The 144179-nt window shown below is 42.7% G+C and overlaps 1 protein-coding gene across 1 annotated transcript; it reads left to right on the forward strand.

Moving 5' to 3' along the window:
• The first annotated feature begins 22533 nt into the window (after positions 1–22533).
• SFMBT2 (Scm like with four mbt domains 2) lies at positions 22534–89136 on the forward strand. Its single transcript, XM_074828049.1, has 16 exons — positions 22534–22773; positions 29064–29161; positions 40748–40849; positions 41503–41650; positions 46802–46884; positions 50421–50547; positions 56217–56330; positions 57604–57646; positions 58223–58293; positions 59496–59635; positions 67318–67427; positions 74916–75091; positions 76648–76820; positions 79033–79281; positions 79437–79565; positions 81638–89136. Exons 1-16 carry the CDS (start codon positions 22758–22760, stop codon positions 81776–81778), a joined length of 1920 nt encoding a protein of 639 aa, XP_074684150.1. The 5' UTR covers positions 22534–22757; the 3' UTR covers positions 81779–89136.
• Positions 89137–144179: the final 55043 nt, after the last annotated feature.

Genomic DNA, 144179 nt, shown 5'->3' on the forward strand with positions numbered 1-144179 from the left:
GGTTTGGTAACAAATGACTTGGACATCCTGATACTGAAATGAATGCACTTTCTGACTGCTTTTCCTTTGCTTGGGTGGACTGTCTGTTCTAACTTTTATTTCCATTTATTGCTACCAGTGCATGGCACCTTCTTCCATAAGTGAATGATGTTGCCATTCCCATAACAGGAACACTGTAAAGCATCACCTTGTGTTTGAAGCACTGTAAGAGTCCATTTTGGGTGGTACAGGGAAGGCTGAACTATTTTAACTACAACTATCCTGTTACGATTAAAGAAGCAGCACCTTGTGTACAAGCAACAGTGGAGCTGAGGATCAGGCTTATTGCAATGAAAACTGAAAGCCTAATCCTTTCATAAACAGTCTGGAAGGGGGATGGAGGTGGGGGGAAAAAAAAAAGCAGTGATTTTCGTGGACTTTGACAAGTTATAAATATATCCTGAGTGAAACCAATAGTGTAGAGCTTTATGAAAGATTTAATGAATAAATATTTCATGCCCACATGGTGCTTCTTCAGTAACGTGTGCTGTCGGTAAAAAGCAATAAACAAAGAACCTCCTCCAGGGTTTGTTTGGGCTTTTAAATTAAACAAATTTAATCAACTTTTTCAGTCAAGCTTGATATTAGTTCATTTCTGTACACAGCACTGTACTCGTATCTGTTTGTTTTCTCCTGATACCTGTTCTGTTTGGAAGATGCTTGAATATCAACGAATGTTTCCTTTCATCCTGCCCCTATGGTGTGCATCTGGGTTTTCAAGGCAGAGAGCCCAGTCTGACTTTTTCCTTATCTACAGCTTGAGGAGTCAGCCATCCTCTACCATCACAGCTGTGTGTCATGGGACCCCAGCTGAGGCTTTCATTATCCAGCAGGGACGTCACCTGAGTATGTTGGTCATTTCTGAATGTAAGCAAGCAGGCATCTTTTGAGTTTTGGAAGCCTTCAGCACCCAGCTTGCTGCTGCTTGAAGGATCAGAACTAGCCAAAAGTGGAGTCTGTGGAGCCTGAAGTGTTCTGGAGTCTGGCCCCACGTGGGCAGTGAGGCTTGCACACTTCTGCACTGGTCTGCTTCACAAATTTATGAAGGGAGATCGAAATGCTCCTCCAGCTCAGGCTGTTGGCAGAGCTGGGGCTCGGGTGTGCTAGTGTCATTGCTTTACGGTTTGCTGTCACAACAAACGGCGAGGAAGAGATCAAGATATGTATTATCTCTGTACTCCGTGTCTTTGCAATACTTCAAAAAAAAGTCCTGAGAGACCTGATTTTCCCTTGGGAACAGCAGGGCTGTAGCCAATTGATTTTTTTGCAGCTGGACCATGCAAGTGAAAAGCAAATAAGACAGGGTAGGGAGGTAACAGCAAGGGTGATCAGAGGGGTCGAGCTGTCTTTGGGAAGGCGTCTGTGGGCAGGGCTGCTCAGTGAGCTGAGGATCTGCTCAAACTTGAACACTGATGCACCTTTGCATGGGGTGGTGGGGTTGGACACAGGTGCATGGAGTGGGGCATTTCTCAGCTTCTTTTGTGATGAAAAGTAACAAAAGTGCATTTCTTTTCCTCTTTTTCCTCCACAACCACTGATCTGGAACCAGTTGTTTTTGTAGTGGACAGCTTTGGGAAATGAAATTTATGCCTCTTGGCTGGATGCAGTACGTACATCTCCATGAGGTTTGTGCCTTGCTATGGGTAGTGGCAAAAAAAGAGGGGTTTGCATCAGAAACTGAGGAACGTTTACTTGTCCAGACCCATGTAGAGCTATATTTCATTTATTTTTTTAGTGTTATTAGGCAATGTATGAGATTGTGTCTGTATAGATCAAAACCCAAGCCCTTTGCCCAGCAAAAGGGTTCAACTTTGGCAAAGATTGATGGAGCAAATTTCCTTGCAGTAGTGCTAAGCTGCAGTAGTTGACTGATCCAGGCTGAAGTGTCGGCAGAACCAATTTCTGCTGCGGCTCCCAACCTCCTGCAAGGAAAACCAGTTTTGATGGAACTCAAGTTCCACTCAGGATGCTTGGAGGGCTTAAGATGAGCAGTTGAGACCACATGGCTTCACCTTCTGCTGCTCACCGTCCTGGTCACAGTCTGCAGGATAACACTGCACCGCTGCTGTGACTAAACCATTGGTTTTGGACCTGACATTTAGTAAAAGTTGTGCTGGAGGAACAAAGATACGGGAGGAAAAGAATAATTGCAGCATGAGGCAGAGACTGTGAGTGAGAAGCTGCATTTCCAAGGAAATACTGCAGGAAAAACCTGTGAGCAGATGTCAGGCTTTTCTGTGAGTAGAGATTTCCTTGTTCTTAAGCAGCAGTTGAAATGGTGGATTTTTCGGAAGGTACCTTTCAGACCATTTCAAGTAAAATCTCCCTTTGACGATTGTTGCAAAAAAACCCTTCCATCCATTGCACAAAACAGCAAAATACTCCTCCCAAGACATCTAAGTGCTAAGGGATGGAAAAATGTAAGTTATTTTACAATTAAAGTACCAGTGAGGCTCCTAATAAAAAATGTGGTTGAGGACACAGTAAGTTTTAGAATTACTGGCCCTGTTACTCTGTGCTGAGCCACCATTTGACATCATCCAGCTGTTTGGTGCAAACCATGTGAATACAGAACAAAATGCAGAACAGTTGAGAATCTGTTCACTGTTGAGCAGAAGACTTACAGCCCCATTTGTAGACTTGCTGAGTTGCCATTGAGGAGGCTACAATGTCATTATTCAAGCAACTATCCCTGAAGTGTATGCCTCACTCATGACCCTGGAAATCACAATACCTTGAATATTCATCAGTGAAAATCCCGAGTTGCTCTTCCACACTCACACCACCTTCTGGGACGTGCGCTCTGAAGCTGTGGAGCTAGAAAACCCAGAAACCATAGAAAAATGGGAGGATTGATCCTGAAAACATAACAGTGGATGCAAAACACTCTTTTTTGACATGGTCAACTTAACTAATGTCTGGCTGAACGTGTTTTTTATAAAATGTTCTTCAAAAATTATTATTTTGAGAGATTTTAAGTAGCCATTCTTGGTAATTGCTTATGATTTCCCTTCCCCAGTCTCCCGTAATTTCCCCCAGAGCAGTTTTGGAATGGAAATGCCATCTCAACTGTAAGACTAGGCCTGGGTAGTTAATGTGGTGATATAATATGTAAAACATGGACAGACTTAAATAATTGCTATTGGAGACATCTGTGGAGACTTAAAAAAACCCCACTGTTCATATCCTAAGTGAGGCACAGTTTTGGGTCTTTATATCAGAGAAGGAGGTAACTTTCTGTGCATTGCTGTAGGAGCTGGGAAGGGTAAATAGCATAAGGGACTTGATCCAGAGCATGACAGAGTTGATGTACATGTCTCTTCAGTGGACCTTTCTTTGATCAGGTTGAAGATTAAATTACATCTATTAGAGCTAAGCAGACGTGAGAGGATTTTCTGTGCTCTTTTAGGCCAAGGACAAGCCAATGTGTCTAGTGTCATGCCTTCAGCAGAGCATTCCTTCAGATGCACCTGGGGGCACCTCAGATTTTGCTCGTGAGGAACATGCATATAGCGAACTCGGGAAGATGCTAGTGGCAGATGCAAGTGCCAGCATGATCCCGAGCCAGCTGTGACTTACACTTGATTTTTCCCTCATTACGCACAATAATGTGGGCTCCCAGTCATTATGGAAGGGGCCTGCTTCCTGAAGCAGACCATATGCTCCTGGAGCCTGTGGAGGTAGCTGTTACGCAGTGCAGAGATTTAAGTGATGCTCTTACAAAGCATTTTCCTGATAGCAATTAAAAAATCAATTCCTCTAACCCAGATTCCAAATTCTGGGTCAGTTCTGGCCCTTTTACATGACACTGGAAAGCTTTTGCTCTGAATTCCCAAATGATTTGTTGCTGTGTCTATGTGTGTGCTCTCATTTCTATCTGATTTTGGTCACAAAAGGAAAAAAAAGCAACAAGCAAATAAATTTAAGGATGTGCTGAAACCATTCTTGATTGATGGTTTATTTTGGGTTGTGAGGCAGAGCATTTGTAGCGAAAAAAGCTTTTTCCCACACTGTCACTGTTGAGAATGGATAAAGAAATAACGGGAAAGTCAACATTTTCAGGTTGTGGTGTAAAAATGCAGCTACTTCCTAAAGTGCTGGTTCCAGTGAAAACTTCGCCAAACTCAGGAAACCATCTTTCTGTGTATTGTACAAGTTTTACTGAAGAGGCTTTGCCATGATGAGTATAGAGCCTAAAGAAGGGGAAATCCTGTAATTCTCCCATGCTAAGCAACCGTGGGAAGGTCACTGAGTCATCCCTGTCTATCTACACCCTGAGCATTTTGACTACGGAAGCTACCTCTTCCATAGGCTCTTGCTTTGCTTTGAGCTATTCTGCTGTTGTCTTTGAACTTGTCAGCCTGGACATCAGCAGGTGGCTCCATTTGGAAGGCCTCTTTCCTGTAGAAGATCTACAAACTTTATTTAGAAGCCAAGAAGCCAAAAAACCTTGGAGGAAACATTGTGTGATGAAGATGAGATTAAGAGCTCACAAAGCAGCTGAATGAATCATGGCTGCATGAAGATTTAGGAGCCTTCAACTTAGTGAAGGCATTTGGGTTCATCAGAGCATCATCATCTCCAGTCAACCTGTTCCAGAGTGATGGAGAAGCTAAAGTTTTAGAATTCAAAGGAGGTTTGGAGCACTGTGGAAAAGCTGCTGGCATTTCAAGTCTTGTAACACATTGTTATTTGCACTTCAGATGATGCCATGCATAATGTTCCACGCTGATCTCCGATTCAGATCTGAACTCTTCAAAGTTTGGGGGATATTTTTGATCCTGGGATTTATAGTTCAAGCCCTTTTCTATTTTCAAGTGAAGAAAACACATGTTTAGCAAGCGCAAAATGAACCTTGATGGAATATTTCTTTGATGGTGTTGCAATGATGATTATGAATTTACATCTTGTGCATAGGATGTTAAGCACCTCATGGGGCCTGGCTGTACCATTAATTTTGGGAAGGATGCATGATGAATGTTCATAAGGCCCTCCGGGTTCTGATTTGTGGTGCTTATGTCACACAGCCAAGAGGCTCCAAAGTGATTCAGTGGGATTTGATCATTAGAAGCTGGCAATACAATTCTGATTAATTACAGAATGCATGGCAAAGTGCAAAAGGAGGTTTGTTGTGTTTTTTTTTTTAAACATAACGTGTCTGCTTCGTGGGGTGTTAGAAGGTGAAGTCATGGTGAATGAGTCTTGTTGGCTATTTCCATGATAATTTGGGAATGTGCTGGCTCACTCTTGGGTCATGGGGATGGTTAGATTTCCAGTATTGTCCCATGCTCTGGGCGTGAGCAGTGAGATTTGGGGAGAACTGTGGGCAAATCCTTAAATTAGACCTAGTGTGTCCTGCTTTGCTGTTTGCACCTCGCAGCACTGTTCCTCACCAACTTGAGCACTGTGGCACCAGCCTCCTGCCTGAGTCCTGCCAGGGTTTTCCCACAAGGTACCCCTCTGCCTCTCATCTCTGAGATGCGTCTTTTGCCTTTGTGTTGGCGGTCCAGGCTGAAACTAGTAGTGGCTTACTTTTTCTTTCAGATCACTGCTCATGTCTTCAAAAGAAGACACGATTTGAGACTGCCAGCCTGTGGTCATCCAGCCAGGGACGTGTTTCACCTGCCTGTAGCTATAACATCTAATAATCTCTGATAATGTGAGACTAGACACTTAAATTTTAGATAAGTTGAGTAGCCTAAGGTGAATCTAGTCTTGTACTGTCCATCTAAAGGCAGAAAAACTCAAAGTCAAAAATGTGCTTTTGGATATTCTCTGGGTCTCACGCATATCTGGTGAATTTGTTAATAGAGAATTAGTAGTTTCTCTTCATAGTCTAGTGCTTTAACTGTTAACCAAAACTTGTGCCCTTCTATCTTTTATTAGTGTTTCCCACCAGAGCTAAGAGTTGTCTGAATTGTTCTTCTGTAGTGTATTAAACAACACAATGCATATAAGAAACTGCGAGCATTACCCCGACTAATTCTCATCTTTCTGTAGAAGATGGGAAATGAAAAAACCAAACCCAGAATAGGTTTCTTGGACATCAGGTCCCTCTATATGTCTTCTATGTTTTGGTACTTTTGTTCATAGTGGGTATTTGCTGTAGACTGTTGGCATTGCCAGGGAAGAAAGGTAATTGTGCAGTGAACTGGTTTATGTTTTATGTAAGAACATTTTGCTGCTGTAAATTTGTTGCATTTTACAGAGCTGTCTCCAAAGAATAGCCTTCAGAAAGTGACTGTGGGATTTAGAAGTGAGAAAAGGCACTTAGTATGTGAGATAATTGGATAGAGTTTGGGGGCATGAGGTCAGAGCCTTGGGCACAATATTTATACTGCAATGACATCCCCTTACAGAATGGCCCATAACTTTTAGATGTTGTTATGCCGCAGAATCCATTCGGGGCTGGCCTCTGAGGTCCCAAAGAGATAGGACATAAAAGTGCCTCTCGTGTCCGTTTGCGAAGGCGAGCCAAGGGGAGAGCATCTGGCATTTGGATCAGGATCAGGTGACCTCCAGCCCTCCTTTCCTCTACTAGCTCCACTTCGTAGCATCAGAGAGATTGGGTGCAATGCAGTATTATATGAAAGACCCTCATACAAATTCATAACAACTATTGGCGTGGTCCAGCGTGTGCCCAACGGTGGTCAGAGATTCAGGGTATGAACCAAGCTGATGGCTATATTGCAATAGTTCTGGCTATGGTTATAAATGCTAACTTGGATGGGGATTTATCCAGGAATCACTGTATTTTGCTTTGTAAACATACCTTTTTCCTTTTTCTACATTTCTCTTCTGGAACTAGTACACAGGGAGCATATGAAGTGCTATAGGTAGGCTTCACTAGGGTGATGATGGGCAAGCAGCACGAATACATTCTCCTCGATGACTTTCGAAACTTTTAAATCAGGATTTTACAAAGCATCTGTCCATCTCTGTCTACCTGCAACAGTAAATCTCTCTGCCTGCAAAGGTGACTAAATGCCTTCTTGGTTTTCAAGGGGCTGCAGCTTGGAAGAAAACAGCTGAGCAACTGCCTGCTAAGTGCAGTTTTGTGCAGGGAATATGGTGTATTTACCTGTGTCTCATCTAGGCTCACACGTAACCCATCTCCTGCACTCATACTCTGAGGTCTGTGACCTGGGCTGCTTCCGAGCACTTTGGTTAAGGTGATGATTTTGCCTTGAAAACAGAGCTCTTACAATTTATTTATTTTTTTTTAATCTCTATGGGATAAAAATGGATTCAGAAATTACAATCAAAATACCAGGTGTCCCCCCCCCTCTGAATAATCCCAAACCGCTGATTTGACAAGGTGTTTATTAAGACTCCTGGGTCTGAAGATTGGAAGCCTGAGCTCTCATTGCACATGATACATCTCTTCTGCGCGCTGAGCGTGGCGCTTAATGCAACTGGAGGAAAAAATAATCAAGGAATGTACGTGGAGGCTTGGGGTTAAGTGGCGAGAACCGTGGAGTTTGGATGCTCATTTTCACAGTGAGCCATCACCCTAATGGACATTGATACTAATGATGGAGGAACCCCTATGGTTATATGGTTTGTTCAGAGCTTTCTAACGCTGGGCATTGCCTGGCTTTCAGAAATACCTTCCAGGAACTCAACTCTGTGTGTGTGTACATGTCTGAGACCATTTAAGTCAGCCATTCCTGCTTAATTTCTAATACTGTTGTTGATAACAATGAAATTTAGTTACCTTGTACCTAGAACTGCATCAGGCAGAGAGCAATGTTATTGCTATGCATATAGAGCCTATAACCTCTGTTTGGATGAGAGTGAAGGTAAGGAATTTTGGAGAAACAGAAACCACTTACTCTGAGTGAAACACCTTTGTAGTTATGCTTCAGGTTTCCTGCTAATTTATCGCATAGGTAACCAAGAATAAAATCAGCCCTTTTTCACCGCATTGGTTGCTAGAGCAAAATCAGAATAATTGGGTTTCATTCATGCCTGCAGATACAAGAGAACAGATAACCGAGCCAATTAAAAATATTTGTGTCTGGAGGATCTTTTGTGTTCCTGAGTAAGTTGCCAGGCGGCCACTCTTCCCAAGTCATGGTGGTGTTTCTGTTGTTTGGTACTTAGTCTGGATGACAAGGTTTCAGAATTGTGTTCCAGGTGAAATTAATGCAAAAACACCTTAAAAAATAAATAGAGTTATGCATGGTAAATTCTGTAAAAAGTTGAATGCTTCATCCTTGAATACGACCCTGTTGAAGCTGGAGGGCTGCAGGTGACCTTTTGTCATGCTGAGGGACCAGGTGAGGGAAGTGGTTGCGTCCCTGCAAGGCCAAGGGTGGGAAGAGAGGAGTTCCCCTCGCCTCTTGCCATCTCCCACCTGCGTCTCACTCTCCCTCCTGCTCTGTTCCCATACTCCCAAAGGAGAGCAGTACTGTGTCTCGACGGTCCCTGGCTGTGTGGTGCTGCTTCTGCTTGCATGAAGCCTTCTTACAGCGAAGGGACATGACAAGTGCAAATAGAGCTGATAAATTTGTTGCTGTTCTTTATCTACATAATCTGATTGCAGTTGATAGATAATGCCACCAAGATAGAGCAGAGCTGCTTCCCATTATCAACACACCTCTCCTTCTTATCCTTTTTTTTTTTTTTTAATTTATTTTAAATAATCCAGTTGAAGTAAAGTATTGACTTTAACTGAAGGGAAGTAATTAATCACAGTACTTATGAGTAGATCATTTACTGCAGCTTGCATGCAGGATGGGTACCTGAGGCCGTTGTACTCAGTCAATCAAGGCAGGTTGATACGGGTTAATGGCACATGGGTCACCATACTGTTGGGATTTATTAGGCAAATTTCTGATCTTGAGCAGTTTAACTTGTAAGCAGAAAGCCATAGCAGTGTGCCTCTTTCTATAATGTTGTGTTTGAGGTGAAGACAGCTGAACCTACTGCATCCAAGTGCCTCAGCTGTTGCTGGTAGTGACCCTCCTGGCAGTTATTTCTTGCTGGGCAGAGTGTTTTGCTAGGCTTCTTGAGCTGCAGAGAGTTAATGGAGAAGATTGCTGCAAGATCTTGCATCACTCAAAAAAATAACTTCAGTGTAACAGCATCCACTCGCTCTGTCTGCACACACTGACGCCTTTCTCCCACAGCATCCCCCATCCACATCCTTTCCTTCTTCCACCTGTAGTTCCCACAGCTGGGTGGGAGACAGCACAGGCCAGAGCAAGCTTCAAGAAATGAAAAGCAACTCCCAAGCCACCTGCTGCTTTTTTACTGTTAAAAAGATAACAGTTAATTAAGGACTGGAGAAACCTGAGGGGAATAGTGTGCATGTCTGTGAAAGACTCAAAGGATGTTAGGAAGTAAAAGTCTCCTGTGGACAGTGAGACAATTTTTTGCACATGAACTTGCTTGTTTTGACTGAGACAATATAAGTGGATCATTTCTGGAAACGTCGAATGGCAGCAGGAAGGATAACGGTCTCATTATACTGAAATTCAGTGTAATTGCAAGAAAAAACTATAAGGGAATTCTTCAGGTGAGAACCTAAAATATGTGTTCATGCCTTTCTTTGTTTTTACATCTCTTTTTGCTTTTTCTAATCAAGGGCTGCTCTTGCACGCAGAATTGGGTATGCAAGGATTAAAGTCTGTGCACCGTCCCTTTCTTGTGTCAAGACCATAAGAAGTGCAGCAGGGATAGTCCTCTCTTGGAAATGGCATCAGGGTGTTTTGGGTAGCCTGAAAAACCAGAGCACACTAACTATTCTGAAGACAATTTAAAATCATTCAGCATAATTTTATTGTATGAAGTAGCTCACATGGGCTAAAAGAATAACATTAATTTGAAGTTTACACATTTTCAGTTTTATTAAAAATTTTAGATATTTAACAGTAATAAGAGCTAGTAGACTCATCGATAGCTCAAAGCAGCATCTTCTAACAGTGTACAAGAGCTACTGATTCTCTTACAGATAGCACACTTCCTTCTAACATCTCTTTATTAGCCTGTTGTAAATTCACATGAATGGGACCACATTGTACTGCTGACTCCAGGAGTGTATTCTGAGTGCACGTATTCTTTGATGGACAGTTGCTTATAACTTCAGGTTTCCCTGTATATAGTATTTTCTTTGAAGGCTTTCCGTATTTAAGATAGGTGTATAGAAGGTGATGCCTGAGCTCTGAAGTTGATATCTCTTGATATTTATGGCTGCGTCGTTAGGAAAGCAGATCAACAACTTTTGATGCACATTTTTTTTTCTTTTTGAACTGCATTTTCATTATTTTGTGATCTGATTCAAACTGCAGAGCTCTACTGGTGTGAGAACAGAAGGTTGTTTGAAGTTTTAAGAAAGAAACTGATTTGAAGATGTCTCCAGCCCCATTTAGCTTTTTCCAGGGAGCCCACGAAAGAATCCAAAGTGAACAGTCATTTTTATAGAAAATGCCATTAAATCACTAAGTAGCTTTTTTTTTTTTTTTTAAATTTATTTTGGAAATGCCTGAGGGGAGATCTGGCTATGTAGGGTATGCAGCAGAGGATGTTCCCTGCCCTGAAGAATGTGGGAAGGGTTCAAAAGCAGCATAGACACAGCCTGAGCCCTTTGCTTGGGGGCACAGGGGGATCCTAGAGCAGGGACAGCACTCACACCCCCATCCTATTTTCACATCTAGTCTGGTTCAGAAGGACGTATATAGTTCAGCAAGCTGAATGAAAATGTTTGGATTCAACTGTTTTCTGTCAAAATGCTGTTTTATCAAAATGGAAATATTTTGTGAGAACATGTCAGTTTTGACAAATTGTTTTGATGGGTGAAGTCTAAACAAATTGTTTTAGCATTCTATGTTCTTTTGATATAAAGACATCTCATTTTGACTCCATGATTTAGACCTTTATAACATAGTTATAACATTTATATGTTAAGGCTTTTATAACATATAAATGTTGCATCAAATGTGTGACAACTTTAAGATATTGATAAGGCTTATATTTTTGCAATATGCCTTTTCAAAAAGTGAATATCTTAGTTTATATCTAGATATTATATATATTTTTTGAACATCGTGAATTACTTCTTCAGAAAATGTGTTTCTTTTATGAGATCCTAATATTTTAGTTTATTTCATAATGAAGCAACCAGAATTGCCTAGGTCCTGTCCAGCTATAATTCCTCTTGTTAACTTTTATTCGTTCCAGTCCTAGGAAGGAGTTAAATTTTTAATAAGAAGAATAGTTGCCACAGTGAGAGTGTTGTCACTTAGCAGATTTATCCCAAAGATTTTAAACCATTTTATAAAGCTGTTTAAGATGCTGTTCTTCACATATGAGAAAATTAAAACTCTGTTGTTTAGAGGTTGATGGAGTCCAGTGGGGGTTCTCTGGTAGAGGTGTCGACAGGTTGCTGGTGATTCTGGGTTATTAAAAAAAAAACCCCAACATGAAAAGCATTTTTTTCCTTGTTTTTCTTTTTTTTCTTTTTTTTTTTTTTTTTTAAAGTATGGACAAAAATGAGCATAATTTGATATTATTACTTGTCTTTGGCCCTGTTACAGGCTCAGGTCCTCTCAGATAGGCTAGTATTAGGTTGTCCTCATGCTTGCAAGCTTGATGTGTTCAAACAGTAGGTAGATAGATGGGCATAGATATTCAATCATGCATTATGTATTATTTTGTATTATCATGCATTATTTTGAAGGAATGGCACACTACTTGCTCAATGGTCCCTGGTGGCTGGAAGCATGGTCGTCTTATGCCTTTCCTTGTGGCTGGGAAGGGCAAGAGTATCCACGGGGTATGTAAAGTTGTTTCTGAGGAGTAGCTAATTTAGGTGCTGTAAGCCAGTATTTTTGTGCTACTATTAATTTATTTCACTGAATGCGGCAGTTCAGATTCCCGAGTCTTGCTCTTGTCAATCAAGTGAGTGGTTTGGGGAAAAAAAACAGTCATGAAAAAGGAAAAAATAATAGTGCATGTTCTTTTTCATTGTCTTCTCAGTCTTTCAGATTTCAAGGCTTTTCCTGTGCTTTGCAGTGTACTGTTCTTGCAACAAAAAAAAAAAAAAAAAAGGAGGATTTTCATATAAACTCATGACCTGGAGAGAAGTTGCTGTAAGAAAACCAGCAACTACTAGGAGACTAGATAAAATCCCAAGAGTTGGTAATGTGATAATAGTATCTCACATTCATTGAATGGAGCGCCTATGACTCAGTGCTTTCATGGGACTGTAAATGTTCTTTTAATCTCTTATTTCTCTGGAGAGGCAGATAAATCTGAACCCATTATATGCTGTGGCTGAGGCAGGGCACAGAGATTTACAGAATCGCAGGGGCAGGCAGTGGTGCACTGGGAATGAAGCCACTGTCCTGGCTCTCCAGCATGTGCTTAGCGGGATTATAGGGCATGCAGTGATGCAGAGTTGCAGCGCTCTGGCCTTTTTTGACTGCTATTTGCTTGGCTTTTCATGGTCAGCACGCACAGGGCGAGGGGAAAGAGCTGGTTTTGAGCAGCTGATGTTGAAAACCTGGTGCAAGGTGAGCGGTGGTAATGGTACTTTACATATCAACCAGGGTTTGCAGCAGCCCCTGGTCCTCAGCTGCTGCTGTGGTGCCCAGCTTTGGACCAGTCAGGTCCAGCCACAGCCCTGAATTGTTTGCTTCAAAAAATGAGACTAATGCGTAAAAGTGAGAAAATGGCAGGGAGTCAAAAGGGGAGAGAAGAATTAGGAGTCAGAGAGGTTGGGGGCAGGGTGAATCGAGTAGAGAAAGAAGTGGGAAGAGTTATTATTTGAGGGATATTGGGTGCAGTCTATTTTGTGACGGAGCTCAACCCTGTGGAAGGAGAGTTCAGTTTTATAACCTGTACCATCACTTCTGCAGAAATAAATAGAGTATTAATGTGGAAGGGTCCTTTTTCTTCCTAATTTAAGAATCTGCTGTAATATCTGCTAACTAGAAGCTGCTCTCTGAGATATTTTTCATTGAAGGAGGCAGGATTTTTGCATTTTCCTGCAGGAGACACAAAGGTAGTGTGCTGCAAGGACTGCAGCGGAGCAGGGATACTTGGTTTTCACTTTTGCAGGTGTGGATAATTTCACCAAGGTCTGTTAGGAGGAGGCAAAGCCTGGGCTCAGCCTCAACCAGCCCAGCCTGGTGCTGAGTCTGGGAATTGGTACATCACTATAACTGCTCCTCAGGAACTGGGGAGAGAAAAGTGGGGTCTTTCTCAGGTCTTTCTGTAGTGATCTTGATCCAGATGGATTTTCCCCTCTGTGCAGTTAGTCCTGCATGAGTGCAATCTGGAGCAGAGCTATTGGCTCTGCTATGGATACACCTTGGCCCAGCAACATGCAGATCTGGCCTTTGTTTTGGCCTGCTTTGCTCTAAGGCAGGTGGTTCTGTGGCATTTTTATGGCAAGAAGATGCTTTAAAGCCTTTGGCCTTGGAGCTGCAGAGGTGTGAAAACAACCACCCACACCGTCTCCAAGATGAACTGAACCCAATCCAAAGGAAACAGGCACATCTGCGTACACAAGCTGCAGCTCCAAACAGCGTTGTGGTGTTGCCTGCTAAACCTGGAAAGAAAAGCAGTTATGAGAGCATTGGCGTTTCGGGAACATTGCGTTGTGTGATGCATGCCGTGTCTTTGGGCTGTACTGTGTCTAATCTGGTGCGAGCTCTGACTGATGCTTTTTCCATGGTGAGAGTGTTGCTAATACCTGTCTCCTCTCTGGATTATCTAGTGTTTAATCATTCAGTTCAGATCACACTGTAGCCTTTGTATCAGTGGGATCAGTAAACTAAGTCTTTTTTTCTCTTGAATCATTTCCACTCACTATGACAAATTTGATGGCATTTGGCCCCCAGGGTCTCGGACAATTGCACAATCTCGTATCGGTCACTTCTCTGCACAGCAGACCCTGTGCAGGACCATGGGAGTGACACTAAGATGGGTCTGTTACTCATAGCAATAGTGGGACTCTTGGCGAAGCTGTGTCCTCATAGAACATCAAAGCCTCATGCTCTAGAGGACCAATCACTGTGATTATGTTACTGTTGTCCTGGTCAAGCAAGCCATCACTGGTAAGGATATAATTTCAAATGTAGCCTCAAGGTAACTAGAATATCTCAAATGCTTTCTTGTCATTGGGCCTATTTGGAGCCCCATTGTGGTGTGGGTGACGGTTCCTTTCCATGGTGCCATCTTCACAGATGAGCTGTGTGTCACGGATGAGTGATATAGATCACTTAAAGAAGCACCATCAAAGGTATTAGCAAAAGTAATTTTAATGTGGATTTGTGAAAGTGCGACTTAACAAAGTTCGATGGCAAGGTTCACTCTACTACTTACTACGTGGAAGAAACGTACAAAGGAAAATCAAGTTAGAATCAATTTAGAATGATTTACATAGAGACCAGAGATGCAAAAAGGTAAGGGAGACCCTCCTGTTGAGTCATAAGGTTCAGAGTAGACTCCCTTGTTTTCTAAACTCGTGCTGGAGCCTAGGTGTGGCTAGATCCAATCTTAGTCTCAGACTTGGTCAACACTTTACATCTAATGGAAGAGATACAAAGGGTAAGGAAAATCTCTTTTGCGTCATGAGATTCAGAATGGACCCCCTTGCTTTCTAAACTCCCTCTCAGAGAGGAGTCTAGGTGCGGCTGGATCTAGACTTAGTCCCAGACTTGGTCAGCGGTTTATGTCTAATGGGATAAGACATGCGGATTTCATTCAGCATGCAACCAGTCACAGAGGATCTATTGTGAATAAAGGGTCTCTCTGCCATGGATAAGGAAGGATCTCTTAGTTTCAGGTAAGGAATCTCAAGCCTTAAGAGGCGTCCCTGCTCAAGGGGAGAGTCGCCTGACATGCAGTCCAGTTGCTCTCCAGGGAAAACTCGAATTGGGCTCTTCCAGTGGTCTGTCATTGGTAAAAGGTCTCTTTGCCTTGAGGAGCAACCTTGAGAGGCGTCCCAGCTCAAGGGGAGGTCACGACTGTGCAGCCACACTGCCTAGAAGGGAGAGCTCAAAGCAGGCTCACTTAGGCTGTTGTATTTATGAGATAAAGTGATTGGCTCGTAGTCAAATTGCATACAATGGGAAAGGCATGCACGAGACTCCTTGTACCCACAACTTCCTTTGTTCCTTGATAAATGAGCCTTGGGAAAACCACCAGCTTTTCATGTGTTAGTCGCATGATTGGTGATCCAAGCTCATATGCATCGGTGCTCACTGGGTCACTGTGCTCCTTTGTGTGTTTTCTTGAGGAGTTCTTGTCCCAGCTCCAGCTCAGGCCTTTACCTCCTTTGGAGCCTGTATCAAACTGCTGCGAGTTTGGTGAAGGGGGTGTCAAGTGCATCTGTCACACTGTGCCTGGTGAGGGAAGGGTGGGTGTGCAAAGGGACTGGTAGCTTTCAGTACTTACCCTTGCTTGGAGAGGATTTTATGCATAGGTAAAAGTCTTCCTCCCAGCTTTGTCAGCTGCCAGGATTGCAAAGAACAAGGGATATTTTCTTCTTTGCCATCAAGGTAGAAGTACCAGGGAACTTTCTCACTATGAAGATTTCTTGCCACATTTTGAGACTGTGCAGCTCAGTAAGAGCTTGGGTGGCATGAATTAGGGTGAGATTAATCGTGCACTTGTACATCACTGCTTGTGCCCATCACATTTTGTGGTTGGAGGTGGCTCATCAAAGTATTTCCATTTGAAGGTTTGAAGGACACATTTTGTGGCTTTGTCTTTTGTAGAAGGACCTCCCTCCCTGGTAGAAATGGTTCTATTTGAAAGGATCGATGGAATTTCTTTCACTTTATTTCTTGTGTGTGTGTTTTCCCCTGCCTCCCACAGCACCACAGATTTTAGCTGGGATCCTGGAGGTGCATTCAGCTTGATAGGTTCTGTGTGGGGGAAGTTCACAGAGGTCTTCTGGGAAGATGGATGCATTGAAAAGTAGAGAAGATATGGATGTCTGAGCCTCATGGACCATTCCTGACTCACTGAACTTATTTAAGGAAGGAAAAATTGTTTTGAAAGTAGCAATACTAGTGGAGCTTAGACCCATGTGGAGCAGGATCCTTTGTCCTGTCCAATTTCCCATCCTGCCAGTTGGCCAGCCAGCTGTAGATGGGCTCTAAAAGTAGAGTTCTTCCAGCTCATGCTGCAGGAGAAGTTCAGTTGGGTCATTTCCTGTAGCTAACAAGTGAAAATGTGAATTACTGATTGAAAATCAATGCTTCATTCACAGGTGCTGGGTCTGATACACCAGAGAAGCACCAGCATTTCCTGAGATGGATTCTTAGGTTGGGCACCCATGCGTTACACTGCCAGCTATTCTCATTTACCCAGCAGATTTTCCTTTGTTTGAATATTCTTGTTTAACATTTTGCTTGGTCCTTGAAGGCTTTTGCAGGTATTGTGATGATTCAGATTCACTTCGTTACTGCTGAAAATTAATATTTGCATTGTAATGACTTCAACTGTAGTACTGAGAAGCCTGATTGTGCTCTACAGGCACAGACAAAGTGCAAATCCGTGTTCCTAAAAGTTCCAGTGCAATCTGTTCTCTCCCAGAGGTTTCCAGAGTCACTTTATCTACATTGCAAAAGAAGCACAAAACAAAGCAAACCACCAGATATTAGATTTGTTTGGGGAGATGGCTCTGAAACCACTCGGAAACTGGGAGTGTAGCGTGTTTTTTCAGCTGAGTCTGTTTAGTCTGAAAACAGAGGTCACCTTGGCGCTTTTGGGCTTTGCAAGCCTGTAACTCAGATTTGAATGTGGAGAGGGACACCATCTTATTTAGGTGTCAAAAAGCAGTGAGGTGCAAGTCTTTAAAAGAGGACAAGGGATTTTTTCTGAGAGGCTTTAGAAGGGGTACTGACTGACAGACAGCAAGATCTGTGAATCGGGCACCGTTAAGACATCTCAAATCAGGCATCTGGAAATGTAGGCCCCTGAAATCTGTTGTCAACTTTGAAAATCCTATTCCCCCCCCCTCCTCCTGCCAGCTTTGAAAGTTCGAACTGTGTTCTTTTTATCACATTTGTCATTCCTTAGTAATGAAGCTCTGGCATTCAAAATTTGGCTGACAACTTTGTGGGTATGAGCCAAAATGAAGTTCAACTTGCACCTTTCTCTGATGCACCCAGTGCTATTCGCAGTGAGACACAGAAGTCTGAACTAGAGGGACGCCAGTCTAATTCATTACAGCAATTACTATCTTCTCACTGATGCCAAAATTAAACTTGTTTTCTTTATGCTAATGTAGGTGGACAGGAACTGATGAGGTGTATGCAACAGGAATGTTGAGAGCGAAAGTGCCACGTATAAACCATTTCTTCTCAGGCTATTCCTTCATCTTAAATAATGTAAAGGTCATAAATCTCTTGGAAAGCATGCAAAATCCGTGCTACAAAGGACTTAGAATAGTTCCAGACAAGTTCAAGTATTATTTTATAGAGGTTCAAGTCCAGCACTTTAAGGTTTGCTAATTTTAAATACATTTAAATGCACTTTTAAAGTCGTTTAGATCTATAAACTGGATGTATAGTTCAAGTGACATTGGGAGAACTGGCTTTTGGGGAAGGACCACAACTCAGAAATGAGATCTGATGTAAATTCTGCTGGGCCTGGCTTGTCTTTGTCCATGGCCAACTGTATGGATTGCATAAGGTACATATAACTGAGTGTGGGACAGAGTCCAAGTGTGCCAAGCACCCATGCTGGATGGAAGCTCAACCATGAGCATGTTGTGCCAGCTTTTATGGCAATGTCATATAACCGTCCTTGGGCAAACCAATGTTCCCTCTTTCCATTCCTAATTCAATGTTTGGCAGCAGATGTCTTGAGGATGCACTTTGAGAAGGCTCACGTTTGATTTTTCTTGGCTGGAGGTAATGGTGGCAATATTTGTGCCCACAATGCTGACTGTATTTGCAGTCTGATGTCCTCCTGCTCTAACCACTGAGATTGCACCTTCTCAGAGGTCCAAAACCTCAGGTTCTGCATTGTTAGGGCAGTGTGGTAGCTGATACCAATCTTTGGGAAGGACTGAGAAGTCACAGTCACCGAGCATTTAAAACATTTAGAAATCCCACTCTGATGTATGTGAAAGTGCAGAGTGCTTCAGACTGGATTTCTCTTGGTTGCCTAATGTGCTATTTCCCTAATGTGTGGAGCAAAGGACTTCCTTTGAGCAAACCATGAGAGCTTCTATCATTTAATTATTCTGGACCTACGCTGGTTAATTACAGCCCTTCCTGGGCTCCCCTGTGGGATAGTGGTCTTTAAACCATGTATCCAGTTGTTTGTTCAGAGGAAATGTTTTAATTTTCAAATGTGGGTGACTTTTTTTTTTTTTTTCCTTCTATAGGTGTTGCTATGTTAGCAACATAACTATATCACTGTTGGTTCTCTCACACGTGAGATTTTTTGGGAGAGAAGAATGTCTCTGATGTAATTTAATTCCCATGTATAGGCAGGTGGAATTAAAGTCTGGTTTCTGGGTTTCTGATTGCAGATGCACAATGGATTTGAAGAGGCATCTGTATCTCTGAAGCTGAGATTTGCTGAATTGCCTTTTGGTGCCCAACTTTTACTGATGTCAACAAGAATTGAATCAGAACTTGAATACCAGAAGCAACATTTATATATTTCAGTTCAAATCCTATGAAACTGTGTGATACAGATCCTGAAGTAACACAGGCTTACAATGTTTAGCTCAGAAATTATTCAGATTTTTTTGGAAATGAAATAGAAGTTTCTGATAAATTCTTTAAGTCTTCTTGCAAGTGTATTGTATCAGCAGCTGACATACGATGTTCTCAGGGTTGATTTTTCTGCTTTGTGGGGGGAAGGCACCTGGAGTTTCTGTTGTCCTGTCAAGGAACTGAAAGTTTGCACAGCTTTTTTTTTCTCAGAGGTCATCAGTAAACATACAAAGAGACTTTATAAATCATATCTGAATCTGTGTGATAAGCAGGATACGAGTGGTTACACAAGCAGTGGCCAGTTTTGAATGGGAGAGATGGAGATGATAAGCCACGCTACTGTAAATCACTGTCAGTGACTACAGTGGAGCAACACCTTCCCTTATTTTGGGATGTAGGTGTGTGCACGGGTTGCCCATGGAACTGGCCAACAAACCAGTTTTTCTCCTGGTTTGGATTGCGTTGTATCTGAAACTTCAGAGTTGGTAAACCCCCAAGGAGATGTTTCTAAAACACATGTGGCAAGTCCATTGCAGTCTGCTGTGCTAAGCGTTTCTTTCCTTTCCTCCCCAGCAATCAAAGAGAAATACATGGACTGGACGGAGTTTCTCATACACGATTTGACCGGTGCCCGGACTGCACCTGCGAATTTACTGGAAGGCGTATGTATTAGATTGCAGTTTCTATCCGATACGGCGTCGCGGTGTGCATGCTGCAGCAGTGTTTGCGCTCCTGACATGTAGGGCTGTGTGCTTGCGGCGTCTGTGTGCCAGCATCAGGGGCTGATCCAGCGCTGGCCAAAAGTCGGTGGCAACGTTGCCTTGACTCTGCTGGCTCTGCTTCTGACCCAGTGCTGGGTAGTTTGTTTTGCCTTTAAGCTGGAGGGTGGTGCTTAGGAAGTCAGGTACCCAAAAAAGGCTGGATGGTGAAGGAGAGCATGGAGGGAGTCTGTAGGGAGAAGGACACAGCCCTTCAGTGCCCCGTTAGACCCACGAAACTGGTGAGCTGAGCTTTCGAGTCAGGACACAGGTTGGAGAGGGGGTTTAGTAGGTTGATGGGAAGCACTATCAGGTTTATGTGTATATGAAAATAGCTCCCCCAAGGACATTCCCTCCACCTAAACACAGCAGTCAGATTTAGCAGGGAAGCTGGGTGAGGTGGCCTCAGTTGTGGGTAGTCAGGAGAGAAGAAGGGTCTGTTTTTTCAGATGCACCCATATGGCCAAGAGCCCAGTCTGTGCAGTGTATTCACAGGGCGACTTGCGCCTGGGGCAGCCTCAGCTTGCCTTGAGATCTTGGACAAAAATCCCACAGATTCACCTTGAAACTGTGGGAGCAGGGCACCTTCTTCATCGGGACCTGCCCTGCTCTCTTGTGAATGCTGTGCGGGGCATTTGGAGAGGAGACAGCCCATCCTGCAGGAGATAATTCTCTCTGCCCCTCTGTTTAGGATGAGAGTGAAGGTGCGCAGGCAGTTTACCTTTGTGTAAGGTCTCATGTTGGGTTTTTGGAAGCAAGTGTGCATCCAGGCATCCTTTTTGATCATTTTGTCGCTGGTCACTCCCACCAGCCACAGCTGCATCCTTCTTCCATGTGTCTGAGCAGTACGAGCTGCCTGGCAGGGAGAATTAATAGCATACCATCAGGGATTTTTTTTTACCCCCCCAATCTGTTAGCCGAACAGCTCTTGCATGCCCAAAATAATGCCTGTCCTCAGGTCTGCTGCATCCCCGTTCCTGGACCGCTCCCAGGTGGCATATGCAGAAAGCTGGTGGTGTCTAACACCCATCTCTGGTGTATGCCAGTGCCATCACAAACCTCTCCATTCCCTTTCCGCAGGCAGAGAAAAGAGGCAGCCCCAGGCAGAAATGCAGAGAGAGAAACGGTGCATTGGCTTGAAACAGTTTCTGACCCTTTTCTGGTGTTTTAAGCAATATATGTGCTGTCTGTGTCGTGTAATGTATGTAACCCCCTGTCGACAGATTTGCTGTTCGTGAGTGCTGCAGATTGTTGTTACACTGTTAAATCAATATGTAGTGATACTTTTTTTTTTTTACATGCTAGCTATGCATATAAAGGGTTCTTGTGTTATGGTAAATGTTAATATTTCATGCAAGCCAATTATTAATCTCAGCCATTCAGTTCTCAGGGGTAAGTGACAGCCCATTGGCTTAAAATTTAGCACACAAATCAGAGAAGCAATATTCACTTTTATACAGCCAGGGATTTATTATAATAAGTTAAATCATTACACCATCATTTCATATTAAAGAATGCTTTGTTGCAATGAAGCAGTTGTATGAGAGGAAAAAACCCATTGAAGTAGATTTCTATTATATTATTAAATTTTGACACTGCATTTTGCCATGAAATAATATTTGAGGAGATTATACAGGTGTCTGTAACTTGCACTATGGAGGAATGGCTTATAATGGCAAATGTATTGTTCTGAGAAATATCAATTAATCATAGAGCTGGTTAAAACTGTACATGTGATGAGGTTTTAGTTAATTTTAATTACATTTTTTACCAGATTCTCATTCTGTTGTCTGCATTTTTGGATTAAGGGAGGTGTAGTAAAAATCAGTTGCATTTCAGAATTTTTATTACTTTCAAAATTCAAAAGGAAATGGAACTTTTTTGGAAAATAAGGCTTTCTCCTCTATTTTTCTAGCCACCCCTAGAAAGAACCATACTGGACTGACTCTGATTTACAGAATTAATATTTTTAAAAATACTGTGAAAGGTTTATATTGTTTAATTAAGTAGAAGTGGGGCAAACAAAAAAGTCATTGTTTTTAATATATTTTGCATATATTTGCATCTCCTTTGGGGATCAGTGCTCCCAACTCTTGTGGTTTTTTTTTAATGCTGCTCTTAAAACCCTGGAACTGAGAAATTGCTTAAGAACTGGAACTTGCATTTAATAAAAAAGAAGAAATCTAACTGTTATGTTAGTGGAGAAAAGCTTGACAACAGAGATGCTCACAATCACAAAACAAAAACACTGAGCCCCAAAGGTATCGTTCTGCAAAGCATCTCATGGTTTTTTAATGCCTGCGGTTGGCAGCTTTGCAGGTGTAAAGTTAAGCACATGTGTAAATGGTTGCAAAACTGGAATCACAGAAAATACTATGTGTGAGCAAATAACCTCAGTCACTGGGATTTCTTGGACATGGTGACTTAACCCAGCAAATCCTGTGTGCCTTGGGCTTTGATCCCAAGACCACTTAAGCTGGTGGGAACCTGCTGTTGGCTTTGGGCTCTGGAGTAACCACCACAGACTCTTGCATCCGTAGCTGTGGGGAATAATTTGCTCTACACGCCAGCAGGAATGAGATAAACCCTTCATTGGGAAAGACCAGCGCACAAAGGGCAATTTCAGAGGCATGCCCAAAGTAGTTGCCTTTTAGGTAAATGCCAGTGTCCAGTCCTGTGATTGGTTCTTATCAGCTGCAGTCAATGAGAATTTGGTTTGAAATCCTCCAATATAACTGGGATTTGAGTTGTTCAGGAGCATCCTAAGTGGATGTGCCTTATGAGCTGTTCCACCTTTTATTATTCTTTTTTGTTGTTGTTGATGATGTCGGTTGAGAAATTAGCACAACTGTTGTTTTCTGTTTTACTTCTGAATTTGCACTTGGAAGACATTGAGTAAAATAGAAGAAGAACAGACTGTTTGCTGATCGCTTGGATGATGGTGTGAAAAACAAAAATAATCTTCTGCTGTCATCTGTTTCCTTGAGAAGTCTTCAAATAAAGTTTAAAATAAGGAGTTTTGCTTCTATTCAAACAGCCTCTGCGAGGAAAAAACCCTGTAGACCTCATTACAGTTGATTCCTTAATAGAGCTGCAGGATTCCCAGAATCCCTTTCAGTACTGGATAGTTAGTGTGGTTGAAAATGTTGGAGGAAGATTACGCCTTCGCTATGTGGGATTGGAGGAGACTGAATCCTATGACCAGTGGTTGTTTTACTTGGATTGCAGACTTCGACCAGTCGGTTGGTGTCAAGAGAATAAATACAGAATGGACCCACCTGCAGGTAAAGATCCTCCTAAAAATACTCTCTCCCTTTGGGGCATTTACTGATGTTTTGAGATACTTACGCAACCCATCTCCAGCATTCACATTGCTTTGACAGTAGTTTCCAGCTATAACACAGATGGCATGTGAGAGCCATCTAATTTGGGTTCCAAGTGGGTCAGGTAAACTGTATTAAATTTATTTAATTCAGTTCGGCTTAGCTCAGTCCTGGAAGGAAGCGGTGTCCAATAAAAGCAGTTCTGTGTGGTTTTCCACCGAAGAGCAGAGCTGATGGTATAGTCCAAGGATGTGCCTGCTTGTCCAGCCCTTTTCATTGGCGTTTTAGTGACCAGGTCTTCCTGAACATACTGTAGGCATCCTGGTGGAGGCCTGACTAGGAACCAGTCTTCTGCTGTCCAAATCAAGTCCTAGGTGACATGTCTCTGCATGTACTAGGCTCCATCTGCTTTCCCCTCAACCAAAGACCTCTTGCCCGTTTGTTTTTCTGTGGCCACACACATTTCTCTTGGGTAGCTGTAGACATCCATGAAATTTCCTGGGGATGGAGAAAGTGTTTTGGGACCCTCATGACCCCTCTGACAGAGGTCTTTCATGTTCTGCTGTAACATTGCTGTACATCTGCCAAGTGAGACCTCCCTTGTGTGTAACCTGTCAGAAAGTGCAGTGAGGGTTCTGGGTTTGTCTGTCTGTGCATGTCAGCCTCCCCATCGGGGGGTTATGGGGTGCCTGTTGCTAGAAGCTAAGCTAATATTCCTTTGAGTAAGGGTAGATGGGGTCTTTCAGACTTAAAAGACCACAGATTTTGTCCTGCATTTTCTCCAAGGGAGTGAAGTCTTTGCAAATATGCCAGACCAGATTCAACATAGGGGAACTGCAACTTGGAGAAGCAGCTCTCTGGAGTTTAATGTTCAAACCAGCTTGGGTGGAGAGAGGGACTGAATTTAAGCCAGTCTGGGGTCAGAAATAGAAAGTCACAACTCCAGGAGGAGGAGAAGTTCAAGGGACAGGAGCCAGGTAGAAGAGTCAGACACAAGCAGGCTGGGCCAGGAGGCTAGACAAGAGTAGAGTTTCAAGGTCAGCTGGAATCAAACTCCAAACAGTGGGACTGGGTTTGGCAAAAGGAGCAGGATCAAAATGGCAGGGAAAGAATGATTGCAAGGCTGAGTGTAGGGGAAGACTAAGCATTTCTAAGGTTTAGCAAGCAGGCTATGTGCTGGGGACCACGGCACACAGTAAGGGCTCAGGGGTGCTTGAAGCCTCCTGGAGAAATGCTTGCAGAGGCTTTCACTGGCAGGTTCTGGGGCTGGCTTTGGAGATATGTTTCCAGCCAGACTATACCTCATTAAACTGGGGGATGACTGGGAGGGTGAATTTTCTCCACCATCCAATAATATTGGTCAAAACTTTGTGAAAGTTTCTGGGTAGTTGGGTTTCTCTCTACTCAGGTGTTCGGCTCTGTGTTGGTCTGACTTGAGTTGGTTGAGTCAAGTTGGTTGATTTTACTTCTTCTGGAGTTAGGGATCTGGTTAAATATGACAGCTTAGACTATTGCCTGCATGGTCTTCCTTGGGGCACAAAGTGTGGCATGTCTGTATTTTCCATAAAACTGTGGCTTATACTTGGGGCCACAAAGCTGTTTGCTCAGTCCTGTGGAGCATGGCTCCTATTTCTAGCTGTTTGCACCTCCCAAGCTGGATGCCCCAGGACTACCATTTCCCTCGAGAGATGAGGTACTTTCTTGGTTAATGTACAGGTTTTGGCCCAGCAGACCTATTCCACCTTTTCCTGTGTAGGTGAACAACTTGTCCAGGTCTGTGCCTCATTTTCCTTGTGCTGTAGGTGAAGTTTTTCCATGAGTGTCGAATGATAGCAGAAAGGTAGCCCTCCTTTGGGGAGGTATTTCTGATGTGCCTTCTGTCCATCACACCTGATTCAGAGAAGTTACCCCGATACATGCAATTGTCATGTTCACAAGTCTGTCTGGGTCTTGGGTCTAACTTGGGATCTTGAATGCTTTTTGGAAGCATGTGTTTTTCTTCACTGATAGGTAGGAATCAATGTTCCCCACCACTTCTAAATTAGATGCGAACACTGGAGAGCATGAATATCACCCACTCTGTTATTTTACAGAGTGTTTGTGTTACAGAGGAATACTTCTTTTATTGACCATCTTTGAACTCTTCTTGGCCTGTATAGGTTTGGTGAATCAATACAGAAATGGCCCAGACGAGATTTATGCTTACACTTTGTTTATTCCATTCTCTTTCTACTCTTTCCTCCTTTTATTCAGTTGTGCTTCCGTCTATATGGATTCCACGCCCACCCCCCCTGCCCCCTGCACCTGTTCTTTTTCTTTTCATTTTATCAGTTGTCTTGTCTGTAAACTTGTTATTGGACACTTTATTTGCTGAAGTTGTTCGTTTCTTTTCCCCTCTCCTTAATTTTACTGCTTTTAACATTTCTTTCTCTTTTTCTCATCTGTCTTCATCTGATATCTGTTTCCTCTGCTTGGCATTTCTTTGGTCATTCATTCATTTTTTAGTGAAATTTGTTACTAATTAATTCAATGCCCAGATCTTCTTCCTGGCTTTCCTTGACTTAAATAGGTGGTCACTACTTTACATCGCCTAAAGTTGGGTCTCATAGGAGTTTGCTGAGAAAAGACCCTTTGGGTCTGAACCCTTCCATTTTCTCAGCAGTCCTCTCCTGAGCACTGCCCCCAAGGGTCTTTCTTTGATAAACCCCCCTTCTGGTCTACCCGTTTGTCAGGCTCTGCACTCCAGGGAGGAGCCAGTCAGAAATAGGGAATCAGATGAGTTTCTGGAGGCAGGAATACTTGTTTTACCGCTTCTGACGTAGTGGACTACATCAGCCATTTGTTGTCCACCTAACATCAGCATGTTCAAAGCACAATGGATGAATAAAGTGTATGAGACATTAACCCAGAGGAGGAGGGTAAAAGCCAAGTGGCTGGTCTTAGGGGATCTGTTTCAAATTAAAGAGTCTGCAAAAGAAATCTTTGAACCAGCAGGTAGGCAAGCAGTAGTGAGTTGTCAGGATGAGATGCTGGCAGCAGAGAGCTCTAAAGAAACTCAGGGATGAAGCTACTCAACCACAAACTGTCAAAGGGTGAAATTTCCTAAGGACCCCAGGCCAGGAGAGTGTGCCAGGGACACATCCTTGCCTGCTTACATCCTTCCTAGTGACTTCTACAGTAAATAGGATTTGGACTGGAAAGACCTTTGTGTAAGACCTAGTGTGGATCTTCTTACGAAAGACAGAGAGTTGAGAGAGACTGTGGGCAGTATTTTTTTTTTTAACATCAGGGATTAGATTCACCTGCTGTAGTGCAGGCATCCAGAAGACAGTTCAGCATGAACTGTTGCTTTTTTTTCCTGATTGGTGGAGAAAAGGGGGTGCCTAAGACAAGTCCAACTTAGGAGATGAAATGACATCTTCATAAGCCTATTTTTTTCTACTCAGGGGGGTTGAAAGCAATGAACACAGACCTGGTTGTCTAACTTTTGAACGTCTGAAGCCAGTTAAGGTGTCTCCTTGACTGATAACAGGAACAGCCTTAGACTGTATAGTAAAGCTGTTGTGAATCTCCTCCAAAGAGATTCTGAGGACACACAGCTACCCCCAAATCAGGTTGCGTGTTCAGTTGCTATCAAATGAGGATGTTCAGTTATACATCAGTTCTGCAGGTTGTGACAGTGCTTTGCGTACCCTTGACTTGAATGTTGCATACGTACCTTCAGCTTTATTTCCCTTTGTGTCTGGGCTGTGATTTTTCTGTGTTGATCCACCTCTGGGACCTGCCAGGTTGGGTTTCACCTTGCACAACAGTTAGAGGTCAGCCTTTCATCTCATACAAAGGAGATCCCATGGATCCAAATGTCTACAGTATTTTGGATGGAGAGGTCTCTTTTCTGAAGCCATCCACATCCTAGCACCCACTTAATGGACGAGAATATGCAAGAGGGTCTTTAGGAAATAGCATCCTGGATGCTTTCTCCAAATGGCAACTTCCAGGGACTTTGTCTCACGAGCCCAGTTAACTGAGGCAAAGGGATCATAGCTTATTTTTTCCCTCAGATGTATATCTGAATCCAGAATAAGCCTCCTTGCTAGTGCAAATTGGCACTGGCTGCTTGACACAGAGCCACTGATGGTCTTGCCTTGACTGCTTATGCAGGAAGAGATTGTCTTCTTTTATGCTACTTTCTATTTAAAGACAAATTGGCAGTCATTTTAATTGCTCACTCCTTGTTAACCTAAATACAAATTGACACAGTACACTTTATTCAATTACCTGCAACCCTATCACTTAAACAAAATGCTTTATGCTCTTTTAACCGTGCGATTTAGTGTCCATATACTTGTCAGCGTAAGTGAGCTGCCACTAATTAAACATGCATATGATATTGCTTGCTGGTTATTGAAACCATTGGAGTTGTCTTTATCTCTTGAAGTTTATTGACCCTGCCCAAAGAAGTTGCTGCTTGTTTTCACTGATTTTGAGCAAAGTCACATGAAACGCTACTTTCTTCTTCTTTCCTATGCTCCGCTGCCATCATGGTAGAAAACGAGGGTCTGTTTTCAGCTTGCTCTCTCCAAGGAGCAGGGGAGCATCCAGCAGGGTTTTCCAAAACTCAGCCTTTTCTTTAGTTGAAACAACAGGCTGGCTGCAGCTTGGGGCAAAATCATATTGTATTCAGTATTTCCCTGTTTGGCACCATTTAAAACAAAAAGGAAGAAACAAGGTGAGTTTTTTCCCTCCCTGCACTTCAAGCCGATCAGGGCTCCTGCAAGTAAGGGAGAACTGGAGCAGCAAGGCTATAAAATGCTGAACAATTAGATAAAGAGTGCACTTCTGAACACTTGTGACCACTGCACATGCTGTAAACAAAGACTTGAAATGTATATTCCCATTAATAACCAGACAGTTGAGGAATTAAAAATACCGCCCTGAAAGGTTAACATTTCCCTTTAAGCGTGTTTAAATTCATATGCATATCCTTGATGTCTATTCTGAAGTAGCGAGGTTTGATATAGTGGAAGTATAAATACATCCACTTCCAGTGAGTGATTCTGCAAATCCTATTTTGATAAGGTCTTAAATCTGTTGAGATCAGAACATAAAATTCTCTTGTACCATCAGTGCTAGGTGAAAACAGTGCTTGCCAATTCCTTTTTTATACATATTTTTTATTTCCTCCTTCAGAGTTGTAAGATACAGCAGTAAATCTTTGCTAGCTAGTAAATATATATGGTTATTAGATGTACAGAATTTAAATGCAAATTGGGCCAAATTGAACTGTGATGTAAGTGCGTGAAGCCGAACTGGCAAAAGAAAAGCTTCACACTGTTCACTCCAATTCAAGGTTCAAGTTTATTATTGAGCAAATGTTAATTTCCATTTTAATAATTGTTGCAATCTGTCTACCTATCTTGTCTCTTTAAGACCTTGATATGAATGTTCTGCAATAACTTGTTATGTGCAGGATAACAATATGTTTTCTAGGGCAGAAGTAAATCCAATATAACATTCTTCATCATAGTATTGTTTCCTTTGATGATTCATAGGCATTTCACTGCACTGAACCATAAAGGGCTTGTTAATATAGTGATTTAATAATATTAAACCTATTTAAAGAAACTCACTGAAAGCAATGTGAATCTGCACAAAGATGTTGCCTAAAAGTATAATGATGAAAACTTACAGGTCTCTGAATTGCTGTGATACTCTGGTTTGAGTGTGGGACCAACAAATGGGTCTGGGTAGAGATCTAGCTGAAGTGTTCCTTCCCACATCTACCCCCACCCACCACAAAAAACCCCCAACCCTGTAGTAAAAAAAGAGACTTTCAATGAACAGAAGGCTTGGTAAAGATATTTCTAGTTTTGTTCAAATATAACTAATCTTGGCTGGAGACCTGAGGCTCCTCAAACTGGAAAACATCAGGTATTTTGAGAACTGAAAATCAAAGAAGATTTTTTATTTTCAAGTAATGAGATAGTACAGTTCTCATTTCTTCAGCAGAAAATGAGGGGCATGCATTTTTCTGGGTTTTACTCCAGGATATAAAACACAATCTTCCTCAAATGTGCCACTGCTAGTTGCTTTTGTGTTGATTTTATCCACGCTGTACAGCTTGGAATATACACACTATTCATTTCACGTGTGCTACCTGGTTTTATGACATAGGAACTTAAGACTTCCAAAATTTTTGATCCCCAGTCACCTCTTGGTTTTGTTGTTTTCTTCTGTTATCATTGCTTTAGATATCTATTCTCTGAAGACTGTATCTGAGTGGAAATGCGCTCTGGAAAAATCCCTTAATGATGCAGCAAATTTTCCTCTTCCAATGGAAGTATTTAAGGTAAAAGATACACATTTTTCCTTCACTTACAGAACCCGCAGTGAATAAATATCATGCAGTGTTTAGCAGCTTACGTTAAACTTTTGCAGGAAAGGCCATTGCTCTAATACATCACCATGAAAGGTCACAAGTGAGATGTTTGTATAAAATGCAGTTTTATGTGTGGACTTTCCATTCTGAGAACTGATTTCTTGCAGTCAGTGTTTTCTAGGGGCTGGGGATGATTTGCACTGATTTCTCCAGCATTATTTTTAACGTGTCTTATTCTGTTAGACCTGTGCAAAGGCATCGTATAGAACCGTGAAATTTTAAGGGTACAAATATAAAAGTTGACATAATCTGGACAGATTTCTGTGAGCCTTGCACCCAAATTTTCATCTGGCCACAAGCAGAGAAACCTCCTTCATGAACCTATAGTGGAAGTGGGTGATAATTTTGCTCCCCTGTCTTTTTCTTTTTTTTATTCTCATTCTGGTTTTTAATAGTTAGAGATGTGCTTCAGCCCTGAGGCACCAGCTTTAATTTCTCATCTAAATCTGCACTGCTATTAATCATGATGGCTCCAGATAGTCCTGCTTTCTAGCTGTGCCCATCTGGTTTCTAACAGTTACATCCTCGCTGTGGTGTGGTGGGCAGCGCGGCTGTGGGTGTGAGAGGATGCTCGTGGAGGTGTGTTGAAGCACATTGGTGCCCTGCTGTCTGGTGTCAACTCCTCATTGGGGACCTGGTAGACTACAGTGCCCTCCCCACCACCATTCTTGGCTCATCCAGCCTGGGGACCCTCTGAGTTCCTTCCCTGCCCTTAAGCAACGTTGCACTAGGACATCCCAAAACACCTATGCAATTGGTGCAGTTCACGTGTACACGTGACACGTAGGGACATGGTTTAGTGGTGGATTTGGCAGTGTTAGGTTTATGGTTGGACCTGATGATCTTAAAGGTCTTTTCCAGCCTGAATGATTCTATGATTCTATAATTGGAAGAAGGCACTCATCATGTCCCACCCTGGCTGGCATGCCATGAAACCCCAGTGCCACCTTGACCCTTTCTGCAGGGACGTTCCAGCAGCTTCCCGTGAGGAATCCAGGCTCCTTTCCCAGCTGAGATGCACTTGAATTAGCAACATTAATTTAGGAGCGCTTTGCTAATGGCCCAGGCAGTGGCTCATTTGCTTGCGATGTGAAAGCTCTGCTAGGCTGGGAGAAGTGGGAAGATCTGTGCGTTGGCTTCGGCACGAATGTTGGTTTGAGAAGCCCTGTGTTGTGATGAGAGTGGCGTGTGGAGAGTTTTGATTCTCTGCCATTTATTTCATACAACGCTTCAATCCGCCAACTCTATTAAAGATTGCATTTGCAGTTTCAAGATCAAAAATGCATTGTGTGGGGCAGGGTTTAAATCACAATAGGGAATGCCTAATGTGTAGATTTTATTCCTGTCTATATGAAAGAGTGAAGAATGTTTCTGATGAGGCTCATAAAACATCCCTTTTTTCAAAAAAGTTTATAACTAACAGCTGTTTTGCTGCCTCTTCTCAGCATGCCAGACTTATACCCACTTATTTTAATTATTGCATGAGGGTCATAAATTTAAATTCAGCAGATCACAATTGCCGTGCCATGTGGTTGGAGCTTGTGAAGATGTTCCTCTTAGAAGACAATGCAAAACATTGGAATGCTTGAATGGCCCAAGAGGAGAGTTACTTTGGGGCCAAATGTGACAAAAAGGCAAGATTAGATCAATAGGACTTCTTTATTTGTAATATGAAAGCTGGGCTCAAGGTGAACTGAATTCAGTGTCAGGTGTTATCTAAGCCCCTGGTTCTGGTGTTGGGAAGGCAGGAGGCTGAATAAATTATTTGTGTGTGGGCACCACTTTATTCTGCCTATTTAGGGTGAATCTACCCCACCTTGTGCCTCTTAATTAAGGAGAAAAGTATGAGAGCTTGTCTGTGCCTGTGAACATGTCTTCCTCTAGAAATGACTTAAACATGAGTTAAGGAAAGGCTTTAGGAGACTACATGAGAGTACACTTGTCTGATCTTACGAGATAAGACCAATATTTGTGTGTGGGACCTTCAGGGAGAATCGCAGATCCCAGGAAAGAAGTGTTGAATCCAAAGGTGTCTTTTTAATTTTTTTTTTTAATTTTTTAAAAAAGTTTTTTTGCAAACCCAGCACAGAAGTATTGTCTCTACATGGTGCCTGGGGCTCCGTGCTACTGTAACTGTCATGTGTTAGATGAGATATAAAACACAAGGTTTGACAGCTGGCAACTGTTAAAGATCTGGAAAGCTGGAAATGTTTACTTTGGCGGACATGGTAAACTGCACACCGAGCAATTATATTCCGTGTTTTCCACATTTCCCTACAGAAATCTCTCACTGAGGAAAGCTTAAGTGTGTGCTTGCTCTACAGACATGAGCAGTCCCTAGGGTAAGCACGTGCACGTTTGGCTGGATTACAACTTGAATTCAAGTTGTCCTTTGTGCTGTGCATGACTGTGGGCAGTGTCACTAATGCGCCATCAAACTGGTCCCAGGTGGCGGTGCTGGGAAGACAGATCCGCATTTGTAGTGTGAGAAGTGGCTCCTCTTATGGGTCTGTCAGTCCATTGTTGCTGTCGGTGGTGATGCTCTTTGGTTTTGGTGTAACAGAGTTGGGTCTGCTTGAGACCTCATAAGCCATGGATTTGAGCCTGAATTATCAACACTCAGAAGTGTGGCAGAGCTGAACTTGTGTGTGGTGGTCTTCAGCAGCAGATCCAAAAACCCTTTGCAAAAGCGCAGCCCTGATCCCCTCTTGGCATCCAAGGAGAGGGCACCAGCCGCCAGACCACATGAGTTGGTTGCAAAAATCAGGGGGGAGGCTGCAAACAGGATCTTCTTTTTTTCTGGTGCTGTTTCACGCTTGGCCATATGTTGAAAGTGTTTGTAAAATGTTTTAGGATCCTTTGAGAAGGAACGTGATGTTCAACTGCCAGAAAATGCTGCTATTATATAGCTACTAAACATAGTGTTTTGCAAACTGCACATCCTGGAATAAGTTTTTTTTTTCTTCACAAAAGCTTTTTGCAACACACCTGCTATTTTGTCGTTCTGTTCTTTTCAGCGAACATGTTGATCCTTAGAGAAAATGAATCACAGACAGGACTTACAAGAGTGTTTGAAAGGCCACAACCAAGGAGAAGTGTCCTTTGCTGTTTCTGCTCTGATTTCAGGGTACTGTAGGGATTCCTCATGCTTGACTGGGTACTGGTCATAAACGATGACTTAGGCTTCAAAGGACACCTGAGAAAATGGCCAGGGCTTTGTGTATGAATAATGGCAGTCAAACTATTACTGGGGCCTGATTTCATGTTAGGTGTGACAATTTCAGCGGTTTGCTTCAGTGGTGGCGTTGCTGGTGCTCTCTCATCAGGAAGCCAGACTCCAAACCCAGCACCTTCTAGTCCTAATATTTATGAATCAGTGCATTTTTTAGAGTCAAAGCCCTGTAGCTTGGGTAAGATGAATGCTGGACACAGGTCATGTGATTTAGTTTCCTAGAGAGGGGCAGGATAGAGTCCTGGGGATCTTCTCTGACATCCCATTACGCTTCCCCTGGTCTCCTGTGCCATATTGGTGAGTCCCATGCAGATGTCATGGATCCTCAGGTGTCTTTCAGCTCACCCCAGACACCTCTGTTTGGGCAACTAAATCCTACCCAGGATTTGGGGTGCTTATAATCTTTTCATAGATGTTGCATATGGGCATCCTATTCCCAGTTTCCTCTGATTGCTATCAAGTGGGTCCTGATGACTAGCTTGGATGGAGCTGTCACCAGCCGCATCCCTAACCCAAACTCTGTTAAACTGCTTGAAGAGCACAGACGCTTAAGAGGGAGAGGTGTTATCTAAGACAGGTGGCAATTCCTGATTTATAGCCTTTCGTCCCATTCCTCTTGTCTCCACTCTCTGGTCTTCCTTTCCTAAAGTTGTCATTGTTTTTTTCCAGCTTGAACTTCTCTCTCTGGCAAAAAAAGCTCTACACTATGCCCAGCCCAGTATGCCCCTATTTCTAACTGGAGCTTTTGGATGTTTCCTGTAATCAGTAATGGTATTCATTACGGGTCAGACTAATGACATGAAAGGAATCAGTTGTGACAAATCTCTCCTAAAGAGAGTAATAGAGGGACCATCGATCACCCAGGCAAGACCTCTCCCCTGAAATTCAGGACGGAGTGGTGGTTTTAGTTCTACACTCAAAAGTATGAAGACAAATATTAAACAGGACACCTTTCCCCTCTCTAAAATACAATTTTCCATCAGATGAAATGTGCATTTTAATTATAAGAGTAAGACAGACTATTTCTCCAAGACTTTGATTATTTATTTTTTTCTTTAAAGGAGGACAATATTTCTCAAAAAGTTATAAACCCTTTGGGTGTCTTAGGGTGTTTCCTTCCATTAGTTGATATTGTGGAGGAGTTTAAGTGTAAGATAGAGAAACCCAGGCATTACTTTCTGCTCAGAGACAATCCTGACCTGGCTATATGAATAGACTTGAAGTCCAACAGGGTTTTTCTGTCTTCAGCTCCCTAATAGATGGGCACGTGCTGATGCAGTAGCTTAAAACGAGCATGCTTTTGGTTTCACTTGGAAGCCAAATCCCAACATAAGCAGTCCCCGCTCCTTTCATGCACTGGTGGCTTGGCTGGCCTTTGATGCGCACACTGTGCTTTAATAACCTGCAAGTCGCCATGTTGTTTGCAGGCTGCCAGATTATTTATACTCCATCTGTTCTTCTCCGTCCGTAGCACTCACCACCCCTTCTCCCTGACTGCTGTTTGCCTGGCTCAAGACGTGCGCAGCGTCCCGATCCCTCTGTTGTTCGGCTGCCTTTTGACCCACTCCTGTCTCAGCTCGTTAAGGCCATTTATCTTTGTAAGACCTAATAACCATCATTAGGAGTATACCGCAAAGGTCCTTACAAATGTCGCTGCCTTCACGGCTCTTGGGAGCAAGGATGTCTCTGATATCAAAGGTGCCACTCAGACGAGATGGAGTCTGGTGGTACCTCTGTGGAGCAGGAAAAAATTCTAATGTCTCTGCAACTCCCTCCTGACCGTGGGCTTTGCAAGGAAGTGGGTGGGGAGAGCAATCCAAGGAGGTGAATGAAGCCAAGCCCTGTCTGAGATGCCCTGAGGATCTGTTTGGCAGCACCGTGAGAAAGTCAGGGTTGGAAGAGAAATGTCGGAGACAGTTCAAGCAGAGCAGACAGGCTGAGTGGGAACCAGCTCCATCAGCTTTCCTCATCCCTCTGGCTGTACGTTTAGCATGTGTGGTTTTTCTTTCTCCATTACATGCCTGGGTCTTGTAGGATGGTAAGAGGTTAGCAAAAGTATCTGATCCCGTTTACTTACTGCATCCAGGCTCAGTGTGGGGGGGTATGTGCATGATATCCTGAGCTCTTGCCTCCTGCATCCTTGGGCATGGCAATGTTTTCCATTGAGAGGGACTAATGTACACCTACAACCAGAGTCTGCTCCTGTGTAGTGGGTGGGTGATACCTAAAAGTCATCCATCTAAAGATGGATGATTTTTCTCAAAGAAAACAAAAGCCAGCTTTGGTCCATAGCTGTTTTGCAGGGTGGTGGCAGCCCACAGTGTGCATTGAATTTGTTCTGATCCTCTCTGCTCTAACAAATTCCCATTGATTTCTCAATAGCAGTTACTGCCATGACATTAGTGAGGGCAGAATTGGTCCAAACAATTGCCTGTGAAGATTCAGTCCCTCTTCATGGCCAAGGTACTTATTTAGGGGTGTGAAAAGAGACACCAATAGTTTGACTTTGAGCACTCAAGTAGGTGTTCCCACCTCTGTTTTCCTTTTCACTTGACTTTCCCACCTGTGAAATGGGACCTGTGCATGTGATAGAACCAGAATTCATTAGCGAATGCTTGAGAAATGGTGTGGCAGTCCTGAAGGCTCTAAGTTGTTAAAAAGCCCAAACCAAACACAACCCCCCGCCCCAAGTGGATGCATATCTGTTTCTTTTACCTCTGCCGCCCGTGCTTCCACCGTGCAGGCGAATCAAAGCAGGCGCCGCGTAGGAGGGGATCTTTGCCCTGATGCCATCTGCAGCGGGCCCAGCCATACGGAGAAGGTGTATTCGGATTTAGACCGGCTACTCTGCAATGTTGCTGTTTCTATGGTAACTATTTTTTATTCAACAAGAGGAGCTTAAAATCTGTAGGGCTAAATTTGATCCTAGGCAGAAGCATCTGCAGTTTTTAAGGGGCTCTTCAGTAGGTGCTGTTCATAGCTGGCTCTTGTGCTCATTACTTCAGGGTCATGGTATCTCTAAAGCCTCCTTCCCGGCATCCTTTCCTCTTCATTCCACCCCACATCTCTACATTTTGGTCTTCCCATGGCTGCGCTTGTCAAACCAAGGGACAATTTGCTCATGTTGTGTCTTACCGGGGGATTTCTGTCTCCCTGCAGAGAGTGTGTCTTCAGGGAAAATTGCTCTGTGTTTAGCGAAGGAAGTTGATGAATCGCAAACAAGACTGATTCATCTGCAAATAATGCAGAGGATTGCATTTGGGAGGGTTTCTTTATTTATTTTTTTCCTCAATTAAAAAACAAATGCCAGATTCCTATAGAGGCAGTTTAACCACTGCTATTACTGTGTTTGTGACTGGTTACCACACATGAGCTTTGTGATTAAAATTAGGCTATTAGAAGCAGCCAGTTTCTTGGAGAATTAGAGAAAACACTGGGGGAAGTGATTTCTTTGAAAACAAAAACTGAATCAAATAATATGTTTCCAATCATACCAGATGGGGCCCACTTCTTCTGTGTCTTTTAATAGGGTAAACCAGGAGAGATGTGACTGAAGGCAATAGCAGTTCACACTGTTACAGTTGGTGAGGATTAAAGGAGGCTCAGGACAATCATTTATTAAGTGCTCAGTGTTTCTAATCAGCCTCTCAACTTTTCAGCATTCAGACTTGGTTCTGAATTTTGCACAAAGTTGCAGTCTTGTAAATGGTGTGGATCTGACTGTCCTGGACCAAAAGAGCCCTCAGGTTTAGGGTATTTGAAAATCAGAGTTCAAATTAGAGCCTTTTCTTCTTACCTATACACTGTGTAAGCTGCTGGGTTTGAAATGAGCTGACTCCACTGTTGTAGCTCAAGCAGAATGGGCTGAAAATGAGCATTTCACAGTCTGAAGGCGATGCCCTTCCTTTGGTTTGTGGCCACACTAGAGTAACCAGCCCATAGTCTGGTTTTTGTGAATGTCATGGGCAAAAACAGCTTAGCCAAGTCCCTCTGCTCTATCTGCATTAAAATTACCCAAGCCCCACTCTTGTGACATGGACAAATTTGACTTTATTTACACTTAAATGACCTTTGCTGGGTAGAAATACTCAGAAGCCAGATTTAGCAAGGTATTTATGTACCAGAAAGGGCAAATGACTATGATGATTTTTGAAGTATATCTTTGAGTTCAAGATCTAAAGCCAATGCTTAGTGACTTTATTATTAGGATTTAAGCCTTTCACCCACACGGGTACTTCCCTAAAGCCTGTCTTCATCCTTAAGAGTCTGATGTCTTTTGTAAATCTGTTTGGGGATCTCTTTCGGAATGACATTTAGGCTCCCAAGTCACCTGACATTTTTGAAACCTCTACAGCTAGTGGCTCGTTAGCTACAAAGGAGAAAATTATGCAACTATCTCAGTACCTAAAGAAGAGGGTTGGGAATTAGGAGTCTGGTTCTCCTCCCAGCACTGTTGCTGACTTGTTATTTGACCTTCAGACATTCCAGCGTTCAGCCCTGCAGGTGATGCTGGTTGCAGCGAGCTGTTGCAAAGCCCATCGGTATTTTTGCAGAAGGGTTGTAGAAGCACATGCCGCACGAAGATAGAGATAATGATGCAGATGCGTATCAAAGTGGGGCTGTCTTTTGGGTGGCCAGGAGGGTCACATCCTGTGCACACTGGCAAATTTGCAAATGCATACTTCTCTAAAACTATGAGTGTGGGGCTGAGTTTAATTGCTTCGTGGGGTTTGTAGTGAGAACTGTGACAGGCCCTGGCTTTTGCCAGTGGGTTTGGGCTGTAAGTGACAGACGTTCAGTGGAGGGTTATGCAATTTTCCATTCATTACCCATGAATGCCGTCACAGGCTGTAATCCATCATGTTAGAGATTGTGACCCTTTGAATGAGTGACTGTGGTGCTCGTACCACGTTAATTCACTGTACTTTTTGTGGCATGGTTTTTCACTTTGCCGTAAGGGACTCTTCTGCATTCCTGTTGATTGTCGATCCAGTTTACTTGACTGCTCTCCAGCAGTCAGAGGGTATTTCCGTCACCTGCTCAGGGCTTGTGAACCCCGGGACAGGCAATCTGCTGGTGTAAATCTGTGTGGTCAGTAGGGCTGCACCTGGGAAGCATTGAATGCCAGTAGGAGTAAAGGTTCACTATGCACGAGGCTATAAAATGCTCCAACTGGTCAAAAATATTCTGCATGTTCATCTCCATTTCAAAGAAAATTGAAACTGGCTTAGAGAAGTTGCTAGAACATAATGACTGGTGACATCCTTCTAGGTGGCTTTGAACGCCATGAAATAGCGGTAAAGGGTTGGATTCTGCCACCCATAATCATTTCAGGCATTTCTTTTGCTCTGTTGTGGAGCCTGGTGTGGACCAGGGGAAAGTCTCACCCCTCCAGTCCTCCTCTTGTAGCTGCTTTTATTAAACATACGTCTTTCCTGTCAATGTGAATAAAGGGAGGAGAGAGCAGTTCATTATCCAGTGTATCACTTTGAGTCTAATACTAATTAAAAGCTTTGCCTTCACTTCTGTGGAACCTATTCTTGGAAATTATGTAAATTAATTGGAGTTCTGAAGAGGAGCATATGCCAAATACAAAGTAATTCCCTGCTGGCTGAGGCAACTCCAGCACTGGAACTGGAGAACGGCATCAGGATCTTTTTTTCCTTTTGTGGCTGCAAAAATCTAAGCCTGCTTCGGTAAATTTTGATGCCTCTTTAGCAAATTATACGAGAGAGATCAAATAGCCAGACCCTGACCATTTGCCGGAGAGGTACAATACAAAGGCTTTTTCTCCATGAAAGCTTTTCCATCTCAAAAATGACATTTAACACAGACAAGCTTTTTACTTTCGCAGCCCTTCTCCAAACAAATGTATGTTCCTGCTTCAAAGAGGATTTTGACCCTCAAAAGGAAGATGTACCTGAGAGCCCATGAACTCCCCTTGCGAGTTCACTCTTGCAATTAATTTAATGGGGAAGATATTTACATGTTACGCTGAATGAGAAGGGAGATTTGATCTTAAGGTACATAGTGTGTGGAGAAAAGGGGATACGCGTTTGAAGTAAAGTAGCTTTAAATGTTACTAGTTTGGTTTTTTTTTTCCTACCTGATTATTTTTTTCCTTTTGAAAAAAAGCCAAAACAAATAGAAGAAGAACCAAAGAAGTGGGATCAAATAAAAATAAGAAGCAATATGGTTTGGTCTCGATAATATTTTGGTCTCAATCAACAAATCACTTAAAGTTGATGAAACTACTTGCATGTTTAAAGATAAACATGATTAAGTACTTTGGTGGATCTTGGCTTGTTATGTATTGAAGCTGGATATGAGCGTGAGTTGAATCCTGGAACTATTGATGGGAAGATGCTGCAGTGTAAGCTTACTTCCAGATGTACATTTTGCAAAGTCGCCTTTTCTTTACAACCTCGCCCTCAGGATTAAGAGACGCCAGGTGTGGATCCTCATGCAAGAGGAGGCAGCCCTTCAGTCCAGACACTTTTTGCCTTTGAATATTTGAAGTTCAGTGCTGGTCAGGTCTGATTTTTGCAGCCATCATCTTTTCCCAGCTGAAGCCTTTTCAGTATTAACGATGGCAACCTGTCTGTCCGATGTGTCTGTGGCACTGCAAAACCTCTGTGTATAAGGAGCCAGATTCTCTTCCTTGATTCAGACTTTTAGTCAATGAAAACATTGTCTGTGCAAAGCTGCTAGAAATGAGTCTCCTGTCTCTCTGGGGCTTTAGTGATACAGAAGTGACTGCCAGCAAGCACAAGTATGGCTGATGGTTACGCTACACTGCGACACACCCAGACTTCTGAATGTGTGCTTCTTCAGCCATTAGTTCACTAACCATTATTTCTAAATCTTCCTCAACTTCCCCATCAGTATATACTTCTGCTGTGAGACTAAATCCATTATGATTTTTTTTGACTGCTTTTTGGTTCTCACAGGAAAGGCTCCATAACATTGCAAGTTGGTAAGATGAAAACAACAATTCATTTAGCCGTGGTTGGAGCATGTACAAATCCTTATCTCTAATGGCACCAGGAATATAAGATCCCAAAATAGAGGTTGTTGAGTTTACAAGTGAAGACAGTTCTTGGGAAAAGAGAGCACAATGACATACAAGTTTGGATCAATAGAAAATCATTTTAGAGCAAGAATACAACATGTAGCAATGAATGTAGATGGGAATGGCATTGCTAACCACTTATACATGAAGAAAGCTTGCTATCTAATTTTGGAGTCGTGTGGATGTGTGTGTTATATTTAACATCATCTATTTTTATGCTTGTATTGGCTAATGCACCGATGGTTTAGAAATACTGTAGGACTTCTTTCTTGAATAAACACAAAATATGATCATTACTCTGGCACTAGGGTGCCAGTTTGTACACCTATTAGACAGGGGTCATGAGAGATAGAGTAATTTGATAGATGTTAAACACTAAATTGGTGGCAAATCAGGGAGTTGAACCTCTGGGTTGCTTCTGAGTTTTGGGACTGCATCCTGCTGCCATCCCCAAAGCTGCTGTGTGCAACCCTCTGGGTGCATCCAGGTTTGATGCTGGGTGAAAGTGTTGTGGTGGGCATGTGAACACAGCTGCTTGTCTTCCCACCAGCATGCTCTCTTGTAGTCCACATTTTGGATCCGAGTTCATTGTCTGGACCTTAGTGCACCTTTAGTCTCCTGGCTGAAGAAAAGACCTTCCCATCTTGCAGCACATCGAAACCAGCCTAGGTCTTTATTTCGACACCCTGTAGGAGCTGGACATCCATCAGGGTAAACTGGGGCCATCCTGAGCTGTTTGCACTAATGTTCTGGGGGACCTCAGGTTGAGTCCTGACACCTCTGGACCTCTAGTTGCTCTCAGATGGTAGTGACTGTCAGAGGTAAAGAGGCTCTGCCCAGGGGAGATTTTCAAGTAGCCATTTCTCAGGGTTGTTCTCATTTTGGTGAGCGTGATCTCCTTGTTGACTAAGTTCAAGTTAGATGCTGCTGATGAGATGGATGCACGCTGTGCTTTAGATATGACAGGCTTGCTCCTGCAGATCTCTGCTCTGGGAGCCAGGCTGTCCCCTCTCTTGCTGTGGTTGGGTTGGCATGAAAAGAACACAGGACCAGGAGTGCCCAGTTGGAGCTGGGAGTCAATCTGGTAATAACCTAGGTGACACATGTAAAATAGATTTTCAAATGTATCAACCTCTCCTTGGTGGATGGTGCTGACACACTGTGTGTTCCTGTTCCCTATCTCTTCCCGCAGGACCATGCTGATTTGAGAAACCACTTCTTCACTGTGGGGATGAAGCTGGAGGCAGTGAATATGAGGGAACCTTTTCATATCTGTCCTGCATCAGTGACCAAGGTGAGCTCCCAGAAAGGAGAGCTGAAAAGAGCCTGATTAGGGTCCTCTTACTGATTTCCACCAAATTTAGGAAAACTCAAGACTGTTACTTCATTGGCTGTAGAACACATTAAGAAATATGTTTAAAATCCATGGATGTTCCTTATTAATGGATTGTTTCTGTCCAACAAGCATCACCAGGTGACTATATATGCACTTAGATCCCGTGGGGATGAACATGTCTATCTACCACTTCCATGCAGAAAAAGGGGATCCCTCCTTTATCCCTGCTTCCCCTCTCTTTTCCTCCTGGGAAACTTGAAATAAAACAGCTGGATGAAGAGGGGTAGCTGGATAGCTGGATATTTAATCCACACTCTCAAAGGCAAGAGAGAGGAAGTGTCTGGGGTCTCTAGGATCTCCTGCAGTCCCTGCTCGGCTGTGGGCACACTGAGTGATCCTGAACCCCAGCACTTTCCTTTGTCTCAGTTTACCCATCCCTAAAACTCAGGCTTTGATCTCTTTGGTAGAAATACTTTGTTGAGAAGTATTAGGTGAGAGCAGGTTATTTTCAGAAGTACTTTGATTTCAGGGTCAGTTTGTTTCAGCTTTCCATGTTTCGTAATGTTACAGCAAATTTAACTTCCGATTTTGTTGTCTTCTTCACCCCTTAGGTTTTTAACAATCATTATTTACAAGTGACCATTGATGACCTGAGATCTGAACCCAGCAAAATCTCAATGCTTTGCCATGCAGATTCCTTAGGGATCTTGCCAATACAGTGGTGCCTTAAAAACGGAGTCAATCTCACACCTCCCAAGGGTTCGTATTCCTTCTTGGTGATTTTCAGGTTTCCTTTGAAGGGATTTTGCTTGTTATTATTGCCTTTAAAACAGTGATGCTGTTTGCTGCAGAGCATCACCCTAAGTGTCTTGAGCCAGAGTAGCACTGTTGAGTCACTGGGGCTGTTCTGGCTCATACCAGCCCATGAACATCTTTGCAAATGTGTCTTGCTGGTGAATTGATGTCCATATGCTTTGTAGTCTGAAGCAGGCCATACCGAAGCCTAGTGAATTCCTGTGAAATGCATCTTAGCAATACTTTGTGTGTGTAGAGAGCGAAAGGAGCATTAAAAGTTGTATCATACTAGAGGCAAATCAGGCATCTCCCTATAGCATCCACCTTGGTACAACACCGAGGCCAAGCAAAGCTCCTAAATCTGAATGACTAAACTAAACTTGCAGCTGCCTGCACAGGAGTGTTTAGGCATTTCCTTAGCTGTCTCAAAAAATCCCCGGTGAAGACAAATTGCAGGCAGCGTTTAGGTCAGAGCCAGGAGAAACAGCCTCCAACGGTGCTATTTCCCAACTTTGTAGCAGTGCAGTTAATTACTTGCAATTGCAGACAGCCACCTGCAGTGTCTTAGCCATATTTCTTCGCTTGCAAAATGTGTTGGTTCTCTGGAATTTTAGATTTTTGAAGCTGACCAAGATGTTGACCCTTTGCCAAAAATTGGTGTTGCTTGGGAGAAAAAGAAATGCCTCAAAAAATAATCCCACTAAATTTTGCGCACGCAGGTTTGTCTTCATTTTGGAAAAAGTATGCTGCTGCTAAACACAGGGAAACAAAGGGTTGTTCCCTACCAGATTCAGAGTCCTCCTGTGTATATCCAGAGTGTCTCTTCAGCACATGTAATTTGAAATTCCCACCAAAGTCCTGTGCGTGCAGCTGCATACGGTGCATCCATGATTAGTCTCTTGCTTTTACTGAAATGGATGTGCCGTCTGGATACTTTAGCTCCCTCCTGCTTAAGTCCAGGTGTAATGATAATGCCTGTGTAGGTGCTCACTGATACTGACCTGAAAAGTTGCTAAAAATGAAAGTAAGCGGAACGTTTTGTTTTTTCCACCCTGAATTCACATGCAGCTTCCCCCAGACCAGCTAATTAACTAAAGCAGACCATAGGCCAGACATTTCTCTTTACAGGGTCATGGCCTAATAATTTCCAATCCATGCTGGCACAAAGCCTGTCTGAGATGATGTTTTACGGGTCATGTGCATGCAAATTCGCTTTTAGATGCCAGAATTTTAGGAAGTGGCTGTAACATCTGTCATACAGATACTTCTCAACTTGGCCGGTAAGGTCTAAGGGGCAAGTAGTTATCTGGTGCCTGGTGACTGGGGTCCACCTGGGCTCCTGAGAAAGTGTAGAAAGTCTTCCCTCGTTCCCCTGATTAAAATAGAATTTGCTTCCTGCTGTCAGATCAGAAGTCCCAGAGGGAAGCTATTAAAAAGGCACAAAGTAAGTGGCAGATAGATTCATGCTATATATTGCTGTATTTCCTACTCTGTGTATGAGGACTGCATGCCCAAACTTCATTTTAGCACCTTTGGTGACAAAAACCTCTTCCATGGTCAGACATGCTCTTTGAGTCACTAAAATATAATCAGACATCAGAATGATTTCTTTTTTTAAAAAAAAACCCCGAAAAACCAACAACCAAACAAAATGACAAAAAGCATCAAACCACCAAAAAAAAGAAAGCAGAGGGAAAGTGAAAAACGTCCAAACCCCTGCTGAGGGAGCCAGTCTTCTCTGAGCATGATAATACCAGCTTTGGATAAATAACCAGGTCTGATATGAGAGGGCTGCAATGCTGTGAAAGTGAGGATGGCTGTGGTGTGAGCTGGCTGCTAATGAGCAGGTCTGCAGAAGGAGAAATCCCACCATTTCCACCCAAATCACTAGACAGCTCTGCCTGCCCTGGGGTGTTTAGAACTGCCTCTTCTCACCAGATTTGACCAGCCTCCTGCTTCCCCAGTGCTTATGCATTCTCAACCAGCATCACCCTTAACAGAGAATATATTGACAATATTTAGTGTTGCCCAAATGGCTCTCCCTGTTGAAAGGCAAGAAGTTCCTGTGGAGCAAAAGATGACAATGGAAAAAGTTCTCTTTCTTTTTGTGAAAAAGATTTCTTTGCTGATTCTGGGCTTGGGTTTTTGGTTAATTTATGGTTAACAGGGAGGTTTTCAGATTTTAAAATTAAGTGATTTTATTTCATTGGAACAGTGTGCCAGGCTGGGATATTTGGGTTCAGAGTTCTTTATTTGTCTGATAACCATTCTCTTGCCTTTTTGCCTATCAGGCCTTTGTTGAAGCCAAACATACAGTAGATGAGTCATGAACAGGAGGTGCAAACATTTGCTACTAGAAATAGAGAGCAGTATTTTCCTGTACAGTGCCAAAAATGAATACCCATTTACTGCTGCTGTATAAACATTGAACAAGCGCTGTTTATATTTATTAGAGCTAGATTTGTAGACCACTTCCCTTCAGAGTAGCAACCATTGTTCCTTTTTATGAGCTATTAAGAGGGGAGAAAACATTTTGGTATCACTCCTAGTTGTAAGGCTTACTAAGGAAATCCCACTTCGAAAACCTCCCAATACGTTTGTATTGTTGTATTTGATTCCAGTTGAACTGCTGGGCTCTTCCGTGCTGAGGGTTGAGGTAGAGAACACAATGAGTTTTTTACGTGTTGGGGGAGCAGCAAGTGAATTATGCAAGCAAAGTTTTGAATGTTATTACTTGGGCTGAGCCTTAAAGGATAACAGTATGTGAATGCCATGTGCTAATGAAGGTACACACTCAGCTTATATCATGGTGCTCCAGGGAAAGGCCATATACAGGTCCAGGCTTGTTTGCAGCCAGTTCCTGAGTATGCTCCTCTTGGAGCCATCCTTGTTGGGCTGCTGAAGTGAGTTATGGCAAACTCTCTAACTGCCCTCCCAGGTTTCGTTCCTGCTGAATTCTGCAGCAAAAGGTCTTCCAGCAATTTCAGTGGTGTAGGGCCAAGCCAACAGATGGTTGTGCGGTGTCAACACAGTCAAGTTTTTATACCTCACTGAAACCTTGTCAATATGCCTTTTCATCCACTCTGCCAAGATTTTGCATAGCTTGCAATTAAGATTCAAAACCAGTCCATGAGGTGTTTAAATTAGAGATTAGAGAATGGGTGTGGGTGGATTTTTGGGTCCTTGAAGGAAATGTGCTCTGGTAGTTGGGGTGGACCCTAGGTGATTTGATGTAGACAACTATGCTGTGACTGTCCCCACCTGAGCCCATCACCCTGGCTTCTCCTGGAGTCAATGGAGAGAGACAGGGACTTTCACAGGGCAATTCTGCTCCTTCTGCAGGAGGACAGACAGATCACCTCTAGATCTGCCTGTCTCTCCGTTGACTCTTCAGGGAGCCAGGGTGACAGGCACAGCTATAGGCGTCTCCAGTGCAAACATCTGTATGTGATCAGATGAATCCCCTTCTGATGTGAAGTGATATGCACTTCTCCTCCTGTTTCTCATTTAATTTTATGAAGCTGAAAAGTGTCTGGCAAACAAATAACTGGAGAGAAAAAAGGAGATGGGAGAAAATGCAGGAAGAAAATACTGTTGCAGAAATTGGTTGTTAAAAAACAGTGCAAGGATATTTTTTTGGTCTGAAAAATGAACATTCTCTATAAGTAGTTGTCTTTTTTTACTTCCCTGTGCATGTAGGAAATTCTAGCTTTCCAATTATTATGCACTTTCATGCCCCACAGAGAGAGACACCTTAGCTCAAGGCTTTATCTCATTAATTTGTTTGTCATATAGGCAATCATTAGGATTAGAAGTTCATCTTATCCCAGATACTTGCATTTTAGCTGGATGCTTGGGACTTTATTTTCAAAATTTTTACTTCCTTTCTTTGGATCTGGGTGACTGATAGGTGACTCCACTCAGTATTCCAGTCCTTTCTTGCCTACAAAAAATGTCACAATTTTCATTGTCATAAATGATTCATTCCCATCTGATCTTGAGTGTCCCTTTTTGACTATCAATGAAAAAGGCATTAAGGGATGTTCTGTGAAATGAGGCCAGGCTGAGATGCCAGGCAGGGAGATTGAGGGGAGAATTTGGCCTTTAAGTGACTCATGAAACTTTCCAATGAGAGCAGTTCTGCAATAATGTTATTAGAGTATCGACAGTATCGTCACAGGGCCCTGGACAGGATTAGCACTCATTGGTTTCAAGCACTGTAAAAATACAGACTAAGAGGTGGTCAAAAAAACCCTCAAAAGCAAATGAAAAAACCCCTTTCTGACCCAAGAGTTTATTGCCTAAATAGCCAGGTAAGAAGAATGGATGAGCAGAGGTCTGGTTTGTCTCTGTGATGGGACTGTTTGAGAGATGCTCGTATAAATCAATGTTGCTTCCCTTTTTTTCCTAGAAGCAGAAATGATCATCTAGTTGCTGAGACTTTAGTCTGGGAGCTGGGAAATCTGCATTCATTTTCCTGCTCTACTCCAGATTTCTATACAAGCTTGGATGACGTGCTTACTATGATGGGATTCAGCTCACGTATGCTGAGCTGCTGGAAAATCAGTCATGGAGGGTACATCCATATCAATGAAGAAAGAGGAGAATTTATCTCATGCTTTGAAAGAGAGGATGGATCAGCTTCTGATTGTGCTGGTCCTCTCCTTGTCCACTTCTGAAGGACCCTTGATGTCCAGCTCCATAATCCCATCTTTTAGATATTTAAAGGAATGAGAAAGAAGTCCATGACTAGCCCCATCTGGAAACTGGGAACAGTAGCACTTCTGGGTAGTTATGGGTTTATTAAAGCCTGGGACATGCTCAGAGGAAAGGGAAAATAAGGAAAATAAATATGGTTGATTACTTTTCAACCAAGACCTGGAGTTTTCAAAGCAAAAGGCAGCAGGTGTGTGAGTAGGGGCTGGAGAAGCGTTGGCATTGGCTCTCATGGTTTATAAACAGGTGCCCAGAGAACTTGTCAGATGATATCGCATAGTTCACTGAGGCGGGATGGGATGCTGCAACACAAATGGTCATCTGCTTGGGGCCCATTTCATGTGCTTTCTCTGGTGTGAAGTGGTGGCTGATGGCACTTCCCGTTTTGTCATCCTGCAGGTTACTCTGGCCAGGACTTTGACTGGGCAGACTACCAGAAGCAGTGTGGAGCGGAGGCAGCGCCTCACCTGTGCTTTAGAAACGTAAGTTCTCTATTTGCCTTTGCGTCACTCCTGTCAATCCATCCGAAACAAAAGAGCTTGCACAGAAAAGCTGCAGCAAGCAAGCTTTGGGAGGTTCCCCCAGATCACCATGAGTCTGTCTTAGGGAGGAAGATGGAGAAGTGTTTCAGGTCTCCATCCCTAAAGGAGAAAAAAATGTTATCTTACTCTTGTCTTTATCAGATTCATTTAGATTCCCTGCTCTTCATCTCCAATCTGATTTTGTACAGCACCTAGCACAAGAAGGATCCAACTGACCATTACGAGTAATTCAGGTGCTATTAAAAAACCCCATAAACTAGGTAAAAAAGTTGCATGGTATCATCTGGCATTTTCAGGGTGTTTTCTCTGGTTCCCAGGGGGATACATTTAACCAAACTAAATGCATCTAAAAGCTAAGGTTGAAACTCTTGAGCTCAGAGTGTGAGAAGAGTGATTAACCCGCACAGATGCTCTGGTCTTTGGGACAGTTCATATGCTTCCTTGATACAGCAATAGTGATGTAGGAGTGAGCAGCACGTCATTACGCTGGAGGCCATCAAGATTCAGAGCTCTGGAAATAGTCTTTTGCAGGCTGTTTTCTGGCAATGACAGTCTGGTGTGGCTTGATCTGACAGGTATTCATCACTTGGTGAAAGGCAGATGCAGCCTTCTGCCTTTTCCAATAACCTGGTGCTCTTCTTCATGATCCCATCAACTGATGGAAGTTGAGATCCCGTCAATAACTGAAAATGTGGTGGTACTAAAATGAGCACAAGAGGGGTTTGCAAAATACAGAGGTGGTGTGAACAGTGAACAAGCAGGTTCCTCTGGGAGTTACATAGCCTTTCAGGGTACTCAGAAGTCAGAAGGCGAGGGGACAGGCTGTTTATGGAAAGCACAATGGACTCACAAGACACCAGCCATGTGTTTGCATGGCCTTCTTCATCTGTGGTGGCCCAAGGGCAGCCTGGCTTGGAACAGACCTCTGATGGTGAATTGATGAATTTGAAGACTTTTTGTTGATGAATTCAGAAGACCTGTATCATCAGCAGAGTTTGACCTGGGAATCAAATGAGAGGATTTCTTTGCCCCATTTATTGTGTCATCCTATGCAAAACCCTCTGTCTCAAGGGACTTTAAGCGAAGATTTCTGAAAGCGCTGAGGGAAGCTGCACAACGCTGCATCACACCAGTAGAACGGGACAATTGTCGCATTTCTTCTTTTCTGCAAGCACCCCTTCCTTTTCTTTATATCTCTTCATTTTGTCAAGTAATGGATCTGTGCTCTCAGCACTGGCAGCCTTGGGAGCAGTCTCTGCGTAATATCCTCTAAAGATTAAATCAGGTCTAAGCACTTTTTTTTTTCTCCTTTTTTTTTAAGGAAGCATTCATCAGATGAACATGTGTCTGTTATTCTTTCACTCTCAATAACACAGTTCTCTGCAGAGAGATGTAATCTTGTTGTCGCTTGTGCAACCTCCCTGGCAGTCCGGTCCATTTGTTTCATGGCTGTGAGCGGCTCTTTGACAGAAGCTGTATTGCAAGCACATCTTCCACCTAGTGCAGCCAGACGTGGTGCTGGAAGTGCATATGCTGTAACTGTTTCCCCGGGGGGGATATTTAACAAGGAGAGGCATTTATGAAATGGATTGACATGACCAAATGCTTAGTAAAATAAACTCCCGGCTAACTGTTTTGCCATTGATTCTGTATAAATTAGCCTCCAGCACCGAATTGCAATGAAAGGAGCCGGTGTGATGATAAATGACGTTTCCTTGTTAGGCAACATAAAAGGCATTTGAACAAACTCACCCTGCTTTTCTGCAGTCCTGGCCATTGGCAGCTTTTACAGGGTGAAACTGATCTGTGTGCTGAGCAAGGCTTGCGACAGTCCAAGAAATGTTTGAGACTAGCAGCACGTTCTTGGAAGGCCTCTTGATGAAAAGAAAGACCAAATCCAGACGTTTTTAGTCTTACAGAGAGCTCCCAGTGATTGTTTAAGGTGAAGTGCCCATGGTTCTAGGTGCTGTACAAATAGCAGAAGGGTTGAATTTGAGTCTGGCTTCCAGTTGCTCACATGGGGTTGCTGGATGAGGGATTGGTGTCATTTTGAGTCAGTGACAGTTACTACCCATTGTAATTATTATTAGCCAAAATCTTAGTCAAGAGAGGGAACCTTTTTGTGCTACTGTGTGCAAAGAGAGAAATTCAAGCACTCACAGCTGATGTGGTGCAGAACAGGTAGGATGGAGGGGAGGAAAACGCAAGGGAAGGAAGCGATGGCATGACCACTGGTATTGCATCAGTGCATTTTAGAGATAGTGGTGGTGGGAGTATTGGGAAGGGACTGAGCATAACTGAAAGGAGAGGGGGCACACGAAGGGACAGAGGGTAGGGATGAAAGCTTGAGGCTTGGCTTGTGGAGAAGGTTTTGGGAAGGGTTGTAGGATCTTGGGGTTCCCTTGCACTTGGGATCACCTGTAACAGCTACAAACAGGAGCTGTGGTTTGTTACGTTAGGACTGAGCCATCCTACCTCTGGCAGGAGCAGGAGGGACTGGTGAGGAGCCTGCTGCTGTCATGTGGCCAGGCCAACCTCAGACTGAAGCAGTTTGCCAAGGCATACATTAGCCTACAGCAGTGGTACCTGCATGGGTTTGAACTGTAGCTTTTCTCAGGCTCCCAAACTCTTAGTATGACAGGGGATGCTGCCTTCACAGAAGCTCACGACCTCACATTTTGGTCCTGTGTTTCTTACTTGGGGTGATGACTGCTCATTTGGGGATCGTTGCTGTAATATCTGGCCTGACTGCCTTCACTGGAGAGGAGTAGGAGGGCAGTGAGGGCCTCAGGTAACCTGTTAAAGACCCATTTCTTTGGTGCTGTATTTAAGTGTACAGGGGTACTGCTGTAGCAGTAAATACGACTGGCTCCATCTACACCCACCTGCAGCCAAGGAACTTATATACCTGAAGTCTACACAGGAGGACCTTGTAGACTGAGCTTAAAATGCTCCATGAAATAAAATGTACTTGAACAGGTTACTCAAATTTTTCTGGCCTCAGTCATCCTGGACAACTAAATATGTGAAGAAATTTCTCTGATCTCAAGCAAGATGGGTTATTTGCTTTACAAGGTTTCTCCTAGCAAGGTGAGAGATGCTTAAGCGCAGCACATCTGGGAATGCTCTGTGTAATATCCCATCAACAATGGTGGACTGCAAATACATCACTAGCAAGCATTCAAATACCCTTGGACCTGTTGTGGAGTAACCTCCTTCTGGTCTCTGAGAGTTAGGAATTGGCATAAACCATGAAATACATTGCTTCCTGATTTGTTGCTATTGTTTGGGGTTTTTTTATATGGGTGCCCAGAGCAGCTCCATTTTCAATCTGGATGCTTTTGTGTTCTTCAGTGTCTCCTGCATTTCCAGTGAAAAGCAAACCATGCTACATTTATGCTTCCCAGTGGACAGTCTAGTTAAAGTTGTGCAGTGCTGCAGTGCCATGCTTCAATGTTGGTCCTTGACTCTTTCAGACATCCTTCAGCCGTGGCTTTACTAAGAACATGAAGCTGGAGGCAGTGAACCCCAGGAACCCTGCAGAGATATGTGTCGCTTCTATCACCTCAGTTAAAGGACGATTAATGTGGCTTCACCTTGAAGGTATGTGATGTAAAGGCTTCTTGTGCTTGTGTGGCGCTCTTAATTTTGTCCTTCGTCCTCTGCACAAAACTGCTTTCTCCAGCCTTTCCTTTTCATACACGTCGACCAATAATCTGTTATAAAGAATTACCTTTCCCTTCTCTCTCCCTGAGGGAGCCACAAGATCTTCCACCCTCCCATCTGTGTAGACTCTACCAGCATGATTTCCACGAACAACAGAAACATTCTCACTGCCATCATGACAGACCCTCCATCCTGGGAGTGGATGTTTGCCTCGCTTGTGCAGCTGAGACTTCCACTGTGATTCCCAGCACACTCTCGTGGGATCTTCTGTCCCTCTGCAACACCATTCCTGCCATTCCACTCCTTTTTTTCACCTAGAGGTCCATAAACTTCTCTAATACATGCTGCTCCTCACCATGGCCATCACATGCTGAGATCACTCCTCCCTGTGACTGATCTAAGAGAGATCTTGCAGGTGGTAACTCTATAGAGTTTAGAATGCCGTCGCCCCATGGAGAACACTGCCACTGTACAAGCAGTGTTAGGAGAGTGCTGAAAAACTAGCAGAGCGTAATACTATATGAAAACTTATGTTTCCACCTGTCTTGAAGTAAGGTATAGATGAACTCATTTTTTTATGTGGTTTTGCTCTTGGGACTTTATTAATTCATCTGGGCAAGGACTTCTTAAGTAAGTGTAATTTAGAACCAAGCAGTGATTCTTCTTCTTATTGCTTTAAAAACAATGTTATTTGAAAGTCACCGAGAGCAGGAAGCCATGCTTATTTAAGTGTTTTGATGGGCACTGTGATAAACCATAAAGTTGTTGTAGCATCTATCATTGTCACAACATAGTTTAAATTTTGCCTATGAAGGTAACACTATGGTTTGAAGCTACTGGCTTCCTCTATAAGGGATGTAAGAGTTTCAGTTTCCCTCTGAAATCAGTAGTAGTTGGGTCAACGTCAACTACAAATGTAATATGCTTTGCTTGCTTCTGGAGAACCATGAAAATATCAAAGGGACTTCTGGTGGCCCATAGTCCTGCTCATCACCAGCCTCTGTAAGACCTGTGCTTCTGCCTCTTGATGAATGCATAAGGCAGATGAGTTTTCCCTTAATTAAATCTGGGCTGCTGTCAAGATTGCTTCTGCGAAAGCAGTGTGAACCCTCATTCTCAGAGATTAATGCAAGTTTATTTTGGCCTTTCCAGAGTGAAACGGCTGGGAAAGGGTTAATGGGACAACAAACCATAATCACGTACATAATTTCCAGAAAGGACAGAGGAACAGGGGTCGTGACAAGGAGTTCTTGCAGACATCCCATGTGAGATGAATTCTCAAGCCTGATGTGCACAAAATGTCACCTTCCCTCCTCTGCAAGATGCTCAGCTCTCAGTGTTTTGGGGCTGGAAGACAGTGGAAGCCAGATTGATACTAACTGTATTGTCGTCACCGTCGGCATTGTGCTGCATTGATTATAATAACCCAAGAAGTATTTCAGCATCTGACAATGTGCAGTGCCATTTTACAAGAGGAAAGGTCTCTAATCAAAGGTCTTAAAGTTAGTAAAAACGTTGTCAGGTAATCCAAAGTACCTCATCTGTGCTAGCAACTAGCTCTAAAATATAAGAAAGGTACATGTTCTGTGGTGTTTAGATCTGCAAAAGTAGCATTATATGGTAGACAAGGCTTTCCTGACACCTCCATGGTAAATCCCATTCTCAGAGATTTATAACTCAATTGCTACCTAAAGAGACATTCCTTCTGACCTAAAGCTTGGCAGGCCAAATCATTCGTGCTTCTCGTGTCTTTGCTGCTAAGCCTCGTGGTTTGGGCCGGCTAAGGTCTGTGGAGAGCAGATCTGCAGTCATGTGCCCGAATGCAGCAGAGGTGGGAGATGGAGGAGAGCTGGGTTGTCATCCTTCTCCATCCCTGACGTGTAGTTGTCACCCCAGGCCGTTGGTCTCCTCTGTGATTATCTCCAGTGTACAGAGCAGGTACGACTTTGCATCTTTGCTTTTGGTAGAGCTGTGTGCAATGGTGGGTTTTGGTTTTTTTTTCATCTGAGACAACTGGTTGCCTTCTGACTCGAGGTTGCTAAAGCTCATCGGCAGTCTAGTCTGGACACATGGCAAATGTTTTTTGGAGCTGAAATCAATGCTTGAAATTCAGTTCTCACTAAGGCAGTTCTCACTAAGGCTGGATTCCTTGACCCATCTGGTCAAGGAATCCAGCCCATTTTGGCAACTCTTCTTCTTAAATGGCCAGGTGCCTTCACTTTTATATGCAGATTTTATGGGGTTTGGGAACCCTTCTTTTTTTACCCATAAGCTGTAATACTTTCAAAGGGACTCAGTATTCACTAAACTCTTGCCCACTGTAGTGAATGGGACGTGCTGTTTCCTGGGTCTTTAAATCAACTAGTCCTCCAAGACCAAAGGCAGGGAGAGGGCCACACACTCCCACCTTGCTCCCCTCCCTCATGTCTTTCTCCCTGCCTTTTACTCCTTTAATTTCTTAAAGGATGTTTTTTACAACTTGTCATAAAAAAACCTGTGTGCATCTCCTTGTCTTTTGAGTTCTGATATATAGATGCTTTACACCTGTTTTATATCTCAATGCCAGGAATAGAATGATCTGTAGTAAAAGGAAAAGATGCAAAAGACTGCAAAAATAAAAAGAAATCTTTGCTGCTGTTGAAATACATGACTACAGTATGCACAGTGTTAGGATAAAACTAGGCATTAAAAAAAACCTCCAAACCCTGCTTGCAGAGTTGTAAAATAAATGTGGCTTGAACTGTGGCATTTTTTTTGACTCCATTAATACACTATTGTTTCTAACTGATTATTTATTTTCTGGTAGCAGCAAGACTCCCTAACTACCACAGGAGCCCATCACTGAAGACCTCGAGTCCCACCATTTATCATGGGGGCGTCTGAAGCTTTCATTGTTGCCCTCCCAGTTTTGCTGTTTGACAGCCCAAACTGCAGCCATAAAACAGGACGCAGTAGTTAAGCAGCATCGAGTTAGACATGAGGGAACATTGCTTAATAAATCACGCTTTGTACAGTAGCAAAACTCTGTAAACTTCAGGGTGAGCATTTAATGAGCAGCAGTATAGTTCCCCCGTGGTGGAAAAGAAGCGTAGGGCTGATCCGAGGCTGTGTGCATCCCATCACTTTCTGCTACTTTATTACTCATCATCTGCATTGTTAATTTTTACTGGTTCATTTTAGATTTTAAAACTGTAGCTTTCTGGTGTGAATTTATACAAGTAATAATGTACACTCTCTGCACGACCTAGGAATTTGAGGAAAATTCTTTTGTTAATCACTTCTCCAGGGAGGTTTTCCATAATCTTCCCTTTGAGAATTTTCCAGAGTTGCTGCTCTATTCTGCCCATCCAATAGGATTCGCAGCAGGAGATGGAAGTTTTCCTCACCCTATTTCAAATCTCCCTGTTCTCTTATTTTCCATTTAACCTCTCAAGTCCCATGGACATTTCTTAGTCTGGGAAAATGGCAGCATAAAATGCAGCAAATGAAACTAATGAGTCTCAAACAAGCTGCTTTCCATTTATATGAGCAAGGCCAAAAGAAGCAGTAAGATGTCAGAAGTGGAAGGCAGGGTTATCAATCGCCAGAGGGAAGAAGCAGTGCCTGGGAGGACAGGGTAGCTGTGAATATGTCTTACAAGAGGAATAGCGGTGTTGCAGGAGGACAGACATTATGGTGCTTCCTTGCTTGTCAGGGCAGATGCAGCTTTAAACTTCAAAATCAAAATGTTCATGTCGTGTCTATTGTTGCTTGCAAGCAGGAAAGTGCATTCGATCTGTTTATTTGCTCAGAAAAACACTGTAGAACAGCTACAGTAATGGAAATACAGGATTTTCTCAGATCTGATGAAATTTCAGCAGGGCCTGTGTTGTCTCTTGCTCCGTTTAGGGCTTGGTCCATGGCTTGCTCACTTTGTGCATGACTTGCCATTGACTTCGGCAGTTCTCATGTCAGTTCCTTGGCTGGATTTGTGGTGTTAGGCGAAAACGTTTTGCCCGCTGAAGAGTGCGGCTTTCATCAGGTTCAAACTGAGCAGTGACCTCTTGATATTTTCTTGTGGAGGGAAATGGTTTTGCAGGGAGTGCCAGCTGCGAGACCTTGCATTGAGGCTCAGCGGCTCATATGAGCAGGTTGTGTCCTGTATCATGTGCCTTCATCCCATCCTCTTCCCTTCCCCATATCCCAGTGAAATAGAGATTGTATCTTCAACGTATAATGCGTGAACATGATGAAGGGCTCAGAGAAATACCATGAAGACATCCATTAATCTATGCAGACATCATGATTTCATTCTTTAAATTATTTCCTCCAGCAGTGTGAGCATCAGCACCTATTTTCCTGCTTCCTTTGGGTTTTCATACAGCCACACGCTCTCAGAGTGCATCAAGTTTATTACTAGAGACAAGATTGATCCAAATGCTGCATCTCAGACTCAATGCCATTCCCATCACAAAGTTCAATTACTGTTTCAATTACACTGCAAGCCCTTGATGAACATTCATTAGTGGAAAGTTCCCCATAGTCATCTGGCTGTGCACAGTCAAGCTCTCCTGCATTAAGTAGGAGGCAAAGATGCTGTAACAGATGCAAAGGCAAGGATGCTGCAGGGGAAGCTGCTGATCCTTTGGTCTCTTTTATTAGGAGATCATCTCATGCTGGTGCTGGAGCTATAGGTCCTAGGGTAGAAATGGCAGAGGAGGGTGAAGTTGCTGGCCAGGCTGTGCCAGCGCAGATGGACTTGAATTGGAGTAATTAAATGGAGTCTTGACTAAGGACCCAGAGTTGTTTTCAAAAGAACTCAAAGCCAGTGGGAATATTTCCATTTATTGCAGTGGTCTTTGAGTACTACCCACATACAAGACAGGAGGGAGTGTCTTCTAAAGGAGACGCAGTAGCCAAACTGGAAGAGATTTGCTTTAAGCAGAGATTTTCAGTGGGGTTTTAGTCAGTATTATGCCAGAGATCTTAGTGCATCTGTGCCACTTGGGATTTTTATGATGCCTCTCCCTTATTGGGTGACCATGTTATGTTGTAGTGAGGAGCCCTAGGAGAATTCATGGCACCTCTAGACAGAAGAGTGGCCATGTCCAACCCTTAAAAGCAATGACTCAAGGGCAGAACTACATGAAAAAGCTTCAGGGGGCATTGGGGCATAAAGGCCTATCGTATCAGCTATCATCCTGTTACAGCCCATGTGCACTCTCTTACCAGTAAGAGCAAGCACCCAACTGGCCTTCTGCTCACCAGCTTGTGCAACTCTACAAAAAAAAAAAAAAAAAAAAAAAGACCCAGGGGGAAATCAGGCCATCTTTGTGTAAAAGTCATGCATGTTGAACCTTCCTGGCCTTTCAGCTGCTTCATTCCACACTCTTAGTGGGCTCTTAATGGGAATTTTCTCTGGAATCACATTGCACTGTAAATGCAACAGTCTTATCATTGCTGTCTGTGCAAAACTGAAGATGAAATGGTGCCTGATTTTGATACAGGGAAGCAGATTTATTTTTACATGTTCCATCATTTGCTTCCCTTGGTTCATGATGAATGCTCAAATGGCTCCGAGCTTGGTATTTCCATGTCTAAATTACATTATAAATTTGTGTTTATAGGTTTACAGATGCCCTCTCCAGAGTACATAGTTGATGTAGAGTCTATGGACATTTTCCCTGTTGGCTGGTGTGAAGCGAATGCTTATAACCTAACTCCACCACACAAAGCTGTTTGTAAGTACATGGAAACCTCAAGCAGTGTAGATATTACATCAACGGATTATCAGGGAGTTTGTCTTATGTCTATAATTTTTGAAACTACCAGCCTAACTAGCAGACTGGTAACCAGGCTGTAAGTGTACTATAATAAATAGTAATAAATCTAATGAGTGACCACACTCTGCAGCACTGGTATTATACAATTTGTACTGTCTGTGTGATCAGTCCCTCTAAAACTGGGATTGCTTGTGTTGGGAAAGGCTGTTACGTGGTTTGGGATTGCACAGTGTGGCTTGTGGGTTTGCAGTGGGGTTGTCAGAGTGAAACCAGGTTTTGTTGCGCTGAGCCAAGTTCACTGGGGCAGCTGAGTGAATTAGGGACACAAGAAAAATAAAATATGGGGTGGAATAGACATAAAGAAGCCATCCAGGTGCTCCCTGTCCAAAACAGGATCTGCTCCATCTAAATGGAGAAGCATTTGCTGGCCTCCTGTGATGGAGTTTCTGCCCCTTCCCAGGGTATCTATCCCATTATTTCACTGCCCTTACCAGCTCAGAGATTTCCCTAGTGTTTAATTCAAATCTCTCCCGGCACAATTAAGCCCGTAGTGTTTTGTCCTGCCTCCAGTGCATATTAAGACCAATTTCTTTCTTTTCCATTTGCATTTGAAGGCAGTTCATGAGTGCTTGGTGGCTCGGTGTTGTTCTCCTGTTCCTCGCAGAAACTATCCAACCCCGATCTCAAGCCACCAGACGAAAAATTAGCCTCGCTGTTTATATTAATTAACATCTGAAAGGCAAATTTAAAATGTGTCAACCCTTTTGAAGAGTTAAATATGCTTAAGTTAAAAATCAGACAGCCGGGGCCTAATTTGGGAGAATACTGCTATGGCAACATTATGCAGCCTTATCGCAATTTATAGCTAGGGATAAATTATGCTGGAGGTAATCATGCTTGTAAAATGTAATCTTATCCATATGTGTTTCTGTATGGAAAAATATTTGTGTTTTTATTTAATTTTTTTTTATACTGATCCCATAAAACACAATATTAACATTCCAGAGGAAAGATTAAATGTATTATTACAGCTTTAAAGTAGGTTTTAATGATGTAGTGACTTACTTAAAAATACCAAGAGAAGATGGCGATAGTAATTAAGTACCATTTCATTGTGTTAGAAGTCATTTTATAGTCAGTGCATTTATACAGCTTTTTATGCATTATGGGTATACTTTATAGGACAGAAGGGTACAAAACTGTTTTTTTCTTCCTTGCTTCATTTTCACAGTGCGAAGGAAGAGAAGAATTGCAGTTGTGCAACCAGAAAAGCAGTAAGTTTTTGTTATTTAAGGTGATATTTTTACAGGGATGCATCAGGTCTTCCAGGGAAGATAATACACATCAGCTGAATGACTTTGCTAACTACTGCCCAGATACTGCAGCAGAGTCAACAGGGGGATTCCTTTAAATCTCGAATATTTGTGAGCGTATTAGAAAGTCTTTGTAATAGAAATTTTTTACTGGCTGGGACTGCATAGCCAGTGTCTGATGGCCAGTAAGGGATGCTTATGGAAGATGGACATCTACCAGGAGGGCATTTCCCTATCTAGCCCTTGCAGTTTCTAGAAACTAGAATTTAAGGGATTTACATGTGAATATTTGCAGCCTGAAGGGTTGAAGCTCACAGCCCAGAGTGTATTTTTGGAGGAGGGGTGGATCTGGCTCCTTCTTCAGCAATATGCTGGCCCTGGGCTTTGATAAACCATGTGTAAGTGGGGTTGCATTTGAGGTATCTCCATTCCTTGGTCCAGGCAGGTGCTGGTGTATTTCTCAGTCCAGCCTGAAGGCTGGTTCTGCCCCTTTGCCCCATCTGACACTATTAAATACACTGAATTGCTGTTTAACAGGTTACCATCCACAGTGCCTGTTGAGAAAATACCTCATGACCTCTGCCCAGTTCCTCAGCCAGACACAACAGGTAAGGCTGCTCGGCACCAGCAGGATCCTTATTTCATGGACCTGTTGCCTGTATGGAGAGGGATGACCCCAAAAAGGGATCAAGTGTGTCATATTGGTGGGGAGATGGGACCACATCCTCAGGTGGTGTAAGGTGGTGTGGACCCACCAACAGCATGAGGAGTGTCTGATGTACAGCATGTGAGGGTCTGGTCCTCTGCATGTGAACATCGTGTCTTGCTGGGTTTAGCAGAGTTCCCCTGCAGCTTGCCCATTTCAGCTAACGATGTTAGGGCCGGGCTAATGAAGCCCTGGTGGAGATGGATGCAACTTTTTAATTGGCATCAATGAAATTGCTTCCACCAGGATTTAATGGGTCCCTGTGTTGGCATCAAGACTGTGTGGCATGGCTGCTACTTCTGCTAAAGGCAAATTTTTCTCCCCTTCAGCAATGGCAGGAGGCTCTGAGAGTGCAATATTCATCCAGTTAATTGCATAGACTCAGCAGGAGGGGCAGGATTTAACTCACTTTATTTCAGCAGACTGCAGGACACACATTGGCATCTGAGCCAGCATCACAGGGCCCCGTTACAATCAAATGGGGAGAAACAGGCTCTTTTTGGGTATGATAACCGAAAAGTGGATAACCACTTGGATGGCACCATGAACCGTGTCTAGAAGTACCCACTTCTCTCCATGGGCTATAAAGGAGCCCAGAGTAATTAGCCTAGAGCCCAGACAAAGAAAACTGTTCTGTAGACCCATGTTGGGTCAGGGGAATGGCACCGCAGTGCTTACTGGGTTGGGCAGTAGCTGAAGAGGGGTTTGTAGAGCTCTCCACCTGAATTTTTTCCCTAAGCTGATTCCATATCACTGAGGGGCAGCTAATACATTCTCTTTCTGGCCAGTTACAACTGAGTCGCTCACATCCTTCTGTGATGTGAGTTATGAAAGAGCCTCGGGTCACATTATGAATGAAATCCTTTCCCGATTCTCCTTTTGCTAGGGTATGCAGACAAATCAGTTGCTATTTAAAAGCACTTGCTTTTCCTGTGTCAGATGGATTCGAGTAGCAGAGGCGTCTCTACCTTCTATCTCAGGGAAGACTTTATGTACCTCCTTTACTCTTCTCTCCTCCTTCCCACATCTAGGAGGAAGAAGAAGGGCCCTTGATTTATTATACAAAAGTGCTACACGCACATCAATGCTACTTTCTCCTTGCAGGCACCATCAATGGGAGATACTGCTGCCCCCAGCTCTACATCAACCACCGCTGCTTCTCAGGTCCATATTTAAACAAAGGCAGAATAGCAGAGCTACCTCAGTCTGTCGGGCCTGGCAAGTGCGTGCTGGTCCTCAAAGAGGTACGGCTCAGCTATCTTTCGGGGGGATTTCAGGGGAAAACATGGGTCATGGGTTACCAGGCCCAGAATTTGAAAAGAATGCACTCAAAATTGTCCTGGAGCTCTCTAGTGGTTTCCATAAGTCAAAACTGCAAGCTGGGAAGAGAGGGTAGGTATATGTATTGCGGGTTTTGATGTGAGAGGTGACATTTTTGAAACAGGGGAGTTTTGTTGGTTGGGAGCAAGTTTTGTCTAACTATGCAAGATAATTCATGTTCTGTCCAGAGCTGTCCCCAAAGAGGACCTCTGTGGTTGTTACCATCAACCTGTTTCTCAGCACCCATGATGCTGTTGGGCCAACAGATTCAGTGTGAGTGACACCTTTATATGTGTGACCATGGTCCGATGGGGCCCAAACCGTCAAGATCCAAAGTGAACAGGACAGAAATCCAAGCAGGGTTGTATGCGATGTGCTGAGTGGAAGCTGTGGTGTGCTCAGCTCTTGCTGAACGTGGATGGGTTAATCCCACACAGCAGGGATGGCAGAGCACCACCATCTGTTCACTTCATCCTGACCCAATCAGTTCTTGCTTTGGGCCAAATCCAGAGCGTTGAGCGCTTGCTGTTGTCCTCAGAGAAAAGTTTGCTTGTTTGAAAGAATGCATAAACATTTTCCACAAAGATTACAGTCCACATACAGTTGAAAGGGAAGGTGACTGCAGGTGGCAGAGGACAGCAAGATGGTACTGTTGGATAAGCAGCGTGCCATTGGTGCCAAACCATTTCAGTTTGACTTTTTGACTTGCATCTTCTAGAAATTCAGATCTTCCAGCTTTCACCCTTGATGTGGATGCAGGGACGTATCTGAGCTCCTTCTGTGCTTGATGGAAAATCATGGGAGCTTCTGGGTGCCCATTTATCTAATGTATTTGTAAGACCCTCAGTGCCCAGCTCAGGATGTTTGCAGTTGTCTGAAATGAGGTGAAACCCAGCCCTGGTTTCACACATGAAAGGTGAGATTCCTCCCAGATCACCGACCACTTTTGAAAACACCTCTGTGCTGTACTGTAGAGTGACTCCTGTGTCCCCATTCACCTCCCCATCACCTACATGCACTGCTTTATACACAGTGGCACTGCTGGTTGTCTCATATGCTTGAAAGCTGGGCCATGAAGAGATCCCAGTAATCCAGCTGCAGGTGGGACACTTGGGTCTCAAAGAAGCAAGTCATAAATAGCCTTCAGCAGAAAGTAGGATAAAGTGGTTGCACAGCAAAAGTTGACAGCTGCCAAATTTGAAAGCAAGTCCATAGTGGCTTGCTGATAGGGAGTGTTAGCAATCTGCTGCTACTTGAAGAATAGGCAATGAAAAAACAACACAGAGGAAACATGAGGCATACACAGTCAATACTTATGCTAATGTTTCTTCCTCCTTTCCTCCTGGAATTTGGATTTTTGTAAACATAAGCAGTGCAGAGCTTCTGCCAGGTCCTCCCCATCTTAGGGCTTTGCTGCATAGACTAACACCAGCTTCTCCAAATTCCTCAAGAATTGGACTGATTACCAACTGTGGAAACCAACCTGAGTTTCCTACAGAAAGCCTATTTTCTCTTGCTGTGCCTCCTTACAGAACTGCTTGCTGAAGGAGCAATGAGACATGGGCATCTTGCTTCTGGAGACATGAACAAGTTCCCAAGGAACAGGACAATGGCAATGGCCCAGCATTGGTCAGTGTTACTTTGCAGATAAATTCAAGCTCATTCTGGCCTCAGAGACCAGGTCCAAATTCTGGAAAGGGTGAAGAGAGAAGACATTCAGGATGTTGCTGTAGGGGAGATACATCTGGTTCCTATCAGCTGCTGCTGAGATGAGAGAGGTGTCAGCAGCTCAGAGAACCATGGGCAGGAGGGAGGATAGGGGTACCCAACACATGGAGGAGGCAAGAAGTGGTAAAGAAGACATCGCTGCATTGAGATGAAGATCTGTAGCAGCTGCCAGAGCACCCAAAAGGACTGCAGAGCTGAGTGGTGAGAACAGCGCAGGAGATATCTCCTCCAGCCCAAGACCACACCCACAAGGCTTTGCACAGCTGAAGAGCTCACAAGGGGCCCCATCCCTCTGAACTCAGTCTCGGTGCTGGGCTTCATGCATTTGTCTTGCTTTACACCTGCTGATAATGTGGCCCCAAGAATGCAAGTGCTTTATAATTATCTCTCTCTCACTATATAGGATAATTGCAGGCCATTGTAAATTATGCATCAGCATAACTTGTCTGGAATAGATAAATTATACATGGGATTTACTTTGGCAGCACACAGGGGAGGGTGGGAAAGGCAAAACAAAAACTACAAAGGAAGAGCGGAGTCAGTAGCAGTCTGGTGAAAGTTTTTTAAATCACTCTGGTCTCCAGCCATAACTTACTGCCTTTAGAGACGGTAGTTAAAAATCTGTGCCGGTTGCCAGCCAGTTCACAGTGGGCAGCAGTCTCTGTGATGGAGATGCTGCTGTGTTTGGCGCTGATGGAAACCCCAGACTAAAAACAGCTGAACAACAAACTCCTGCCCCATTCCCTGGCCTGGATTACCAAAAGCAAGAAGCAAGTAAGTGGCCTCTCCCCACTAGCACCAGGTGATGGGAGACCTTGCTCCTGGCTGGGTGCTGAGGGACTAGCTCCTCGTCCTCTGCCTTCCTCCACACTCAACCGTGAGGGTTGTATGAAAAAATGCAGCACAACTGTAGTTCATGATGCTCCTCAGCCCTCTTTTCCCATGAGGTCTTGTCCTTCCTTACCTCCATCACTGATGCAGTGAAGCATTGTCCTGGATCCAGCTCCAAACAAACTGGTGCTACTCGCCTGCACGCTAATAGTGAGATAGCTGTGGATCAGTACTGATTGATTCTGGATTAAACAAGGTTAGGAGATACCCTTGTGGTGGAGCATCTCCTTCCATTTGAGTACTGTGGGCTGTTCTCACCTGGAGTGTTGGGAGGGAAGCAGCACAGATAGGTTTGGTTTTGTGCAGCACCTCTTCTCCAACAGAACAGGCGTTTCTTCCGAGTTCTGCCCGATTGCTTTGTCCTAGTGTTGGATTCAGAGGTTGTGAGCTCTGCAGTGAGGAAACTACTAAGGTGCCTTCCAGAATGTCAGCCCTTGAGCAAGCAAAATCTTGAGAGCAGTTGCAACTTATTCGATAGTATGATCAAAAATACTGATTTTAATTCTGTGTGTGTTCGTGTGCATGTATCCTTGCATCCATGCAAAGCCTTTGGTGAGTGACAAGCAACTCTTGTACTATCTAGTTCCAAACTTATTTTTAAAGCCTAGCTGTTCACTATTCCTAGTGTCAGCACGAGTTTCTGCTGGGACCAGTGGTTTACTGTGTTTTCTTTCGCCCCAAGAGGCAAGTGAGGTGGTAATGCCTGTTAACGTCAGCTGCAAAGCTTATCTCATTTCTGAGATACTTGTTTGGAAAAAAAGTTGGAACTTGGAGCCAAATACAGTGGAGACATAACTATTGCCATCCAACAGCTGCATCTGGGCTGAAAAATATTGACTGTATAGTAGCTAAGATATGTAATAAATGCTAACTTTATGTTAAACATATTGTCAGCTTTAGATTTAGTTCTTGGGTCAGAATATCTAAAAAAATACTTCTGAACAGTTCTTCCATCTATGCCAACAGCTTACCATGGCAACGTTGTAAAACAAAATGAGGTGTCTTTTTGAGACTTCGGTTGATCTATAACCCACTATATCTTAGGGAAATATGCTGTAAAGATTAATTAGCCTCATTGCTTACTGCTCTTACTATTTTTGAGACACTTTAGTCTTTCTCTATTTAAAAAGAAAATGGACTTAAAGGTAATGTGACTGTCCAACTGATACAAACAGGAGAAATCAGCCAGCATTTGTGAAGGAAAACTACCGCACTTTGCAACTTGAATTTTTTTGGAGCACAGCAGGACTTCTTAGGAGAAATTTGCATAATTAAATTACAGTGCTCAGAAAATTAAGAAGCTTGTACTGAGCCTTAGGCATACGGTTGAACCGGACTGATGGCATTATTAGGGATCAGATATAATGTTGGAATGGCAGAAACCTCTGTAGTCTGGAAAGATATAAACTGCATTTCTGCAAGAGGGTTCACTGACATTCTCCAAGAGCTGTGGACTTCAGCTCCTCTGTAGTAGTTCCTCCAACTTAGGATCTGGACATCTGTATTTTTGAAATGTCATGGACTGTCATAAGCCTGTCAACGCTTAAGTGCTACAACCTTGACTATAACAAAAGCTCACTTTTAGATCTTTGATCATCTAATGAAAGAATACCAAAGAACTCTTCTTTTTTTTTTTTTTTCCCCTTCTCTCTCTGTCCCACAGACATGTCATTATTCCAAATAAAATAAAATAACTGTTTACTGTCCTGCCTGAGGCTAGCCTGGTAGTTAGGGTCTCTCCTGTTAGGTAGGAAATGTGGGCTTCATATTTCAGAGGAGGGAAATTTAGTTTCTCCTTGTAAGGATGCTGATCATTGGACTTGAGCAGGAGAAGGGTTGTGATGCTATGTTGAACTGCACCTCATCACTGGTACCTCCTGAGAACGCTTCATCCAGGGTTGGGACCATTAATGAAGAGGGATGGAGAGATGGGAAATGTCTGAATACCAAAAAGCTATGATGGGAAGGAAAAAGGTCCTGAACTGCCCAGTGGCATCATGCATGTCTAGACATGCTGAGAAAAGGGCCCTTGTGCACTTGAAAATCTGTGACATGGAAAACTTCATTGCTAAGATGTCAGATGCTTATAAGGTTGGGTGGAGGCTTGTGGTGGTGCTGTGTGATCATGCTCACTGACGTGACTCCAACCGGTTTGACTCTGAAAGTCCAAAGTTCAGCAGTATCGAAGTAAAACCTCATAGATGCATAGCAGCAAAGCTGGCGTTGTCTAATCCACTCCTCTGCTCCAAGGCACTGCTGGCTGCACCCAAACCATTCCTGATGGAGAGGGATGGAAATAAACTACCAAAATCTCAGACTAATCACACTCCAGCCAAAGGGAATTAGTGAATCAGATCAAAATTTTACTGCTCTGATACGGGTGAAGTAACTTTCGATCTCCAGAGAAAGTTGGAAACTGGAAAGTTAGAAACAATTCCCCCTTTGATATATTTTTTGTGATTTTTGTGTTCTTGCTTAAGCAGAGGAAGTCACTAAGCAAGGATTGAACCCAAAATCAAGATTCCACCACTCAGTCCTCCAGGAAGAACTGGTTCAGGCTAATCTGCCTTTTCCAGCACGTGCCTCCTACAGCACAAAATCAATGTTTGCATGTTGGATGATGCACGGGGCTGGGACTCATGCTGTCTGATTTCCTGGGTAGGATCCTAAGAGAAGTAACGCAAGTCTCATGGATTTTATTCCTCCTTCCCATTTAATTTCCAATATGATCATTGTGAACTCTCTTCACTGTTTTTGCTTTAATCATAGTTAATTTTTTCAGAAGAACCAGGGTTCTTGTTTCTCCCTAGTGTGTAACATGAAGCAGTAGTGTTGTTAGAAGGTAACGCTGTTAACATGGTGATGGACTTCTGCTGTAGGGTAAAATGCCAACCCAGTGACTTATTTGAGATACAAGAAGAGTAAAAGCCAGAGGTTTCTAAAAAAATAATTTTTTTCTTCCCTTAAAGGGAAATTATCATTCTTACAAAACACTCTTTTTTTAAACTGAGTTTAGAAGTTCACAGAGTCCTGCTGATGACAAGCCAGCTTTGAAAAGTCCTGGTATTGTGGGCGTCTTCGCAGGGCTGGATTTGATTAGGTGTCTGGGATAATGCCCAGACATGGCCACACTGTTATTTGCAGGGTTGGCTTTTCTTTTCTTGCTCATTTCCTAACTGTTCTGACAACTCATACAAACACCATCAGCCTGATAAAGGAGCAGGACAGCACTGTTTGTGGGAACTGGTCAGCAAGAGACACTTGCTTTTTGCTCCTGGCTTTCCCACCAGCAAGCAGGGCGGGTGTAGAAGTGTGCTTAAGGAGAACTTTCCTACAAGCTCCTGCGTCGGTGTTAAATAAGTCCCTGGATTTGCTGATCAAGAGGGGAAGACATCTGATGAGTTGTGAATGAGTGTGGGAGCTACCCAAGCACTTGATGTTTTCTAAAAACCCACCTTTGGCTTCCCTACATCAGGTCCCAGTGTCTCTGTGTCAGAGGCCAGTGCCCCATCAGTTCGTAGGGTGAGAGGCGGACAAGAAAACACGTGGATGAGCAACTGGATGGGCTCACTCTCTTGGTAGTCAGTATGGCTTAGTAACTAGTATAGCGAGTTGTGTGATGAGATGGGAACCAGCTGGAGAGCTGTGGGTAAATCTGTGTTGTTTCCCGTTGTGTGAGATAGGGACTGTGATCCTGCCCTTCCTCACAGAGTGCTCTGAGATGTACAGGTGATCAGAGCTGCATAAGACGTTGGTGCTATTAATTAGGCATTGCTTTAGGTGTCTCTAATTGCACTTTTTTGAAGAGTGGTTCAAGTAGTGTTTCCAAGAGCCCAATGATAAATTAAATTTTGTTTCCAGTAAATAACCTAGCCAAGCAACTCAAACCATTGCAATTTTACATGGTACTATGCAACATTAAGTGAAGCCCTTGCCTGAAAATGGTTAATCCTACAAGGTTTTCAAAAAGCTATCAAATCCTCAAGTTGCTGGATTAAAAAAAAAAAAAAAAAACCAAACAAACCAACCAACCAAAAAAAACCCAAACATAAACACATTGCGCTCACATTGCGCTTTGCAATATGACCTAGACAGTGTTTCATTTGTGATGAACTGCATTCATGGGTGCTGGGGAAACGTAATGCTCGTGATACTGAAATCATTTGCAGGCCCCCAAGGAATTAAAAACACGTGTTAGGTAAAGAGTTAAATTATATCAAAACCAATCCAGACTCACTGTGGGATCATTCATGTGCATACAATGCAGAGTGTTCAAACACATGGTCTGGTGCTATTAAGAGATTTGTTTTTCTTGTATTTATCTCCTTAGGCCAAATGTAGACTATTGAAGCTTGGATTCTCTGACCCAAGAGTAGGAATCATTTTTATTCTCAGAGACTTTGATTAAATGGATTGACACATGTGTTTTGTTGTATAGAGTGGACACACACTGGGTTTCAGGAGCACCTCCTGCAAACTCTTTTTGTGTAGACTTCATTAATATTCTGTTAATACAGTCAAGGCACGCAGCACTCAGACGCTTAAGCATATTGCTGACCTCAAGTATGTGGATTTCCTGTTTAGTGTTCAGTGTGTAATGGTACACATGACTTTGTACTTCGTTGAGCCATCGGAAGTATTTTCATTTTTGTTAGATTGAGCCAGTATGGATGCAGTGAATGGAATGTGCTTTGGGTGAGAGAGTCTGTCTCAAAGAAAAATTACTGATTAACAGGAGATTTTGAGGGTTAGCTAGCAGCATTTAATGCAGTCACTGTATCAGACTGATGTGTCATCCACACTATGTTTGGCACATTGATCCAATCTGGGACCTCTTCTCATTGCATCTAGCACTTAGCCTGTGCAGCCTTGGACCTAAATTGGCACCTGTAAGCTGCTCCTGCCTATGCAGCACCTGGGTTCATACTCAGTGTGGTCAAGAACAACTTTTAAACCCCTAAGTGTTGTTGGGTTTGTCTCTCAATAGGTTCTCAGCATGGTGATCAATGCAGCTTACAAGCCAGGGAGTGTTTTACGAGAACTGCAGCTAGTGGAAGACCCTCAGTGGAATTTCCAAGAGGAAACGCTTAAAGCAAAGTAAGTCTTCAGTGTGTGCTCTTTTATTTGGGAGGCTTCAAAAATGGAACTGACTGGCGAAAGAAAAAGAAGAGAACAAAAGATTTTTTTCTATTGTGAGAGTTTTACTTTTCTAATTATCGTTTTGCTTCACTGAATTATTTGAGTCATTCTATAGCAACTTAAGAAATGAAATATTCACCTGAATGGTTCATTTCTATTGTCTTTCTCCAAGCAGCTGTCCTGATTTTGATGAGAAATGCCATGTTTATTCAGTGAAGTCCTGACTTCTATGATAAGCTGTTCCTATAAGCTTGGCTATTATTGAATTAACTCAATTCCTGGCCTTCTAAATGTAGGAGTATTACTGCTTTTAATATAGAGTCTGTCACTCTAATGCAGAAAAACCTGGTGAAAATGAATGGCACAAAAAAAAGTGCAAACAAAATAGTGGGGACACATTTTTAAGCAGGAGAGTGATTAGGACAAAATACTAACATATCGGAGATTCAGGTCAAGATTTGAGGCTTTTCAAGAATATATGCTTCAATTCTCATCTACTCAACACTTAAGAAAACTGGGTTATCTAGAAAATACTCTAGAAAATTCCCTTTCCAACTTTAAAATTTACCCATTTATGTCTTCTTTATGTAATGGTCACTACACTTAGGATGTATTTCAACCACCATTGTCTCTCTGAAAGAAGGGAGTCTCACCTAAACTCTCTGCAGAGACCCTCCAAAGAGCAATTCTTCCTGCTTCAAGATGGATGTCAACAAATAGTTCTTTGAAGACAGTTTTCTCCATTGACTAACTTGGTCACCTTGACTTTTTGAATACTGAAGTTAAATGCAGTGAATCTCACCCTTTGTACTGAACTCTGTTACTCCTTTTCAAATAAAAGCAATTTTCACTTGGTTATTTGAAATGATTGGCTGTCAAATATGGCACTATTGATTGCTATTGTATTTGATCTTCAGCCATGCAGATATTGCAGAAAGTTCATGTGTGCTTTTATTGAGGGAGAGAATTGAGAACATTTTATTCTGCATACTTGGAAACTGCTTTTCTAAAGGAGGATTGCAAATAGAAATGAAAAGCTACTAGAAAATCCTATTTTTAATTTGCTTCTTTCACCCATGTGGAAAGTCATGTTTTTGTGTTTGTCAATTGAAATTTTGTGGATGGAAATCTAAAAGTCATCCTTGCGCATGCAGATTTTCATTAAAAACAAGTCATTGTCCGTGACCTGGGTTTCATTGATTCCAGGCTCCCACACTTTGTACTAGGAAACATCAGATAATGCACTCCTGCAGTACTTAGCAGTTGGAAATCAAGTCATAATGTGCCATTTTAATATCCTGGCTTGCAAAGAGTTGACCTTACAGGCAGTTTTCCTATTATCAGTATCCAGAATAGGACTTTGTTGGGATTTCTCATTTGAGTGTGGTGATCTGCCTTGTGCAAAAGCAGCCATATCTAGTTCTTAAGGCTGCTGCAATCCTTATTTCTAATGGGAGACAGCCTGAAAAGCATTTAACTGACCATAAAGTGCAGGGATGTCTTCGTCCTTGATAGTCAGCTGTGTCTACAGCCCAATCCACTGCAACCCCAGGCAGCCTGCTGACGCCGGGTGTACTTATACCAGGAAGACCAACTCAGTGATGAGTACATGGGCTGCTAGAGATTGTCACTCATCTGTATCACATCAATCACTTATCCTCCCTCACTGTTACCCGATGTGCTAATCATACTGTGATGAGCACCTCTGTCTCCATTACTTTCCCCTATGATGCTTCTACCCATTTATTCCTGTGTCTGCTTCCTCCTCCCATCTATTTAGTAGGGCAGCCAGCCTGCTGGGATATACCTTATATCTACATAGCCTGACAGATAAAAGTATACCACTGCTTTCCAGCAAGGAGGTTTTGTATTTTATGTTGGCCAGCCAGTCACAGGCTGTGTACATGTTCCTGTATGATGGCTGCCCCAGGAGGCAGCAACCTCCGCTCTTCAGTGAGTCAAGCAGCATCTTTCAACTTTATCAAGCCACAGAATGGATTATTACAGGCTCAGAGCTGGGACAGCAAGTTTTGGAGTGACTTCTGAGCATAGCAGTGCATTCTCATTCAGTGTGGCGTTGTCCTTTGGCTCCTGAGGAGACAGAGCTCGTGGGCCTGGACAGCACCTTGTTGCTGTAGCTATCTGGCTTGGGCTGGAGCTCTGTTCACAGAGTGGTGCTCAGTGGTCATTCTATCTTGCCTGTGGGTAGTTTGAGTACTTTTAAGAGTGGGCGACAGAGGGTTGACATGCCCCAAGACTGTCTGGCTACCCTAGGACTTCCTTCTCTATTCCTTCCTGAGTTTGCTTGAGTTACTTCATCAGGAAGCATACCAGGGTTTTAATTGCATTTGGTTGTGCAGAAGCAGAAAAGAAAACATGCCTATGAAATCAGATACCCTGGGATGCACAAACAGCACATGACACTTTACATCAGGTATGACAGTCAGTTGAGCTCCGGAATCTTAAACAGAGACCTGTAATGAGCAAATGCCTGTCTAGACCAGCTTCCAGCTACACCAGTTCCCAATGGTGTCTTGCTGCTAATGATGACAGCTCTACAGCCAGCTGGAGTATCTGTGCTGTAATGTGACATGTCGTGTCACTGCCTTCCTTCTGATGTAGACTGACAACTCCTTGGATCTTGACAATGTTGTTGTTTGTTTGCGGTGACGGCTGCAGTAGGGTAGAGCAATGGGGAGGGAGGAGGACGGTGAAGAGAAGGCTGTTTTTCCCACTGGCCCAAATGCCAGATCATGCACTGCCAGGAATGCATTATCTCAGTACTAGGGTAACCTGCATTTAGTTTATTCTGCTGTCATGAGTGACCAGCGCAGAATCAATTACACTAGCCTTGCAAAGAAGATAAACAATTTAGATTGTCCAAAGAGATGTGTTTGCAATGCGTGATGGCAGTCGCTTCCAATCCGTGCTGCTGGCTCTCTGTGAAAATAGTCAAACCTGATTTATTGGTGATGATGAGTTAGAAATGTCAGGCCTAATCCTCTGAATTCCCATGAGGGCCAGCCGAAGCTGTAGGCATTCAACCCTTATAGTTTTGATGCTTTAAATTCAGTGCCTACATCTAGATTTGGCTTCCCAATTTTACGTAAAATGCTTGAGGGACTTTATGCTTTTTAAGGGTTTTCATAGGTGAGGGCTGTAAGTGGAGTGTTTGAACTAACCCAGTTTTGCAGGACTTTGGACATTAACAGTACCAGTGTGTGCAGAGAGTTACCTTCTGGGTCTTGTATGAAGCCCAGTTAATCAAAATAAGAAAGATGAGTATTCCTGGACTCCTTCATTAAATGGAATTTTGAGAGCTTCCCAAAGCCAGTAGCTGAACTCCAGGAATATTTATCCCCATCACAGACACCATTGCTTTGAACCAGATGGGACGCAGCCAGCTTTGCATAAGAGAACCGACCATTGCAAGGCCACTCGCTGTCATGTTTGAAAGTTGATGATGATCAGGGAATCACAGAATCACAGAATGGTTTGGGTTGGAAGGGACCTTAAAGATCATCCAGTTCCAACCCCCCTGCCGTGGGCAGGGACACCTTCCACTAGACCAGGTAGCTCAAAGCCCCATCCAACCTGGCCTTGGGAGGTGATAGTCCCCCTGTACTCTGCACTGGTGAGGCCACACCTGGAGTATTGTGTCCAGTTTTGGGCACCTCAATACGAGAGAGATATCGAGGTGCTGAAGTGAGTGCAGAGGAGGGCAATGAAGCTGGTGAAGGGCCTGGAGAACAAATCCTATGTGGAGAGATTGAAGGAGCTGGGACTGTTCAGTTTGAGGAGGAGAAGGCTGAGGGGAGACCTCATCACTCTCTACACCTACCTGAAAGGACATTGTAGAGAAGTTGGTGCTGGTCTCTTCTCACAGGTGATTAGTGACAGAACAAGAGGGAACGGCTTTAAACTGCAACAGGGGAGGTTCAGACTGGACATTAGGAAAAAATTTTTCACAGAAAGAGTGGTCAGACAGTGGAATAGGCTGCCCAGGGAGGGGGTGGAGTCACCATCCCTGGATGTATTTAAGGATCGTTTGGATGAGATGTTGGGGGATGTGGTGTAGGGGAGAACTTTGTAGAGTCGGGCTGATGGTTGGACTCGATGATCCCAAGGGTCTTTTCCAACCTGAATGATTCTGTGATCACATGATGGTCCGTAACTGGAGCTCCTAGAAGGCATTTTGTTCTCATGAACCTCTGATCTATTTCATCACCAAAGGAAGCTTCAACAGAAAAATCATATTGCCAGCAAAGTGCTATTAGCTTAATATTTTTGCTCATGGATTAGCAAAGATCCCAAGTATGTTTTTCATGGGAGTCGTTTCAGCCATAACTTTGTCCAGTTTTTGGGATCTAAGGGCAGAGAAAGGGGAAAAGAAAAGGAAGATTTCTTCGGCTTCAGCTGAAAAATCATTTTAAAAAGAACAGTGGTTTCTAAGAAAACTGAAAATGTTGTGCTCGACACGACTGTTTTTCAAGTCACCAGTGCTGCCATGCTGTGCATGCACGTTACTTACTGCTTGCAAGTGGTTGGGAAGATAGGAGCCCTAGTATGAAAACATCAGTAGGAGTATCAGTAGTTGGTAAATTTTTGAGCAATGCTAATGGAAAAGGATTTTCTGATTATATCCAAAGGAACTCTTTCCACATGGCTGTCCTAGAACAGCTCAGATTACATTTGGTGGTGTTTGTGTTAAAAATTTTTAGTGTGTGAGGAATATGGAAAATATTAGTAGAACCTGGTTTATAGTTGAAAGAGGTGCTGCCAAAGCCAAAATCATGTAAAAAATATTACTGCGGCCAGTACTAACACCTTGGGTTATTGAAACTGATTGCTGCAGTCATGTTGATCTCCATTTTGCCATCCATTCTGTTAATTGCTGTGTGTGTTGCATTCAAACCAGACTGTGAAATCAGTCAGTAGTTCATTTTCCTAGTTTCACCTTTTTCTTTCACCAAGCACTTTAGTACAATGGGTCCTTTCTGGGCAGCCAAACACAATCAGAAGCACACAGTTAGAAGAGGTCAGCCATCCTTGAATAATACCCATCAGGCAGCTTTCTCAGCTTATAAGGAAGAAGATCAAGAGGCAATTTGATTACAGTGCTTTTGCAGGGAAACAAAACCAGATGCTGTCGTTTCATCCTAGCGGTGAAAGTCAGAACAAGGACAAATAAATGTAAGTTAAATCCAGAAACATCGAGAGATAAAATGAGGCATAGGCTTCTGAGGTATAGGTACAGGTGCTCCTGCTGCTAGGATTCTTCCAATGTGGAGACCCTCGATGGGAAGCTGGTGGTTTTCTGGAAGTGATGCTGTAGTCCAACCAAAGTTGTTGGGGTTCAGGTGAAGGTAATGCAGTGAAATTCTGCAGCCTGTCACAGGAGTCAGACTGACTGACCTAATGGTCTAGGCCATCACTAAACTTAATGGCTCCTGGAGAAGTAATAATGGCAGGAGTCTTTTCAAACACACTGAAAAGAAATATATAACGTTTATAGGTAGATATATTTAAATGCCCGTGGAATATGTTCTTTTGATACTAGGTATTGCCAAACCCTCTTTAGCCCACCTGCTTGTGCAGCTATTTCATAAGGAAGCTGGGATAACAGTGCTCTGTATCTGGAAGGAACACTTCTTCCATTTTATGTCATCTGTCCAGGTCTGTCAGGCTGCATGAAGAGTTGGCTAATTAAGTCATTCATTCATTCATTCATTCATTCATTCATTCATTCATTCATTCATTCGAAGAATGAATGAATCCAGGAGTCCAGGATTGTCACCGCGACCTGGGGTTCTTGGAAGTGGGGTATCAGAGCCTGGTGCCCTGCAGAAATGCTTGTTTAGGTTCTGGAAGAGGTTTGTGTTGAGGTGATACTTTGGATCAAGTCTTTTGTGACATGAGGATGGTTGGACTGGGCTGTTCTCAGACCAAGTTTCATTTGGATACCCCTCTATAAACACTTTGTGTACTACAGTTTCAAACCCTTTTCCCATACCCCAGTGTTCACAGAAAGAGGGTTTGGGAGGGAGAGCAGCAAAAGGTGGTTTCTCAGTTGCTTTGTGCAACTCGGTAAAACATTCAGAGAGAGGGAATTGGGTCTGGGCACATGCTGTCTATTTTAACTCTCTGGCCAGGTCTTCTTTGTTTCACCTTCTCCTCCTCTTCCTCTTCCATATCTGACTTATAAGCAGCCGATTCCCTACTAGGGAACTGTGGATCTTAACGCACTCACAAATGCTTTGTCTCATTTTTCCTGACGACTGTATCTTTGTCTTTCATTGCCTCTCATCCAGTAATCCTTCTTTCACTGTCTCTCCCTCTTTTTCTTTTGTGTGTGTTACTTTTCTCTCCTCTGAGCACATTTATAATGCCTTAACACCAGGCGCTTGCATGATTGTCTCTTGTGTAGCATTCCTCAGGATGTGCAAGAGATGTTTTAAAAACCTTATCTCACTGTTTACAATAGCTTGGTGCTGCTGTTTAATAAATTATGGGGATAATTGGTTTTTCAGAGTTCACATCTACAATGTATTACGGCAGGGATGTAACTGTATCTTTCTTAGCCATTTATCGCTCAGAAACACTTCATATAAAACCCTGAAATAAATGTTTTAGTAGCACATGGATAACAAATTTAAGACCAAACTTTCATTGCAGATTTCTGCTCTAAGCATTCCCTGTAGGAATCAGTTTTTAGGGCCTTTTGCTGCAACCCCATTAAACAACTCAAGAGACTCCTGATTAGTTCCTTGGGTTTTGTATCGCCCACATCTCATACCAGTGAAGTCATCTGGCCCCCGTATGGCAGACAGTACAGTTTCACTCAGATACTTCTACACAATGTGTGCATCCCAGTAACCAGTCGGCACAATGAAACTGTGGTCTTGTTGTGAGGTGGAATGTGATATGAGAGCTGCCTTGAGAAGGGTGGCAATGGAGAAGACCAAGGGTGTGTTGGTGCTTATAGAGACAGTCTCCAGTGCAGCTGAAACACAGGGTGGTGACCAGAAGTCTCTGCAAGGCGTATAAGCTGCTCATCACATGTCAATATATGAAGAAAGACTACATCCCTCTCCCCAAAACTTTCCATCAGTTCATAGCATGGGCTTGCTGTCCTGTATAGTATCCTCACCAAGCCTGCTGTGATTTTTTTCCATCTCTTGCTGTATTTACAGATACATCCAGTCTGCACATTTATTCCTTCCCAAATCTTGTCCACACCTCTGATTCATTTCACCCTGCCTTTCTTTCCTCAAGTCCATTTGAAATGGAGCCACTAAAACAAGTAGACCTATTCTGCCTGCCTTCCCAAGAAAGATCCTCTTCCAAAAGTGATTAGGGAAGGTATCTCACTAACAGGAGAGTCTGGTCTGCAGCATTGAAGGACATCTCTTGATTGGTGACATGGGGTGTTGTGCTCTCTTCTAGATACAGAGGGAAGACATACAGGGCAACTGTTAAGATTGTGCGGACATCGGATCAGGTAGCGGATTTCTGCAGAAGAGTCTGTGCCAAGTTGGAGTGCTGCCCCAACTTGTTCAGTCCTGTGCTGGTGGCTGAAGTCTGCCCAGAGAACTGCTCTATTCATACTAAAACCAAGTACAGTGAGTATTGGCCAAAATGCTGCTTGTTGCTAGCTGGAAGTCAGAGCAGTGGGAGACTGCATGAGCTAGTGGTGAAGAACGGTTGTATAATACATTAATATTGAGTAGGATTCATCTCACCTGAGAGCAGTTATTTAATCCTGACTGGGCCACCATAAGCTCCCTTACTATTCTGTACAGAGAAATAGGCATCTCCAGAAAAATGTCCATCTCACTCCATCCTAAAATATGTGTTTGAAAGTCATTACATTTTGGAAGTCTTGACTTCTCTTCATACATAAAGTTAATATAAGGAGCTCATAAAAGGTACAAGCAGTGGCCAGCTAAGATTTAAACTGCTACATCTGAGACAGCTTTGTTAGGTGAGATGAATCCTGTCCTACTCCGTGAAGAGTTTCCGGCATACACACCAGCACAGGCCAGTGTCATGATGCTGAAGTGCTGGTAGGAGTTTGGGAGCACTGACTCTCTTTGCTCAGGATGTTTAATATTTAAACATGTTCCTACCTACACAAGGAGGCTGAAGTTAGGCATGTGTGCAACAGTTTTTTATTGTCAATGTTTCTGATATTATTGGCTCTTAAATGTATCAGGAAAGTGGAAGTGAGTGCTGTCCTTCTTCCTCAAAGGTTGCAAGAAACCAGTAAGTTTGATTTAAACCAATTAACTTCTCTTTGGTGCCAGAGTAGAAGGAGAAATGGGCACAGGGAGATATTCAGATCAGTGAATATGGATTTTTATATAAGTCTACACATGAGCTAGGCTCCTACCTCCCACTGATAGTAAATGAGGAGTAGAGCTGGAGAAGTACAGCTGGGGGAGCTCCAGCTGAGATTGTCTTATCTCAAAGTGGTGGTTGTGTGTGGCTGGATGAATTGTTCCTCAAAACTCCATGAAAGGCTCAGTTCAGTTATGAACTTTGACATGGGTGCCAAGTGCTCTTTTAGTTGTCCCAGGATACCCGAGCTGGTGAAGGGCAGAGTATCTGTCAGCCCCAGAGGATGCTCTAGAGCATGTCAGAAGGCATCTAACATAAACACCTAGTGTAAGGTCAGATGACTCTCACATCCTTAATTTCAACTTGGGCCACAAAATAGTTGAAGGTAATAAAAACCTGTTCCTTTGTGCATTGAACAAACATACATAATTTAATATAGCTGGCCCTCTCCACTCTCTGCTGAAAACATTAGCAACTGAAAGTGTATCCAAGACTTAACTCAAGCAGAAGGGTATTGGATCTGAAGCATGCTGGCCTCTTTCCCTCCAAATCACCGCTTGGCTTAGCGGAAGCTTTTCCTAAGTACATATTGTAGGGTTAAATTCTAAACTCCTCACTCATCACCAATAAATATGTATACATAAGAGCTGTTACACTCTGTGCTAGTCCAAGATGACATCTTATATTTACACTGGACATTTTTTCCAAATCAATGTATTTTAAAGTTTCCCATAAAAGTGCACCTAGAGTGCAGTACTGAAGCAGTAGCAATAAGCAAGCCAAAGTTTTCTTCTCTGTGGTTAAAGTTTTTAATGGGTATTTTGCTTCATTTCTCCAGCTTATTATTATGGGAAGAGGAAAAAAATCATTAAGCCACCGATTGGAGAAAATAACAACATGAAAAGTGGACATGTCAAGCCAGCCAGACGCAGAAAAAGGCGGAAATCCATCTTTGTGCAGAAGAAAAGGAGATCGTCAGCTGTTGATTTGAATGCTGCAGGCTCTGCAGAGGTATGTGTTGCACTGGGATAAATCAGCAAAAGCCCCTTGGTGCTTTTTTGTCCCCCCATCTGCATCTTCCTTTTGAGGGACTTCACGGCAAACCTTAACACTTCCATTTTCCAGTTTGAATCACTCCTTGCTACTCTGTTTTTCTAAGGTCAGACTGGTTTTACTGGGACACTTTGGGGACTTTCACCCTTGTCCATTCTAGAGTTGGAAAATGAAGGTTTTGCTCCCACCTTCATAATGCTCACTAGCTAACATGCTGTCTAATATTTTATCTTTGTTTTCCTTTGCATCCTTGCAAGACTGTAGGCAGGCAGATGAGCCCGTTAGATGCTTTGCACAGTATCTATCAGAGTGAAGGAGGTCTGTAATCCACGTCTAGGATCTCTAAGTATTATGATAAATAATAATAACTCATGGACCATTGTGGTTTCAAGGGCTTTCATTCTTTCATTAACCGTTCATAATATTTTTGGCTCACAACATGAAACAATAGACATTCTAGAAGCTTTAGAAAACAAGCAAATTATTTGTGTCCCAAATATACGGTGTTTGAGGCCTCAATTTTTGCAGTATGCCATGTGATATGACAGGGACCCAGCTTTAGCAAAGTTTCATGTCCAAATGCAGCCTGAAGGAGACTTAGCAGACTGTTCCCAGGTGGTTTTCCCATGATAGTAATGACAAAATTCATGTGTGGTTTCCTTTTCTCAGCTGAGTGCCAGTGATTGCTGCTTTGTGCAATGTGAAATAAAACTCATTTACTTAAATTCCCTCTACTTGAGCTGGAGAGGGATATTTTAGTCAGCTTTCAGTTGATTGCTTGCATCTTCATGACTTGGTCCTCATTTAGATGTAGTTCTGCTTCATTTCCTTAGATTATACCTGCTTCAGAGGAATTTAAACTCATGTTAAGCCTAAATCAACCATTAGCCAAGTTTTTCAGCCTTTCAGCCAATATAACTAACTTTGTCTAAAATTGCTCTTTCGCTTAAGACCTAAGCATATGGCTTGGATGCCTGCTCACACTTTGATCAGAGCTAAGCTGTCGAAGCCATTTGGGCCGCTAATGTATATATAAACTTGAAAATACACAGTTTCCATCAGTTGGTGTGTGCTTGCAAGTGCTATGTGACAGAAATAACAAGAATCTGGTATAATATCCTTTAAGTGGAAATCTGTGCTTCACCTTCAGCAGTTAGGTGTTGGGCTGAAAGCAGGGAAATCTGGGTGAAATCCTCTGTCCTGGGTTTTACAGAAATGCCAGCTAAGAAACTAAGTACAAGTATGCACTTGTACATCACAATATTTTTGAAAGGCACTGAAATGTCTTACAAGGAGCGGCTGAGGGAACTGGGGTTGTTTAGTCTGGAGAAGAGGAGGCTGAGGGGAGACCTCATCACCCTCTACAACTCCCTGAAAGGAGGGTGCAGAAAGCTGGGGATGAGTCTCTTTAACCAAGTAACAAGCGATAGGACAAGAGGTCATGGCCTCAAGTTGCGCCAGGGAAGGTTTAGACTGGATATTAGGAAGTATTTCTTTCCAGAAGGGGTTGTTGGGCGTTGGAATGGGCTGCCCGGGGCAGTGGTGGAGTCCCCATCCCTGGAGGTGTTTAAGAGTAGGGTCGACATAGTGCTTAGGGATATGGTGTAGTTGGGAACTGTCAGTGTTAGGTTAATGGTTGGACTAGATGATCTTCAAGGTCTTTTCCAACCTAGATGATTCAGTGATTTCTGTGATTCTGTGAAATTTCCTTCCTTTCAGTACCAGTGACACCTATGACAATTTGAAGCAAGGTGAAGGTTTAAATTCAAGCCTGTTTCTGGGTTTATTTCATCTCAAGCAACCTGAGTTTCATTTTAGCCTTTTAGTATTTTCCATTTTCCTTTCTCACGCACATCTGCAGTGCCAGAAGGTTTGAGATGCAAGCCCAAAGGAGGAACATTTCATGCCAGATGAGTTATTGCCATTGACCTTTTGTTAAAAACAAAAAATAATTTGTCCACCATGTATTTTTTCCTTCTACATTTCATAACAAATCTAAACTGAGGGCTAATCTACTTAGCACTGTAATGAAAATGAGATAACTCAGTTAAAATAAATGTTACCCTGGACTGGCGTGGGCACGGGTGTGCAGTTTGACCTAGCGGCTTTCAATTTGCTGCTGTATTAATCTCAAAGCCCGGATGCTGTTTCTTTGACGGTCCTTGTGCAGGAGAGCGAAGATGACGAGCCAGACGCAATGGAGGATGAGACGGGAAGTGAGGAAACCAGCTCAGAGCTTCGGGATGACCAGACAGATACGTCTTCTGCTGAGGTCCCCTCCGCCAGGCCCCGGCGAGCGGTCACCTTGCGGAGCAGCACCGAGTCGGACAGACCTCCTCCCACGGAGAGAGCCCGACGGAGCCGGAGGCCGCAGCCCCACTCCTATGGCGAGGCGGAGAAGTGCACGCAAGTCAAGGAAGTGAGTATGTCCATAGGCTTTTACTCCCAATTAATAGCAGTATTCTTCCTAAATCAACCTTAAGTGACAAGCCTTCCTCATCTGGGGAGGGAATCCCTGCTCTGGTTCTCCACACAAGGTAGTTTTCTTTATGAGAGCTTTTGTGTTTTTCATAGGAAATTAAGCAAGAAGAGGAAGAAAAGCTCATCCTGGACAGTAACCCACTGGAGTGGACCGTGACTGATGTTGTGAGGTTTATTAAACTGACGGACTGTGCACCCCTTGCCAAAATATTTCAGGAGCAGGTAGAGGTCTTCATGTTAACTCTTCTCTTTGTGTCTGTGGCGCTTATTCACATCACAAAAAAAAAAGCCACCTTGCTAGATTTGACAAAGAGATTATGATCAGACTTTAGATCCCCTCAGGCCAAGCTGTAGCACAAATTTTGGCAAGGCATGGAAACCCTTGGAAACTTGAATCAAAGCCTTGCCACATCCTCAGAGAGACTAGAAACACCCCAGCTGGAGTGCTTGTGAAAAACAGGAGGTTTAGACCTTGTTCATGCCCATGTCCACAGCATCATCCTGGTGTCACACAGGCACCTCAGCGTACCAACAGATAGTGATTATTTGGTACCTAGCAAGTTGTCTCTCCTAGACACATGGGTTCCACCCTATTTTAAAATATTAAAGCAGAAGGGAAGCAGAAAACTGCTGCTTGCACCCAAAACTGGCTGCCTGAATTTTGTCACTAACACCTAGATGCTTCAAGTATGTAGACACCTAGTTCCCATCTACATCCCTCTGAAGATCTGGCAGTCAAGCTCTTGGATGACCTAATTTTAGGAGATGCTAAGCATCTCCCTCTTAAGCAGATAGGTTTGCAGGGGCAGAAGCCAATGCTCTTCATCTCAAGTCAGTGTGAACGTGTAAAATTTAGATGGAAACAGCCATTCCTTGACTAATGAGTAACAGCTGCCGCTCAAAGTAAAGGGCAGCGCTAAGAAATCATAGTTAGAAAGAAGGAAGTGTGGTTTATTAGGCCATAGCCGATGGCAGTCAGTGGTATGGCCAACTGCACATTGAACTATCTCTGATTCTTCACCACGAATAACTCTGTACCCGAGTACAGCTGCTTTGACTGGGAGAAGTTGAAGTGAGAGTCTAGAGCACAGCTGAAACACTCCATAGCTGTAGTCACTGCGTCGCAGCATGCTCCGACCATTTGTTAATCAGCCTGGAATAACGCCAGGGCTTGTAAGCCAACCCTGTCTCTCCTTTGCCAAAGAGTTTTATGGGGACTTTAATCGAACACAGATGACTAGAGCTTTTCCTTGTGATTTGCAAGGAAGCTCTGGTGCAATGGGCCATGCCATCAAGCTTCAGTGGAGGAAGAACCTGAGCTGTGGACAGTCCTGATCAAAGCAGTGCTTAAGGTGTCCAAATCCTCCTTGTTTTTAATGCTGCCTAATCAGGGCCGGCCTGGGGAGTTTTATGTTGCCTGTGAGTTACAGTTCTTTTCTGCACTTCGTCTCTGATCCTCCCTAAGGGGTAAAATGCAGTTTTGTAGCCTGCTCGTCTGCTTCTCAGTCCATTAAAGAATAAAGAGGACTTGAGCTCTTAATTAAGAAGAGGATCATAACCAGCACAATAGCCAACAGAAATCCCTAATAAAATGGCTTTTGTCTAGGGTGCTAGTTCATGGAGTTTGGTGCATTGATATGCCTGAGGGAAGGATGTGATCTCCAGAGGTCCCTTCCAGCTCACACCATTCTGCGATTCTGGGACTTTAGAGATTGTAAGGGCTCTGGGTGGTCCAGGCCCCTCGGTCTTGGTTGTTCAGCAGCTGAAGTGGAACAGGGCAGGTCCTGGGTGGACCAGGGGACATGGCGTGGAGCAAGACAGACATAAATCTTTGCAGAACAAGTCACAGGCCAAAAGAGGTGGGGGAAAGGTCTGACTTGGAAGTGAGACCTGCATCAGTTTCTCCATTCAGCTTCTTCCTGTGTCTCCTGGTGTGCTCCCTGCAGCCTCCCCCTTGTTTCAGTTCTTCAGTCATAAAATGGGACTAATCAGGTCTCTGTGGACCCTGCAGAGTTTCTGTAGAAGGTGATCCTGCATTTCAGCAGCTGGGAGGCTTTTCCCAAACTGGGGGCAAGGCGAGAGCCTACAAAAACACGCTAGACAACTTCTGAAAAAGCATGAGGTATCACAGAGAAAGCAGATGGGCAGCATCAAAGTGGGAGAAAGGGGTGGAGGACAAAACCACCTTTAATTTTTGGGGCAAACTTCCCTTCTTGCTTTTCCAGACCTGGTTATGCTTTCTGCCCTCCAGAGTCCACAAACAAAACCATTTTCCCTGTCTTTTTCTTCCCCAGGACATCGATGGCCAAGCCCTTCTGTTGCTGACACTGCCCACGGTGCAAGAATGCATGGAGCTGAAGCTTGGTCCAGCCATCAAACTGTGTCACCAGATCGAGCGAGTAAAAGTTGCTTTCTATGCACAGTACGCCAACTGACTGCACTTCTCCATTTCTTTCTGTTCTCCTTCTTGTTCCCTCTCTTTTGTAACTTTTCAGCTTGTTCAAGGGGTTTTTTCCCGCTACCCCTTCTCTTTTCCAAGAACACGTGGAATTGGAAGCACTGGAAATTAATCTGTAGGGAAGAAAAAAATAACCCACAACAGAAAACTAGCAACAAATTGAACTCATTTTTTTGTACTTGTAAAGCACACCGAAAGACTGCTGGCATTTCTCCTGTGAGCCTCGCCAACCTGTTACGCAGTGGTGAAGGCCAGCATGGATCAGATGGTTTGTCATTCATTAAAACAAAGCTACCGATGGCAGACACATTCCCAAGGAGAAGGGATGGACATTTCCAGATGATGATGGTTTGTCTAGGCCAATTTTTGGACATGAACATTTCTTTTAGCCAACTCTGACACACTTCTTTCATATTGAAATGTAAGTGATCAATTGTAGCATTACCTGGGGTTTACTGCAAATTTGATCTTAGTGATCAATGGGCTTTTTTTCTCCCACCTGTCTTAGAAAAGGAAAAAGTGTTATACCAGTCATACGCTGTTTGTTATTCCTGAGTGATTTATGAAAGAGGACTCAACTGATGGTCTCTGTATGGTATCAGACAAAGCTGCAGCGAACTGACAGGCGTGCAACAAGACCCAGTGCACAGTAACGTGTCCAGAGCTGTGCTGGCTGTGCACAATAAGCTGAATGTCTCTGTGATGAGAGCTGTACAGTACTGCATTCTTGTACAGGAACATGCATGAAAGTTTTCATAGTCAAGCCCATGCTCTTAAACCCAAGTCACTTTAAAGACGTGACCTTGAGCCCCACAGAGTTAAAAAAAAAAAGGCTATTCTGATTTAATGATGAGACTGTTGAGTGAATGCTGGTTTCATTTGCACCTTCATGAATCTGGTTGCTAAGCGGGAATAAAAAAAGTATCAATCTTTTCAAGCTGCATATATGACGGTGCTTTAGATCAGCTGAGGATCTGGCCCAACGCAGTCTATATACAGCCCCCAGATTGTCCCAGTGCCACCCTGGCTAGTGAAACTGGGGGCTTGCTTCATGCCAAGCAGTGTAAGCACCAGAGAGGGTGAAAAAGTGGGTCAGACACCTCGGGTTTGCCTCAGTTGTGTTTATAGGAGAAGTATTTCCCATTTGAAGGGATATATGACCCCATCAGTCCCATGTGTTGAGCCTGAGTTTGCTGTAACTCAGCAGAGGTTGGCGGCATCACAATGATGTAAAATTCTCCCAAAAGCAAGAACCAAACTGGGACCAAGTCTGAATTTTGCTCTAACTATAAGGTGCAAGTGAATCCCTCCTTCAAAAACTGAATTGGATGGTTCATGCTGAGTTTTAGCCCGATTTCATAGGAAACCACTGACTTCGGCAGACTTTTGTTCTCAAATCATAAACAGACCCCTGTTCCCTGGCCTCAGGGAACTGTTTGGAAATTGTACACAGCTCTGTTACAATGCTGTGATGCCAAAGCCCACTCAGTGAAGACCTCTTCAAAAAGAAATGTCATTTCTAGCCCTAAATCTGAAGCCACTGCTTATGGCCAGATAACCCCCACCCTCAAGCACATACCATATGGTGACAGCAAACTTGGATCAGTAATTCTGCTGACCACTGTGTGCTCAGAAGAACCTACAGACTAACAGCAGGCTATGGCTGCTCCTTTCTCCTTCATCAATTTCTTTCTTAAATTCTTTGGATTAAGGGGAGAAAGCCTCAGAAATAAGTATTCTGGACTACATCAGAATCTGCCACAGAGCATGTGTTATGCCAGAAGTATTGACTCTGTTTGCCATGCATCACTGGGGAATTTCTAGTCTGTCTTTCAGTGAGTTTCCTGATTTGCCACTGAGGAATGTGATGGGTGCAACCACTGCAGGCTGGACCAGATCCTGCCAACTCCTGAGACTTCATCAGTAATTTTCTTACATGGGAGATCAGCAGGACTGGATCTGTTCTCAGCTGTTGTCTTGTACTGACAACGATCTTGTTGTTCAAGTTTAATCAACTCAAAGGAAAAGTAGTCACCTCTGCATCAAATGGTTTTCTTTTGTTTCTCAGAAATCCAGGAATAGGGTTCTGTAATGGTGCAGACATTCAAAAACTGGGTTTTCGACTGGATTTCCCACTGACAGTAGCAGTGGACTGTGACCATGCAACTGGTTTGATAACTACTTTGGATCCCTCTTAGGGTCCCGTAAAATTGTTGCTCCTTGTTTTGTTTCTGAAGACGAAAGGATTGTGCCCAGCAAAATGAGAGCACAGCTGAGAAAAACAGGGAGGGTGCTTCTCCCAGCTCCTCCTTGCTTCAGCCCCATCCCTCCGGTGGCTGGTATAACATCTGTCAGCAGGAGATAGCTCCCAAAAGACTGCTGTCAGGAGAACTGGCGTATGAGGACATTTCAAGGAAGGAAAGCAGAATGGCTGTTTGCTAAACAGCATCCCAGCGCTGATCCTTTGCTTACCACATCCACCTTCATCTGAACATCCTTTGCTGCTCTGATGTTCTTGGAGTTTCTGGTCACTGGGATTTGTCAGAGACATTTAACGCTTCCTGGGACATGTTGCAAAAACGTAATTGTTTTCTCCATCAGCCTTGTAACTGTAGATTTTCCTATGGCAGCTAAGTACTCATGGAGGCACGGCTGGGGAGCAGACAGCTGCAGTCTCTGAGAGCAACCAGCTTTGATGTTGGCCAAGCAGGGGATGGGTGGAGCATTGAGCCCAGCACATGGGAGTCTTTACTGATTGTTCAGGGAAGTTAAAACGTATTTAAAACTCACCTATTAAAAAAAAAAAAAAAGAGTTTTAATTTTACCTTGCGCCGGCTCTTTTATTTTCTCAGGTTTCTCTCTCCTCACCATTTGTCTTTCAATTGTTGTCTCATTTATCACTCTGTCCTTTCGGAGAAGATAATAACCTGAAATCTTTATCCTAAAATTACCTTGGGTGGTAAATGCTTTATTATTTCTTCTAGTCTGCAGGTTGGAAAGAAATAGGGGATTGGGCTACAGTTATCTGTTGCACTGATTGCCTTCCAGAAAAGCTGGAGCTGAACTTCCTAGACAATTTCTTAAGCAAGTGGAAAATAGTGTGTAGTTCAACTGGACAGTATGCTTGGATTGTCACTTACAGGTTGAGCAGAGATCAGAAGGAACTACTTACTCTTGCTTGGACTTCGTTTCAATTCTGGAACATTAGTAAGGCTTTGGAGTAATGCACTTCAAAGGAGATGTCAGAAACCTGATCTTGCTAAGGTGAAATATCACTTGACTTCACAATGTAGAAGCATAAACCACTGGAAGATTTTTTTGGTGCAGCCCTGGTTCTGAGTTAAATTCAGAGATGGTGCAACTTCATAGACACACTGATGACATTGGTGAAACCACATCTTTTCTCCTCCCTGTTCCGAATTTGGCATCCAGGCCTGAAGTTTATTGTGTTACCACATACAAAAGACCACCTGTGTGAAGTGCTGAACTCATGATTATCCAAGACCATAACCAAGAGCTGAGGAGCAGTTGCTTTTGGGCTGTTGGATGCTGAACTTCAGCATATTCACACAGACCACTTTGCTCTCACAAGAAGGGTGTGCAGGCACCTGTTACTGGCCTCTCTTCAGGCATAGGACTAAGGATAGGCATTTGTGGAGAAAAAGGCAGGGGGCTGGAGGATGTGTGGTACCTGCCCATCTTCATCTGCACTGGCTTCTTTGAGCTTGCACTCAGTCAGGTTGAACAGATCCATGGGCCGGTCCCTCCTCCCTTCCCAACCCCCTCAGCACTTACCTTGACAGAATCAACCAATTCCTAGCCTACAGGCCGAAAGCACTCATCTCTGAAATTAGATTAAAGCATAGGGGAATGTCCATGATTCCCTGGCGGTTGTCCTGCCTTCCTCCCGTTGTCATGGATGTTCCTCTCTCACCTTGAAGAAAAATGCTCTCTTTGGTTTCAGAGCTCTTCTTCCCTTTCCAGCTCAAAAACACAGCTCTCATCCACACTTGTTTTTTTTTTCTCAACGCCAGGACAACCAAAACGTGGCTTTTTCTACCTCTCAGAGGCGTTATGGCCTCTCAGAAGGATTTCAAGGTCTCCAGCTCCACAGTATAACCATATGCAATCGCCCTTGATGGTTTGGTCCTGCAGGGTGCAGAAAACCTCCTAGAGATGCTATGTGCCCTCAGTAACCACTGAAATAAGGGCAAATGGTTACACACCCTGTCCTTAGTGAAGCATCTGGCAGATGCGTGTCCTAGCTGAGATGACCTGATCCACACTGTCAGAGGTATTTGAATGTCTGCTAGGATTTACAAAGATTCTCAGTAAGTTAGACACCTAAAACCCATTAATATTTCTCTCTGGGTAAACAGCTAATTTGCCTTAAACTGGAAAGTCACCATTCCTTGGCTTTAACGTTCAACCTTTTGCAGTCCCCAGTCATGTGGTGTGGAGCAAACACTGTCTCAGCTTTTTGAAGGCCGGCCAGACACTGTTGGGCTGTCATAATGAACATTTGGTCACCTGAAAAGCCTGCCTTGGTCTTTTCAGGGCACAAAATTGAATTTGGCAGAGCTGCAGTGCCATCTCAATGTTTTAGAAACTCAGTACCATCAGGGCACTTCAAATACTTTTTGCTTTTCTGGTGCAGTGTGTCTGGAAAATGATGAACTCAGACTGTTCCTCCCATTTCCAAATTCAAGTGCCAAAAGAGAAGAATATGCTGCAACTGAACACCATTAAAACCAGCTTTATTATATGTGGATAAATATAGTCTCAAGGGCTCCAGTTTGGTGCTAAGATATGTCAAGCTGTATTTTCCATTGCTTGGGATTACAAAGCTGATTCCCTACTCCAGGAAATATTTTCTGTAATCAGCAACAACTTAAGCATTAGGATTTTATTTTTTTTTTCTTGTGGCTGTAGATTTTTTAACTCAGATACACTCAACAAATATCCCCCTCCCCATCATGTGACTTTTGGAGAAGTTTTATACAGTATATATATATGTAAAAACTCTTTTCAAAATGTGGGTGCATGTATGCTTTTCTCTCAGTAATACTCTTCATCACATCATCTGTCCCAGAACTAAGGGAATCAGGTACTCAGGATTTGATCCAGAAGTAACCAAGGTTAGTGGAAGGGCCCTCACGGATGTGTGGGCTGTGGGACCAGATCTTCACCACATTTCTTCACTTAGAAGACAAAAAGTGTGCAGTTAATTAGCATAAAATTTAAACCCCTTCTTCTTCTAGCAGGCAGAAATCCAGCTGAAATCTGCCAGACCTAACAAGGGAGGGCTTGTGTCTTTAGGTGCTCATGAACTCACAATAAAGGAGCAGAAATGTTTAATACTCTTATTGATTCTTTGGTACAATACTCCAGCAAGAAGTGCAAATGATCTTAATGGCTGCATTTAGAATATGAGCAAGTCATCAAAGATGAGAGTTTTACAGCCCAGTAGTCCTTTAAATGTCAGCCATCCTTGCAGAAAAAAGAGTGGTTTTGCAGTGATTTTGTGCCATGCACTGAAATCCTCTTGCAGAAGAAGACATGTGAACTGCACAAAACCAACATGGGTCATAGTTTTAAATACTCATGGCCTTTCTTTTGTTTTAGTCTTTCATGTTAATTCTTACTTTGAAAAAGGTCTCATGTTCCTGATTTAAAACTCCAGCCTCTGTAATGGTCCGTGGCACATCATGCCAGCAAAATACATTTTTGTCCATTGTCACACTATAGATGAGCATGGGGACGTTCTGTTGACAGGCAGTTAGGCCAGGTGAGACGAGGAGGTCTTGCTTCGACACCTTGTTGAAGGAGCCATCTGTGCAGCCTGAAGGGCATATGTTCCCCATAGCTCAGTGTGGAGGGACAGATGTTTCCAGTGATGCTATTGCTGGATAGGTCATGTAGCCCAAGTAGCCTAATGCAGCAGGTCAATTGCCCTGTGGCTGCCTACCTACAGATATTCTTGGTCTTGATGACTGCCAAGGATGTGGGAGAGGGGAGGGAGGCTTTCAGAGAAGAAGAGAGGTTGGAGTTCTGGGCTTGAAATATCTTTGTGGAGAAGGACTTCTCACAACAGGGAAGCACAGCTACAGCCCATGGGCATCATTCCTGAAGGCTTCTCAGTCTTTTTCACAGAAAAGATGCTTTAAGCCCTAACAGGGGCTGGGTGGGAGGAAGGAAAGAAGCTGGCAATACGCTCAGAGCTACAATGCTGAAAGGTTCGTATGTTGTTTCCCAGTGGAGGTATAGAGATTTGGCCCAGGTGGCCCTAGGCTCCTTGGCTGGATAGTAGGGAAAAACCAGTCTTTCTTCCTTGTACCCAATTCCTGTGCGTCTTCTGGATTTGGGGACGGAAGAACCTCCTCTTGCACCTTTCAGACCTCCGTAGGAAATGCCAGGGGCTAAAATTTGAGCTCTCCCATAGAAAAAGGTGACGCTGCCCTGAGTTCAGGTTGTGGGTCTACAAAACACTCTGCTCTGTGTTACGATGTGACAGGACAAAAATGATCACTCCCAAGTTGCCCCACCTGCCTGTTGCTGCTCCAGTCTCACCAGAGATTATGGACATTATATCTGCCTATAAATGTGTGCATTGAATTCCCCGATCCCTGTTCCGCCAAACCGGGTCAGGATGTGCTGATGTGCAGTTATTCCAGCAGCCTTCACCTTGAGGGACCTGCTTGCTAGAAAACACTCACTTGGGGAACAATATCATGGCAGTTTCATGTGCACCGGCAGGGATGTTAAGTACAGCCAGGCATTTGCTGCAGTATGGTCCCACAAAGGTGAAAGTCTCAAGTGCAGGCTTTGAAGGAAATTGAGCTTTCTTATGTACCATGGTAGGACGAGGCAAACACTTAAACCCTCCTGTCTCTTACGGAACAAGACAAATTAGCTCTACAGCCAGCAGTTGTAGTCCATTCGTGGTGATGCACATTGGAAACCTTTGAATTGTTTTGCATTCCAGTTTGTACTGAAGAATTGATTCAAACTTTGTGTATATAATCCCTTTGGTGTGTTACAAATATATATGTGTGTGTGTGTATATATATATATATGTATATATGTGTGTGTGTGTGTGTATGTATGTGTATATATATACATATAAATCAATCAATGCTGGTGTTTTTACTTTTTAAATTTCACAGGGAAAAGGGCATGTTTAAGTTTGCTGTAAGATTCTATTCTGTATATATGTTTTCATGTAAATAAGTGAAAATCTATATTCAGAGTTATATTTTAATTTTTATTCAAAATGAAAGAAATCCCCTTTTTACTTGAAACAATTGTAAACCACGTTGTTAATAAAGTAACAATCATATCTCTCTCTGGGTTGTGTTTTGTTTGGCTGGGCAGTGAGGCTTGTGTTTTGATGTATTTGGTTCATCCCTGAGGAGGTAAGATGAGAAAGCCATCTGCTTGGCTTCACTGCTAATACCAACTTATCTCCATCTTGAGTGACCTCATGCATCTTCTAGGACAGGCCAGTCTGGATTTGTCCTTTGCAGTGTTAGATACAGAGGCATCTCTGGAGGCTCCCTTTTTGTCTGTAGAGGGAAGCACCTGCAGTAAACTTTAGGCCAAAATCAAATCGCCCTAGGGAACTGCCTCTCTTCAGTGCCTTTGGAGGACAACTAGAGAAGGTGAAATCTTCATTTAGGTTCATACTAAAAGAGGGTGAACCTGAGCCAGTAGCCAGTCTCCATGGATGGGCACAGATAGATGTTAGTGTGGTTGCATCCCTCAGAACATAATGGACCCACAACAGCCTGACTTGCAGGCAGTACAGGTTCCTGACCAAGCAGAGGTGTGTCTCCACATCTATGTGCTCTGCATGCTCCACACCCCAGCCCAGATGAATGTGCCCAAGCTGCCTGGAGCACAGTCTTGCCCTCATTGAGCCCCCAAACCTCCAGGGATGTGAAACACAGCCTCCCTGGCTCTACCTTCCATAGATGCCAAGCTGCAGGGTTTGGGTTTTACCTGCCTGCAAATTCTTCCCAGAGAAGCAGTATGGTGGAACATGAAACAAGAAAGATGGTGGGTGGGTGAGGAGACACAAGAGCATCCGAGGACCTTTTAGGAGAGAGATGAGGAGCAGGGTGAAAGACAGGAATGAAGGTAATGCAATGAGCAACTGGCAGAGAAGGATGTAGTGAGAGAGGAACTGATGGTGGCAGGACAAGAATTACAGAAACAAAATGTCCCAAGGTGCACAGCAGCCACTGAACATGGGGGGAGACATCCTGCAGTGATGGAAAAAGAGCTATTTGTGGAGTCCAAAATGTAAGCTGCAGAGATAGTCACACGCTTTGCAAAAGAAAACCTTGTGTTTCTTACATGTTTCATATAACATTTTCTCTGCAGTTACAGGCTGTGTCGAGTATAAGTTCCAGCTTTGGAAATGAGTCATCTCACCTTTCACACCTTTCAGTGGCATCCTGAGTCTTGCCCAGAAAGTCCATCTGTTGGGCTAGCTTGGCTACCAGGCATTTGCTGTTGGTTTCGTCACCCATACCCTCTGCCTCAGTGAAAGTGGGGTAGTGCACACCCCAAGACAGCAGGATGGCATCCACTGATGTGTGCATGGGAGAAAGTGAACAAAGAGTCTACAGAATTATCTAACAAGAACTTGGATGACCCTCATTTTGCTTTTGCTCTGTCAATCCCATTCAGACGTCTCTTGTGGATACAGCAAAAAGGGAGAAACAAAATTGCTCCTTCCTGGTCTTAGCTCAAGACTGGCTATTCTTTAGAAGGCAAAAATACAGAAATGGGCAAGCAAGTGGGTTTAGGGTGATTTACAAAAGGATCAAACTGCTGGAAAGATTTTTTTTTTTTTTACAAAGTCAACAAAGTCTTGGGATGGAAATCCTTCTGTGTTATTATGACACTGTAACCACCAGCCCATGCTTCGGGAAGGACAAAAGTGCATATAGTCAGAGAAGTGACCTGTCCAGCCTTAAAAATAAAGCACCAGACCAATGGGTAGTGATGTGTGTTGACATATGGCTTGCTAGACCATAGAAGTCCTCACTGAAAGGTGATGTAGAGAACGTAAAATAATTCTAAGCTAAATCTGATGGTGACATAAAACTAAAAGAGCAAAAGCTTGAATGTTTTATGATACTCTTCAGAATCCAGAGGTGAAAATAAATCCATGTATCTCCCTGCAGCTTATTACATAGTCATTTAAAAGTAATGCAAAGGTCAGACACTGGTTTTTAAATTTCTTCCCCAGCTCAGGGAAGACATGCTCAGAGCTCTGCAAAGAGCTAATTTTTGAATAATATAATGCAAAGTGATTTTAGTAAAGCACTGGCAAGATATTCCAACTGAGCTCCTTGAAATTGATGACCAACACATGAAATATAGTTGCCATATATTATTTCCGCAGGGAAAAAAGATCTACCAACCTTGCTTCTGACATCACAGGCCAAGATTTTGAAGACACCTCCATTTTCAGTGTTGCAGTTTTGCACGCACAATTAATTTGTGAAAGATTTCTAGATACTTCACCCGATTTGTGGACACAATCAAGCACTCGTGTAAGCAGCAGTATGAACACCAACATGTAGTCAACTGCCCCGTTAAAAAACACTTACAGAAATAAAGTTGGATTTTCAGGTTTCTGAGGAAACACCATCTTTGTTTTTTGCATACAGAACGAACAAAAATAGTAGGTAGTTATATTTCAATTCCTAGGGTTTTTAGACAGACTTTCAAGACAAATAATTATTGTTTTTACTAACCATATTGTTGCTGTTACTGGTACTTTTGTTAGCATTGTTATTGCTTTTTCTAATTTCAAGATTCAAGCCTTTCACTGAAATTTAATGATTCTCAAAGTCCCTCTACTGCTACAATATTTGCTTAAGAATGATACACCTCTTACTATAGTGTCTGTACTCAAGTGCCGTAAGTTGATTTTGTAACTGCACCTCAGCTGAAGTTGTAATTACACTGTCTTCTCTAATAAGTCATAAAATCTTAAAACCAGAGAAAAATAGTGCTGCAGGACACCTTGAGGTGTCAGCTCGACTGTTTCCCCTCTACAAGGCAGGACCAATTAGACAAATCTTATTCCTATTTGGCATTTGTTTAACCTGACCTTCAGATGGGTGTCAAAATAAGACCTCCAGCAACAAGCAATTCCCCAGCACTTCTACAGCGTATAAAAAAAAAGTGATGGCATTTGGATGATGAAGCGTAATATTCCCAGGCACAAAACACTGAGCTGATGTTGCCATTGAATGGCCATTTCGTTTTGAAAAGCTCAATGTGACTGGTGATTAATGTAGCAATTAATAAAGTAAAAGCAGAAAATTCACAGTTAAGATGGATTGGATTTCAAGTAAGCAACTGTGATAATAATTTCCATCATGAGTCCTTAGTTGGGGACGTAGAACATATGATCTGGAGGTTACAGCAGACAATGGTACTACGATGAACTTCCCCGCAATAGCTAGAGCTACCATCATTGTGCTTGTGTCTCTGGATAAGTCATGTCTGGAAATAAAGCTTTGTAACACAGAGTTCCCAGCTTGTGCCCAGGCAACTCAGTGGCCCACTGACTCACAACCATGCTGGCTGAAGAAGGTCAGATCCAAAGCTGCAAGGGCTAAACAGTAGGGATGGGCCAGCCATGCCCAACGGCGAGTTGGTGAGTTGGCCATAAAGAGGAGTAGATGGGCTTGATCAGCAGTCAGTCTCAAGTACTTCTGAATCAGTTGGACACTCTCCCACGCCATTTCAGGGAATGCAATACCTATGATGGATATGCGATTGGAATGCTTGAGCATGCAGTCCTTCCAGGCATGATAATAGTCTCCTTTAGTGGACAATTCCTGCTAGCTAGAGAGGAAGCTAGGAAGAGCCCCGAGCTCCTGAAACAGCTGTTAGCTTGTGGTAATCCTGCTCTGGGTGGGATTTCCAAGGTGATGGCTCTCTCAAACCTGCTTTTTGTTCCCAGGGAAAGAAGGCATCGACTGCTTTCCTGATTCAGTCCAGGATTAACATCAATCCCAAACAGAGCTTTTAAGACCCCCTTTTTCTTACTACGTGTAAATCTAAAAATTCTCCATAAGAATCAATGTAAGATTTCATGTAAATGTGAAGTCTGCGCATAGCAAAAGGGCAACTAGTAGAAGAAAAGAAGAAAGGAAGGAAAGCAAGCAGGTCCAAACCCAATGCCAGGGACCTTGACTCCGCTCACCACAAAACTTAAGAACAGATATAATTCTCCTAACTCTACTCATATGAGAAAGTGAAGCTTTCTCATATTTGAATGTGTAGGCATCATTTGAATTAATTTCCCCAAATCAGCTTGATATTTGCACTCTTTCTGAGCGTGCCTGTGGCCCTTAGTCACATGCAAAAGCTCTATACCTAACAGCTTTAGCATACAGGGGCTGTTGTAGGCAACAGGTTAAAGTCCTGTTCTTTTAGGTGCAGATTGCTCTGTTATGTACGACTCCCCTTCACCTCAGACAAGAGTGAAGGACATCACTTTGGTCCTCTTGCTGACATTACCCACACAGCAGTCAGCCATTTCTGTGAAATTTTCCAGCTGATTGACGTACCTAAGTCAAATGTGAAGCAACTGCTGTTGGTGTGTACATAGTCTGGCGTTTGCTGCTGCTATTTCAGATGTGAAATATGCCCACATGTTGGAAAGCCCACTCTGTCCTTTTATGTGTATCAACTGTACGTATAGAAGGAACACCCTGTCTTGGTAAACCTCTCTCCCACACACGCACGCACATGTAGAGCACTCAGGAGATATTTGCTGCCAAGGCAATTTACAGTGTCTTGCTGTGAGACCTAGCAAAAGGCAGGACCTTTTCAGGAGAGGAAAGTGCTGTTATCACTTTCATGGACTTGTCACTGAGACCTGGAGACCTTGCAGTAGTAAGGAACCTTCTTCCCACTGGTTTAAGGTGAGATCACACATGTCTCTAGGGAAGAGTGTCCTGGGGCAGATCACCACATCAAAATGCAATCATTACTCTGAAGTTCACTTTTGTTCATAATTGGAATGACCCTCGAACATCCAAACTGTAAATCTTTAAGCTTGAGTTTGTACAGGAAACCTGCAAGCTCTGTTGAGCTCCTGGATGTATGGTTGACCTTAATTGCATTTTACCAAGGCAGCTTTCTACTTTACAGCCTCCACAGCAGGAATCTGCCTAGCCAAAGAGTGCTTGAGCACAGCAGGTCTCCAGCTAGAATCACTCAATGCCCTGCTTTTGAGTGCCAGGCATTTGGCACCTCATTTTCATGCTCTGTCATGAATATAATAGAGAAAAGCACAAAGGGAGAGAAGAGCTGGGAACCTGGACACTATCTGAGGACTGCTCTGCCTCAAAGGACCTATGTTAGGCTCAATTAAAGCCCTAAAGTATCATCTAATTGGGGGAAAAAATCCCTTATTTTGTTCTGTGCTTGTTCAATATCTACAACTGCTAGTGCCTTGGAACTTGACGTTTTTAGCCCATGTTATTACAAGTAATATATAATGAGAATATCTTCCACCAAGAACTTGGAATGAACTCATACACGTCTTTCCAGTGGGAAAGTCCTGTTGTCTTCTCTTAGCACATTAACCACTGAGGCAGACCAGGGTGTTTCTGCAAGCCACACAGCATGGCAGTGAAAAATTGTGAATCCTTTTCCCTATTCTCCCTGCTCAAGGGTCTCCAATGCACCTCAAAAACCAATGTAAAACCTTCCCTCTCCTTCAGGTGCCTGGGAGCACTGTGTCCCTAAGAGGCCAGTTGGGCTGGTACCTTGGTCATGGCATTTCTGGGTGAAATCTGAATTTCTGTAAGAGGACACTGTGGCTAGTCCAGGCCCAAATATTTGTTGACAATGAGGTGGATGGAGGAAAAAATTGTGCCCACAGATCTCAAAGAAGGTCCTCACCAACAGGTACAGATGCAGCAATGACCTTTGACTTGAAAGGAGCTGGGAGCCAGGATGCCTAGTGCCTGATGGGATAGGCAATAGGACAGGAAGGAGAGACGATGGAAAGTGGAGAAGAGGCCAGAAATTTAACTGCAGACTGCTGAATGATGCACCCAATGTTAGGGGATATTGTTTTCTGCCATGTTTCCTCTGAAACCCAATACAACATTTTCAGAAATGTGTTTCAAGGTTTTACTTCTCTTCTGGGAATGGAGCTGCTATATCACAGGCATTTTGGATTTGCTTTTTGGGGACTTTTTCTTTCCCTTTTTTTTTTTTTTCTTTTTAATTCCTTTAACAAGAAAGAGCTTTTCTGTTTCCATTTACAATTGTTAAGCTGCAGTATCTATGTGCGTGCGTGTGTCTCTCTGTGTAAGAGTCTCCAGTCCATTGTGAAACACAAACCAGAATATCAAGTCTTTGCATTTCCTTAGATCGTTTTTTATCTGATATTGAATTAAGTAAAGGGCTTAATGCTCAAAGTGGTGTTTGGGGAGTTACTCACACAAATTCTCTTATTGCTGTTAATGGGATTTGTGCAGATTGCTTTGAAGATGAGTCCCTTAATGTAGAATAGGAAAAGACATTCTGAATTGTAACTTATTTCAGACAAATCTATCTTTAATTTTTACTGATAGAACATTAGAGACGTGAGGCAAAGAAACGTTTGTTGCATTTTTTCATATATTAACATTATTGACAAGCATGTGAAGACAGGTTTGATTCAGATAATCCAGTGGATACTTCGCTGAATTTTTACAAGTGGAAAGAAAGGGACTTAAAATTTTGAAATAATGATGAAATTTGGTGACATTTCAGAGAATACAGAGCTGGAAAGAACTGGTCATAAAACGTTTCCTAGATACCATCTGACACTGCAGACCCCATACTGATGGAAATCTTAGTTTGCAAAGTGGACACCTCTGCCTGCAGCTCAGTAGTACCTCCCTTAGTTATTGCACTAAGTGATGACCACCCTGGTTTTAAGATGTGACTAGGAGCAGAAAAGAGCAGGCAAAGGGAAGCCTGACTGATGACACTGTAGAGAAAAAGTCTTGAGGATCCAGCATCGTGCTGGTGATCCAGGGCACCCAAGAGGTGAATGGGATGGCAAATCTAAGGAAAAGTGACACCCTCATGGAGCAGCAGCTAGAAGTGGTATTTTGGGGTCTCTCAGTGGTAGACAGCTATGTTGAGTCAACTCATTGAAGTCCCACCTGGATATCTGCTTGTGCAGGTCCACTGACTGTACCAGATGCAATCATAGATACATGCTTGCAAACACCTGCATGTAGGCTTCCATTAGCCTTGGTAGGACAACCAAGGTCCATACCTCTTTTGCTGTTTCTGCCTCTGGAGAAATGCATGGGGTGATAAGCACACTGATCCAGGCAGCGCCTCTAAGATTGATGAGCACTTTAATGCTAACTTTCTCATTGCTGAGCTTGCAGTGAAGATTTGTGGGCTGCTTCGTTCTCAGATCCTTGCAACCCCTATCTTTTATCCTCTGATCTGGATGACAAAGTTGACAGAAACTATATAAATTATAGCCTTTGGAGTATTAATTGCCTGTTTCTAAAAGATTAATTGCAGAATATCTCTTACATCCACAGATCAGTATTAGTGAGACATGCAGTATTATTCAACAATATCTCTTCCTGAGTGACCCAGTCTGTTCTGGATGTAAACAGGTTGGTAGTTTCTGAGCACAGAGGTGTGAAGAAATTATATGAGAGGAAGAGTTAGTATGAACTTTTGTGGTTTATCTACTTGTCATAACTGCCTACATATAGGTTTGTGGTGCATTGTAAACATGAGGCAATTGAACTTACTTAACATACAAGCCAAGGCTACCTCAGTGTTAGCACTCTTTCTGCTTCAGTGAGTGGTCCCATCCCCTCCCCGTGTCACTTCTACTTTCTCACTTGTGCTGGCATCAGTATTTTGGCAGTTAGGAAATTCTTCTGGCTAAAGACTAACTCACATTAAAAAACCATGTTATCTCTCAGCTGGCTCATTTTCCCAGTCTATCTATCTGCCTGGGTGCATGAGCTCTTCCACCAGTATTTTGGGATGAGTAGGAACAAGCACTTGAGAGAGAAAGCAGGAAAGAATAATCTTTTTCAGTTGCACATGGATTTACACTGAAATCAGGTACGGGAGTTGCCATAGTCCTAGAGACAAGGGCAGACACTTCTTCATACCATGTGCAGAGCAGGAGAATTGTTGTCTCTCACACAACTCACCTTGCACTCAAGCATCCCTAAGCTGAGCTAAGCACCACCAGACCAAACCCAGAAGATCTTCATCCTAGATAAACGATTTCACTGTATATTTGAAAGTCATGCCTCAAAGACATACAGAAGCAATGCAAAGAAACCACATGGAGGTGATGAACTGAAAAGCTGAGGTAATTAATTCATGTGCAGAGACATACGAAGATGTTTCTAAGACCTAAACAAGTACCTATAGTTGACCAGGTTGATTTAGATCCCTCCAATGGGAGGCATTCTGCTGTCATGCAGATACTTCTCTGTAAAAGCTAAACAGTCTTTCTCTACTGACCTCACTTCAGTTCAGTCACCAGTTTTCCACACTTTTCAGTTGGATGAAAGCTTGACTTACTACACATTTTCTCCACTAAAAAAAATACCTTATAATTTTTAAATGCCATTTCCCTCTCCCCCTCCCAAAAAACCTGAGGAGGTTCACCAGCATGAATCTGTAACCATTCACTCACATAAACACATAGTTAAATTTGAGCACCCAAATAGTTCTGAACTCTGAAGTTTTGGAAGGAGTTTTGAGGTGTTTTCTGCAGGGTGGTAGGAAATGCCTTCAGATGTATCTGGTATTATCAGTTGTGTTAAAAATCTGTTTTATTAGTGGCTGCTGTTTCCGGTGAGATACGTATTTTACAAATGCTCCCAAAATTACCAGTTGAAATATAGCCATTCTTACTCTGTTCTAAATTTTCATAACCTTGAGATGTTGTTTTCTTTGCTAATTAATGCTGTACTTCCTCCCCACCCCCCACCCCCACCCCCTTCCCTCCCCATCCCTTGTAGGTTTCTCATTTCCTCCCACATCAACATCACTTAATTTTAGCATTTCAGGCATAGGCACCACATGTAAATTCCTTCTGTAGCCACAAAAGGAGACAAGAACCTCCAGAGGGCAGTTTATCTCATCTATTTAAGACTGTTACCTGGGACAGGATGAATTGTCTTTTGTAGCAAAGTGAGACAGATGTCTCCAGAGGTCAATTAACTTAGTGAATGTATCTAAATTTTGGAAACCTGAAGTCAGAGAAACCTCACCACAACGTTGCTTCGGGGATAAAAATTGATTTAGTTGACTTTGGAATCCTAATATTTTTTCCCCACTTCCATTCCAAGTACTTTTTACATAACTGACATTAAGAAACCCTGGGCCCTTTTGAAATCAAGAATCTTCATTGCAGACCAGTTCTGATGTACCCTTCTGCTTAACAGAAACTAAATCAACTTAATGCAGACTTGTTTTTACCACAAGCTCTTCTAAAATTTGCTCTTCCTTCATAGTCAGCCTCACCACTTTTTGCCCAGGTGACAGTCACATCAAAGATATTTGGGTCCAACTCTTGAAAGTAGTATTTTGTCTCCCAGTCTGAACCTAGGACGTTGAAGTCTCCCATATTAATGCTATCCTCAGGGACATTTTTTCTTTTAACAAGAGCTTCTGCCCACATGCAACTCCAGACATGGTGATTCATCACAGTCTCAGCAACACCTCTAGAGAACATCCAGTCCAGCTCAAGTTGGTTCTCTACCAGTTATGCTACATTGTCTTAATGCTTCTTACACCCTAAGCATGTAACGCTCTCTTCTCCATTCAATTCATTCTTGGACAGCTGTTAACTTCTCTGCATCACAGATATATGCCTAGCAGAAACAGATTTCCTTTATTGTCCCGTCAGGGATCTCTTGCTCTTTTAGTTCCTTAGACTCCTTATGGTAAATTCTACAATTTATTTTCCTAGATCATGTTTATATAATCAAGACTCACAGACAGATGTGTCCTAGATCTTCAGCAGGAGCTGCACAGAGAAGAGCTGTTTCAGGGGAGTGCTCAACCCACCTCAGAAGACTTGCTGCAAGGTGGGGTTTGTCTCTCAGCATAGCACATTCCTCTAACACTGATGGACAGCATGAAGAACAAAGCCACATCCCAGACACATACCTGGGAGCTCCAACTGTAAACGACTGGATGGACTTAGGCTTGACAGTAAAACCTGTTTTTTTGGATATACTTCACAAACTGAATCTATTCTTTCCCTCTGTCTTTGACACTCACCATCTTCTTTCCCTATGGCATACCTTAACCCATTACTGTGTCCTGGCTTCTCTGGTCTTTCTTATCTTCTACATAGAGACCATACACATTTATATACACAGAAAAACACCTTGTGAGTTTTCAGAAGGAATTACTCAGCTGTATCTTCAGGCATGTCTGAAAACCTGGCCCTAAGGCAATAACTGTTTACTACAAGAAAAAGCAGATACTTTGCTAAACAAAATGATTCCCTGATAGTGTAATTCCCAAGGTAGAGGTGGGATAGAGGCAGGGACAGGATAAGAGACTTTAATTGTCTCCTTTTTCCAGCAGGAAGCAAACAGAAGGAATAATTGTTAATTGCTGTTAATTGTTAATTGCTGCCTTCTCCATCTGCAAAGCTTTCATTAGGAACTAATGAAAACTTAAAAGAGCTTGAATGGGTGTATTGTTCTCTGGCTCTACAATTTCTTTTCCTCTGTAGCGGAAAAGGGGTAAGTTTTCTGTTGACATTTGTTTAGAAGGATGCTCAGATCCTCTAGCCCTGCCACATGGTTTCAGCCATGCCAGAGGAGCACATCACTGTGAAGAGTTTAATGGCTTCCAAAACACGATGAGTATTTTGCTCTTATTTTGTCTCTTATCTGCATTGCTTATCCTATGAGAGGGACACTCGTCCTCTAGGAGTGCATACTTAATGGTCTTCTAAGATGAAAAATCTTTTAGCAGCAGCATTAGAGCGTAACTCAATAAATGTGTATCAAGGACCACTTCTGCTACGGCCTTCCTAGAAAGGCCCTGGTCCCAGAAGAGTGGCTTTGTCAGGTTACCTGGGGATCATCAGATATGCAGAAAGGCTCTGCACCTTGCACAGTACATAATGAAAAGGATTGCTCATGTTATCTCACACTGAGGACACTTGCTCAGGTCATCTCAGGTTTGTAGAGAACTGTGGGGTGGTGGCCTGTGAGCAGAGCCCACCATAACAGGTGCTTCAGGACACCCTTTGCTGTTGTTCTGCCCCCACAGTAGCAGGTCCTTGCGTAAGTAAATCTAAGGGCACTTCATTTGGAGCAAGTATTAACACCGAGGCTTAAAAAAGGAACTGACAAATCCACTTTTAGTCGCCACCATTAATTATTGTGGAAAAATGTTCACATGTGTCTCTCTGTTGACAAGCTTTGCATCTCCTCTTATCAAACCTTTTACCTCATCCAACCTTATTAAGTCATTCTTATTTTAATCAAATCTGGAGGCACTGGGCTGTATATGTGCTAGGAAGATGGCAGATCAGTACCAAGAGCTGTACTTGAGGACCTGCCTTACCTCCTGCCAGCCACTGCATCTATTTCGTGAATCTTTCCATCTCCCTGTCTGTGAAATGTGCAAAGTACTGCTTACTGCACTTCAAAAATCTTGTGAGTTCCTTAGTTGTGGATAACTAAATATTATGACATATAAAAGCACAGGGTATAGATATATCATAGACTTCACACTTGTATTTCACACTCTCTATTAATGTGGCACTCCATGGTGACATGATATTTACCAAAGACTTCCTGGGAGCAGATTTGAATTTTATTTTTTTTTTTTTTTAGGCTAAAAACTGTTAAGCTCAGTGTTTATCTGCAATGGCAAGGGAAGGTGCTCAATGAATGGTAATGATAGGTTTCTAGTCATAAAAATAGCCTTTTCTATGCTGAGGAAAGAAAAAAAAATACCTTATGAGATTTTTCTGGCGTTAAGTTGTCTTTTTAAATAGTGTGGAAATTGACAGATCATAAAAAAATAGAGAGAACAATCATTGGAGAGTGTACGATAATCTGGCAATATGGAAATTACACATTTTAATATTTTCCCCCAAGTCAATGAAATATGCAAAGGAACAACCGCATAATACAGAAAGCTCTGTGTAATCCCTATGTAGCTAGAGTTAGCAAGATATTCTATCCCGGTTGTTTTCTTTCTTGGTTAATAACAAATCCACCAAATTACTTCAACGGCGAAGGATAGAAAAATCCTCTCTGAAGTTAAATTTTTGCACAAAGCTGCTCCATCAAATATCCAAATTTAATGATGCTCTGGTAGTTTCTGATCTTGCTGAATTCTTTTTGCAACAGAAAAAGTCAGTTGGTCTAAATATGTGCAGCTGCCATCAGCATCCATTTGCCATAACGGATTTTCTTGGTGATCCATCAAACCCAGCTTTTTCTGCAGCAGGAACCAGCAAGCCATCTGAAACAGTGGGGAGGTCTGTTCCCTGAACCACGCTCACCAGCTTGTGACTGGTCTCTTTTTTAAATCAAAACATTTTTCTTGTAAACTTGGAAAAAATCTGAATGGATATCAGATTCAGGATTCATCCCTCTTTGGTAATAAAACTACAGAGTAAAAAATCAATTCCTTCTTTAAAGAGTGCAAAACATTTTGTTAACTAATGTCAGTCACAAAATGACAACAGAGTTATGTTCCTGCAGTGTGCAAACCTTTGCTAGACAAAGAGCAAACTCACCAAGCAGATAGCTGTCTGCAAAACGAGACTGAATGAGGTGTGCCTTTTTCTTAAGAGCTGCTTTTTCCAAGAGTTTTTGTTTAGTTTTAGCACCCAAGTGTACTTGGAATAATGGATTGCAGCAATTTCAAAATACAGCAGAAAATTCAGCCTGAACTTGCTTGGGCTCCTGATTCAGAAGAGCGCTTCAGCATGTGCTTAATTTAAGCATATACTTAAGGGTCTGAAGGGCTGAGTAACACACTTATGCCCCTCTAATTAGAGATTACTTAAATCATGCTGCAGTACAGACCAGCAATGGAAGATAACTCGACCCATCTTTCCCTAATGCAGGGCCAGAAGCAACTCCAATAGGTGGAAAACCTACTTCTAACAAAAAGATAAGGGATTTGTCTGTACTTAGAGTTACACAGGCATATTCTGGGCTCAACTAGACAGGGGGGCACTGGCAAAACTGTTCAGAGAGTCCTGAATGAAGAAGTAATGCTGCATACAGACAACTTTGAAATCAGACCATTTTATTCGATCCCTCTCTAGTTAGCATGAAAGGAAGTTCTGCTGTGAAGTGATGCTTGCATTGCCTGGAGAGATGATGTTGACAGCTCAAGGCTGACCCACCTGAAATTAAGGTGGCTCTAAAAAAGAGTGAAGGATTTTAGAGCATGCTGGGACTCGAGGTAGGGACAGCACATCAGTTATTGCAGAGGGGAAAGCAAGCTCCAAACAGCATGGACAGATGGGATCTGACTGCAACTAGCTGAGCTCTGATAAGGTTTTCCATGAGAGGTTCTGGTCCTCTTAGATCTGATCCAGGTTTGCTAAGCTCAGGGGAGCCTGCAATGAGACAGTATGGTGCTAGTCCTGGACAGACAGTTTTCATCAGATGCAGGGTTCAAGCACGCCTGTCAGGTTTTGTCATTCAAAGTTTCCATTAAAAAAACTTCCTGCTCCAATAGTTCTGGCTGTAATTCTCCTGAATACAGGTGCCTCAGACAGAAAATATTCCTCACATGTCTTCCCTTTTAACAGTGAAACAAACCTAGCTTGCGCTGCTTGGGCTTAGAAGATTTCAATAATGGTTTTGTAGCAAGTTTATCATCTTCCTTCTCTCTCTCTCCAAGCTATACTTTCTTGTTAAATGTGACAGAGTTACCCCTGGATCAACAAGCTAGAACAAATATAATCCCCCAGTAACAAGAGGAGCAGCCCTTTTTCAGGGGGAGCAATCAATCCCTTACAGCGACACGTGCCTAATGGATCCGTCTCTTTCATTAGCTCTGGGCTCCTAATAACCACTGTCTTTGCCAAATGAAGGATGTGTTATGTCAGCCTCCTCTCCTGTCTTCTCCTCCCTTCCCTGCTTTGTCAGCGGCATGCTAATTTATGTAATCAATTCATAGTGCTGCTTAATGAATAGCTTTGAAGTCGTTAGATTCATCTGCTGGTAAAGGGGCTGATTGGTCAGCCTCTGAATCGTTTCCATTTTCTGAAGCTTGACAGTGTCAGCCAACATAATTGCTTTAGAAAGACCCTTGGGAGACACTTGGGAAGTAGCTGTACAATCCCCCTTTATATTTAAGTGGAAGACAAAGTGGAACAATAATAATACTTAGCATTTTTACCACACTTTATATCATTAAAATGCTCCTCAAACATTAACTAATTTTTGCAGTATGCCCAAAAGGTGAATCATTACTTCTCTTACACAGATGAGAGTCAGTAGTAAAGACAGTAGGTCCTAAGCTCCTTGGATCTTGCAGTTGATGGGTACTTTTGTGCTCAGGAAGGCCAGTGGTAAACCCCAATTCACAATGTCCCATCAGTACTGAAATCCGATGGAAATCCCTGGGGAACGTGAGCTCTAGGATTTTAAACCACACAAAAAGCAGAAATTGCTGCTGGTTTGTAAATACTGGGAAGATGTTATGAGCCTTATCTTCTTAGGAACGTGGTCCTGATGGAGGCACGCAGGCAGATACTGACAAGTTACTATTACTACGCTTTGGGGCAACAAGATTTTTGATCTTGATTGACAGCTCTGTGGATGCCATTCTTCTTGCCATCCAAGCACTCTGCTGTCTTCACATCTGAGTCCTGACCTCCTGATGATGGACATGGTGGTGCACAGCTGAGCTCAGCTCTCCCGCATGATGTGCAGCTGGCATAAGGAAAGGAATTGCGGAAAGGGGGCAAATGCTTGTTGAATTCCCACCCTGAGGCAAAATATGGATCCTAGCAGCGTGCTCCAAGGGGACCCTGTGTGGATACAATTTGATGCTTGGGTCAGATACTCAAATGCACGTTCAGCCAACACTACCAAAACCTGCATAGATACAGGCTGGGAGAACCACCACAGCACACTGATTTAGCTAAGAGACGGTAAGCAGAAGATGAGATTTCCTTTCATCTTGACAGTCTCCTACCAACAGAACTGAGTACTACTTTAATTACTTGAAAACTTTCAAATACAAACAGTTTTGCAGTGCTTTATAATGTTTATTCAAGGGTTTCAGACTCTGCGGTGAGCTGTGATGCAGGGTGCCCTCTGGCCACACCATTTCAGTAATGACTCTGGCATTTCTGACAGAGACTAATAGCAGAAATTGTTATCAATGTTTTTAGCAAAATACTGCAAGCTAGAAATTGGATTTCCCCCCTTCCCTGCATCCTCCTTCACTCGTTAATGAGCTGCTTCTTCAAGGTGCCAATGGTAAAGCTGTAAAGTGAGATAGGCAATTTATTTTCTGGGTGTGAGAACCTTAGACACAGAAAAATACAGTTATTTATTTTAATGCATCATTCACATAAAATTACATGATGCTTTACAGGTGTAGCAGGAAGGCGAGTTTCCTTATCCCAGAGACCTGTAAGTTGAGATATTGATGAGATGTTAGAGCAAGATGAACATGAGATGAAGGAATCTCACACCCCAGGCATAGGTGAGGGGAGTAAAAACTGGTTTTGTCATGCATTACCTCTTAGACTTCAAGATGTTGGGAGTGGACAGGACATTTCTTTCTTGATAGAGATATTTGGACTCCTTTAACATCACTGGAGAGATGCAGCCTTTCCAATAGAATGATTTATCCTGCTGTAGTTAGGATGTTTAAAATCAGTGAGATGAATAATGCTCTATTTCCAACTCCCTATTTCCCATGGTAGCCCATGACATATCTATCAACCGTGTGTGCCTTGCTCAAGTATTTCAGCAACTGTCCACTGGTGCACAGGACATGAAGCTGCACCCTGGATGACTAGCACCAGTGTAGGTGTCTCCACCTACAGTGATAGACATTTCTGGGCTGCTAAAACCTGTATAATAGAATTTATTTCCTCCATACTTTCTTCCCGTTCCAGAGCACCCTAACTTTCTGTCATTGTTTTTCAGGTTGTAGAGGTATAAGTTATCTCAAATTGGGTGGATATGCTTTGCTCTTTGCCTGTGGAAACTCAGGCATGCATTATCTGCAAGAAGCTATTGTATAAGCACATCGATATTTTTATTAATATGGGAATATATTAATATTTTATTGATACATGAAATTTTTATTAATATCTGAAGGAAAATATAGAAAACAGAATATTTAAGTGTGTAAGCATGTGCCAATCACTGTCAATGATGCTCCACTCTATCCTACCTAATCTCTGATTATTGCTCCAAAAATGAACCTGTCCCATCTGTCCTGTACCACATCAGCACCATGGGGTTCAACTCAGGTATCCTAGGGGGGGCTCATACGATACTAGATGTTTATGTGCGAGCAACAGCATTGTGCCTAGACTGAGTTGTGGAGCACAACAAAGAGAAACAGGCACTGAAGATAGGTAAGGAATTGGGAGAGGTTAACCAAGAGGGCTGATAGAGGATGAGCTTAGCCAGAGGTTATGAAGCATCTGGGAGAGTAGACATTGGTGTTTAAAAGGAAATACTCTTTGAGCCTTTAGGGAAATGTTACTCTAACCTGCTGGATAGTTGGGTGGGAGTGTTGATCTGCTCGAGGGTAGGGAGGCTCTGCAGAGGGAATTGGACAGGCTGGAGCGATGGGCTGAGGCCAACTATATGAGTTTCAATAAAGCCAACTGCCGGGTGCTGCACTTGGGCCACAACAACCCCCAGCAGTGCTACAGGCTTGGGGAGGAGTGGCTGGAGAGCTGCCAGTCAGAGAGGGACCTGGGGGTGTTGATTGACAGCCGGCTGAACATGAGCCAGCAGTGTGGCCAGGTGGCCAAGAAGGCCAATAGCATCCTGGCTTGTATCAGCAATAGCGTGGCCAGCAGGGACAGGGAAGTGATCCTGCCCCTGTACTCGGCACTGGTGAGGCCGCACCTCCATGACTGTGTTCAGTTTTGGGCGCCTCACTACAAAAAGGCCATTGAATGACTCGAGCGTGTCCAGAGAAGGGCAACGAAGCTGGTGCAGGGTCTGGAGCACATGTCGTACGAGTAGCGGCTGAGGGAACTGGGGTTGTTTAGTCTGGAGAAGAGGAGGCTGAGGGGAGACCTCATCACCCTCTACAACTCCCTGAAAGGAGGGTGCAGAGAGCTGGGGATGAGTCTCTTTAACCAAGTAACAAGCGATAGGACAAGAGGTAACGGCCTCAAATTGTGCCAGGGAAGGTTTAGACTGGATATTAGGAAGCATTTCTTTACAGAACGGGTGGTTAGGCGTTGGATTGGGCTGCCCAGGGAGGTGGTGGAGTCCCCGTCCCTGGAGGTGTTTAAGAGTAATGTTGACTTAGCACTGAGGGATCTGGTGTAGTTGGGAACTGTCAGTGTTAGGTCAATGGTTGGACTGGATGATCTCCAAGGTCTTTTCCAACCTAGACAATTCTGTGATTCTGGATACTGCACATTGACAGGTGATATCAGGGAAGGACTGTGACAAGGTCTTGGTTCTTTATTCCATGTAGTCAGAGATAGAGGCAAATGTATTCCAGAGTGGGGACAACTCAGACATGGGCTTTCAGCCAGCAGGAACAGTGATCCTAGGTGTTGGGGTTTTTTTTTCTACTACTTTTTTCTTTTAGTGTTTTCCTTTTTTTTCTTTTCTGAGAAAGCACTGTGCCTCTCTCCCCATTTTTGCTTTCAGGGGAACAGAGGCAAAAAAAAGGGATGTGTGACCTTCCCGTGGTGCTTGCATACAGGGTTCTGCAAGCAGATCACACAGGGGCAGTATCTGTTTTTCCAGGGAGAGGTTGCAATACCAGCCTACAGGTGGGGGATGCACCATCTGATAGGGACCCTCAGTGTATGTATATCCCAACAGAAGCCTGTCAGCCCAAGGTCACCATAAGCAGTTGTGCAGGGAAGAGGCAGTGACACAGTGTGAACTTCCCTCTGCAAGAGAGCACAGGGTAAAAACAGAGTAAACACGTTCACTGCGGCAGGGACAGCCTGTGAGGGTCCTGGCCTCCACTTTGTTCCTTCTACCTCCAGGGAAGTCAAACCTCACTTGTTTTGATGTGGTCTCCAGCCCATGTTACCACAGGCACTCAACATGTTGTTAACATTTTTCCATTCCTTCTGTATTATTCATCCATCCCCAGTTTTAATCATCAGAGAAGTTTAAACACGAAAACCACCACCAGCAACCTGCCTTCACTGCCTTCACCGTGAGAGCATTTTAATTTCTTGACAGAATACCAAAGCAATCTCTTCACCTGCAGTATCTCATGTAATTACTGGCATCATTAAGAGAAAAAAATCTTGTGTTAACTTCTTGTCCTTGCTGCTCAAGAATGTCCAAGGGACTGTAATGCACTGTTATAATTTTGCAAGAAACTCCTTTTGTGCATGGTTTATTTGACTGGATTTATAAAGGGAGATGGCAAAGCAGTTGTCACCTCTTTCTCTTGTGCAGGCATCAGGTCTGAGCAGAGACAAGAAGTGAGCGGTGCTCAGTGACAGGTTATTGCCAGGGTTGAGATATAGGGCCTTTTTGTTTTATTCTCCATCTAAATTAGTTACTGCAAAGAGATTTCCCTGGTGGAAAATTAGTTTTAATATTTATTTCCTACCTGAAACTTTATTATTCTTTTATTGAGTGGAATGTGCACTCTCTCTTTCAGAGCTGGTTTTCATGCAGAGCTCACTATAACCTGCCTCCACTGTTTTGGTTTATAAACTCATGCCAGGTGCCTGTTACAGTTGGCTGTGCAGAATGGATAACTGTTTGGGGGCTGACCCCTTGCCCACCCTCAAATTTAAAGATAATGCAAACATCCAGTTCAACTTGCCTCAAAATGGAAATCCTTATTTCTTTTGTAGCAAAAATAAAAGAGGAGGCACCTAACAACATTCCTATGAATTGTCAGAAATACTTCATTGGAAGTGTTTTATTTATAATTTGGTGATTTGTAGCAATAGGAAAGCTAGACTGAGGTGTCCTTCATACACTGGGGAATGGAGCAGCTCAGTGTAAATATGCTCAGGTTTTGGAGAATACAAAGTCTCAGGTGTTGTCCATTGCCTCTCTCTGCCTGGAAGGGTGCAAATGCTTGGTAACGTTCTGCATCTGTCTTTTTCAGTTTCTCCTTCTTGCATCTCTCTGCTTTGTATAAAATGTTCAGACATGCATTGGAGAGGGGCTGGAAACATGGCCTTCAGGGCAGCGAGTCCTGAGCACCAAGGGACAGTAGCTCCTCCAGCAGCTCCCTCTCACAGATTTTTCCACCATCTGGGTTTGCCTGATAGGGGCATACAAGTATTGCTAAAGTACAAGACTTGCTTTTCATGGTGGCCCAGGGTCTGTGGCTCCAGAAAACTACTTAGCAACCTGTGTAATTTTTACATTTGCTTCCCTTGAGCAAATTTAAAGTGAAGCAGTTCACATGCATGGTATGGCTCCAAGAGGAGAGCTCAACACTCTTCCCTGTGTCACTTGTCAGTCTTTACATTAAGAAAGGATGAATGTGATTTCAAATCCCTGCAGGTCAAGGAAATTGAATCCCAGTCTACCACCTCACTGCTGGATTACAATAAAATAGGTGCCACCATGTTGGCTTTGCAAAGGACTCTAGGGTGAAAACACGTTTTAGCTGAAATGGTTCAGCAATTTCTTTTATCACAAGCAGTATTCAGTCTGCCCCTCATACCTTGCTTTATCCTTCAGTAGCTCTTGGAGGCTCCTGTGGGCAGTCCTTCTCTCCCAGTGAAAGGAACATTGGACTTCAGGAGACGTGTTGTCTATTTCTGCTGCTGTCCAGTTTAGAGTAAATCATTTCATATCTACATGTTCACCTTCCCACTTTTCAATAGTTATAATGTCTTCATAGAATACTTGGAAATTAAATTAAAAAGATCAGACTAGTAATTTGATAGTGCTACAGTCTCCTTAGGATTTAAGTGGTTTAAATATCAAATATTAAATAAATTTACCAAAAGGTAAACCTAATGCTGTGGTTCCATCAGTTGCTTTGAATTTCAATAATTTGGCTGCCTCTGGGGTCCCGTTTATCAAAATATCTGGTGAACACTTAGAAGTCACCCCTCAAATATGATGGAGAATGAACAACTCTTACAGTACTTTCCTCAAAATGCATTGAAGTGCTAACCAAAGATAAACTGAGCTGCAAGCACATTTTAGGTATTTATAGGGTTATCATAGGAAAGATTTAGCAAGAGAATGTTTATAATAGAGCTTTCTCACAAAATAACTATATGCAGGACGATATAATATTACAGAGCGTATCAGAGAGGCCTTTACATTAAGAATGTCATCTATTTTCATAATGGAAATGTAAAAGTTTCTGCTGATGTTTTGGAGACTGAAATGCGTTTTCCTCCTCCCTGAGCTGATTATTTTTTCTCGCTCTGGCATCTTATTTGTATCGTTCCTTCTTATACAATTTTATTGTGACATCTGGCTGCAAAATAAAAATGTAGCCTACAGGAAAACTTAGAATTGTGTTCCCTACAGTGCATCAGTCAGACAATAAAATAGCCATCACTAGAAAAGTGTGTTTACAAAAGCTATTATTTGTAAATAGAAAGTTTTCTTCTGGCTTTATATCCAAATGAATGCATAAGGACAACTTTTCAGATGGTGCAAGATGACTTCAGGATGGCTCTACCAGTTTTTGAGAGATGGAGATCAGTGCAGTAGGCCTCCTTTCCCTTCTAACACTTATTCTGAGAGCATCTAAAAATGCACCTCTATTGGGTGTGTATGGGTTGGGTTTTTTTGGTTGGTTCGTTTTTGTTGGTGTTTGTGAGGGTCATCCTTCATTGTGTTCATCCCACTGTTTCTTCTCATCCTGTGACCAGCTCCACTGACCATCTCATGCTCTTCTCGGTGATGTGCCTGTCTGGATTTAGTAGCCATTTCTGAAAGTAATAGTAATTATTACTTCTTCAATAGGGTTTCAATATCCTCCTTTGAAAACTATGAATAATACTACTAAGAGGTCAGCAGGAGAGTTAATACTGGATTGAAGCCGTTCCAAGATTGCTATCACAAAGTGTTAATACATTGATCTGCTGTAGGTTTAGGAAAAGAATGAAAGCAGCATGATTACCTTCTTACAAATTGATTACATCCATACAAACCCTGCAGATGAAAATGCAGGCAGATTAAAGCACAGTTTTGACAACACACTTGCTAAACAACTTATTTTAGCAACTTGTTATGAGGCAAAAGAAGCAAAGGCTTGGCTGGATGAAGAAGACCTTGCGGAACAGAGGAACTGGTTTGAGAAGAGGTTGTTTGGAGCTGGCCAGCCTGCCCTATTCACCTGATGGTGCTAGAAATGGATTGTATTATAGTACTGCCATGCACTGAAATAAAACATGAACGTACAGATGAAATGGGACCTACTTCTGAGCTTGCTATTATAGTCAATGGAAGGAAACAAACACTTCTCAGGTACGATCTATTTTGAATGGTCAGTTTAGGATGAAATGAGGTGTGCACAACACCTGTTTGCCTCCACTGACTTAGAAAAGAGGACAGGTGACTAGTCCAGATGGACATATCTCCATTATTGTTCTCTCAGTGGAAATTAATCTAGTCAAGGTTTCAGGAATGGCTGACATTGACTATTTTCAAGGAGAAGTGATTAGATAAGACAAACCCCTAAATCTGTAGTTGAATTCCCATGCCCTTCTGGTAAAAATAAAGACCGAAAGGGTCAGTCCAGGTCAGTTACTTTAGCAACAAGGTGTAAAAGTTGGATGCCTCAAAGGAAATGGGATGGTGTCAGCTTTGAATTCCTACACACAAGGCTTGATTCATCTGTTTAAGCACTGCTGTTGAGTACTGGCTGAGGTGCCTCAGGATGTAAGCATGGGCATGTCAGACATGACCTGAGATCAGAGGGGACCTGTTCCCTTTCAGAGCAGCAACCAGAGACTTAGCAGGACATTCTGACTGGGCTCGGGTGGCACTTGTTACCTCTGCTTAGACAACTGGGTTGAGTCCCTAACTTTAAATAAGAAAGATGATGGTCTCTGCATGTGGGCTGAGTATCTGTGGTCCTGTCATAGCCAAAGGAGACCTCATGATTACAGTCCACAGAGCCCTAAAAATCACTGATCTATTTCACCAAACAAAAGTGTTAGCCTTGCTGCTGATGTTCATCTACTGACTCTGCTGAGAGTAACAAGAATTTATGTACTCAGCTCACATGGCATTAGCTGCATTATGGTGTCTGCATCCTGTCCCTGCATCTCACAGGACAAACATGAGTGCTGGGACAGTAACTCATGTGCTCTTTACAGCTTGGGGAGAGTATTGGGAGCTGGGTAGGACTTAGGTAAATACAGTATAACTCAACATGTATTTTTATGTCACTCAGAGATGTTCTTTTGCTTACCAAGAAACTTCATGGGCTCATGACATTTATAGTGACTTTGCTCCACAAAGAAGTTGCAGGTACTCTGCAGTGTGAGATCTGGGCAGAAGATCATTCCAACCTATTTTATCTCTAGGAATCTGTAGCCCATCCCAATTCATCTTGTCAAGGTTATGTGTTTTTTCTTAAATTGCATCACATAGTAATGTTCATTATGACCACAGCTCTAATAAGTCCATGTAATTCAATTTTCTGCCAGTAATTATCTGCTCATCTGATTCTGATAGTGTATATCAGGGTAACTGCGTTAATGTCATCAAAATTACACAAGCCTAATCACAGCGTCTCTTGATCTGAGATAATCCACAGAACATGTATTTCTTGACCTCTTTTACTCAGTTCACCCTTACACAAAATGGAGATATTGGATCAACTCTACTGGGTTAGATGCAAACCAACTGACCTAAAAAGGACTTTCCTTCCTAACTCATGACCCTGTTGAAGGTTTTAGTCAGGGAGAATTTATGTCTTCAGAGGTAAACATGACTACAGGGCCCAAGCAACACTTTGTTCAGAAAGAGGAGCTGGAGACAAGAGGTAGGGATGACATAAGCAAAGAGGATAAATTATTCTGGACGTATTTGACATTGGGGAATGGTGCAAGTGGTTCCAGGAAGACCTGCATGGCTTCCCTTAAGGTCTCTGTTGCCTGCATATAAGTATGTTGTGTTGGTTGAGAGGCCTGAGGATACCTTGCCCAGAACTCCAGATAATGTTATAGAAGGGCAGAGATAGCTGCCAGCCCCATTTGGATGTCTCTGATAACCAGAGTCTTGGACAACTATGTCTGGGCAATTGAATCAAACCTTTGATGTCTGGAAAATCTAATGATCCTTGGAGTCATGATTTGCAGCTACTGGGAAGCTGAAGACCTTAGCAGACCCAACACAGAGTTGCATTCAGTCCAGTACTGTTTGCAGAAGATTTCAGCCAAGATATCAACTCTTTGAGGCAGGTATCTTATTTTGTTAATTTTCATGCAACACAACTAGTTACCTCAGGCCCTTATAACATTCCAGTAATTGCCATGGGTTCAGGCTAATGATTCCTCTTTCATCAAGGGACCTACAGGTAGGGAGATAGATATTTCATCAAGGTATCAACTAGTAAACTATGCTTTAAAACTGTGAAAAAAAGAAGACTTCACAATGTGGGCTACTACAGACACTGGTGTGTTGCTTTCATTGGTTTCAGTGGGTTTTATCTTCATGGCCTGTACAGGAAACAGACTTGGAAACCCATGTTACTCAAAAAGCATAGCTAATAACCTGCAAAGCCAGGTATTTTGTTAGCTATTTATATCTCTGCAGCTGGGGAATCTATCTAATCACAGAAAATCTTAACTAATGATAAATAAATAAGGTTGTGGTTACCTGCTTTCAACCATCCAGCTTCTTAAGCTTATATGAGTTCCACTTCAAAAGTCTGGTGATTCTGTCAGTACAGATGCAGGTATCAGTTGCATCAGAGCCAGCGTACGCAAGAGAGACAAGCAGTAAGATAACTTACCACTTTCTCATGTTACTTTTCCTCTTCTAGACCTAAGCCTCCAAGGCAACAACCTGCAGTTGCATCAGCAGATGGTGACTTGATTGTCTGTGAAGAAGTCCATTGTTTTTCAGTGGCTACAGATGGTATAGATTTGAATTTATCTGATCAGATATACAAGCCATGTGTGTTAGATTAATTCCACCTGTACATGGTAATGTTTACCATTCGAGCTGTTAACCCTCAGCTCCCATTTAGGTCGGTAGAGACAAATAGACATTTTTGGAATAGAATTCATGACTGTTTTTAGACAATTATTTTACGATGAGATGAATCATGTTCTAAAAGTGTTTATTTCCTCCACTGACTATAAAAGTAGTCTAGACAACTAGTTTTGTTGTAGATACTAGAAGCATCTTCCAGGCTGATTGCATATTCAGCCTAACCTGCAAACCTTTCCAGATCAATGAACAGATATTTAACTCATTTAAAAAGTGTTACAGAGGTGTAAATAAATACTAGAAGGTTTACAAAGATAGGGTTTTGAGAGTACACACTGATCAAATACTTGTGGTTTTTACTTTATAAAGTACTTGAGCTTATGTTGCCAATATTTCAACATCAAGAATTGGTATTTATCTGCAAGATGAGATGTAGTTTAGCACAGCTTATTGAGCTAGCACAGTGATAACAGTGAAAAAAAATTATATATATCTAGAAGTAAATATATATCTATATGTATATTTATAAATGATGCAATCTTGCTTTTTCTATGGTGCAGTCATAGCATCTAGTTCAAAGATTAACACCAAAGGAAAATCTTTTCCCAGTTAGTTAAACTAGCCCTGTGTAATTTAATTAACCAGCTGATATAAATACAAAGCAGTGTAGTCTCGGACTGCAGAATTTTTGATTTTTCAGTGTCGTATTCGCTGACATTTTTCTTAATAAGCTTATTGAGTGAAGCTTGTTGAAACACATGATCTCCAGAGACTTTCCCATTTAGTTTTACTGTGGATTTGGATTTTTCCATTTAAGGCTCTTTGAAATCCCAAATGGTCTCCATCAAAGCAACTTTCACTTAGAAGTAAGTTGCTGCAGCTTCCTGAACTCCCTTAGAAATCAACTTATCCAAATCATAGCATTAAATGGGGCAACAGTATTTAATTTCAGACAGTCAGGAAATTGACTGTTGCACATCTTTGGTGGTACAAAGTTTGCTGGTAATTTCTAATTTTAAAGGTCTTTTGGAGGATTCACAAAGCCCTTGAGACTACTGTGAAGGAACGTGATACTGTTTGCTGCTGCTAACTAAATAAAGTGCCTGAGAGATGAAGCATAGAGGGAAATCTTGCATTAGAATAGGTCGACAAGATAGATGATACATTAAGAATTCATCCAGCTCAGCAACAAAGATCTGACTAGATCTCAAACAGCAGAAATCTCTATTGTAAACCACACTTTGAATCTGATATACTAGTCTCACATAATTCTCTTTCCCAGCAAAGTAGTATAATAGCTTCATTGGACAGAAGAATTGAGAAACTGTATTTCCAAGAAGCATATAGTTAGATGCTAAGATGCAAAAGTCATATGCCAAACTCCTGAGTTCAAGTCACCAATAGGTCAGAAATATTTGTTTGATTTTAGAGCAAGCCAGGCTTTAAAATTAAGCTATTCCTTCTCCATTGCTTTTATTATTTCCTGTAGGAAAATACTGAGCATTATTGTGCACTGGCGAATCAATTCTATTTCACTCTAGAGAAGTTTTCTCTTTCAGCATGACCATTACAGAAAAGGATCTGTCTTGACTGTATATTCTTTTGTCAAATGTTCCAAGGCACTCTTTGTCTGATGCAACTAGGGACTGATCACATCCCTTTGTGAAGAGTTGTGGGACATGGTCATTGGAAGGGAACACCATAAACACAATGGAAGTTAATTCTGGAGTTCAAGACCAACTGAGTGGGGCAGCGAGATGTGATTGCAAGAGTTGTTCATTCTGCAAAATGCGCACCACTGCTTACCAATCTCAGTCAAACCCAGAAAACACTTCTCCAGCTGTTCCTGCAGTTCGGGCAGTTCTTTTGACAAGAAAAGAAGTTTTCTAACTTTATGGGAAAGAAGAAATCAGAAGCTGAGTGTCATACTTGGTCATCCTCCTACCTGCCTGCTTCTGTTGTATGGAGGAGTCTAAGGGATGGTAAATCCACCTACTAACTCCTTACAAGATCAGTAAATTAGAGAAGTCATTCCTAGTCTTAAAAAAAAGAGCTATTACCAACCAGGTATCAGTATATCTGTCCCCTTGTCTTCTCTCTCCCAGCATTTCCCTCCCTCCCCCTGAAAATACTACCCATCTCACTGAGAGGAATGACAAATGCCTGTGAAAGAGAAAGGCGAACGCATCCCTGCTGCAAACTAACCGCCCTGTAGATCACAGTAACTGAAGGCTTCATGTCTTACGAAGATAACGCAGAGCATCGCTCAGGATCGGGAGCCTGTTCTGCTGCAGGATGCAGCGGGCTCAGCTGAGTGTATTAATGATTCATGCTTACTTTGCCAGCACATAATGTATCGTAATCATATGGAACCAGTACAGTGGTACTTGAGACGCATTTGTCCAGCTAATAGTTTGACTTCATCTGAAATGTTTCATTGGGTCACTGACCTATTAATTGTAGGCAGAGTGCAGGAGATAATATATAGTCGATACACTCCCGAGTCAGACTCTTTTCTTCACAGTTACCAGGCAACCTCCTCCTGCTCTGCACATTGCTGCTAATACTTCTCCTCTCTTCCTGCTGCAAACTTAGCGAAGGAGAGCATGTGTTCATGAGAGCATCAGAGGGTAAGAGACAAGGCAGAGCATATTTAAGTTAGATGGCTTTTTACAAGCATTAAGCAATGCACTCCTGTAATAAACAACTATGCCAGAGCTAATACTCAATAAACAGTGTGCTTTATAAGCAATTAGGGACTCACATTGTAGAACAGCCATTTCAGTGGAACGTACACTACTACCCTAACAATGCTTAGCAAGATAAGTGGCTTGTTAAAAGCATCATAATTCTCCTTTAAAAATCAATTAACAGTTTGGTGCATTTTTTTGGTCTATGGAGTGCTGGGTGTCTGATTCAAATGAGGATGAATCCAGGGAACTGCTTCTTATGTTCTATTCATTGGCTGCTGTTTAACCCTGAAAGTGCAACTGAAAGCAAACCTGTAAAATAAATAAATAAAATCATATAACCATAGTCAAATTTGGTTGTTTTTCAGCCCAAGAGGCAGCTGAAAATACTCAGATGAATAAGATAAATGCATTTTCTCTGGGCGAAGGAAAAGCCAGAACACATTATAAAACCATTTCCTTTGTGTTTCTTGGTAATTTTTTGATGAAATTCATTCATAATCTCTTCCCCAAATCACACCAGGTTAGGTAGCAGAGGTTTAGTTTAGAGAGGTCTGACTGTGATTTCTACACAAATAGGCAGTATATAGTCCTTTTCCTGAAGATACAGAATATGTCTTCCTTCTCTTCTGAAGAAACCTGCTTTATGGGATCCCCAGGAAAGAACAGTCTATCAGGGCAGAAGGTCATGGGAGAGAAACTTCCTGTCCATTCCTCCCCTCCATCACTAGCAGGCAGGGCACTGAAGAACCAGATGTCCTCCTCTTATCACCTCTCAAAGCCAGAGATGTTTTCAGCCACTCCTGCTTGCAAAGGTAAAAAGCTAGAGCCCTTTTCTAAGTGAGACTGAATACTTTCATCCTCTCTAAATATTCATGGCATTATTTTTCTCAGCCCAGTCTGATGCAGTCCTTATTTCTCCTTGAGCAGTGATGTGCTGTCCCTGTCATCGATTTCCTATCAGCCCTTTATAAATGCCTTCTTTCTCCCCTCCCTGATTAATTATTAAACTATTAAATCAAATGCCGTGTCCAAGAGTTTGTAAATCAAAACACAACCTCCACCTGCCTCTCCTCAAATACTGTCATACTAACTGTGTGAGCTACAGGCTTTGTTGGAGGAAAGTCAGCTGCTGTTATCTGGGAGCTTCCCCTTCACAGCAGCAAGCCCACTCAGCAAACAAGTACAAGAAAAGGAGAGAAGATTTTGGAAGATGATAAAGAAATGTTACTGGAATTCAGTGCAGGATTTCTGTTCATAATTACAGTGCATACTAAGCATGCACTGGGATTGCCTTGGACAACGATTACCATTCATGTGTACTTTTCAAATGCAAGTAATTGCAAAAGAGTTTGTATAGATTTTATAATCCTGCTGGACTCTGCTGCTCTTACAGATGAATGTACATTTAGATTGCAGAGCCGCAGAGATGATATAAAAACTGTTGTAGATGGGACTCAAAAATGGAAAGCGAAGAATTTCAGAACCAGCCTTCAGTAGGAATTGTGGTGTAACATAGGCTGTTCAGAGAAAGTTTCCAGGTGTCATGCTTGGATTAAGCTAGCTAGAAAAGTGCTTTTCTCTCATCTACCATGGAAAGCTTCATGCTTCTGGGAAATAGATGAAAAAAAGAATACTTTGGCTGCCTGAATATCAAACAGTTTAATTCGCCCCATTGCCAGGGCTGCAGAGCCAGCTGGCTTTTCCCTGCCTTCCTTTCCATCCCCCAGCCTGCCCCAGAGCAAGAGAATTGTGTTGGGTTGCAGTGCTTTTGCTTTACAAAGCCACTTCTCCCTAACTCCTATTTTAATCTCTACTCTGTAAACTCCAAGAGCAATTGAACAGACTGAAAACTGGGAGGTGGTGCAATCCAAATGGGGTGTCACAGCTGCTCCAGCTAGAGGCATGTGTGTCTTGAGAGTGTGAGTACATGTCAAAGTATATACTTTTCCAATCTAGAAAATTTCTCTTGTCTATCTAAAGAATTTTTTCTTCTGAATAAAGAGCACTTTCCACTTAAAAACAAAATGAATGGCTCTGCTGAAGATAAACCTGCTTATACACACCCAAGCCCACATATAAAAATCAAGCCAACAGCCAATATAAAAGTCAATACAGAAATCTGACTTTTATGCCAAGGTATATATAACAACAAAAGGTTTGCAGATGCAACCTGAAAAATAAAAAAAGCAAATTGCCCTGTCTGTCTCCTGATTGCTTTTTCTCTCCTTTGTTTTTTAAAAATTATTTTTTATGTAAATCACCTCTGAATGGGCTTATTGACAGCTCAGAGAGGAACTCATAGCATTTCTTAGGTGAAGTGATCCTGAACAGTCCAGGGACTAAAACTGGACCAAATATGTCCAGATCATTACAATACTGAACTGAAGAGAATTGGCTTCTCGCTATCTGCCTGACTCCTCTATGCTATGAATCTTTCATTGGTGCTTTTGTTTCAGACAAGGGGGAGAGAGAAAAAGAAATGTCACAAAAGCAATATAAAATGGACAGATGTAATACTTCTTAGAGTATTCTCATAAAATAATCAGCATGCATATTTTATCTATTCTAGAGTGCCTAAACCAAGTTTAACAATCCCTGCACTTTTATTTCAGGAAGGCCAGATCCTGTTCAAGAGGAATTAAAAGGCTGTTTGGGACCTTGTGAGTGAAAAAGGAAGATTTTCATTAGCTTCAGAGAACCTTGGAGCATGTTTTCACCTTGTTGCTGAGATAGCAAAACAAGAATAGGGCATTGTGAGAGACTGAAATGTCAACTTATTGTCTCAAAGCTTGCTTGTGTGTGCTTTGAGTCATGGGGTGGTGTAAGTAATGCCTTGAACAAACCTCAAGGACAAGCTGTTCCTTTGGATTAGCCTAAGGAATGTCACCCAAGGAAGCGGGACTATATCGAAGGATGCACCCCCCACTCCCTTGCAGTTGCATTGTCAAACTCCTTAGATAAGCCTCAAAGGAGGAGACATGGACTGAGTGAAACCAAATGTTTCCCCTCAAGTACAAGTACCGCTAGTCACTGGGTCCATTGTGAAAACCAGATACTTTGTGGCTCTATTGTGCTCACCAGACACCATGCTTGCCTTGCTAATGACTTCACACCTTCACCATTGAACTGGTAAGAGGTGAGCATTTCTGCCCCAGAAGCCGGAGTATTGCTCAAGAAGCATGAAGTCAGCAAAAACTTGTGGGAACAGAGGAAAATCTAAAGGTGGGCAAGGTGAGTATGACCACCCACTCAATTGGACAAGGGATGGTGCACCCCATTTCCCCCTCCATGCATGTGCAGAACCCATGCTCCACCTTTTTCCTCATCTTTCATGGAAATGAGTTTGTGGAATACCTGTCCCTCCTCATCTAGTATGCTAATCAGGTGATAAGATGAACTTAAAAGGCAACAGAGAATTTTGTTGTGTGTGCACCCACCATGAAAGAACTGAAGACTGAGGACCAATGGGACACTGCTGGATCCACGGTGGTGACTATTCTTGCAATTCTATTCTGGAACCGAATCCTTTCATATCCTTTCTCTTCTCTTCTCTTCTCTTCTCTTCTCTTCTCTTCTCTTCTCTTCTCTTCTCTTCTCTTCTCTTCTCTTCTCTTCTCTTCTCTTCTCTTCTCTTCTCTTCTCTTCTCTTCTCTTCTCTTCTCTTCTCTTCTCTTCTCTTCTCTCCTCTCCTCTCCTCTCCTCTCCTCTCCTCTCCTCTCCTCTCCTCTCCTCTCCTCTCCTCTCCTCTCCTCTCCTCTCCTCTCCTCTCCTCTCCTCTCCTCTCCTCTCCTCTCCTCTCCTCTCCTCTCCTCTCCTCTCCTCTCCTCTCCTCTCCTCTCCTCTCCTCTCCTCTCCCTCTCTTCAAACCGGATAGACTTTTAAGTTGGAAGATCATACAAAAAGGAAAGCACTGCTGGTCTATTTCTTTCAGACACAAGTGGGAGAAAAGCATTCTTTGCAATTTTAGCTATCATCTTGCCTATTTTGGCTGAGCCAGAGAACTTCTCCTGGCCTTCTGCACCTTCATTTTGTCTTTTAGGTGACTTCCAAGACAACTACTGCTGATGGACCTCTCCTCTCACCACTGAGACATAAGCATCCCTTAGTTCCCTCATCTACACCTCTCAATCAATGGCATCATCTTCTCAAGCATTTACAATCCAATCTGGAAACATCTCCTTGGCTCCAGGCTTCCTGGCTCCATAGAGTACGGAAAGAAGCATTGGAATGGAAAAACACCCAAAAATGTGTAAACTTTCCCATATAAGGCCTCCCTGGAATTTGTCTTTTTCTTAAACAGCCCTTGGTGTATCAGAAGGTCAAGTACACTGGAGTCTTCATTATGTATCTATCGCACAGGACCTTCCATTCCATGGTTGGATACACAAGATGAGAGTCAATTAAGTCTAAATGGCTAATGGAGAAGAATAGGCATTTCCAGGGCAAGATGCACTTGACTTAACTGTTTACTTACAGATGCATTGCACCCTGAAAAACCAACATTGGTGAGCTCCAGTAGAGGCTGTAGGTACCATATCCTTACTGAATGAGACCCCTCCCAAGTGCTGGTAATGAGGATGAACTGATGAGTAATCAAGGAAATAATGCAAGATACTGTGAAGTATATATAAAGATGTCACTTGAATGTTTTAGGTTATGAGAGACCTATTCCTAGAACAGTTTGTTGACAACTTTCTGAGGATAAGAGTTTTTATCTCATGGACATCCTGTTCTGTCAGAAGAGAGAGACTGTGACACTCTTATGAATGACAATCTACTACTCACATTTAGCTTTTTACAAAGACCTTCATTATAATAATGAAGGCTGTTCATTTCAGTGTGAATGTGGCTGGTAGGAGATGAATCTAGCAAAACCGTTACGTATTAAAATTGATTAGTCATTCAGACTGATCTCAGCCCAGTTTGATGGCAGACCTTAGAAATTCGAACCAATAAGAGACAAAACCAATAGTATAAAGTCATGGTTCAAAATGACCTACTAGTCAGAGTGAGCATCTTTTTGGGAGCAATCATCTCTGGATTCATCCCAGATAACCCTGAAGCATTTAATGGAGGTATAATTATCCTAGGCACCCTGTCGAGCAAGAGCTTACCACCTCAAAGACTCTCCAGTGAACCCAAAAGATAACTATGAAAAGCTAGACTGTAGTCAATAGATGGAAATTTGCTCCTCAGGGTCTTCATTCCCAATGTAAAGTACCTATAGAGTCTGAAAACTGAAGAAGGGTTTGAAACTCCTGCTTTGAAATGACCAGACAGATATATGGTCCCTTGGGTATGATTTAGATTTCAGGGGATTAAACTGTGCTCGTCAGAGGCCCCCCTTCCCTCTGGTGACTCTAGGGGAGCAGGTGTTGACTGCCTTTTTAATGTAACACCTCTGTTAACTGTGCAAATAATCCAACTTGCATGTATCTGGGCCCTTACAAGGATTCAACTTGCTTTTTAAATCAATAATTACCAGGGAGGATGACAGCAAAAGTGCTCTGTTCTGCATGTCTGACATAATGATGTCAACTCCCAGGGGTATATTGCAGTATCATAGTCTTTGGTGAGTGTTGGTTTTTGGTTTTTTTTTAATAAGCATCCAATTGCTGCAATCATATCAGAGTTGCCTTGTTGCCTTCTCTTCCTCTCTTCTTTCTGTCTTCCTTGCCTTCCTTCTTCTTACAGGATAAAGCTGGAAAATGGGAAGCTAGGCCATCTTGCTGCAAAGAGAAAGAAATAAAGCCTTGTAGTTCATTATTTTTAAATCACATAATTTTTGAGTTCAAATTTTATTCCAGGAATTGACTGATGTTTTTATGCTTTTAATCTTGTCAGTGCTGTGACTCACAGAAACCACCTCTGAGAGAATCTCGAGCATGGGGTCTGAAACTCAGGTGCAAGCTCATGTAGTCTTTAACCTGTTTTAGGAAAATATACTGGTTTGTTAGGTGGCTATGAAGCAGGCAAATAGGATCATATCTTTTTCTTTCGATGAACAATTATTGAAATAGTAAAACACAGCAAACCTGCTTAGTAATGCACGCTGATAAAAAGCTCTGCCATGTGCCTCCCATTTTGAGCCAGCAATATATAGCAACTGCTCATGAAGTCTGTTATGATACCTGAAAAGCCTACGCTAAGCAAAGCGAAAATGAATGATAAACAAAACAGAGCCCATTTTTCTCCAGTCATGTTTAAGTGTATGGAGGCTGTCAAGGCAAGATGCACATTAGTACTTAACTGAGAATGACTTCAGAGAGCAGCTCGTAAACCTCCATTAATAACTCCCTGACAACCTGGCAGTGCCTGTCCTGGCATTTATCTAACAGCAGGCCACTATTATACTGTGACAAGTTTTGCTTCTCCAGAGACCTCTAAAATACCTGTAGGATCTGGAAACATTTGAGGAAGGAAAAGTGTACCACTTCTCCCTTCTCTGCTCGAATTAGATTTATTATCATATTTAATCCAGCATGAACACTGCCTTATTTAGCATGACAACTATAACTGCATCTATATTAGCTCAACCCAGTGTTGGCTCCAGTGTGAAATTATTCCTTTCCTGGTCAAAAACAAATGATACAGACTAGAAAATAACTCATGTTGGGATCCACATTTTAGGTACAGCGTGCACTCAAGTTGCACAAGATGTTGCTTGCTCAGGCCATTTTTGTCTTCTGAGGCTATTCCAACAATTCTCAAGCTTTCCCCAGTGGGTTGGGAGCAGCTGCACATTCTCTAGGCACAAAAAACAGCAGGAAGAGCTGTGAAAGCCTCCTGCAAGGACATACCTTGAGCTCCAAAGACTGCTGATACTTGAACGGTATAGATATAAAACAGCTTCCACCACATGTCTCAGGGACCATGGTCTGTTTCTTGGACAAATCCCAAACACAGTATAGACGAAGCCTATGTAATCCTGGCAATCACTTATCTCCCTGAGGACAAAGACCCCATCTGTAAAATATACGGAAGAAACATACCAGTTTTGTAAAGCTTTAATTGAGCTCATGGCTGCAACTCTTCTAATAATGACATATGACAGCTCTGTAAAAATGTTTTTAGTTGCCAAGACAAGCACTGGAAAAGGAAGGCCAGATTATGTTTGTGAATATAACTTGAATTAGCTCCTCTTTCCTTCCCCTGTGCAGGTGGAATACATTTTGAGGCAAAGGGGATTTGTCTTGAGCACGAGATGGGGTTTAAATATCTCCTGTAATTGTGTAAATCCAGAAGACTGCAGAAGAATGAAAAAGTGCCTGGCTGTTAAAGAGAAAAAGGGGGAGAAACAAGGAAATGCTGACAATTCAGTTGGACTTCAACTTCCTTCCCAAAGCAGAACAAACAAACAGTTACACAATATAGGGAGTACAAGCTGAGCATATATATGCTCCTGATGTTTCAAACAGCATAGTTATGTCAGCTGGAGGATAGCCTGCAAGACAACGGAAGTCATTATCCTGTCTGTCCCAGGTGGCATACCATGTCTGGTTTTGATATCACCCTTCCAGAAAGATGGTTGGTCCAACGGGAGCATTCCCAGGGGAAAGAAATGATAATGATCATCAGTGGGATGTACGTGGTCTGTAAGAACTAGTGAAAGAGATTGAGCTGCTTAGTCAAAGGAGAAAAGACTTAAGGGAAAAGCTTTAACAAGGCTGTTGCAAAGGAAAAGATAAGCTTTTCTACGTGCCCATAGGTGACAGAACAAGAAATGATTAGGTTTTTTAATTCTCCCACCATCAGTTCAAGCACAGAGTAGTGGGGGAGGCTCAGAGTACCTCACATCCAAATTCCTTTTAACAGAGCCACAGGCTGGAATATAGAAGTTGATGGCTACTAGATACATCATTGCAACATCTCTTGCCACAGTCACAAGAAACCTTCAATTTGCCTATGAGAACATCAAAGCATCTTTTTAGTATGTTAGTACCCTGTAAATGGCCTTGCTCCAAAGCAGACAAGACACATATATGACATGCATATTAAATAATCAAATATCAGCTGGCTGCCTCTCCTCCCTCAAGTTTTCTCCATCTTTTCGCAACAGTACATATCTTTTTTCACCGTTTGAACCTCCCTTAGTTGAGTCTTGAGTGACACACATCACTCTAAAAGTCCTCCAGAGGTCATACTGCTGCAAAAATCTGACCTTCAAACAACATGGTTACTAACACCTCCAAACATATTTCCCAAGAGAGTTTTGCTAAAACTTTTAAAGGATTTGGGGATCCTCAGTCTACCATATACAAAGTAGTAATATTTTTCCATTGCTTCCAGGGAAGTGAAAATACAGAATAACATCAGTTACTTCCAGAGTTGTATTTACAGCCTATTGTGGGGGAAGGGGCATTAGATCCCAGAGATTTAGCCTCAGAAGTTCTGCCTGTATCAGGATTTGAGATGGTCTTTGATGTTAGTGAAATAAAAGAGAGAAATATTTCCCTCAGGGAGCGAGAAAAAAAATATCCAAAATCTTCAGTCTGACTTTCTTTTGTATCACTGCTCCAGCTACTGTCTCCAGAATTCATTACAATAAGCAAATACTCATACATCATTGGTTTAATATGACAACTATGATGCTTAATAAGGCTGGAAGAAACATCACTGTGACTCTATTTGAGCTTCCTAAACAATCAGTTATTGCCGAGAAGGTTACACCAATTTTTATAACTCAGGAGCTGATTTGCAATTTGTATTCATCTTTCATTTTGACTAGACCAATTGTGTGTTCTATCTGCATTATCAGCTCCATAAAAATTCATTCCTATCCATAAAAATATAAGATTTCTAATAATGCTTCTACTACTTTGTATGGGTGTATTTGTGGTTTTATTTAGAACAGAAAGGCAGTTAAGCTGGTAACTGGATTGTCTTTCTGTCCAATTTCACCGCAGGACCTAATCCATCTACTCTAAACCCACCCAGTCAGATTAAACTGAATTGTTTTTCTGATGAGATGGGAAAAGTTTGTCTTTGCACAAATTATGAATTCTGAGTAACTGCAAAATTATTGTGTATCAAATGTCTCACTGTACAGAGTCACTCGGGCAGACAGGGCTCCTGACAAGTATGGCCCATGCAGTTTGAAAGATAGTAAAACACCAAAATAATTAACGTTTGCAGACTGATTGAGCAATAGGCATGCTACAGAGACATCTGAGCTGAACATAGTGGTTTAACTAAAGTGTGTCTCCAGGGAACTGGAGTGTGGAAAGTCTCAGTGAAGGGGCAAAAATGACAGTATAGAGAATTAAGATGATAAAGAAGTTGTGAATAAGAGGAGTAACAAATGTATTTAAGCAAGAACAATATTTTTGGTGTCAAAATCAGACCCTCAGGCACCTGTGATCTCTACAACTTCCAGGTGAGTATAAGTATACTGGGAGGCCAGGGCCATCACTGGATTGCCAAGGGAAGGACAGGAAAAAACTGACCTGTCATGAGGAGGTACAAGTGCATCAGCCAGCTGAATGTCCAGAGTAATAGGTATCACTGGGGCCTAATAATTTCTCATCATTGATTGTCTTGGATATTTGACTGACATTTACTAAGCAAAGAGCTGTGACACCCTCATCTCCTCCCAGACGCTTGCTGTCTCTTTCTCAGCACAGGTCATGCTCCCTTAGCAGAGGCATCTGGAGGGAACATGTGCTTATGTCCTGGCAGTGCTTTTTCACACTCCAAAATCCTGAGAGAAACTCACCTTCACAAGAAGTTTGGAGCAGCTGAGGTGGGGCAAGTGTTCAGCTGAGCCAGCTCAGCTGGAGGCAGTGACCATCAGCAAAGAGTGGAACAGAGAGGTAGTAACATCATCCAAAAGTGGTAGAGGGAGACTGTCAAGACCCCCTAGTATAGTAGTGAATGAGCATCCAGCTACTTAAGCACTAAGAGGACTTGTGTAATCCCTCTCTTCTCTCCTCCCTCCCTCTATTCCTTCCTTCACCCACCCCCCCCCCCTTTTCTCTCTTGTTTCCTCTTCCTTCCTCCTACACCCTATTAAAATATCTGTGCCATGGAAGGGTTTTGTTTCATGATTCTTGCATATAGAAATACTGGTCAGATAATGTGCAGGTAGGTAAAAACAAAAGGATTTGTTGTTTTTTTACAATTGGTGCAATGTGCTGTTTAAAATGCAGGTGTGTTGTTGTTCCCAGCTACCAGATCTCAATAAACTAACTGAATATTCTTTTTCAGTGTTTTTTCTAAACTAGGTTGGTATTGTTAACCATGGTGATATGACAGATCCTGAGTCTGCAAGGTCTTTTAACAGGTACAGAACCATATTTTGATTAAGAAGTTAGAAGGGTGCAAAACCAGGCTGGCATGCTAAAGAGGCAGAGAAACATCTGTCTGATCTCAGCGGGTGAAAAAGAAACAAGAATTTGTCTTCGGGCAAGAGCACTTCCAGGGGAGTCCCACAGAGATCTGTGTCTGGCCTTGCATTCTTCAATGTTCCTACAATCTCTGTGAAACCTACTGGGCCGTATCCATACTACCTACAATACTTAAGCAACAAACTCTTATGTTGTGTCTACTTCTTTCTACCCAGGGACCTAGGCTCTGGCAGCTCTCTGGAGGAGCAATCTCAGTAGTTCGTTCTAATTTTGCAGTGAGATACCCCGGCAGTTGTGAGGACTAACTTGGGCATTTTTTGCCTAAGGCAAGAAACTTAGGCACTAGTAACTTGTACAAGGTTGCAAATAAAGGTCAGCAGTCCAAAGATAAGAAAGGGGATAGGGAATTGGAGAAGGGACAGCTCTGGATCACTCGTTGCCTTGGAAAAGTGACAGGTAAGATCTAAATGACCTTCTTCCCACTTGGCCCCTCCCCATATGAAACTGGGAAGCAGCCATTTTTGTCTCACCACTGTGATCAATTTATGTCCTAAAGTTTTTATTGATCATTATCGTTGTGGGCTCCTGCCTTGTCTGAGCCCTTCTCCTTACTTATTCATCCCCACCTGCCCCAGCATCCTCCTCCCAATCCATCCTCCAGTGCTCCTCACTAAAGTATGTCTCTTTGTCCCCACAAACATCCTACTGTGGCATGGCTGCCCTTTTAAGAAGACAGTTCTCCAGCTGGGGAGGCAAAGTGGGATCTGTCATAGGGTGGAAACAAAGTCAGAGGGAGTTCTTTTCTAAGAAGGCCCTGGAGTCAATGGCCTCTCTTGTTAGTCCTCCCAACAGGTCAACTAGGAGGCAAGAGGCAGCAAGGAAAATAATCAAGCCAAAACTTCAAAATGGCCTTTTCAGTTTAATAAAGGCACCTTCAGAGTCCTTAACTTGTGTTGAATTTGTAGCTTGCAAGATTCCTTAAACCACCACTGCCTGAGTCTGAGATACTGTGGTTTCACATGCCCAAATCTTAATGCATCTTAAAGAAACCTCTGACTGTGTCCTCCACTCTGAGTTAAGGAGTTTCTGAGGACCATTCAGTCCATCCCCTGGACAAAGTATGACACTAAAACCAAGTTTCCTCTTGACTACTGCTGGTTACATTATATTTACCACAGGCTGTAAAATAGCCTTAAATATTTGAAGCAGCAAACCCTAGGAAATGGGACATAAGATAAGGTTCTTCATCTGTCAGCTTCCAAACAAAGATCCTTAATATTAGGGCAAATAATATGAAAGAAACTGGAAGTGGGGAAGACTCATTAGGACTGTAAGGCATGTCAGAACGTGATTATCCTTCCTCACTCCATCAGGAGACTGTGAGATAACATAACTGAAAACAACCAATACTTAACCGGTCTGAAAAACCTGAAATGAGACAATTTTAAATGGGGAATTTTCCAAACAGGCCACTTTACCAGTTTAATGAGAGCCATGATCAAATGAATGATTTACCACAGGATCAGGCAAGGTACGAAGCTCTCCAAAGAAAATGGCACACACATCTTACTGCAACGTACACTGCCCTATATAAAGGGGAGACTATGTTCCAGTGAGAAAAAAATTCCCTCCTTTATACTTGTCCTTTAACTTATATCCTAAACTAGTACAGACTGACACCTTGACTTACACTGTAGCAGCTTTCCTGAGGAATGCATATTTATATCTCAAAGGCACTGTCAAAACCACACAGTTACAGATATTTCTCCAGAAGACACTATAGGGCTTAAGGCATTGTAAATCTGGACTGATCTGCAAAGATCTGGAGTTTAGTTCTGCCATAGTATAACCAAGAAATTGTGGTTTACTGCCTCAGTTTCCCCACATATGAAGTGAAGGTCATGATACCTCTTTGGAAAGTGCTAGGGCAATCTGCTCATATAAAAACACTATAGAAAGTCAGTTATTATTATTATTATTATTGTTGTTGTTGTTGCTGTTGTTGTTGTTGTTGTTGTTATTATTATTGCTGCTGTTATTAATAATGCAGTGACCATGCAGTGCATTAAACTACAAAAAAACTGTGGATGACAGGGACAAAATATTTGCTTGATGTTCCCAGTACTGTTAAACACAAAATGTGACACCAGTGACAGCTACTTTCTCCATGCGGGAAGACAACGTGTACCAAATGGATGAACTAAAACAGCTTCCACTCCTGTGGAGCAGCACGTTAGAACAAATAGTGACAACTGCTGAAAAATGCCTTCGGCTGGGAACAGCTGAGGTGTGGTTTTGTCCAGTTCCCATTGCAAGGATAGTGTCTCTTTCTCTTGTCCACTCCCCTGCCTCACCCACAATTATATTCAGAGTTTGAAAAAAGATCTTGAAAAATAAGCATGGGGAGAAGGTAGAGGTGTGTCATGGGGAGAGGGGAAAATTCAATATTTTTGTCTCAGCCTCAGCTGGAGAAATTATGTTAACACATCTGGAACAGCAGATAGAAAATCAGCATTGCTAGGGAGGTTTTTCTGGTTAAGAAATAAGAAGCAGCTCTGGAGAAGATATATGAAGCAATAAGAGATGATTTACTTGCACAGCATTTATTGTTTGAATACGTACATACACCCCATCTATTTTCGTTTGCCCCAGCATGCGTGGCAGTCCTCCCTGTCGGAGGATGACATTGTTGCATTTGTCGTCATTCCCTCCAATATATCATGAGAAATAGCTGCTCGAAGCGCAGTGCCTGGACCCAGATCGAGCGGATGGTGAAAGCAATCCGCTCCCAACACTAGTCCTGATAATGGGAGCTCTCCATCACTCTGCCATTTCACGGTGCGGGGTACAAGGCTTGCACGGCTCACAGGAGCTCATCTGAAGAAGTCTTGCAATCGTCATCATAAAGCCCAATAAAGTAAACACTTCCCAAATAACTCTTTTTACCTTGTGTTCTCTCATATCGTGGCACTTCCAACAAGCGGTCTTCCTTCTGAGCAAAAAAAAGGAGAGAAAGAAAAAGATACAGCATCTGTTACGAGCACTGTTGTTGTCAAGGCTTTAATATGATGTGGACCACTCAGAGTGGAAAATTGTGCAGAGTCTGAGCACAGCTGGGGACATGACACATTTTGTGGGATGGGTCTTTCATTGACAAGCCTGGCTTGGTACTTTGTGAACTAGGGCTTAACTTCAGCTTGCTCCTACTCAGGTAGGTACTGGTGGGGAAGAGGACCCAAATGTGTCTGATGACTGTGATGGAGAGAGCCTTAGATCATTACATATCAAGACACAAAGGGTGCCTTGAAATCTCTGAATGACTGTTTAGGGATCCATGAACTTGACTCACAACACCTTCCTCCAGCCAGGCTTTACGTTACACAAGCGACATAAATGCATGTGCAGACCTCAAATCATATGTGAGATGTCACACCTGCTGTGCCCTATGGAGCAAGTGCCAACACATATAGCTCTTTCAAACCTGGTCACCTTCTCTAGTGCAGAGACATAGCTTGCAACCTCACTTTGCCTCACAGTGGGGTCCAGACCATGCCAGGACACCTGGATGCAGTGGGGCCCTACAGCTGGGGGTGGATGAGTGGGCAAGTGTTGGTATGCCTGAAGATGACTCAAGTTTTGGATAAGAGTCAGCAGTAAGGTGAGATGCAGGGATGCAAGGAGTTGGTGTTGGCTGTGGGGCTGGATCAAGCTAGGGGCCAGACTTTCAGGTAGGAGTACAAATGAATCTTCTTAAAACCAAAAATACAAAAATCACAAGAGTTTCTTCATATTTTCCTTGGAACTTTGTATTGTTTCAGGCTTGAACTCTTCCTTGGATCTTAAGACTGAATTAAACCCCACAGAGGGCCTTTGAAGACCATTGCAATTACTTTGGATTAGGTTCTCCATGTTTTTGTTACATGATTTTACCTCCTTAGTACAAACTGGCTCTGGAAGAAGTACTGCAGGCCATAATAGTGTAACTGTGATGGGTTTATTTTTTCAGCCATTTCACTGCCTTCCCCTAGAGGCATATTGATATACATTAAATTTTGTGGGAAGTCCTAAGTTATATCTATCTCTCCTAGAAAACTTCTCAGTCATTTGCTTATAATCATAAAGGCAAGTCCTGTAAACAGAAGAACTAGCTGAAATGAGGAACGTAATATTCTCAGTGGAAGATAGGCTGTTGGGCAAGTTGTGCCTTTCTCTGCAGTACAAACCACACTCTTCACACTTTTGGGAGTCATTTAACTCAGTACTGTACATGTGCAGACGTTTGCTTCCTTTGGTTTGAAACTGTTTAGTCCATTCCATTGCTCTGATGGTTGCAACATAACATGATCCGCTTTGAAAATGGTGAATCGCATCTGCATGAGTCTGCAGAGAGTCTCAAAGGCTCAGGAAATACCCTGAGGAGTATTCAGATAAACATGATAAAGATTCTGATGGCAACATCATTAACTGCTTCATTGCTTAAAATATCTGGGAAAAAATATCCTGTGTTGAAGATCTACACTATTTCCTAGAAAGGAGAGAAAGGACTTCCTAGAGGAAAAGAGAAGGTGTGACTGCTCTCCCTGGCACCTTACCTTCTTCAAGATACATTCCCTTCTAAGAATTTGTTACTGACTCTGCTTTTTATTGTTAGTTGGCCAACTCTGACCAGTCTAATACATCTTTGGAGATATGTTTTGTTTTGTCATAGTGATCATTTGGTCACATAGTCTTCTCCAACGTTTACTGCGCTGTATTAATATCATATTTAGCACAAGACAGTAGCAGCACTAAATTATTTTCTGTTTGAGGCTGTGTCTCTGGTTTCAGTAAAGCTTCATGTGGCTGCAGCTGCATTCTCTTAAGAAGCTCCACAAACTTTCCAAACACTCATTAAGCTTGCCAGCAGTCCTTTCAAAACACTAGTCTCCCAGACATTTTAAGTGTGTATCTTGCAAGGATGTGCCCCAAAGCTGCAATCAAGGCAAAGTTCTCTGTCCATCCTGGCCAAAAGCCTGGAAGAACCACCCAGGCTATGACCAGAGATTGTCTTCTGGAACATCCCAAGACACATTTGACAAACTCTCACAAACTGCCTTCATGGGTGTCTACAGGAAGTAATGAAGTCACAGAAAATGCCATGCTCACATCACCTCTTGCAGCCACACTGTTGCATTTAGATGACTGCAAAGCAAATGTCTCTGCATGACTATAGGCTGGATTTAGTTGCCCACACAGAAGCACTGCATGCCAGCTGAGGTGCCCAAGCATGTTTAAGCCATCCACATGGGGCTGTCACAGAATCTAGGGGACACCTGCACCAACATGGACCAACAGCTGGAGGTCAGGCAGGGCACATAAGAACAGCTCAACCAACCTTGAATAAGTAATTAGGATAACTGGCAGCCCATGCAGATATATTTTAAGGTGTCTCAAGTCACTCTAGATGCCTGAATGTGGTGAAGTGAATCACAGAAACACAGAATGGTTGTTGAGGTTGGAAGGGACCTCTGAAAGTCATCTGGTCCAACCCCTGTACTCAAGCAAGACTACCTGCCCAGGACCATGACTAAATGGCTTTTGAATATATCCAAGAAGGGACACTCCACAACAGCTCTGGGCAACCTGTGCCAGTGCTCAATCACAGTAAAAAAGTGCTTTCTGACGGTTGGAGGGAACCTCCTATGCTTCAATTTGTGCTGCCTGCCTCTGGTCCTGTCACTGGGCACCACTGAAAAGGGCCTGGCTCTATTGTCTTTGCACCCTCCCTTCAGGTATTTATACACATTGATAAGATCCCCCTGAGACCTCTCTTCTCCAGGCTGAACAGTCCCAGCTCGCTCAGCCTTTCCTCATAGGAGAGATGCTCCAGTCCCTTCATCACCATCGTGGCCTTTTGTTGGACTCTCTCCAGTATGTCAATATCTCCCTTGCACTGGGTGGGGAGCCCAGAACTGAACACAGTACTCCAGGTGTGGCCTCACTAGTGCTGAGTAGAGGAGAAAGATTACATCCCTTGACCTGCTGGTAATACTGTGTCAGCCAGGATACCTTTTACTTTCTTTGCTGTGAGGACACATTGTTGGCTCATGTTCAACTTGGTGTCCACAAGAAGCCCTACGTCCTTTTCTGCCACCTTTATGCCCACAACTGTAACAGGAGCTCTGGTACCCACTTTGCATGAATATATTTCTATTGCAGATGCTGAAATCAGGGTGGTTGAGTAAATAACAACTTCTGGCATGCTTATTCTGTCCACCAGCAAATTAAATTGCTTTGTATTGAGTCATGCTAGACTTGCACTCACCATTGCCATTGGATCTCCCTGGGATCAGTTTTAGCACCTTGGCAATAATATCACCCCTATTCTAGCAACAGGGGCCAGAAATGTCTCCATTGATTGATCTCTTCCTATGATGTTATCAACAAACACGATCACCTCCCGGACAATAATACATTGCAAAGGTGTTCCAGTAACAAGGGTCTGTTCTTTAGTCATGAATTGAAAAGGTTTAGTTTTCTCAGACACAGAAAAAGAATGGTTCATCAACAGTTCATTTTTCCACCCAATTTGTTCCTTGTTATTTTTAATGAGCTTTTGAAAGCAAGCAAAAACATCAAGAGATGAATTTCTGTATAAAACCAAACCAAAACAAAAACTCCAAGCACAACAGCTGGAAGTTAACAGCTTTTAGAAACTAAGAGAATAAATAGATGGAAGAAAGGCTGAATCATCCTAAAAGGCAGTGGGAGGAAATTGGTTTCGTGTTACGGAAAAGAAACAGTCCACTTGAAACGGTTACAGCCAAGGCTCTGAACGAATACAATTACTTTACCTCACCTCTGCTCAAGGCTGTGCTAGCTAACACTCGTAAAGCCCCTGCTCTGCCAGCAGACGCCTTATGCTTTTCTGCACGAGTTTGTACTTGCAACCCTTCCGCATGTCAAGATGACAGCTCCAACTGCTGCACAGAATTGCTTAGAAAGAGTTGTCACGGGGAGAAACCTTTCCCAAACTCCAGGAAAAAAGCTGCTCCTGACTTCAGCAATCCCTTGATTTAGCCCGATAATCAAGGAGGTCACCCCATTCCCCCAAAAATCAGTATGATTTTTTCACATGGATTTCCAGGTTTTGGAAGAAGTACCTTTGCTGGAAAAACGGAGTGAGCGACAGTCTAAGGACATGTGTGGTTTTGTCTGGGCTTTGCCCATTATCATAAAATCAGAGATACGTAGCCAGTAGAGAGGTTTCTGCGATGTATGAGAGGTATTTCTCTTTCCTTCCCTCTATCCTATACCATCTTTGGTGTTTCTAGATATATATCTTCTAATCCCTTATGCTGTAATCAGTTCTTCAGTGCACATGAATAATTCAAGTCATCTGCAAGTCAAGGCAGCCCAAATCAATAATCGATAGTTGACTGAGTGTCAAAATGGAGACATGGAAATCACGGCTAACCTGGTAGGAGCTGGCTGACAAATTTGGGCCAGTCAATTTCTGCTATAATGGTAGTATTATTCTTGTAAGTACACACTTACAAATATACTTGTAGGCATACAAAACTCTGTAGAGTGAAAGAACAGGAGGAAAAGTGGTGTTTGCCTACATTAAATACTAGTATTTGGTGTATTAGAGCATTTAGTCTATATGAAAGCAAAATTAATAGTAGTAACGTTAATAACAATGTGCTGAGTGAATATGGGAATCTGAGGCCACACTATAATACACCTAATATAAAAAAAAAAAAAGAAAATGCCATTCAATTACTCCAGCCCATAAGCACCATGATGAGAAAAAGTGATTTTGATAAGCCTGCTCCAAATCTAGCTCAAACCACCATAGTTACTGTAGTTTCAGTGAAAATTCCCTGATTTTACACCATTGGCAACATGGTTCAGAGGAGAATCCGTAATACCCAGTGATCGAGACATCCAATAGGCTTTTTCTCACGGTGTCAGGATCCAGACAACAAAGTGTATTAGTGAGACTAGATGAGACTCGTGAGATTCAAGAGCTGCCCTACTCACTCATGGAAGATGCACCGTAATAGTCATATAATTACAGAAAATTTTGCAATGTGTTATTCCTCTGCTTATTAAAGTGAAATAAAAGCTGCTAGAAAAAGGGAATATATTTGTACTTATCTCTTCAGCGGGTGTCATCTCTTGTCTGCCTCACTCCAGTCCTTTTCTTTCCAAGAAAAGAGTAATTTATAGGATCATAACAACACAGAAAATTACTGACTGAAAGGATTCCATTATAAATTACTAGCTGAACCTTAGAAGGTGTGTGTGCTCACACAATCAAATACTCATTCACACAACTGTGCTCTTTTGTTACTGCTAGCCATTTATATTCTACATATATCATTAATGAATCTATAAATAAACTCCATACATGTCCAGTGCCTTGTCTTTTCCCTAGCTCTTATACATTTCTCTTCCCTCTCTGCTTATTCTTTCTTTCCCCCACTACCTCCTTGTTAAATATTCACCCGACTGTTGGACAACACCAACCCAATCAAAATGATGACTGTTTTCTCCTCTTACAGCAGCCCTATGCCTGACATGATTTTATATTCCCTCTATGTCTCACATTAGCACATGCAGCCTCTTATTTTGATGGCTTCACGGGTGGATTGAACTAGTTTAAAAGCATATGGTTTTTGGAAAGGGGAGGAAAGGTGAGAAGAGCAGAGATGATGATGAGGGAGCAGGGAAAAGGGAGCTTTCCCAAAGCAAGATTCCCCCGTTGGCAGCATGGCAGCAAGGTTAGTTCAGCTGCCCATGGGACCTCACCCTCTGTCTTGGACTGCCAGTTTACCATTTGCCTTGCTTAAATTCCCTGGAAGGAGCATGTCTCTCATGCTGGGTTCAGAAGCACTTGGATGCTTAGTGGCCAGAAGCACTGTAGTATCCCAATTGTTTCCAAACTTGGGACCTAAAATCTTAATGCTAACTGTATTTTCTGTTATCCATTCACTGGAAAGAAGAAAAAGTATAAGAAAGGGCTGTTACCTCTAGAGTACTGCTCCCTCTAACTAATTTTCTTTTTGACTTCAAGGTCAAGAGGACCTGACCTTTCTATGCAGGAGGAATGGGTACCATCTTCCACCCAGAAGACCTTAAATCAGGGAACAAACGTCCCTAAGAGAGAGGGGGAAATGGAGTTTTGGATCACTCTGCATTGTAAGGAGAATCAGTCTCCTGTTTCTTGGACAGGAACTCTACCTCTAAGTGGTGTTTGAAAATCAAGGGACATTTTATGGACATCTGAATTCTGTTAATGGGGCTAAGTGTTCTTGGGACAACGTGCCACAGGCACTGGCATGGGGAGTACTTGGTCACTGATCCCTCCTTAATCCTTTGTGTACCACCCTGTCTGGACAGTCTGGTCATGCAAAAAAGAAAGAGAATTAAGTGCAAGGAACACTAAAATCACAGATGAAGGCGCATCAGGAGTTCAGATATCTTCAATGTCATGTTGCAGCTCCGAGGATATTTCCAGGGTAGGTTTCCAAGATAGGTCAGTGTCAAAGCTGGGGGTCTAACTGTAGACCCTAACTAAAAGGTTTTATCCCTGGATCATGTCCCTGCTGCTTGAGAGCTTTGGTAATAATTGTACCTGAAACTAAAATTCCCCCCTATTCTCTCAGCTGCAAAATCACCCCAAAATATCAATGAAGCGTCATTGCTGATGCAGAGTGGCTGTTACCTTCCACTCCAATAGCTGCTGAAGGATCTATTTATTTACAGTTTATGAAGCACCTGGGGTTTTGTGAGGATGACTGACACCACAGAAATGTACATTATAATTATTGTCATTCACACTGGAATCAGCTCTGTAGTGTTTTATGGTGTTTTGTTTTATTTTTTTTCCGTGTAGGAGGGCTGTTTAGTAAAATAATATGTTTCATCATGTGGCAATGTTAAACTTTTCTATTTTTTTTCTTTTTATTCTTTGTTTTCTGTCACTGGTAAGACACTTTTTCTGCTGTAGACACTAAGCTTTATTCTGCATGCCATTTGTGGAGGCTGTGGCTCACCAGGATGGGGCCCATCATTTCTAATTACAGATGAACAAGACCTTTCCAGTCAAAAAATTTTTCTATATATGTAGAAATTTTTAAGGAAACATTTTGGGAGTTTTGTAAAATACTTAAATTTTCCTTTTGGACTGCTCAGAATGTGCTTCTTTTGGAAACAGCTTAGCAAAGTATTAAACTACATTTTCCTGCTGCTGTATGGTCTGATGGGACTGGTAGTTTTAGCACCATTTTCACCAATAACATAACCTCCTCAAAGGATTGAGTTTCCACTGAGGAACTGTGTTGATTTCCCACCAGCCAAGCAATGTGGTGTGTCACAGACATTACATTACCTTGTAATTAGCATGTAATTATTATGAGCAGGAAACCTCATCAAGGAGAGTAGGGGAAATGTGAATATTTCTGTTTTAACTACAGTTCCCATAAGACCATGTGCTGCTGTGAGAAAACAAAGTTGAATGTTGACATGACTCAGAAAAAAACCTTTCAGCAAACCAAACGGAAAGGTTTTGATTTCAGGCATGTTGAAACATTTCTCTTCAGCTGAAAATGTCAAAAAGAGCGTTTGACATCTGTTGTGTTTTGACCTTTCCAAATTGAATTTCTTTGTCACTCCCTCATCCATTCTGTAAAAAGAAAAACGCACATTTCTTTTGTTCTGATGTGGGGGAAAACACAAAACAGAGAAATATCTATCATGGAGGGACATTTTTCAGTTTCACTTAGCGCTTTATAAAAAAAACTTAGTCTGAAATAAAATACCCCCTTCTCCTGCGGGTATCTGCAGAGGACTTGTACTGAGCTGAGCCCTGCAGCTGGGCACAGCAAGGAGCAGAGGATACAGAGGATAAAGCAGCAAGTATGATCCTGGGGGACTGCGCCTCTTGCCTGGACACCCCTGAACTTCTTTGTGCCCAAGCACACGATGCAGAGGTTGCTAACTCTGCTCCTACCTTATATGTTCCTGCAGCACCTGTATAGATTATATATTTTCCTTCTTCTCAGTCCTTTCCTTGCTGCTATCCCCTGTGACACATTGTCTAGTATATTCTTTGTATTTCTAGTAAAAAAATGAATAAATGTCCATTAAGTTACTTTCATCTCAACATCTTCATTATTTTCATGTCAGAAGTGTCTCAACAAGGAAATTCAAGTTTGGGTGAGCTCACAGACATTTCTTTTCACTCATAAGACATGAACAAACCATCTGGCACAGTTAAGCTACTCAGCATGATCCTAAACCAAAGACAAATGCTGCTGATGTTGTGTCATTGTTTAAAATAGACGTTTTTGGAGCATGCATTACTTCAGTTCAAACTTTCCAGCTCTTTTCTGTTAAACCCATATATACTGGTACATGCTCCTGTATGTCTCTATATAGCCTTAAGAAATTGTCTCTTTATAAATGATACACATTAAATATATATAGCAACTATTTCTGTAAGGTGTATCTTAATTCTAAAATCCATTTAAAATAGCAGTGAAGCTAAACAGAGATCTCAGTACCCAGTGGTTCTCTACTGTAGACTCAGATAAAATGATAGTGTCACTTTCCTACTCCTCATCAGGTTGAGCATGGCTGTTTAAAACCTTATTCATGAGCTGTAAAGGTGCCCATGGAAGGACAGAGGTCTGAATAGTCCTGAGGTAAAAACAGTTGAAGCACTGATGGATTGGGGAAAAGCTTGAGCTGAATTTTCTCTTGGGATTTTTTAGCACAGGAATTGTTCAACAATACTTTCTGTTCTCCAGTCAAACTAAATCCCAGGAGATGGGAGATTTGGTGTGATGTGACTAATGCTCCATCAGTGGAGCAGTCTGTGGAGAAGACTGGCCTCTCTATGAAATGGTCATTCAGCAAATGACTCTGTCCTTAATGGGGACTTGCAAGAAAGGGTGATCCCTAGTAAACAAGGGAAACAAAACTGGAGCTGAAGTTGTGTGAATGTTCATTTTCTAGAGAAAAGACTTGTACTGATAAACCAAACCTGGATTTCAGACTGGTTGAAGTCCACCACTCCAGGCCGTAACCCACCCTGCCAGAACTGATGATAGGGAAAATGGACTCCATTTAGTGACTGCATTTAGGTTTCCTCCCTGTTTTTCTGGAACAACTGGAACTGATCACTGGTTGGAAAAAAATTGCTTATCTAGACTGATATTCCCTATGGTGCCTTGTGCTGTGCAGTCACATTCATGCAACAGGCTGTCTGGTGCCAGTGGAACAATTCTCATGAATCAGAGCTCTTACCATCAGGCTGTGACACCAGTTTCTAATAACTGAAGGAGATGCTGCATTAAAATTCACATCCTTCTTCTGTACCACTTGTAGATCTCTCTGATTAAGAAAATTTTGGTGTCACTAAAAAGCACTGCATCTTTTCACACGTGATCCACAATTGCATAACAATCACAGCATTTTCCTTTTTAATATCAAGCAGTGCTAATATATCTAGGAAAGCCCAAGGGACCATGTCAACTTGCTGGTTCCCATGAACCCATCAGATGCTTACTGTTCAATAGACTGCCTTTTAAATATGGTCACTGTGCTCTAATTAATAATATGAAAAAAATTCAATTCCATTTTCCCCCTCCACTATTGGCAAATATACTACATGAAAGGATTTTATCACCTGCACTGTGCATAATATCATGTACTGGATGTGATTAAATGTCCACATGGTTTCATCTCCACTACCTAACTATCTGACATCTCCAGCGATGCATTATCACCCATAAAAGATCCATAAGGAGAAAGGATGTGTATTCAACATAAGCACATATTCCAAAGCTTTTATTAACTTTTATTGGCATTGCAAGAGTCGAGGGAGGCTGGATGGAGGCAGTTATAGAAAAAGGACTCAGTTATTACAGTGCAGACTCTGCAAAGTCCAGGATAGCCTGTAGCAGAGAGCTAGATGGGAGCTTAAAGCTTTTCTTCTTATGTTCCTCTGGGAAAATGATATGTGCCCATACCCTTGTGGAGCAGATTCCTTCCTCCTTAGTGCCAAGGCTTGTTGGGCTTTGCAAGCGGAGTGGAGTGGAGATAGATTGGATCGGTGGATCAACATTAATGGGATGAGCTTCAACAAGGCCAAGTGCCAGGTCCTGCACTTGGGCCACAACAACTCCATGCATGGCTACAGACTTGGGGAGGTGTGGCTGGAGAGCTGTCTGGAAGAGAAGGATCTGGGGGTTCTAATTGACAGGCGGCTGAACATGAGCCACATGAATATCCCAAGGGTCTTTTCCAACCTGAGTGATTCTGAGTCTGGACCAGAGTGAGACTTCACACATGCAGGATGACAGAAATGGCACAAAGCCTTCATGGATGAATGAGGGGCTCCCAGAAAAACTCAAATATTAAAAGGATGTGTGTAAGAGGTGGAAGCAGGGTCTGATCAGGTCACTCAGTATAAATATAGATGTGGTCCAGCTTTCCAAACATCATCCTTGCATGCTCAGAATCCACCTGGAACTGAATCTAGCCAGAGAGATGAAGGGCAAGAAGAAGGGTTTCTACAGGTGCATTGGCAACAAAAGGAAGGCTAGAGAAAGTGTGGGCCCAGTGCTACAGGGGAAGAGGACCTGGTGATGAAGGATATGGAGGAGGCCAGTGTACTCAGTGCTGCCTTTGTCTCAGTCTTTACTGGTAAAACCAGCCTTCAGGAATGTCAGGTCCTTAGGACCAGGGGAAAAGTCTGGAGCAGAGAAGACTTACCTTCACTGGAAGAGGACCATGTCAGGGACTGCTTAAACAACACACACACATAAGACCTGATGGGAAGCACAACAGGTGTTGAGGGAGCTGGCTCATTAACTTTGAAAGACTGTGGTGACTGGGAGAGGTTTCTAAGGATGGGAAGATAGCAAATGTCTCTCCTGTTTTCAAGGAGGATCAAGGCAACTGCAGACTGGTCAGCCTTACCTTGACTTGTGGGAAGGCCATGGAGCAAGTCCTTCTAGAAGCCATTTCTGAATGTATAAAGACAGGAAACTGCTTGGGAGTAGTCAGCATGGGTTTATGAAGGAGAAATTGCATCTGACCAAAGCCTTCTACAAAGTAATGACTAGCTCAGTGAATGAGAGAAGACCAGTGAATATTTTAATCTATAATTTAACATGGAATTTGACACTGTTTGCCGCAACATCCTCATTTTCAAACTGAAGAAATACAGACTAGATAAGTGAACAGTGAGTTAGATTGAAAACTAGCTGAATTGCTGGACTCAAAGAGTTGCGACTGGTGGCATGAAGTCCAGCTGGAGGTCAGTCACAAGTGGTGAACACCAGAGGTCAGTACTGAGACCAATAAGTAATATTGTTATTAATGGATAATAGGACAGAGCACTCCTGCAGCAACTTTGCAGATGATACAAAACTTTGAGCAGTAGTTGGTACATCAAATGGGTGTATTGTCTTTCATATGTATGTTGAAAGGCTGGAGAAATGGTCAGACGGGAACTTCATGAAGTTCAACAGAGGTAAATGCGAAGTCCTGCATCTGGGGAGGAACAATCCTATGGACCACTGCACTCGGTGGGCTGACTGGCTGGAAAATAACCTTGTAGAGAAGGACCTGGGGGTTCTGGGGGACACCAAGCTGAAAATAAGCCAGCAATATGTCCTTGCAGCAAACAAGGCCAACAACATCCTGGGCTGCGTTAGCAAGAGCATTGTCAGTAGGTTGATGGAGGTGATCTTTCCCTTCTGCTCAACACTGGTGAGGCCACATCTGGGGTCTTGTGTCCGGTTATGATATGGACTTACTGAAGTGAGCCATTGAATGGCCACAAACCTGGTTAAGAGACTGCAGCATCTATCACATAAGAGGCTGAGAGAGCTGGGACTGTTCAGCCTGAAAGAGAAAAAGCTCAGGAGGATCTTAGTATTGTGTGTAAATAAGTATGGAATAAGGAAGAGGGAGCCAGGCTCCTCTCTCCTCTCAGAGGTGCCCAGTGACCAGACAAGAGGCAAGTGGCACAAACTGAAGCACAAAAAATTGTTAAAACATAAACCAAATTTTTTACTGTGAGGGTAACTGAACACTGGAAACAGTTCCAGAGAGGTTGTGGTGCCTCCATACTTGGAGATATTCAAAGACCACCCAGACATGGCATGGAGCTGTGGCAGCTGACCCTGCTCTGAACAGGGGAGGTGGACTGGACGTTCTCTAAAGATCCCTTCCAACCTCAATGATTCTGTGATTATGAGGGATGTAGAAGTTTGAGCTTATCCCAGGCGGACTGCACTGTTACCAAAACAGATAATTTTCTAGCATTGATAGAAGAGTCTTCCTGCAGCATGGAAAAGTTCTCTTGAAATATTATCTCTCAGGGGATGCAGAAGAAAGGTTTGGCCATTTAAAATGTGCTTACAGGAAATGGAGCAGTGCTTAAGGATTCTGTTGCGACCAGCTTTGCCGTGTGTTGCAGTTCCACTTGCTTTCTTCGGGCATCTGCTCCTGTGTGATTGCATTTTTATTCTTTTTCAAAAGGGCAGATGGTATTTTTTTTCCTGTGTGCATAATTAAATGAACACAAAACAAACTCATCTAAAGATACTAATTAATTCCTTTTCCTAATAGATTGCAGGCAGCCTATTAATATTATTCACTCCTGGGACTGAATCTGTTAGCAAGAGCTTCCTCCTCTTGCTGCTTTTCCTTCTCCCATGGTGACACTGGTGAAGTGATCCACCACATGCCTTTTCAACATAGTCGTATTGGAAGTAGCTGTAGCTAGTCCTGTGTTAGGGCTGGTCTTGGTGATAGAGTGAGCATTCTTTTCCTCATTTGTTAAATACTATCCAACTTGGGTCCCCTCATCACCCTTTCTAGCTTTAATAATCTGTATCTGAATGGACATGATGTTGCTTGGGTTAGGTAATGACTGAGGACTGTGTCATTGCTAGCTCTACACACATTTACATCCAGTTTGTGTGCTCTGGTATTCTTGGAAAAGGCGTGACGAAGGAGAGGAAGTTTAATTGTTCTGCTTTTAATATATATATACACACACATAAAAAAAGGTGAGATCAAAAATGCCTTTGGATGGCACCAAGTGATTGTCAGCTCTATTATAATTACCCAATTAAAGAGGTGATAATGAACCCAGACTTGAAATGCTGGAGGGAGAAAAGGAGGGTGTCACTGGGAACTCAACTTTTGTTTTATCCTAAATCTTTATTGTAAAGGAGTCACCTGTCAGGAAGTCTGCTGAGGAGCAAGCAGCTACTCACTGCAGCGCTGTGATCACAGAAACATGGTGGGAACAAAAGCAGCAGTGACAGATTCAGGTAAGGCAGTTTCCAGCCCGGGAAACCCAAGCAGCCCAAGGGCTTTTTGAGGACCCCATCCATCCTGGGGGCAAGGAGGTGCAGCCTTAGATGAGGACTTTAAATGGGAGTTGTGCTCTTTCCACTGGTTTTAGTCCTTAGAGGGTGGGTCATATTTTTCAATGTGCTGGACAAAAATTAATCCATGAACTGTATGTTCACAGTTTTTTTCACAGCAGCAATTCTGCAAAGAACCTGGGTTAGATGGTCACCCCAGAAGCCTTAAGGTTGATAGAATACTGGTTTGTACTGACATGAGTATAGCCAGGAGGTCATGGGAAATGATCCCCCCTTTTTACTTGGAATTTGTTAGACGAAATTTAGAATAGTGCCTCCAGTTTGGGGCAAGAAAGACACAGATAAAATAGGAGCAAGTCCCGTGTTGGGTTTGGGGTCTGGAGCACTTGTCTTGGTCAGAGAGGCTGAGGAAGGTGGGTTGTTCAGCCTGGAAAAGAGAAGGCTTCAAGGGGGATCTCACTGCCACTTTCCAGTACCCACAAGGAGGTCATGAAGAAGATAGAGAGAGGCTCTTCATTAAAGTGTCATGGGTAAGTGACAAAATGGATGGAAATTAAAATAGTGGAAGTTTTGACTAGTTATAAGGATTCCCCCCCTTCCCCATGATGATAATCAAGCATTGAAATAGGGACCCAGTGAGGCTGTATGTCTCCATCCTTGGAGGTTTTCAAGACCTTGCTGGACAAAGCCCTCATCAACATGGCCAGATCTCATATTTGATCTTTGAGCAGGATTTTGGACTAGAGACCTCCTGAGGTCCCTTCCATCTGAGTTATCTCATATGTCTATGAGACCTTGTCAAATCACACCTTTTGTTGATGCGATTCAAGCCTTTGGCTTCCTCTCTCAGCTCTCCATGTCGTACGAAGACTGTGTGAGACCACAGCATCATCCTGCTTTGGGTTCAGCATGTTGGCAGCTTTGTGACAGACAACCACTTCCTTTGGGACCTTATTGCATGAGCTGCAATGACTCTTTCTTCACCCCATGACACAATATACCGGACATGCTCCCTGTCATATAGGCTGACATGTGTTGTTTATCCTTTAAGAAAGTATAAACTTGCGAGACTTGCTGTGTAGACCACAAGACCAAAGACAGGCCACATGAAACCACGTGATAAACCTATGGTATATTCCTCTTTCCATCTTTCAGGATCCCAACATCCACTTCTGTATTCAATCAAGCCAAGTATTGCATCTCAAAAGTAATCAGCCCTTCATCTTCCCCCAGCTTGATCCTTTTGGAATTTTATTTCTGCGAGGATTGTCCACTTTTGGGACTAGAAATCCCATCAGTCTTCACTGCTGCATCAATAAGCAGTGTGGTTGTGCTGGACTTCAGAGGTCCACACGAACAGCCAGATAAATCAGAAGAATCCTCCCTTCTGAGAGACAGGGAGGAAAGCATCTTATTAAATTCTTTCAGCTTTTAATGTGTGCAAAAATGTATTTCTTTTCATATGATCCTCATTGCTGGATTTCTGTCGTGTTCAAAGATGACAAAATGAAAAAGATCAAATAATAAATCAAAACAATAGTAACACAAAAGCCTGAGGGAAACAGAGCT

The sequence above is a fragment of the Strix aluco genome, chromosome 5 (genome assembly GCF_031877795.1).
Source record: "Strix aluco isolate bStrAlu1 chromosome 5, bStrAlu1.hap1, whole genome shotgun sequence".
Lineage (NCBI taxonomy): Eukaryota > Metazoa > Chordata > Aves > Strigiformes > Strigidae > Strix > Strix aluco.

What these genes read in the sequence shown, in the direction of transcription:
- SFMBT2 (XM_074828049.1), top strand. An exon ending in GTTGTGCAACCAGAAAAGCA is followed by an intron (nt 57,647 to 58,222) that starts GTAAGTTTTTGT and finishes GCTGTTTAACAG; the next exon opens with GTTACCATCCACAGTGCCTG. An exon ending in GCGTGCTGGTCCTCAAAGAG is followed by an intron (nt 59,636 to 67,317) that starts GTACGGCTCAGC and finishes GTCTCTCAATAG; the next exon opens with GTTCTCAGCATGGTGATCAA.